Source organism: Astyanax mexicanus, chromosome 7, assembly GCF_023375975.1.
Source record: "Astyanax mexicanus isolate ESR-SI-001 chromosome 7, AstMex3_surface, whole genome shotgun sequence".
Classification (NCBI taxonomy): Eukaryota; Metazoa; Chordata; class Actinopteri; order Characiformes; family Acestrorhamphidae; genus Astyanax; species Astyanax mexicanus.
Genome location: NC_064414.1, coordinates 48,041,524 through 48,185,702, shown reverse-complemented (window position 1 = coordinate 48,185,702; position 144,179 = coordinate 48,041,524). Strand labels below are relative to the sequence as shown.

The following is a 144,179-nucleotide window of genomic DNA, read 5'->3' as shown; positions in this document are numbered from 1 at the left end:
TAAAGTAACTATGAATGTCATCTCTATAAGATTCTATAAACATACTCATAACACATTATAATGCATTAATAAGACATTATAAACATGGCTATACATATTTATAAAAATGTATAATTCATCATAGCCATGTTTATTATGCATCATGAACTGTGATCATAATGCATTATTAGCTGTGTTTATAACATGTTATACATCAATACCAAGGAACTCAGTCCCTGCTTGCAGACTTTATCACGACTAAAACAGCTTCCAACTTATAAACACACCCTCAATAATCCTATAAATATATTTTAACCACTCATGAATTATACTTGTCTTGAATATAATATTAGTTACAGTCAATCATAATGTATTATAACAGGTCTTTGTGCGCTCTAAGTAAAGTGCCAGACTTTCATTGTAGGACTAGATTATTAAAGATAGAGATATACTATTTTAACATATATATTAGAAGCAGAGCTTATAATGTTTTATGATCACAGGGCAAAATGCTTAATAAACACGGCTATAATGGGTTATGCATTTTTATAAATATTTATAGCCATGTTTATAATGCCTTATGAATGCATTATATTATGTTATGAATGTGGTTATAGTGTCTAATAAAGATGACATTCATAGAAAGTGTTACCGTTAGGTTTTTTTTTTTTTTTTTTTAGCCAGGCAGTTTATATGCATACCTTATTACATAGTACATTCACATTTATTAACTATCACCTCTATTTATGAATGTGTTTATTCTTTTGTTCTTGCTTTTAATTGTTAATAATTGTTAAACAACTATTGTAACAAGTTACGATAGATGTATGTAACAACCCTTGACTGTTACAATAAAAAAAAGAAAGAAAACAAGATTAGCCTAGCCCTGACAAGAATAAGTACAGTTTACTTGTCAGATGGACCGAGGCTCAAAACGAACATACTAGCAAAGCAGGGTAAAACACCAGGCAAACGACACTAACAGAGGCGATCCAGAGACGTAAACACAGAGTCTAAAGCAAAGTTCAAACCAGGAAATAATCAAAGTCAAAAGGATAATCCAAAATTAAATAAAAAATAAAAAAAAAACACAAAGGAGTCAAAAACACGGCAAATACAGAGATATAGCAAGGAGATAATGCTTAGTATGCACAGAAGGCAATACAACATATGGACATTATTCAACCACTTAATTATTTACACTAACACTTCCCCAACCTCACTTACATTCAAGTACACTTTACCCATGATTGTGTTTTCATATTTTCACATTCTCTTTTAGAACTATCTTCTAACGTATACATATTTATATTATATTTCTATGTCACATCAGTCACTTTCGTAATCGATGTCATTGCACATTGCACTTTACTCTGTTAATTATTTAATTATTTGATGACAATTAGCAACATCTACTGCACTGCTCTGTTTACAGAGAGATCTTACCTTGTATAGTTAGGTTCTTAAAGCCTTATATATTTTCTATTCTTCTGTGTTTTGATTTGTCTGAGTATGTTTCTTATTGAGTATGTTTCTTATTGTATAGTGTTGTTGCTGCTGGATGCCTAAATTTTCTTCGGGATAAATAAAGTATCTATCTATCTATCTATCTATCTATCTATCTATCTATCTATCTATCTATCTATCTATCTGTCTGTCTGTCTGTCTGTCTGTCTGTCTGTCTGTCTGTCTGTCTGTCTGTCTGTCTGTCTGTCTGTCTGTCTGTCTATCTATCTGTCTACCTATCTATCTATCTGTATGTCTATCTATCTATCTGTATGTCTATCTATCTATCTATCTATCTGTATGTCTATCTATCTATCTGTATGTCTATCTATCTATCTGTATGTCTATCTATCTATCTGTATGTCTATCTATCTATCTATCTGTATGTCTATCTGTATGTGAATGTATATCTGTCTATCTATCTATCTATCTATCTATCTATCTATCTATCTATCTATCTATCTGTCTGTCTGTCTGTCTGTCTGTCTGTCTGTCTGTCTGTCTGTCTGTCTATCTATCTATCTGTCTACCTATCTATCTATCTGTATGTCTATCTATCTATCTATCTATCTATCTATCTATCTATCTATCTATCTATCTATCTATCTGTATGTCTATCTATCTATCTATCTGTATGTCTATCTATCTATCTGTATGTCTATCTATCTATCTGTATGTCTATCTATCTATCTATCTGTATGTCTATCTGTATGTGAATGTATATCTATCTATCTATCTATCTATCTATCTATCTATCTATCTATCTATATGTGATCAATGACGTCACCGCGTTTGTAGTCCTGGGGTTGTAGTCTTTTACTTCAAACTTGCTCTCAGGCTCTAGTCTGTTTTTTATCACTTATGGGTTGGGTTTTAAATAAATAAAGCCTGCTCCTCACATGTAGCGTGCCAACTTTTAATTCTGCTATATAGTCCATTAGTCACTAGGTCAATAAAACGCAATGATGCACAATACCTCCCATAGCAACTCAGATCAAACACAAAACATGTAATCTGCCTGCAGGGTAAAAGTTGTGCAGTGTGTTCCAGGGTGTTACTCAGGTTTATTCACACAGTGCTTTCAACAATAGAAGCTGCCACAAACACAGTCACAGAGATCCCTGTTTCAGAGCCCAGCGGAGCCCAGCGGCGCCAGGGGCAGAGTGCTACAGGAAAACTTTCACAAAGAGTTTTTCTTAAAGAGAGAAAAAAAAACCTGGAGAGGAAACAAGATAAATAATAGGAAATGGATAGCAAAAAAATAAAACAAAAGCATGATGGGAAGAGATAACTCATGGATACACAGCACACAGCACACTGAGCATATACCCATCATATATACACTCAGTATCTGTCTCTTTATTAGCTAAAGCTCCACATTCTCTCTCTGTACTGTTGTTTTGTTCCGTTATTTGTTTTTTTGGTTCTGTTATGTGTTTGTACTGTCTGTGTCGACCCGAGGGGGGGTGGCTTCCTCTGACTGAGTCTTGGTTCCTCCTAAGGCAGGGGTGTCCAAACTTTTTTTGTTGGGGGCCAGAAGGAGAAATATATTTGAAGTCACGGGCCACACTCTGTAATAAAACATATAACGAAATATACCACTTTAAATAATACATTTTTCCTGATTATTTCATTTACGCACCATTTTACTTGACTTACTATCTTTATCTTTGACAGTGTTGTGTAAACTAAGATTTTTCAAATTGATGTTTAATTTCACGATGTCTCTTAATATTAAACTCCTTAATTACGGCAACTTTTAGGCTCTGTTTGTTTGTGCTAGAAATGCGCACTCTCTCCACTTTTAGACTCTTTTGCCCCGTTTTTCTGTGCTAGAAATGCGCACTCTCTCTGCTTTTAGACTCTTTGGCACGATTTTCTGTGCTAAAAATGCGCACCCTCTCCGCTTTTAGACTCTTTTGCCCCGATTTTCTGCGCTAGAAATGCGCACTCTCTCCGCATTAGACTCTTTTGCCCTGTTTTTCTGCGCTAGAAATGCGCACTCTCTCCACTTTTAGACTCTTTGCCCCGTTTTTCTGCGCTAGAAATGCGCACTCTCTCCGCTTTTAGACTCTTTGCCCCGTTTTTCTGCGCTAGAAATGCGCACTCTCTCCACTTTTAGACACTTTGCCCCGTTTTTCTGCGCTAGAAATGCGCACTCTCTCCGCTTTTAGACTCTTTGTCCCGTTTTTCTGCACTAGAAATGCGCACCCTCTCCGCTTTTAGACTCTTTGGCCTGTTTTTCTGCGCTAGAAATGCGCACTCTCTCCGCTTTTAGACTCTTTGGCACGATTTTCTGCGCTAACAATGCACACTCTCTCTGCTTTTAGACTCTTTGGCCCGTTTCTGACACCTAGCGTTCAAACTTTGAATCTCATATTATAAAAATCTGCTTAACAGCGGGCCAACTTTCATTCTAATTTTAACGTACCTTGCGGGCCGCTCCAAAAAAGGAAACGGGCCGCAAATGGCCCGCAGGCCGTAGTTTGGACACCCCTAAGGTTTCTTTCTCTTAAAGGAGAACTCCGGTGTAAAAATGACTTTTGGTGTAGTAAAACATGATAAAGTGTACTAACCTGAATAGCCCATTTTTGTTCTCCCGCAGCTTTCCGAGATCCAAATTGTTTTTGCAGTTTCTCCCAACATGCTTTAGAATGGATGAAATGGGGCATATTTTGAATCTGGATTCTGTTTTTTAATAAGCTTCTTGTGCACTTTTAAAGTTCTCTAATGCCTTAATGTCGGGGCTCTCCGTATTCTACCAATGAAGTGTGGAGTTTCTTTGAGCTTGGATAACATTGTAAAACGTGATTTATCAGCAGAGACAAAATATGCCCCATATCATCCATTCTAAAGCATGTTTGGAGAAACTGGAGTTTTTCCCTTGCCACTGTGTCACCATAAATATTGGCATCTCTGTGGTGCTGCTCATAAGAGGCGTGGACCTGTTTTTTTCTCTGTAAAGCTGCTTTGTGACAACTTTTGTTGTAAAAAGCGCTATAAAATAAAATTTTAATGAATTGAGTAGACAGTAATGACAGTATAGAGGCAAAAAAAACTTCATATTGTGTTTTTAATAGTGGTGTCAGTGTTAATATGTAATTAATCTTTTTTTTATGTTAAAATTAATCATTATGCCAAGTTTGTCTCTCTCTCTCTCTCACACACACATTCACACACACATGCATTTGCACAGGCATTCACACACCTAAACACACACACACACACACACACACACACACACACACACACACACATGCATTAACAAACATATTCACTGGTGCTGCTTCTGTGAAGCATACAGTCCTTATCTACGGAGCCCCTAAAATGACATTGTGTAAAAAAAAAAAGAAAATTAAAAGCATGGCCACGCCTTATTAAGGCATGAGAACGAGATAATTAAGGCGCGGAAACGAGATAATTAAAGTGTGGCCACAACTTACTAAGGCCTGAGAACGAGTTAATTAAATCTATTTGGAGAATAATGAAGGTTGCTTTTCTGTAAATTAATGCTTATGAAGAAACAGAATTTGCATAAAATCTCATTTAATCCAAGCATAATCTTTTGTAAGAAAATGGAGAGTGAACTGGTTTCTTTTTATTTTAATCTCTGAATGAATTATGGTGATATTTTAGAGTCTCTTGCAGTGAGACATGGTTTAAATCTAAAAAAGAGACCTGTTAACCCTCCTTACGCAGTCATTTTGTGCACAACCCCTTAGAGCTGCTCGCTTTGTTTGCTGTGAAACTAATTGACCTTTTGGCTACGCCTTAATTGCTACTATTTAATTAACATTTAATATTCCCATGCCTTAATTATCTTGTTCCTATGCATTAGGATCTCATTCCCATGCCTTAATAAGGTGTAGCCACACCTTCACTGCATGATGTCACCTTACGGTCTCCGTACTTATCTGTTTAACAGTAGAAGTTATTCAGATTAATCTAGCCAGTTTACCTTTCCATAATGCCAAGAAGAGCATCTGAGCATTTTATAAATAAATAATACTTCGTTCCCATGAGGAGAGCTTTGGAGATGTTTTAATGAACACAGTGGTAAAACAACTTTTTGTATAATTTGTAAAACATATTTTTTTCACATACTAGTGCTTTACTGAGTTAATAAACAGTTACTGTCTAAATGAGAAGCTGTTTGTAATTTCTGCATGTGCCTAAAACTTTTGCATCATACTGTATATATAAGAACTTGCGTCTGTGTGTGTGAAGGTGTGCGGTTTTCTGCAGCGCTAACCTGTCTGTCTGTTTGGTCAGGTGAGGAGATTGGCATGCTGGAGGACATGGAGGTGGGCATTTCCGACCTTCAGAGAGTCACTTTCAGAATCACAGAGGCAGCGTCTGATGACCCCAACAATCTGCAGCCCATTGTCAGTGGGAGACGGTGAGATACACATTTTATACTTTATTTGTTTATATCTAAATAAATTAGAATATAATTGGAAAGTTATTGGAACTTTATTTCAGTAATTCAGTTGAAAATGTGAAACTCAAATATTATACAGATGTAATATACACAGATTGTGTCTATTTTAAATGTTTTTCTTATATTGTTGATGATTACGGCTTACAGCCAATGAAAATCGAAAATCAGTGTCTCAGAAATTTAGAATATTATATAAGACCAATTGGTACTTTTGGCAGTGTGGGCAGTGTGCCAAGTCCTGCTGGAAAATGAAATCTGCATCTCCATAAAAGTTGTCAGTAGCAGAGGGAAGCATGAAGTGCTGTAAGATTTTGGACTTGATAAAACACAGTGGATCAACACCAGCAGATGACATGTCTCTCCAAACCATCACTGATCATCAGTTAATTTTACATTTCATTTGAAAATTAAGGGACCAGAGTCTGGAGGAAAAGGTTTCCACAATTAGTGATGGTTTGGGGTTTTTATTGGCTGTAAGCCATAAATATCAACAATACATATCAACAATAAAAATGCCATAGTTTTTATATTTTGCTATATAGTGCAATCTAGACCCTTATTAAAGCATATTTACCTTGTAGCAGCACTGCTCTAATTAGGCTTAGGCTAATTCACCAGTTGACAGATAAGACCAATAATAATAAGATTAGATTTTTATTAATTAAAAAAAATTAAAACAGCAAAACACACACACACACACACACACACAAACTTTCCCAACATTCATGAAGTCCGTCAGTGTCCCAGACAGACTGTGTGATATAAATGTAAACTGTGGCCAGTGAAAACACAGTGCAGCCAGCTAAACCTTTTCTCCTATCTGCAAAATACCAATTCAAGCAGGGCAGAGTCACCTAGCTCTGAGCTCCCATCCTGACTGCTCTGTTTCCAACACATTCCTACAGCTGTTTCTCACAACGACCAGATACATTGGCACCAATACAAAGTAATAAAGAGGACTTCTTCTGTTGGTCTAGTGTTTGTTTTCTCTCTCTCTGTACTGTTTGCCCCATGTTATGTAACTGTCCAGGAGGGGTGTAATTTCAGTCCACCGTGTGCTTGTTCTCAGGGGTAGAGTGTGGAGCCTTGCCACGTAATCCCCCAGTTAAAGCTGCATTAATATATTGTTAAAGGTCTCATTCCATTGTTTTAAAATTAATTTTTAAAAATAATCTGAAAAAGAGACAGGATTTCGGCTTTTGCTCATGAATATTCATACACGCAAACCCTTCAGAGAAGGGTTACATAATATTTAATCAGGAAATATATTTTATAGTTATTGTAAACTATAAGCATATACTTAATACAACATTAACAAAATAAAAAAATACAGCAACTAATTCATACATTAGTCTGCGTTTTTCAGTTGCTATAGGACACAGATCTGACTGACAGCAGTACTAACCAATCAAAACTGCTTTTTAAAAAGGCTTCTGTCCCCGTGTGTATGCGTGGCCCTTCTACTGATTTTTTGAAGTGTGTAGTAATGAGGCGATTAGCAAAGTCGTAGGACAGTCTATCCAATCAGATTCATGTTTTTCACTACGGGGGCGGGGCCATGGCTGTCTAACCCCTTCTCAGCAGCGCACTGATGAAGGGGCAATGCATCAGTGAGTAATAAAACGGAGCACATGCTGGATTAGTTCAATAGTTAGTTAACTATTATAGAACTGCGACTGTAAATGAGTCAAATATTGTGTCGTATCTAATTAATAAGCCTTTTTCGGGGCTGCCATTCAATGTGAAATGAATTCACTAGTAAATAATAGGCTGTCTGACTGGTGAGTTTTTTTGTGTACTTAAGGTTTTGGCTGTTCTGGTGTACTGTAGGCATATACATTAGTTTTTTTTAGCTGTGTTTGTGGGCTGTCAATGTGTGTTAAATTAATGTAAAGTAAAGTCAAGGCAGAAAATATGTAGTTTTTGTAATATTCATCATGTGTAGGTTGGTGGGGGTGGGGTGTTGCAGAATAGGTACCCACTGTATTAACTGCACGCCTCTGATGCAAATATATCGCCTCTGATTGGCTAACAGCACTGCAGCAGAAAACGCCTACCTGCCTTCCCCCCACAGTCAATTTTACTGCTCTAAAACTCAAAGGACAAAATGTTTTCAGAGATACAGCCTTATAAGCGTTATAAGCCTGTCCGAGCAGCGCATTTTTTTCAGCTAAACTCTATTAGGTCTACTAAACTCTTACCACAGACTTGGTGATTCGGTGCTTGGGCAGTTTCATCATGTCAAAGCCTCAAAATTCACTCTATATCATAAAATCTGATGCGAACGGTGCCTGCTTTGACCAGTGTTCTGTCAAGTTGAGCTACCTTTTCAACCCGTGCTTCCTTATTGTATATTTAAGGTTTTGGTAAAACGCGGAATCAACCGGAGATCCGTTTTGAACCTATAGTTACTTACACAAGATAACTGATGTTAACTAGCTCTGTAAACAGATGCTGTAAACAGAAGCTGTAAGCTCCCCCTAGCTAAACAGATAGTGTCGGCTGTACTGCAGCCCAGCTTCAGCGCTGCCTGTGGGCAGTCCTGAGCCGAGGTGGGCAGGGCCATGAACTCACTGGTTGACGTCGACACCCTAACGTCTCTCTGATCAACTCGTATTTCTGAGGATTTTCTTTTCTTAGCTACTGCAGACAATGGAGTCTGAGAAACAGTTTCATGTGCAGCATCCATATACTCAGAGAATACCTGTAGTACTTCACAAAGAACAAGAAAAAGTTGATTTTCGCGGAGGGAGACCTTTAACATTTTGTTCATAGATGAGCTAATAATAATGTCTAGTGATCACAGACTCACAGACTGAAACGTGATCAATCTGGAAACTTTAATGCATTTTTAATTGCAAATAATCAATCTCAGTACAGAGTCTTTACAGAGTCTGCTGATGTATAAGCATATTTATTTAGCAGCCTAAACACGGTAGCACAGTATCAAAGGTAGCTGTAGATTAGGTAGATTACTTTGGATTTATGCTGAAATATGGATTAAATCTCATAATAACCACTCACTTATCCTCGCTCTCTCTCTCTCTCTCTTTTTCTCGTTTTCTCTCTCTCACTTGCATACACACATGTGCATGACACACACACACACACACACACACACACACACACACACATGCATGCACGCACACAACTGTGGCTCCTGCAAATTCATGTCTTCTCCTAAAGTTTTTCATTCAACTGCTCAGCACATTTACATGTAAATATCCATTTTAAATGCTTATGTCAAATAGGTTCAATTATCAATTATTCACAATATTTTTATTTATTTATATTTATTTATTATGTGCATGTGTTTCTTTTTGCATTCACTTCCACTTGAAGTTAAGAAGTTGGCATTTGGGAGATACAAGGTTTTTACGTAGCAGTTGTTGACAGTGGTTTTCCTGTGTCTGGCAATATAGTGTATTTTGTGCAGCATAATTGGTACTGGCTCAAGAGAAGGTCTCCATTCAGAACCCACAATATATAATTTTGGATATTGTATAGGGGCCGGATGTTTAGAGCACAAACAGTACTGTTAGTTCTGCAAAACCCATAGTTGCAGTAATGATTAACACATTCTACATTCTACATTTCCCTCCAATGCAACCCTGATTGATATGGTTTGCCTTTTTTTTTTTTTTTAATGAACACTGTGTGACGCAAGTGTTCTGAAAGTGTGTGTTAATGGGTCTATGAAACATTACACTCTTTATTAGTTTGGATGAGTTCCTTTAGAACTTTAGAACAGTCAGTCTGGCAGTGCCCTGGGCTCAACAAATGTATTTCTCTTGATATGTTTCTGTGTGCGTGTAGAGACCATTACACTGTAGAGGTGCCGCTCCCACACCAAGCCTTCCAGACGTTGCCAGATGAGCTGCGCCAGGGCAAGCTGCTGCAGGTCTTCCCAGTGCTGTTTAACGTGGGCATCAACGAACAGCAGACCATCGCAGAGAGGTACCGCCAAACAGCACATTCATATTCATATATTTTTAACACATGCGTATAATAACATGATTCTATTGCTTAATTTAAGATAAAATTACGTAGAGTTTATGAAGAAACCTAAAGACATAAACTGAGAAAAGAATATTATTTCAGGTAAATTTCCATGTAGTCACCAGGAGTTAAAATTGATATAAAATTTATATATACACAGCTTACACTTACTAGGTACACATACTGTATGTGCTTATTACATAGCTTTGTTGATAGTCGTTTGCTAGGGTACTTATTGTTCACTAGAACCGTAAAGAATTTGCAGTTCACTAGAACTATAGGTTATTTACAGTTCACTAGAACTATAGTTTATTTACAGTTCACTAGAACTATAGGTTATTTACAGTTCATTAGAACTATAGAGTTTTAACAGTTTACTAGGACTATAGGGTATTTACAACAGTTCAGTCGAACTATAGGTTATGTACAGTTCACTAGAACTATAGGTTATGTACAGTTCACTAGAACTATAGGTTATGTACAGTTCACTAGAACTATAGGTTATTTAGAGTTCACTAGAACTATAGGTTATGTACAGTTCACTAGAACTATAGGTTATGTACAGTTCACTAGAACTATAGGTTATTTAGAGTTCACTAGAACTATAGGTTATGTACAGTTCACTAGAACTATAGGTTATGTACAGTTCACTAGAACTATAGGTTATTTAGAGTTCACTAGAACTATAGGTTATGTACAGTTCACTAGAACTATAGGTTATGTACAGTTCACTAGAACTATAGGTTATTTAGAGTTCACTAGAACTATAGGTTATGTACAGTTCACTAGAACTATAGGTTATGTACAGTTCACTAGAACTATAGGTTATTTAGAGTTCACTAGAACTATAGGTTATGTACAGTTCACTAGAACTATAGGTTATGTACAGTTCACTAGAACTATAGGTTATTTAGAGTTCACTAGAACTATAGGTTATGTACAGTTCACTAGAACTATAGGTTATGTACAGTTCAATAGAACTATAGGTTATTTAGAGTTCACTAGAACTATAGGTTATGTACAGTTCACTAGAACTATAGGTTATTTAGAGTTCACTAGAACTATAGGTTATGTACAGTTCACTAGAACTATAGGTTATGTACAGTTCACTAGAACTATAGGTTATTTAGAGTTCACTAGAACTATAGGTTATGTACAGTTCACTAGAACTATAGGTTATTTAGAGTTCACTAGAACTATAGGTTATGTACAGTTCACTAGAACTATAGGTTATGTACAGTTCACTAGAACTATAGGTTATTTAGAGTTCACTGGAACTATAGGTTATGTACAGTTCACTGGAACTATAGGTTATGTACAGTTCACTGGAACTATAGGTTATTTACAGTTTATTAGATCTATAGGTTATTTACAGTTCACTAGAACTATAGGTGTTTTTTTTACTGTTCAATAGAACTATACTTTATTTTTACAGTTCACCTGAACTATAGTCCTTTTTTTCTTACCAAGGTTTTTAAAGTTCACTAGTTGCCAAAAGTGGAAAAGATTCTAGTTAAGTGTATGAAATAACTTTTTCTTCTTTGTCTTCTTCTCAGATTTGGGGACATATCGTTACAGGAAAGGATAAACCAGAGGAATTTCGACATTCTAGAGGCTTACTACAAGTCACTGAGTGACAAGGTGCCATTAGATTGTGAGTCAGTAATTTACTGCATTTAAAGCATGTACTGTTCCTGCAGAAAAAGGGATTGTCTTGTCTTCTTTTTCTGCCAAATTCGTGAGCATGTTTAATCCTGTTGGTGTACACTTGGATGACATCAATTGGCAAAGTTGACATTCATTCACTTATTATTTCACTGAGCACCTGATTGATAACTGTAGCAATGCAATACCTTTACATTTTACAGTTCACTAGAACTATAGGGTTTTTACTTTTCACCAGAATTATAGCATATTTACATCTTACCATAACTATAGATTATTTACAGTTCACTAGAACTATAGTGTTTTTTTTTCCAGTTCACTAGAGCTAAAGGGTATTTACAGTTCAATAAAACTATAGGGTATTTACAAGTTACAATTACTATGGGGTATTTACTCTTCACTAGAACTATAGGGTGCTTTCAGCTTACCATGACTATAGATTATTTACAGTTCACTAGAACTATAGTGTTTTTTGTGGTACAATTCACTTGAGCTATAGGGTATTTACTTTTCACAAGAATTATAGCGTATTTACAGCTCACTATAACTATAGATTATTTACAGTTCACTAGAACTATAGGGTTTTTTGTACAGGATGTTTACTGTTCACTAAAATTATAGGTTATTTAAATTATGCGGTATTTACTTTTCATTAGAACTATAGGGTGCTTTCAGCTCACCAGGGCCGCTGCTAAGGTTTTGGAGGCCCTAAGCATAACTGGTCCCCCCCCCCCCCCCCCCCCCAAAAAAAAAAAAAACTATAGAGCTGTCTGATCCTGCTGTCATACAGACCATTTGGATAGTGCACTGACGGCATTAGTCAATAGGTAGGCTACTCTGTTTATTAATTTTTTGCAATACCCAGATTAGTTTGTAGTTAAGCGTTTAAAGCTACCAAATCAGCAAAGCCAACGTAACTAGCTCAGGCAACACCACTGAACATGAAGTAATCAAAACTATTTAAACCTTTATCATCGAAGTTACTCACCAGAAAGGGATGCATGGGCCTCATCTTTCTGCTTCTTTTTCTTCTTCTCAGCTCCAGACTCAAACCGTCGCTTCATAGTTGAATTACCATTTAGTAGCAACTTCGCGCGGTGAACTTGTCTCCTGCCAAACTCAAGTAGCATTGCTACTTTAGTTAGGACTAAGGTTGCCAGATAAGTTACGATTTTTCATCCTATTTGTTTATTTTATTTTAAGTTTTTAACTTACACAAATATTGCACTGGACAAGTTTTTGTATAGAATGGCCACATACACTTTAAAAATGGTTAAACATGCGCAAGATTTAGCGCCTCCATGCATTTTTTGATTATTTATTTGACTGGAAAATGTCACATCTGGCAACAACCAACAGAACAAACCGAGCCGTGCCATTTCAGGCAATAGGGGTGGGGGCATTATATTATGCACAAAAATAATAACGTGCCGCTTTTAATTAGTAGAGTAGGTGCCCCATGCAATGTTTAAAGACAAAAAAGATGAGCGTATCATAAATAATTCACATTGGGTTTTAAATTTAATAATGTCATAATTTCAACACATTTCATTCTCAGTCAATTTGGCTCCCTGCAACTGCAAAATGGTTGAGGCCTAACGCTGGCTGCGTTGTCTGCGTATGCAGAGCGGCGGCCCTGCAGCTCACTATAACTGTAGATTATTTACAGTTCACTAGAACTATAGAGTGTTTTTGTACAGTTCACTAGAACTGCCAAATTCATGAGCGTGTTTAATCCTGTTAGTGTACACATGGACATCAATTGGCAAAGTTGACATTCATTCACTTATTATTTCACTGAGCACCTGATTGATAACTGTAGCAATGCAATACCTTTAAAACCACCACATTCAGTCTTGTTTGATAAATTGACATTCACATAGTTTAAGATCATAAAGCTTCCAATCATAAAGCTCCTGAAGCTCTGCTGACGGTAGATGCTCTCGGCAGTTCCAGTAAGCCATCAGCAGTTGCCCTGCAAATAAACACTCGCCTCAAGTTTCATTGTAGCACATCTTGTCTTGTCACTTCCCATTTATCTCTCAGCACATCTCCCTCATGAGCGAGTGCACTGTGAGCCTCAGCCACCTAATCTCCAGCAGATGCTTTGATAAGGAAAAGAAAACAATCTTAAAAACTCAGTGAAGCGCACAAGATCTCAGACATTCTTTCTCTTTCTTCTTGTCTCTTTCTCTTTTTTCATCTCTCGCTCTCAGGCCTGCCCTGTTTTCAGACACAGACTGATGTCAAAGAGTTACTTGAAACACTGGGTCAGAACGTAGTGACCAAGAAGAGGAAGAATGTGGAGATTCTCTGGCTTGCTGGAGCGGTAAGGCTCAATCAATCAGTCAACAGTCAAACAGTTGCTGGTATTAGTGGATCAGATTCAGCAGTGCTGCTGGAGTTCTTAAACACTGTGTTTAATCACTCTGTCCTCCACTCTATCAGGGATGGTACGTCATGAAAAATCTGGAAAAGTCATGAAGTCATTTGAAAATAGCAATTTCTAGGCCTGGATAAGTTTTGGAAAAATAAAAATAACCAGAAAGTTTTGGAAAAGTCCTGGAAATTTGGTCTACAAATCTTTGTGTTTCAGTTTATCGATGGAAAAAATCTATTTTGATCTAACAAATACATCAGCTCAGAGTTAATTCAGTAATTTAAGCCTTACACAAAGGAGCTCTCAGGATCTGACACACATTTTATTATTAAAGAATGTATGTCACATTTTTATCTGATTCATTTTAGACTTACTATAATCAATTATAATTATAGGTTTAGTTGATTTTTGTTTTTATTGTCCACGTCTGCACTGATGTTTTAAAATTTGTATGGACATGAAAATTTTCCTTGAGGCATCAAAAAGTCCTGAACAAATCAATGAAATGTATTGGTTAAAACGTGTATGAACTCTGTCTATTACACACACCTACCTATAGCTGCTCCAACTTGTAGATAGTTTACAGATAGTTACAGATAGTTGATAGTTTAAAGTTTACAGTGTTGGTTATCCTGTAGTCCTTCTCAATCCAGCAGTAATATTGAGGTGTTTAAAAACTCCAGCAGCACTGCTGTATCTGATCCACTCATACCAGCACAACACACACTAACACCTCATACACCACCACAATGCCAGTACTGTCACTGCAGTACTGAGAATAAATTACCCACCACCCTAATAACCTCTGCTCTGTGGTGGTCCCATGGGTTCCTGACCGTTGAGGTTAATAAAGTTCACAGAGAAACAGATGGACTACAGTGTGTGTTAAAAGAGGTGGTGTTGGGTGCCGAGTGGTCCAGCAGTCCAGCTTTGCCATCAGCTGCCGGCGCTCAGTGGGAGCAAAATTGCCCTGTTCCACTCTGGGTGGGTAGATGGCGTTCTTTCCCCACATCACTAAAAGAATGATGTCGATCAGCACAAGGCGTCTGTGAGCTGACGTATCAGAATCAAGTCGCTGCGCTTTCCTCCAAGCGCTGTGATGCTACTCGGCAATGCTGCATCAGCAACAGGTTGAAAAGAGGCGGAGTCTGACTTCACATGTATCAGAGGATGCTTGTGCTAGTCTTAACCCTCCTGGTGTGTTGGGGCATCACTAGTGATGGGGGGAGTCCTAACGAGTGGGTTGGGTAATTGGCTGAGCAAAATTGGGAAGAAGATAAAAATTAGAAATTAAATTATAAAAAAGAGAGGTGGTATTAATGTTATGCTACAGAGAACCAGTTAGAAAATATTTTGCTACCAATCCAAAGAAATGTCAAATCTGGCAAAGGACCTTTTAAACATCCAGCAGGTTGATTAAGTTGTCATTTTTTCGATTATGAAGAAAACTGGGACAGTCTCAAGGGGCTGAGAATCACCCTAAAGACCCATCTGGACACGATTCATTTCTCAGGGGGTCCTGGGGTAATTTTCTCTTTTTTGGGGGGTCCTCTATGAGTTTATTCCCATCTGGAATGACCCTGTACGTGTTTTTCTCAGACGTCCTCTGAGAAAATTACAGGCTGAATTATCTACTGTTTTTTGGCTGAACTCTGAACACATCTCTAATAAAATAGCTATTTGTCCACTGCCACGTACCGTTATAACACTTTCGGCACACGTTTCCACGGAGATCCACATTAAACGCAATAGCGAGTGAAAATAGAGGAGCTACTGAATGTGATGTCATGTGGCCGAGAAAGCTAAAAACCTAAAAACTCACTGGTCCTCCTGTTTTACAATTGAAGTCCGGATGCAAGAGTTTAATCACTGAGTAGAAATGTGCAACCTTTTTCGCAGACTGAGAAACTTATCCCGTCCAGATAGGGCTTAAGATGCATTTTTGTATCCCATTAGCATGCAGCATTCATGGAAATATATTGGAAATATATAAAAGGCAGTGACATCAAATTTAAGTTAAAAAAAGATCATTTTTAGAAGTTTTCTCTGCTGTTAATTATAGTAGGGGGTCATTTTGAGCATAAAGACAAAACAACCAGGGTTGAGAATGCCTGCTGAGCACATGGCTGGAAAAAGGATCATCTTCAGAGCAACTCTTAAGTGCTGAATCATCTTTAAAGAGCAGGATTTACTGCATCTGTTATATTGCATGATATATCTCTATCTATATATTAGCAATATATCTCATTTCATAAGTGTTATAAAGCTGCAAGGTGGAGTAAACACTCACGAATTGTAAACTTTCAAATGAATAGATGTTGGTAAGATTACATTAATTTCTTACTCCATGTAGAAGTTAGTTTATTATGCCGATTAAGATAAAAAGATAAAGATGAGGATCCTTGAATGCTTTCTAGGAAAAGGATTATTAAAGATGCTTAAACATGTTAACTGCCTATGGGCAATTGCCCAAGGTTAGCTGCCTAAACTGACACAGAATTGTGACACTCACCAGAAGAATATGCCAGGCCTGTGGTTTATCTTGTACTTTGTACTTGTCCGTACACCACTCCCATGATTCATGAGCATGACGCAGTCTGGCAGCACTGTTGCGGGTGCCAGAAGACAAGGGAGGTTGTCATTTATGTTATAAAACTCATGCAAATAATAAAACTCTAACTGCACTGGCTTACATGATCAAATGTTCATGAAGAACAAAGAGTTTAAAAACAGTTAAAAAAACATACAGATCTTAAAAAAACTGGACTGAGCCCTACTAAAGCATGAGTAGACTGATAAATCAGTGTGTTACTGAGCGCATGAATAACTGAGCAGATAAATAACTGATCAGCACAGTGATTTATCAGCCTTCTAATGCTTTAATAAAGCAGAGTGGAGTGATTTATCAGTCTACTCATGCTTTAGTAATGCTCAGCTGAGGAATTCATCAGTCTACACATGCTGTAGTAAAGCGTAGTACAGTGATTTATCATTCTACATGTGCTTTAGTAAAGCTCAGTAGAGGGATTTATTAGTCTACTCAGGCTTTAGTAAAGCTCAGTAGAGGGATTTATTAGTCTACTCAGGCTTTAGTAAAGCTCAGTACAGTGATTTATCAGTCTACACGTGCTGTAGTAAAGCTCAGTACAGTGATTTATCAGTCTACACGTGCTGTAGTAAAGCTCAGTACAGTGATTTATCAGTCTACACGTGCTGTAGTAAAGCTCAGTAGAGTGATTTATTAGCCCATGCTTTAGTGCAGTCCAGTAGAGTGATTTTTCAGTATACATGCTTTGATAAAGTGCAGTAGTGTGATTTATCAGTCTGCTCATGCTTTAGTGCAGTTCAGTAGGGTGATTTTTTTTAGTATCCTCATGCTTTAGTAAAGCTCAGTACAGTGATTTATCAGTATACTTATGCTTTAGTCAAGCTCAGTAACACTGTGAACAATGATGTGAACAAATATTAATACTTCCTGAAATCTACTAAAGCATGAGTAGACTGATAAATTACTAGACTGATCAGTTATTTATCTTAGTGTTAATGAGCTGTACTGAAGCATAAGTAGACTGATACACCACTGTGTTACTGAGAACATAAATAACTAAGCAGATAAATAACTCAGCACAGTGATTTATCAGCCTTCTCATGCTTTATTAAAGTTCAGTACAGTGATTTATGAGTCTATCCATGCTTTAGTAGAGCTCAGTAACACTGTGAACAATGCTTTAGTATACTTCCTGAGCTCTATTAAAGCATGAGTAGACTGATAAATCACTGTACTAATCAGTTATTTAGTATCTCAGTGTTACTAAACTCTACTAAAGCATGAAAAGACTGATAAATCACTGTGCTGACAAGTTGTTTATTTCATTGTTACAGAAGTCTACTAAAACAAGAGTAGACTAAAAAAATATTGGCGCTACTGAGCACATAAATAATTAAGCAGATACAGATGATTTTAGCAGTACAGTGATTTATCAGTCTACTAATGCTTTAGTAGAGCTCAGTAGAGTGATTTATCAGTCTACTCATGCTTTGGTAGAGTTCGGTAATACTGAAATAATAAAAGACCAGCACAGTGATTTATCAGTCTACTCATGCTTTAGTAGAGTTCAGTAACACTTAGATAAATAGCTGATTAGTACAGTGATTTATCAGTCTACTCATGCTTTAGTAGAGTTCAGTAACACTTAGATAAATAGCTGATCAGTACAGTGATTTATCAGTCTACTCATGCTTTAGTAGAGTTCAGTAACACTTAGATAAATAGCTGATTAGTACAGTGATTTATCAGTCTACTCATACTTTAGTAGAGTTCAGTAACACTTGGATAAATAGCTGATCAGTACAGTGATTTATCAGTCTACTCATGCTTTAGTAAAGTTTAGTAACACTGGAATATATAAAAGATCAGCACAGTGATTTACCAGTCTACTTATGCTTTAGTAAAGTTTAATAACACTTAGATGAGTAACTGATCAGAACATGCATTAGTAGAGCTAAATAACACTGCAAAAATTCTTTACTATACTTACTGAGCTCTACTAAAGCATGAGTGATAAATGACTGATAAACCACTAAGCTGATTATTTAGTGAGCTCTACTAAAGCACTGAATGTCAGTGTGAACATTTCATATCATGCTGGTAGGCTGTTAAACATCAGTTTTGCAATAGTTTTCTGCCCTACTGACTGACTGCCAGGTTCCACTCGCTAGCTAGATTTGTTTATCCTAGATCTTTTGTCTATGAGAAGTGAAGGGCAATATAATTGGACAGCTTAATTCTTAATTCTAATCAGCTGTGCATCTGTTCTACAAGCCCAAAAATGAGCAAGTCCAAACTGTTCTCTCTGAATCTCGATTACTCTTGCACAACTCTGCAGCCTGGGTGGCAGTTGTGTTCAAGGAATTGAAATAGACATAACATAACATAGAGGAAATTGTAACCAGTTACAGTGTGGAATAATGTGTGAGTGAATTCGAATTCTAATCTAGTTTGTTTTATCAAAAAGTATTCTAAAGGCATACTGTCTAAATGATAATATTGTTTCTTTTAAGATCATTGTTAGTTTGCACGACTGGGACACTGATACTCTAATAGCATTATATACTGTAACAGAAATTATTATGATTAACCATATTATTGCCTGGGTAAAACAATATATACTTAATTATACTAAATATAAAATGTCTAAGTATGCTGTAAATATTTAACAGATTTATGTACTTACTTAAATATATTAAAAGTACATTAATATTATGCTTTCATTAAATTTTTGAAAGTAAATTAAATCATACATATAAAGTGCAATATAGTGTATTTTAAATAAATAGACAACTATGAAACACACTTTTAGTTTAATGTAATTGAATATACTTTTAAATTACTTATTTCCAAATAAACTTTTGTACGTTTTTAGCAAAGTGTGTTAAAACATGTTACAGTAGTTCACTTAAAACACAATGTATCATGTGACTTTTTAGAAAGTAAATTAAATTACTACATTATAAACTATATACTTCACTAAATTATATTAAAGTAAATTTGTAACACGCTACAATTGTAGTACAGTAAATTAAAATATATTTTTATACCCAATGAAGTATGCTATGTGTGTTATTAATGTACTTTATTGTAAATATATTTAACATTAATTCTTAGTATATTTCTAATATACTCAGTGTATAAAAGTGATACAGTTGTAATACTCATTAAATGTATTATAATTTTACTGTAAGCATATTTAAAATATGGGATTAAATACATGACGTAGTAGATGTACAGTTACAGTTTTTACAGTTAAGTACACTTAAGTATTATAAGTACAAAAAAGTTGTTCCATTTAAGCACTCTTTAAATATACTGATTAATAATGTAGCTACAAAAAACTTTAGTGCACTATAGCATAATAATGCTTAGTATATTTTAATGTGTGTCATTTTAAAACTATGCTAATGTAATGATTATATAATAGCATCAAAATATTGCAGTCACACCATTTTAACAAACAATAAACTTTTAATAATTAGGAATATTTAAAGAATGGATTTTGGATCAAAATAAACATAATTAAAGTTGACCTAAGATAAAGAATTTAGTAAAAATGGTTGAGGCCATGTCCACATATTGTAAAATATGTTAGTAATCTACAGGGGTTGGACAATGATACTGAAACACCCGTCATTTTAGTGTGGGAGGTTTCATGGCTAAATTGGAGCAGCCTGGTGGCCAATCTTCATTAATTGCACATTGCACCAGTAAGAGCAGAGTGTGAAGGTTCAGTTAGCAGGGTAAGAGCACAGTTCTGCTCAAAATATTACAATGCACACAACATTATGTGTGACATACCAGAGTTCAAAAGAGGACAAAAAAGTTTAAAAAAAGACTGCGGTCCTTTAACATCTATAAGAAGCTTCTGCAGATGTTCTACCAATCAATCGTGGCCAGCATTCTCTTCTATGCTGTGGTGTGCTGGGGAGGCAACATGAAGAGGAGAGATGCATCACGGCTGGACAAGCTGGTCAGGAGGGCCGGGGCAGTGGTTGGAATGGAGCTGGACTCTCTGGTTACAATAGCTGAGAGAAGGACTTTGGATAAACTGCTTTCTATCATGAACAATGATAGTCACCCACTTCCCACCACCATCATGAAGCAGAGGAGTGTGTTCAGTGGCAGACTGCTGTCACAGAGCTGCACAACAGACAGACTCAGAAAATCCTTCATTCCGAGAGCCATCAGACTCTTTAACTCCTCCCATCGGGGACGGGATGCTGCTGACGACTGAGTGTAATCCAGGCACACCACTTGGACATTATTCAACCATTAATTATTTATATTAACACTTCCCCAACCTCGCTTACATTTAAGTATACCTTACTCATGATCGGGTATTCACATTTTCACATTCTCTTTTTAGAACTGTCTTGTAACGTATGCATACTTATATTATATTATATTTCTATGTCACATCAGTCACTTTCGTAATCGATGTCATTGCACTTTACTCTGTTAATTATTTAATTATTTATGACCATTAGCAACATCTACTGCACTGCTCCGTTTACAGATAGATCCTTACCTTGTATAGTTAGGTTTTTTTTTTTATATAGCCTTATATATTTTCTATTCTTCTGTGTTTTGATTTGTCTGAGTATGTTTCTTATTGTATTGTGTTGTTGCTGCTGGATGCCTAAATTTCCTTCGGGATAAATAAAGTATCTATCTATCTATCTATCTGTCTATCTGTCTATCTATCTATCTATCTATCTATCTATCTATCTATCTATCTATCTATCTATCTATCTATCTATCTATCTGTCTGTCTATCTATCTATCTGTATGTCTATCTATCTATCTGTATGTCTATCTATCTATCTATCTATCTATCTATCTATCTATCTATCTATCTATCTATCTATCTATCTATCTATCTATCTATCTATCTATCTATCTATCTATCTATCTATCTATCTATCTAAATTGTTGGTGCACGTCTTGCTGGAGCATCTGTGACCAAGACAGCAAATCTTTGTGATGCATCAAGAGCCACGGTATCCAGGGTAATGTCAGCATACCACCAAGAAGGGCCAACCACATCCAACAGGATTAACTGTGGATGCTGTAAGAGAAAGCTGTCTGAAAGGGATGTTCGGGTGCTAACCCGGATTGTATCCAAAAAACATAAAACCACGGCTGATCAAATCACGGCAGAATTCAATGTGCACCTCAACTCTCCTGTTTCCACCAGAACTGTCCATCACCACAATAAATTATTGTGGTCTAAAACCAGGTGTTTCAGTTTCATTGTCCTACCTCTGTACTTGCTGATTAACAAATTCAGCATTTTTAGGGTTTAATATTAATAAATAGATAAAATGAATAAATAATTGCACTCCATCTCCACAGATCTGCCGGCGGCTGAACGGTATCCGCTTCACCAGCTGTAAAAGTGCCAAAGACAGGACGTCCATGTCAGTAACGCTGGAGCAGTGCGCTCTTCTGAGGGACGAGCATCAGCTCCACAAAGACTACTTCGTCCGGGCCCTGGACTGCATGCGGAGGTACGAAATTCACATAACCCCAACACACACACACACACACACACACACACACAGCATCCTGCCCTATTACTAACACCTCCTCACACTGCCTCTCCACCTCCTCTCACTGGAACAGTCTAAAGCTCCAGGGTCTAGAAAAGTGGGCCAAAAATCCTTTTTTTATATATATATTTCAAGATGCTGAATCTTTTGGGACACTTTTTGCCTGCGGTGTGAATTAGACTAAATTAACTTCACCTGATCCCAAAACAAAAAATGGAACAGAGTTTAAGTTCCTTAGGAGGGAACCACATTTATCTTCTTCATCACCTTTAGTACTACACTGCAAAATATCTGTAAAAGAAAGTTTTTTTTATGTTATTTATTTATTTTTTTTACATTTATTTTCTTGCATATTGTCTTACAGGTATAACCTATACCTAAATATTGACAGTGATATATCATAAAAAAGGAAACTGACTAAAAATTTAATTCATGTAAAGTCATGTATTTCACATATAAACATTTTATTTTTATCACAAGACACATTTCAGATTTATAGAACATAGAACAAAATATGTTATAATGCTCTAAAATGTATTGGGGAAAAGGCTTGTAACAAACATTTCAAAGCATTAACCTTCATAAACATAAGAGTCCTTACTTTTATTTTTCTATTATTTTTTTTTTATTATGTTAAGTTGTTGTAAGTTGTAAGTGTTGTTGTAGTGCATTTAGATGCTGCATCAACAGGTTTAAGATTTGATGTTTATTATTGATTGGTTATGGCGGAAATGACAGTCAGCATTTTAATCCAATTACATTAAAAACAAAAAAAAACACATTTCTAGCAACGCGAGAAAAAACTGTAATAATGACAACATAAAAAAATCTCCCTTTTTTTTATACATTTCAGCAAAGTGAGGAAAAAAGCAGTTAGAGTTATTAAGGGTTAGAGACATTTCTAGCTGTCTTACATCATTCAGACTTTAATGTAGCCACTGTTTTTTATATATAAACCTTCTCAACTGTCATCATAAGCAGCAGCAACAGCAGCAGCAACCACACAGAAACAGCTCTGAGCACTTGCTTAAAACTGTTGGCTATGAAACTACAAATCATCTATCTGTTCAATCAATCATCCGTTTATACCTCCTGTTATGTTCTGGGTCAAAGTGACCCATTTTAATGTTTGAAGATCTGTTTTTGTTCAGTATGAAACTTCTTCTGCTTGCCTTACTTAGTGAAATCAACATTTAACATGAAAATGGTTTATCTTCTCACATATTTGCAACCACAACCTGCCAAAAAAAAACAACTAAAAAAAGCAATGTTAAGTTTTATGGTTATGTAAAACTATTTTGTTTTATATGTTATATATATTATGTTATATATGTCTTTCAAAAGTAATAAGTAGTGAAACAATAAAAAAATTTTTTTTTTATGAAAAATGAGTACATTTTCCTAATTGAACCAATTCCTGTTAGAGGCAAGGAACACTATTGAACAATATTGATATAATAATTAGTAATGTAGTTAGTAATTAAATATTCACACTGATTTTTTAGATTTTTTTGGTTTCAGACATATTTTGGATAACTAAACATGCACCGGGTAAAAGTGACCCGGGAACACCATCACTGTTCCTGACAAATGAACATAACAGGAGGGTTAAACCAGACTAAACACTGCTGGTGTAACAAATCACTCAGCGTTTTCATCTGCCATCAAAATGTATTCCCTTATGATTTCCTCCCTCAATTTTTCACACAAAAACAGACACCTTTGACCCAAATGATGCTTCATCTACATTCTAAGCATTTTCTCCTCAAGCCAGATGAAATAAAACATGTTTTTATGATTGATAAGGAGTTTCTGTTTCTTTCCCCTCAGATTCTGTCACTAGAAAAACAAACACACCCTAATCAGAGTTCCAGTAAAAGCAAACACATGCAGCTTTAAATTGTTTCCTTCCATGAAAATAACTGGTCGCTTGTTGATCTGTTTCCTGACAGGGTGAACTAGGGTTAGTCCTTAGGCCTTTAATGTACACTACCAGCCAAAAGTCTTAGAAAAAACCCTATTTTTTCAGTATTTCTATAGCTATTTTTTTTTATATTTTACCATCTTATAAGTGGCTTTATTACTGCAGTTCTTCACCTGTTAGACTAACTTTAATTCTAATTCTCTTCACTGCTGAAACTGAGACTTAGTCCAGACATGTCAAACTGAGCTAAAGGCTAAAGCTGTTGCCATGTAGGTCAGCCAGACGTGACTCCTTTAGCAGTTTTCTCCAGTTTACTCCAGTTTACTCCAGTTTTCTCCAGTTTTCAAGAGTCTTTTGAAGGTGTAACAAACAGTACTCACCGCTCTGTGGCTTCATCTGTAATTTCTCTATATGTAAAAGACTTCCACTTTTAATAGTTACAAAGTTATCTGTGTTTATGTGTCTTTTTCTAGTTATTATGATGATGAAAGTGTGAATGTGCTGTGTGTTAGTGTGTAAATGCTGCAGTAAAGAGCACAGTAACATATTCTGTTCCAGCACAGGCTTTAGTAAATTCTCATTTTTGCTACAGACCAGCTGTAAGTGGTTAGCCAATAACAGGATTCTTAAAAAAACACTCCACCCCCTGTTGAGCTTAAAATAGAAGCACCCAGTGCACCACTGGGGACTGTAAATCCCCTTTCTTTGAGCTGGGAGTTAATTCTCTTTCCCTTTTAACCTCCTTGTGTGGAGGACGTACTCTTATACTCTTTAAAATAAGAATGATTAGTCCCTAGATCCCTGTATTAAAGCCCACATTATATATTTCACCTAATGTACAGTATCTAACTTGTACTCTTATTTAATATTTCATACAATGTTTCATACACCCTATAATAAAACCCTGTGGGTCTCCACAAGCTCTTGCTTTACAGTTACTAACTACATCATAAACCTGTGGTTCAATGGGTAAATACATTTTTTACTCTGTGTTCACACTACAATGTGACAGGTCTAATAAATGCTGAATAACAGCTGAAACTGATCTGAGTTTAGATTCTCTGCCTGAGCCCGAGCATGAGCCAGTGCCCGATTTGAACTCGGGCCGAGATTTTCCACCACTTTTCTCGGGCTGGGTTGAGTTTTGCTCTGTGCTGTGGGCGTATGTTTTTTAATGCTATTTTTTTTATATATATAAGTATATACATATATACGTTATGGCGTGACGATCACAATATAGCAAAGTAACAAATCAAACTGTGTTTTAAAAAAAAAGTTGCAGTAAAACCACTTTATTTTAGTACCAGTTTATATAATGACACATTCTGAAGTGATTTATTTCGTTTAGTTGTAAGTTTTTTTAAATTGTGCGTTTTGTACTGTGTTTAACATTTTATAATCCAGCCAGTCTGACATACCTGAGCTACCATTGAGCTCCCAGTCCCTTTAAATCAATGCAGACAAGTCACTTTGTGTGTGTGTGTGTGTGTGTGTGTGTGTGTGTGTGTGTGTGTGTGTGTGTGTGTGTGTGTGTGTGTGTGTGTGTGTGTGTGTGTGTTTGTAGTGCTACACACTGTGGGCTGATATCTGTTGTTGTTTGTAGACAACTGATGTGAAATAATTGTTATGTGCTATACTCTATTAGCATTATCATTATCCTTTACATGGTTTTGAGCATGTTGTTTAGTGCTAGTTTAAAACATAGAACAGCATGTGGTTGTTCTACAGGTAAAACAGAGCATTTTTATTTATTGATTATTATTTAGTTTTAACTATGATATGTTTGCATACTCCACTGTAAAGCAGTGGCACACTGTAAACACTGTAAAATTGACCTTCTGAGAAGTCTCCTCAGTGCTGTCAGCTGGGAAGTAATGTCTGATACTGGCGCATTGAAGATGCCAGAAGGCAGTCTGACCACTGCAGTTAAACCCTGATATACTACAATAAAATGTTTAAAAATGAAATACAATTTGCCAGTCTTCAATAAAAAACTGTTAATTTAACACCAATAGTGTTGTTCAAATATCTGGACCAAACAAGGCTGGTATAAAAGCCTTTGTGTTACAACAGCTTATCATCAAACACTTAAATTTGCCTTTTTATAATTTTTCTTTCTTTTGTATGTTTTCTCATGATATAAAGCACTTTGAATGGCCTCTAAGGATGAAATGCTATTCAAATAAACTTGCCTCACCTTGCCTTTGTTGTCGTGGCCTGGAGGCTGAGATAAAGTGATAGTGTTTGTTTTGGAGATGAAAGAAGAGCAGGCAGGCCGAACCGGTTTGTGCTGACAGATAATGCACTGTATGTGACCTCAAAACCTTTTATTGTCCCTGTGTGTTGGCCAGCTGTGGATTGGAAAAGATTGCAGTTGATGATTGAAACAGGGCAGAAGACGAGGTTATTCTGATTGAATGACTTTCTTATAGTTCTTAGTACGATCAGTTACTGTTCTTCACACTGTGGTCTAACAGATTCGGCCTTATTTAACGTAAACTTCAGTGTAAACAGAAAAGCTTGAGATACTTTTCTTTGCAGGGTTTGCAGGCAGGGTTGAATGCAAAATCGCAAATGCAGAAATCACGTGATTTAAAGGGAAACGAAACTCTTTCTCTGAAACTATTTCTTCCTTGTTCTTTGAGGTTACTTTGCATGCATGGCATTAAAGAGCTTTATCAAAAATGACCTTTCAGACAGATCACAGTCATCACTGTGCACATAGCAGTGCAGTGGAAAATGCTGACAAACTGTGACTTAACACAATCAGCCCACATAAAAAAAATCACTCGGGCCACTTCTAAATTGAATATGCCACACTCAGCCTGATTCCAGTTTAAATCTTGGCCTAAATCTGGTCTAAATTCTTGTGTCTCATTTAAGCAGAGTGCTGCATGTGCCAACACCCCGGTTGCTGAGTATAATATGGGAATTGGCTTGAAACCCTTGTGCCAACATGCCAGTCAGTGACTGTAATATGTGAAATGGCCCAAGCTGCATATGTCAACACTACGGTTGCCAAGTATAAAATGGGAATAAAATGTGGCCCAAGCCGCATGTGCCAACACTTCATAAAATATTACATAACATTCAACCCAATTCCACATACAGCCTACAGCATACAACTATCAGTTTTGTGCACTTTTGCAGGCATTTTCATAACTACAGTTGCTTTCCTCTGATCTGAATCAGTTAGTCATACTTGTAAACTTGGAGCATTTTCCTCTTGGTTTAGGAAAAAAATCAACAGCAACAAAATGCATTACAACAAATTACATTCTTTATGATTATTGGTCAGGCCAGTCTGAGGTGGTCGCACCCATGTAAATACAGGAAAAGGTCCTGTGTTTTAGTTTAGTTTTTGTATAGTATAATATGGAACAGGAGCAGAGATTGCATTAGTTAATAGCTGTAATAATTATCTGGGTAATATTCCAGATTAAACTACACATGCAGAGCTGTTTAACTCAAACAGAGTACAGCTGATAGTTGGGTTGGTTTGAGGTTAGATTATGTTTGCAACAAAAACATCCTTATATTTCAAAGATTTGCTGTCAAGCTTGATTTCTTAAGAAGATATTACTCATTTTTGCTAGCACCACTATGGAGTTTCTAATAGTATGGGTAGTAGGTTAACACTACCACAACATTTGAATTGGTTGTTTAACCCTAAACACAGACATTTCATTTGTGCTATATTTGATCTGCTATAATCTGATCTGTTTTACCATCTCTTCCTTTTATTCACACATTTTAGGAAAGAGCTGCCATCACTGTATTCCATTAGCAGCAAGTGGCTAGAACTCTTATCCAGAGTGACATACAGCTCTGGAAAAAAAAATAAAAGAGTCTACTTCAGTTTCTGAATCAATGTATCTGATTTTGCTATGTAAAGGTATATGTTTGAGTAACATGAACATTGTTGTTTTATTCTATAAACTACAGGCAACATTTCTCCCAAATTCCAAATAAAAATATTGTCATTCAGAGCATTTATTTGCAGAAAATGAGAAATGGCTGAAATAACAAAAAGGATGAAGAGCTTTCAGACCTCAAATAATGCAAAGAAAACAAGTTCATATTCATAAAGATTTAAGTTGAGTTCAGAAATCAATATTTGGTGGAATAACCCTGGTTTTTAATCACAGTTTTCATGCATCTTGGCATGTTGTTCCCCACTAGTCTTACACACTGCTTTTGGATAACTTTATGCTTTTACTCCTGGTGCAAAAGTACAAGCAGTTCAGTTTGGTTTGATGGCTTGTGATCATCCATCTTCCTCTTGATTATATTCCAGAGGTTTTCAATTTGGTAAAATCAGAAAAAGGAAAACATCATCATTGAGTGGTCTCTTATTTTTTTTTTACAGAGCTGTACAGTTGAATCATGTTACATGGGTAAGAGAATTGAGCATTAAGCTGTGCAATCCAATACTTTTGACAGTAGATAGGTTAGTGAGTTGGGAATGAGGTGGGTGGTGATCATCCAACTTTCTGGCCTCACTAATACTTGTGCAACTGAATGCAATCAAATTCTTACACCAGTGTTCAAAGCAGAGTCCCATTCCAGTAGAGACATTTACTGCTTTACATTTACTGCTTTAATACCTTTGGAGAAATAACAAATAGCAAGTGTCCCAATAATTTTGTCCACTGTAAGATGGAGCATGCATGTCACACACCATCTCCTCACACACTACCAGCACCTTTGCATCCGAATGTGTGTGTGTGTGTGTGTGTGAGTGTGTCTGTGGAGGCAAAGGCCAAACTGGCTTAATTTTACTAACCTTCTGTAACGTCTGTCTGTGTGTTTCTCTTTATCTCTCCCTCTCTTTCTCTCTGTTTCTGTCTGTTCTCGGCTCGCTCAGCAGTCGGCTGGCCCAGGGAGAAGGTGCCCAATGGGACGACCCTGAGGCCGGCTCAGTAGCCAATCACAAGCCGCCGTCTCGCCACTTCTACCCAATCGCTCTCCTGCTCGTTAGCTCACACCTGCTGGTGGTGTGGCTGATTTTAAGTCTTGTTTTTCTGCTTGCTAAATATCAATAAACCGCTGATTATACCATAACCACGCTTGTACTGTCTTAACTCAGTTCCTCTGCACCTCCGAGTGCTAAAGCTCTAACTAACTCTCTCTTTCCCCCCACGCCATCTCCGGGGGTTGTCCTTTTTAATTGCTATAGTCCTCTAAGCAGAACCCCCTTGGATGCATTCCTATGTGTTCTTTCTTCTTCTTTAATCTGGACTAAATTCACAATTGCTAGTGACACTCCATCTGTGTTGTGTTTGAGAAAATAAAAGAGAGCAGTAAACAAGTTTGTTACAGCATGGAAATGATTACATGAACTAACGGGAACTCTCTATTGCCAGAGGGGGTCCAAAGCTTCCCAACTAACCTGCCTGTCTTACCACATGTTGTCTCAATATATAATATATAATTCTAGGGGGATTTTTGCAGCCAGTAGTGCAATATTACACACTGTCTTTCTCATCTCTATAACCAAAAATATTTATTTAATCTTTTTTTGCACAATTATTTTCAATTTAGTTATTATTCTTGAAGGGTTTGCTAACATTTCTATATAAAATAAAATGTTTAGTAAGGTTAAAGAGGAAGCTGTCTTTTATTTGCACACAGAAAATACAAAAATAATAGTGAAATAGTTATGATTTTTATGTTTTAAAATTAAATTTGCCCTATTGTATAACTTTTATGGTGTGAAAAAAAGTTTGGTAATACATTACCAGGGTTCCCACAGGTCCTTAAAAAGGCTAAACAGTCCTAAATTAAAATCTGGGTAATTAAGGTTTTAAATTGTCTTAAATTTACTGTAAGTTTAAAAAAAGGCCAGGGAGACAACTAAGATTAGCAGAGAGCTAGTCATTAGTGGTGAGTTAGCTAACATACTAACTTTAGCAGCGAGCTAGCTAACATACTAACATTAGCAGCAAGCTAGCTAACACATTACCATTAGCGGTGAGCTAGCTAACATATTAACCTTAGCTAGCTAAAGCGAGCTAGCTAACGTTACCAGGGATAGAACTAAGGTTAGCAGATAGCTAACTAACATTAGCAGCGAGTTAGCTAACATACTAACATAAGCAGCAAGCTAGCTAACATAGTAACTTAAGCTTGCTTAAAAAACGCTAGCTTACTTTACCAGGGATAGAACTAAGGTTAGCAGAAGTTAGCTAACATACTAACATTAGCACAAATTTAGCTAGGTCTTCAATTGCCTTAAATTTACTGTAAATTTGCTGTTGGTATTAAATATTCAGAGCTAGCTAACATTAGTAGTGAGTTAGCTAACATATTAACTTTATCAGCAAGCTAGCTAACATACTATCTTTAGCTATCTTACCAGGGATAGAACTAAGGTTAGCAAAGAGCTAGCTAACATTAGCGGAGAGTTAACTAACATACTAACATTAGTGAAAAGTTAGCTAACATTACCAGGGAGAGAACTTAAGAAATTACGACTACACTTTTGGGTCTTAAATTTTATTTATTGAGGTCTTAAAATGTCTTAAATTTGACTTTTAAAGTGGTGCAAGAACCCTGAATAAGGGTACATTAATTAGTAGTACTCACCACAGATTGTCGCTACTAATTGTTAATTGACACTAAGTACAACATTATGAAGAATTACAATTGTTTTAACTGTCTAAATATATTATTATTATTTGCAAGATTTCTGAGCATTAAGAATTAGTGATGTTTAATAATGTCTTAACTACAGCCAACTAATAATTAGACATTATTTAACCAATTAACAATGTTTATTATTGTCAGAAGTACTTTTAATTGTGACCCTTATTGTAAAGTGTTATAAGAACAATGGTAACACTGTACAATAAGGGTACATTAATTAACCGTACTTATGACAGAATGTCTCATATGATTATTAATTAACAATAGCTATTACATTTTTAAACACTTTATAATACAGTTATTAAATACCTCATTGTCATAATCATGTATTAACTACTGTTATTATTAATAAGTTGGCACGCATTGACACAATTTAGTACTGTTTATTATCGTACCCTCTTTTTAAAGTGTTATCAAAAGCTTTTTCTTTTTTTTTTTTTGTAATCATGTTAATCTTTATGGAGACAGATTAAATAAATAAACATATCCCTGCAATAAAAACATCATCATTACTCACACTCAGCTTGGCAGTCACTGCTTGTCCCTTGGCGACTTTGCTTAGGGTAAATATGACTCAACCTGTATGTGACTCAATGTGCAAGTGTGCCTCTGTGCTTAACCCATAAGAGCCCAGACCCAGTGATTATATTAGTTATTATATTATTAATAAAATAATTTTGTTCAATGAATTAAGAAGCTCATATTTTTTGTCATTGTGATAAATAAATATTTCAAGGTTAAAATCCATATGTACCATATTTTACAGACTATGAGACGCACCACTAGTAAGGAACAAGGGTGTTGCACAGTTATCTGAGTAAAGCACGTCCGTTTATTTACAGTTAGCTTAGATTTCCAATTTGCTGTGGTTAGCAGCGGTTAGCGCTAGTAAATGCCACCCAATAGCGCTACACTGAGGAACCCTGAGTGTTCCGGTAACCCAGGGCGCTATCAGCTGGCGGTTTGTCCTGCATAGCTTGTTTTAACACAGCGCAAACACAGACTACAGTCCAATATACTCACCTCTCAATGGCGAAAGAGCTAGCGCTGCGGTTAGCGGCTAATGCTAATACTGCTCCAGCTTTAGTGCTGGAGAATCTTTACTGAAACTCCAATATAATGCTGTACTTCAGCGGAGTGGCTTTACTACTCCTTACAACTTGACTGGTAAAATTCACACATAAGGCACAGTGGATTATAAGGCGCACTGTTGATTTTTGTGAAAATGATTTTTTTTATGTGCTCCTTATAGTCCGAAAAATACGGTACAATAAATGACATCAAATTAATAATTGAAGTATTCTAACATTTTGCATAGAAAGGCTGAAAGAACTAGTTATATGGAACGTAAAACATTTCATTATTACAGCATTACATTATTAGAAAGGTTGGAACAGAATAAATAGAATAATTAAAAAATTACTTTTAATAGGAGTTTGTTTGTTTGTTTTTTTCTCCAGCACTGACTCTAAAGCACTCATAAATTATGTAAATAAGGTCAGATAAATGAAAACAGATTTTTTTTACTCACTGTCCTGTAGTGAGCGATCTCAGATGCTTTCAGGATGTTCAGTATGTGTCACTTAGGAGCTTCATGAGTTAAAGGGAAGGACAGAGTGCTGTAAGGAACTTTACACAGCTTTTAAAGGTTCTATTTTACAGGATCTATGTCTCCATTGGCTCTTTTGGGTTCAAATAGGTCAAAAAATGTCCACAAGGCTTTAAACCTCGAAAGCTTCATTCTGCAGAGAAATATGAAACTTGCTGATCATACTGAAGTCATGGTCAGTGTTTATAATGCTCAGCTTATGATTTATTCATTTATTTATTTTAGTTTGCTGAGCTGCAGCCTCGTCATCGCTTTGTTGCTGTAGATGGACATTATCACTGCCACTTCTACGCTGCCATTACTCCATTATCATCCTTTCCCTTCCTTCTCTCCCTCTTTTTCTTTCTATCTCTCTCTCTCTGTCTCTACATCTCCCTGTAATCAGAGAGGGCTGCCGGATTGAGAACGTGCAAAAGAATATAAAATGCAGGAAGTATGCTTTTAACATGCTGCAGCTGATGGCATTCCCCAAGTTTTACCGCCCACCGGAGGGGACGTACGGGAAAGTGGACTCGTGAGACAAGACACCATGGACTCCTCTTCATCTTCACTTGGTTGTTGTTGGTATTATTGTTATAATTATTGTTATTTACTCCAGTTCATGTTTTTAAAAAAATAATGTGTGTTCACAAGTCACCAAGATGTAAAAAACTTAAAAAGAATCCATATACAGTGTGTGTTTGTATATACAGTATTTCTACATTGTGTTCTTTGCACTCATTTATATAATAATTAAAGATTATTTGTAATAAAATGTAATATTATTTACGTTTTTCTTTGTGCTTGTTTTTATTTGATATTTTTTTAACCAATGTTGTCGATATTTATTAAACTTATAAAGCAGTCATTACAATTCAGATATGTTAAATATGTTTTGTTTTGTCAATATTTTTGGAAGGCCCTCAGTGCACAGTCATCTTCAGATCATGCCAGAGCAGAGACTGTAAAAAAAGATGGACGCCGTGTCGTCGTTCCCATTCATTCAATGAAAATGAAGCCAAAATCTTCCACCATGTTGGCGATCCTGACACCCGATTCTGCACAGTAGAGTCCAGAGGAGGGAGAAAGACTGTGGAGAGCAGCCTACTCATTTAAATAACCCCGCCCCTGAGGGCTGCCTCGCGGTCACAGGCTGCAGAGCGGGGCGGAGCGGAGCTGACGGTCTGTTATTGGTCCCGCCCATAACCAGCCCTTTTACAATAACCACACCTTTTTTGAATAGAGCTCGATATCGTTTTTAAAAACAAATTCTGTGGGGATATAAAAATATGACAATATAAGCAGAGGTTACACTAGCTTTTGCATTTAAATAATGTAGGTAGAATTACAGTATATTAGAAAAAAACGTGATTGAAAGTTGTCTGTTTTGCCATTGAAACCTATGGGAATGGGTGGGGTTACACAGCTTTCTGAAACCGAACAGCAGGGGGTGCCTGACCTGTGGTGGCTTCACTTTTGAGAGACGATGCTCTGTCTAGCTATATACAGTCTATGTGCCAGAGCATCACAAAATAAATAATTATTTAAGATTCAAATTTAAACTTAGTTTGATCTGTGCTTTAAGGTCATTGTCTTGTTGCATTACCCAGTGTTTCTTCAGCTTGTGCTTGTGGAAGACTGCCCTTATACTCTCCTTCACAATGTACAGTACAGGCCAAAAGTTTGGACACACCTTCTCTTTTTCAATGCTTTTTGTTTATTTTCATGACTATTTACATTGTAGATACTCACTGAAGGCATCCATACTATGAATGAACACATGTGGAGTTTTATGTACTTAACAAAAAAAGGAGAAATAAAAAATAATAATAATTATATTCCAGTTTTTTCAAAATAGCTCCCTTTGCTCTGATTACTGCTTTGCACACTCTTGGCATCATTCTCTCAATGAGCTTCAAGAGGTAGAGTCACCTGAAATTTTTTTCCAACAGTCTTGAAGGAAGGCGTTCCCAGAGGTGTTTATTAGCACTTGTTGCTCCTTTGTCTTCTTCACTCTGTGCTCCAGCTCACCCCAAACCTCAAATCTGGATTGGGTTCAGGTCTGGTGACTGTGGAGGGCGGCTCATTTTTTGTTAAGAACATAAAACTCCACATGTGTTCATTCATAGTTTTGATGCCTTCAGTGAGAATCTACAATGTATATAGTCATGAAAATAAAGAAAACGCATTGAATGAGAAGGTGGGTCCAACTTTTAGCCTGTACTGTATGTTCTTATTCTTCTCTTAATGATTACAAGGCGTCCAGGACCTAGAACAGTAAAGCATACCTAAACTATGACCCAGTTATCAGAAATCACCCACCCAGAGCTTGTGTTGCATCAGGCCGACTCTGGTTTAAATCAGACTCTGATTCTGGTCCAAATGCTGAGCTCACAACCGGCCCGAGTGCTGCAAGTGCAGACTCTTTAGTTACACAGTATAAACCATACATGGTCTTGATTCAACATGGCTGATGCTCAGTCTCAGCCAGTGCTGACATACATCATGTCAAGTCAAGAGTCAGAGTCAAGAGGCTTTTATTGTCATTACATCTGAGTACAGGTACACAGTGTAATGAAATTACGTTCCTCCAGAACCATGGTGCAACATAGAACAACAAGCAATAGACAACATAAAGTGCAGGAGTGACGACAGTGCAACATAAAATATAAAATTATAACACTAAATAACAATAAATACAATAAATACAAAAGACGAGACAATTTAAGACAGGACATTGCAGTACCGATACGGTATAATAAAGTGTATAGTGAGGATAAGGTGCAGAGATGTGTAACATACTGTAACATATAGAACATATATAATTACAGCAGTTACTGAGGTAGATAGTTTAGTTTTTAAGAGTGCAGCAAATATTGCTGAAGGAATAGAGTCATGTCAGTCTCTGTGTGCTGAGTGGGTGTGTGTGTGGGTGAAGTTCAGTCTTTGTGTGTGTAAAGGGGGGGTGTGAGTGTGTTGGGTGAGTGTTGGGTGAGTGGTGGGTGGGGTGAGGTTTAGCTCTGTCTCTGTGTGTTGAGGAGTCTGACTGCCTGGTGGATGAAGCTGTTGCAGAGTCTGGTAGTGGAGGCTCGGATGCTCCTGTATCTTCTGCCTGACGGCATCAGAGCGGAGTCCGTGTGAGGAATGGGTGGGGTCATTCACAATGCTGGTGGCTTTGCGGATGCAGTGTGAGGTGTAGATCTCGGTGATGGAGGGAAGAGGGACTCGGATGATTTTCTCAGCTGTCCTCACTATCCGCTGTAGGGTCTTGCGGTCTGAGGTGTTGCAGTTCCCAAACCAGACGGTAATGCAGGTGCTAAGGATGCTTTCTACAGTCAGGATGCTTTCTACAGTCCCTCTGTCATATATATGCCACGTCTAAGATGATTCTTCATGCTATCTGAGGATGCATCCACCAACATTCTTCAAAGTTGGGATGTTCTTCACAGTTTCTGATGTTGGTATGCAATGTTTTTTGTTCTTCACAGCACTGTGCTCGTCTATTCTGTTTGCCCTCTTGCATTTTTGTTATACTTACATCTTTTAGATCAAACTAACTTTAATATCAGACAAATATAACCTGATTAATTATAAAAAAGCATGTTTTAAATGATGATTTCATTTATTAAGAGAGAAAAAACTATCCAAACCAATCTAGCCCTTTTGTGAAAAAGTGATTAATCACACTTCACTACTCTCCACAACCAGGCCTGATTACTGCCAGACCTGTAGAATTAATAAATCACTTAAATACAACCTGTCTGACAACACGAAGCAGATAAAAGACCTCAAAAAGCAGCACATTATGCCCCGATCTGAAGAAATTTAAAAACAGATAAGAAATCAAAGTCATTGATCATCTATCAGTCCTAGAAGTGGCCGGCCGGCCTAAACTATTCCAAAAGGGCATGGGCCACTCATCCAGGAGGTCACAAAATAACCCAGAACCTCAGTTAAGGTCGGTGTTAATGATTTAATAATAAGAAGAAATATATTGATGAGCCTCAGGACTTAAATAAAGTAAATATTCTTTGGACTGCAAATAAATGCTCTAAATAACAATATTTGTATTTGGAATTTGGGAGACATGTTGTCAGTAGTTTATAGAATAAAACAACAATGCTTATCTTACTCAAACATATAACTATAAATAGCAAAATCAGAGAAACTGATTTAGAAATTTAAGTACTTTATTTTTCCAGAGCTGTATTTTAGCATGCATATTTTTATGAGCCAGACATGTGTGTGACACATTTCAGAATACTACTTATATAAACCAGAGGACCTTAACCTCTATCCCAGCCAGCAGGAAGAGCTGATTTGTGTAATGAAGTTTTAATGTATGGCAGATGTATTGTATAAGCTTACGGAAGTAAAGCTGATTGAAATAAAACACTGAGAGTGTCCTCGGGTGTCTATGTCTTACAACATTAGCCAAGTATGGAATAATTGATTAGTGAGCCTATAATTTCAAATTCCTTTGTTCTAAAACCAAGCAACACGTGTTTTGTTCATTCAAGAAACATTAAAGGCATAGTTCGGTATTTTTGACATGAGTCTGTATGGCATCATCATAACCAGTGTCGTGCATCCACACTGACTTACCCCCCACAGCGTCCTGTGAGCCGAGTTCTTGTCCAGTTTAGGTCAAAGCGAAAGTAGTCCGGCATGTTTGCTGGGGTCAGGAAAATAACTCCTTTTTCTTCCCAAAGCAGTACGTGTTCAAAAGAGTGATTTATTTACATCACAAAAAACTAACCCTGCAAAAGTCACGCCTCGTAAATCACTTGGGTCCTACTTTCTCTCATTTCGTATCAGTGCGCGTCATTCTGACAGCGAGCTGCGCACGCGTCAACTTGTTCTGTGTTTTGGCAGTGCTTAGCAGCTGTGTTCAGACTAGCAACGCAAACGAGCTAACTTTAGGGAGAAGTCTATTGGCTTTTATAAGCTTTGTAAACACATATATATATGTACAGCTAGGTGTGTGTGTGTGTGTGTTAAAATGGTGCGGACTTGTGACTATCCAGGCTGTAGCAACAAAGATGTGGCTGATTCTCCGCAGAGTTTTCATCGTTTTCCTGTGACTGATGTTGCTCTGAGGAAACTTTGGGTACTAGCGCTGGGCATCCATCTGGACACAAAAGTGGAAAAAATAAAAAAGCTTTGTGTTTGCAGTGCGCACTTCAGTCCCACTCGTGGCAACAGTAGCATTCCACCTCGGTCTGCATTATTTCGCACTTGAAACAAGTGCACCAGGATTTGTCGGCCACCCTGGGTATCGCAGCTCCAGCAGTGGCTCCAGTTTCATCTTCCACCACTTCTCTGTCCACCCTCTCTCTTTCTGCCCGATCTAATTCCATTTGGCGAAGTTCAACATCTGTATACTCGGGTTCATAAAGATATCCCCGTGGCTCTGAGCGGTGATCAATGTTTTCCTCGTCACTCTCGTAGTCAGACATGTTCTCGAGGCGAGAAGTAAACAAAGCGACCCAAACACGTAGGCTAGCTGTCAGGTTGCAGCGCTGCGCGCATTGATATGGAACGAGAGAAAGTAGGACCCAAGTGATTTACGAGGCGTGACTTTTGCAGGGTTAGTTTTTTGTGATGTAAATAAATCACTCTCAGGAGTTATTTTCCTGACCCCAGCAAACATGCCGGACTACTTTCGCTTTGACCTAAACTGGACAAGAACTCGGCTCACAGGACGCTGTGGGGGGTAAGTCAGTGTGGATGCACGACACTGGTTATGATGATGCCATACAGACTCATGTCAAAAATACCGAACTATCCCTTTAATACCTGAAAATGAAGGATATAATAAATGCAATAATACATTTTAACACAGTAGGGCTGGACAATATGTCTAACATTTATAGCTAAATATATTTATCAAATTCAGCACATTATATAAGAGTCAAGAAAACTACTAACAACTCACAACATATATCTGTACCAAGAAACTATTAAAAGATGAATGGCAATTAAAGTAATGTTTCCTGTAATGAACATCAGTCAATGACAAATGCTGTTAATGTTTTGTTAAATTGTTTAAAACTCATCTTACAATTATTGAAACCTTTCCTATTGTGATAGGAATATATATATATATATATATATATATATATATATATTGAATTATTGCATAACATTGCAACCTAAACTTAGACTTAACTTACACCTCAGTCTAAACCTAATTTTAACCCACAAACCGACCTAAACTTAGACTTAACCTACACCTCAGTCTAAACCTAATTTTAACCCACAAACCGACCTAAACTTAGACTTAACCTACACCTCAGTCTAAACCTAATCTTACCCCACAAACCGACCAAAACTTAGACTTAACCTATACATCAGTCTAAACCTAATCTTACCCCACAAACCGACCAAAACTTAGACTTAACCTACACCTCAGTCTAAACCTAATTTTAACCCACAAACCGACCTAAACTTAGACTTAACCTACACCTCAGTCTAAACCTAATTTTAACCCATAAACCGACCTAAACTTAGACTTAAACTACACCTCAGTCTAAACCTAATCTTACCCCACAAACCGACCTAAACTTAGAACCTGGACTGGATTCTGCACAACACCAGTGAACTCCCATCAGAAAGCGTTTTGGATTATTATGCTTCTTCGCAGAGGATCATTAAAGCATTTAAACAGGTGAATACTCTTTCAGTAATGTTGAGCAGTGTAATGCTGAGCAGTGTTGTCTGTGTTAGAGCTTTAAAAAACAGATAATTAGAGAAAGTGGCTCTCAGTTCAGCAGCGCTTCCCTAAAGGTTTTAGTATTTAATTACAGTTAAGTTTATACTATTTACAACACCTGACCCAAATAATAAACTAACAACTAACTAATCAACTAACTACCTGCCCTCACTGAGGCAACAACCAACCAGAAACACCCATTTATTTCACTGCATAACAAAGAGGGTAAATGTTAAAACGTGTTACAGCTGCTTCTGGAGTATCACTGTTCTGTTTTAGTGATTTTATGCTGTGACACTCTCAGCTCTCCTCAGTAAGGGCAGTTAGTTCATTAGTTGGATCAGCTGTGTTTAATACGCTGTATAGTTATGGCCGGAGTTCGCTGGTGTTGCGCTGAAAACAGTCCTCTGCTGATCTCTGCAGCTAGGCTGGGAGGTCAGTTCACTCCAGTGCTGTAGCATTAGCTTAAAGTTAGCATTTTTCTCATTATGACTCTTAAACGATCTCGTAATTCAGAGGATCCAGTGATGTTCAGGAGCAAAATGTACACAGAATAAAACGTACAGGGGTGTAATCAGATTTATTTACCACAGAATGTGTCAGAGGCGGGTTTTTGAAAAGCCTATTCATTTTCCTTATAGGGAAAAACCGCTTAGACACGAAAGCCGTACAAGGACTACAGAATGACGCATGACTTCAGTGGTCTATTAATGCCAGGTGTGAACAGGGCCTTTTATACATAAATCTAATACTTTTCTACGTCAACTGTTTCTACTTTAATATTAGTATTTTTCTCATCAAACAAATGCTTAGCACCCATTAAATAATGTTTTAAGATAAATTTATAAAATGCTTAGGTTTTGCACAGTACTATATTTTTGGTTTTACTGGACAAAAAAAAGAGCACTTTACATACCAGAGGCTATATAACAACAAAAAAAAAGCTTCACATACAAAATAAAAGTCACAAAAAAAACTTATTCCAGCTTACCTCATGTTCAGTTACAGGCAGAGTTAGGAGTGTTATATGCAATACCAAAGGTATTTAATTTGCCATTAAACCTTTTTTGCCTTTAACTAAGTTGTTAACAAAGTATTTAAGAGCTCTGGAAGAGACACAGGTACATTAAGACACTTTTTCTCTAGCTTCCTCATTTCCCTACATTCAACTGAATGAAATATTTACAGAAATGAGTCTTGTATAATATAAAAAAATACATATAAAAATAATTTGTAGTTAAAATACAAAATGGATCGAATTAACACATTTGAGGTTAGGAATAAGAAGTGTACAATATAGGCCTCTATGTTCATAAATATTGACATTAATACACAGTCTATAATACATGCTAAAAGTAAAAGGAGCTTATTTACATCAAGGCTCTGGTGTAGGAATGAGTGCACTAATTAGTCTGGAATCGATTGCAGTGTTTTAATAAATGTCTTCATCCTTTTTAAGAACACCGTGGAGTTGACTTGGTGGTTTTCACATTCTGGACATACATGATGATTTGAAGACTTCCGATCTTCAGTAAGCTTTAAATCAAGCACAAAAAAAGAGTAAAGTGATTATTACATTGTTGTTTCACAGCTTTAATTCATCATCCAGTGACATTCAGGAGACAAGTGTTAACAGAACAAATCATACAGGGTTTTGGACAAACTAGTGCATCTCATTCAGATCAAAATGTGAAACTCATGTATTATATAAATGTATTACACACAGAGTGATCTATTTTAAGCGTTTATTTCTTTTATTGTTGATGATTATGGCCTACAGCCAATGAAAATCAAAAAATCAGCCAAGTCCTGCTAGAAAATGAAATCCGCATCTTCATAAAAGTTGTCAGCAAAAGGAATCGTATGCATTTTCACGTTTAATGTTGACAGCACTAAAACATATGTATCAGTATTATTTAATTAAATTACTACAGTTATAATAATTATATTTAAATTAAATGTATAGTTTGTTTTACAGTATTTTTTGCATATTTCTTTAACTCTCTTTTTTTACCATGTTGTTGAGAACAGGATGGGAAATGTTGGAAGCAACAAAAAGTCGTGTCACAGTCTTAGAATTTATTGGTATTGGTAAAGTTAAATAAATTTGCTGCTCTGAATACATTTTGCTAAACCGAAGTTCTACGGCTCTGGAAAAAAATAAGAGACCACTGAAAAAATATGAGTTTCTTTGATTTTGCCAAATTAAAATAATAAATTAGATGGTCACAAGCCATCAAACCAAGCTGAACTGCTTGAATTTTTGCACCAGGGGCGGCATTAAGTTATCCAAAAAGTGTGTAAGACTGGTGGAGGAGAACATGTCAAGATGCATGAAAACTGTGATTAAAAGCAGGGTTATTCTTTGCATTATTTGAGGTCTGAAAGCTCTGCATCTTTTTCTTATTTCAGCCATCTCTCATTTTCTGTAAATAAATGTTCTAAATGAATATTTTTATTTGGAATTTGGGAGAAATGTTGTCCATAGTTTATAGAATAACACAACAATGTTCATTTCATAAATAGCAAAATCAGAGAAACTGATTCAGAAACTGAAGTGGTCTCTTAATTTTTTCCAGAGCTGTATATGGTGTAGTCCAATAGGAAATGACTGGTGGCCTGTCGCTCTCTCACCTGCTAATGTGAAGGCAGGATTAGCTGTGTCATAGATAATCATTATGACAAAAGGTGAGTGAAAATAAAAAAAGTTTTAGTATAAAACAAAATAAGAGTGAACTTACCTCTTTATATGTGCCTTTATTGGTGTGTATGACCTGAAGGCTGTTCTCACTAGCCTTTTCTTCATATGCGATGACGTATAACTCCAGCAGGTAGCAGTACATTAATTCATTGCTGCATTCCATTAGCTGCACAGTTTTAAAAAAAATCTATTTAATTCATTTAATGTTTTAACACACAAAAAAAGAAAAAAATATATAATTTCTCAACAAACAAACAAAATACCAAAAATACTACAGTACAGTTCATATATTCTCCAAATAAAGTAATTCAAACATATGCATTTGAGATTCACTGTTCCCCTTAATCTATATCCTGATTCAGTTTAATATACACTATTTATTAAAGATCATTGACAAACAGGGATGTCCCAAACACATTATGTAATTGAGGATCTGTTGACACCGAGTCAGAATCCCGATTCTTGGGGAATTCAGTAAATAAAAGGAACACATGCACATTTGTCTGTTTTTATTCAATTTGAATTATTATTAAAATGGTATCAAAACACTCCATATTATCACAAAAATGTGTTTGTAAAAGTCTTGTAATATTGTACTAGCCTGCACTTTTTGACGGATAAGAATTGCTTACTAAATATATTAATGGAATCAATATTAATATTTATAATATTTGTGAGGCATTTTTTATTTACTTAAAAGAAACAAAAGCATTAAAATCAACAGTGCAAATATCAAACAGTGCACGTATGTTAAGCTTTTAATAATGGGTATTTAAATGTAAATAATAGAATCAGTGCTAGATTAATGCAGAATTAAATTATATTTATATTAGTGGGGTTAGTCTTAAAAATGTGTTGTATTAATCCTCATGATATTAAAATCATAAATGATAATTTTTCCCTGTATATTTGGGATGTAGAAAATAATAATAGGTTAATGTGGTTTAGGTCAGGAAGACTAGAACCTTTTTTACTGACGGACGGACGGATAGACTTTATTGATCCCAGAGGAAATCCTGGAATTATAATATCTTATAACATTATAATATATTAAAATATCTCAGACTAGTTTTAATTGCTCTTTAAATGAGAACGTTGTAATGTTCTGAGTTACAAAGCATAACAGAGAGCATATAAATGAGAAAATATACACTAGTCTAGCTGCATTTTTTGTGTGAGAAAGTCTGAGAGAAAGTTGGAGGAAAATGAAGCGTGGATGAAAGTACTACATGGCTCAATAGGTAGCTATATCGCTGGATTAGCGTCCATGCTAGCAGACTTAAAGGACCACTATGTAACTAATTTTCAGTAGTAAATGATAAAATGATCAGGATGTATCATCAGATATTAAGGAAACATGTTGAGTGAAAGCACTGACAGCTCTTGTCAGCAGGGCTTCAGCAGAACGTTCCTATTTTAAATGTGCAGGCCGTCCTGGGGTTTTGTGTTTGTTTTGTCCTCTGTCTCCTCCTGCTGCTGGTTCCCCAACACTAGCTCCCCCACCGAGGTTGCCAGCTGTAACACTACACTACAGTGATCTGTGCTGCAGCAGAGGAGCTAGCTAGCAGAGCTGGTTCAGTTAAATCTCAGCTGCTACACAGCTTAAAAAGCCTCAGCATGTCTCAAAAAGCTCAGTGACCAAAGCAGGAATATAACAAGAGTGAATATTAGCAGTGATTTCGAGCGGTGGAGACTTAGAGCTCAAATAAACTACAAGACTGACCCAGAGCTGCTGCTTTTCTCCTGAACAGGTAAGCTAACCGGCTAGCTAATTCAGTCAGGTACTTTCGGGGAGCCACGGCCCGGCACATCGCGGAGCTTTAGCTCTCCCTCGTGTAACATACAGTCAATATAACTCTAGATACAGGTTTTAGAAGAGTTTAGAATTGCTGTATTTCTCCTCAACTCTCGCTCAGACTCTTAAGATCTCCGCCTCTCCTAATAGTCTTAACGTTGTGTAGAGTCAGCCTCCTGAATTTGGCAATGATAAGTTTCGTGGCTGGGGAGGGGTGGGCGGAGCAGACTACTCTCTGTGGTGTTTTAAAATTAGACTGCTGTAGCCATTTCACACACTCGCTCTCAGGTCCTACATAATGCACCTTTAGTAATAGACGATATACTGTATATATCACCACCAGCTCACTTCCATCGATTCTGACCCTTTGAAAATTACATGATCGGCCCCAATTTCCGATTCCGTGATCTGATCAGGGACATCCCTATTGACACTACTATATACTAATATAAAACATATAATATTAGGGTGATTGTTATATGATTAACAAAACAACAATAACTCAAAATAACTCACGTAAGTATTTTCATCTGGTACATACAATGAGGCATCTGATTTCTAAAATCATAAAGAATAAAACACAAATACACAAAATTAAATATCAAATATATAAAATTGCCCTTTTCAATCCGGCTCTGATCAATTCAGCAGATGCTGTGATTATACAATGAGTAATTTAATGTGCTAAATAAAAAATAATGCTTTGATCGCTGCAAATTTCATCAATGATTAAAGGTGTGATCTGATTAGACACTGGGTCTTGCCACAAGACAGGTGAGAGGCGTCCATGACATCCTTTCAACTGTACAATTTCCCCAATAAATGTTTCTTTTCCCTCTATAATGATTCCATTCAGATCTGCTACTGCTGGATCTCAATCACTGCATTTGCAGAGACAGCATGCACTGGCATACTGTGTTTTCAATCATTAATTAAATGCATATATATTTTTTTAAATAATCTTAATTTAAAAAGCAACAGAAAGATTATCTCTGATAATATACAAGCAATGTCACATAAGGTTTAAATTGTATTATGCCTTACATTAAATATTTGGTCCGTTTCCATTTTGGTAAGCACGCGATCAATCTCCTGTAAGTTGGCCACAGCGTGAGCACTCACAGTAGTCCAAAACACACTCAGACAGCTGAAGAAATAAAAAAAATTATTAATCTTTAGATTTCAGTCATTCAATTTTGTGCATATATACAAAATATTGTGTAAATAATACACAAGATAAATAATATATTATATAAGAAATTATATTGGATTATATATTTATTCTCTGAAATGTAGCATATATTTAATGGAAGATATTTAATAAACAGTATGTGCTGCAAACAGAGGAATAATACACAGACACAAACAATATACCGTATTTTTCAGACTACAAGGCACATCAGATTATAAGGCACATTTTATGTGACACTAGTAAGGAACAGGTCTAAGCCAAGTAAAACAAACTGTAATTCTTAAAAAAAACAAAACATTTTCTTTTAAAGTAAAACGAGCGCTGGATGTTAATCTACACAGATTTCTCCCCTGAAAACTGTTTATTTAGGTGACTAAAGCGCTTCCGTTTATTTATAGTAAGCTTAAATTCCCAAATTTCTCCAGCACTAAAGCTGGAGCATTAGAATTACTAGCTAACTATCATCAATCAACAAAATACTGTGAAAATGACACAAGATACATAATCTCATATTTGACTAAATATTTGGTCTCTGAAATATATGTAATGGCATATTTTAAATAAACAGTATGTGCTGCAAAAAGAGGAATAATACACTTTCAACAGAACAGACACAAACAATATACCGTATTTTTCACACTAAAAAACGCACTGGATTATAAGGTGCATTTAATGCGACACAATAAGGAACAGGGCTGTCAACATGTTTTCCTTTTAAGTCAGCAAGTCTCACTGCTAGGTGGTGGTGGTTAGGTAGGTTAACTAAGTTATATTAAGCTAAGTTGAGTAAACAAAACTGTAAAGCGCGTCCGTTTATTTACAGTAAGCTTAGATTTCCAAATTTCACTGCACAAAGGCTGGAGCATTAGCATTAGCCGCTAACCGCTAGCATTAGCAGCAGATAATGATATACTTGGCGATATAGGAAAACTAAAATAAGTAATTAATTTTTGGAATATAGTATAATAATATAACAGAATAATCATGTGGCAAAATAAATAATATAGCATAAAATAATATAATGCAGCAAATAATATTGCAGAATATTTAGTGCATGCATATAAACTGCAAACTAAAACAATTATACAATAAATACACCTAAAGCTTCACAGTAAATAATAGACTACTTTTAAGACAGAACAGCCCTATTATCACGATATGGATTTTTAACATCATGATATATTGTATACGATATAATATTGCCCACTCCTACTGCAAACCTCTTAAAATATATACAGCAAACAGCAATTACATTATTGCTCAGTGTCTCTACCCTCTACCAGTGTCTTGTATCTTATGGTTGATGACCAGCTCTCCTTTACGCTCAGTATCTCAGTCCTGCCGCTTTGCGATTTACAACATCAGACAGATTTGACCGTTTCGACTTATGCGAGTCAATGCATAGTGATGTATTTCATTTATTTTCAATGGAAGGCGTTGGCTCCGCTCTGCGTGAAGCACCATGGGTCCGACGCGCCGAAAAAATTTAGCAGAGGTAAACTTTATGAAAATTAATCCATCCAATGCGATGCGTCTATCCAATCAGAGAGCAAGTGTTTGCCTGGTACATGTCCTCAGCGAAGTGTAAGGAAACATTTTAATTCCACTTTCAAGTATTCCAGAGAAACATGGAAGAAAAGGGGGGGGGGGGGGGTGTAGTCATGTGTGTTGACGCATCAGAGTTGTGTAAATGCAGTGTAACATAACAGGCCACCCAACTCTAAGGCCCTGTCCACAGGCATTTTTAAAAACTAAGGTTTTTGTCTCCATTTTGGTCTTCCGTCCACACGAAAACGGCGTTTTCAGTCACTGAAAATTGAGGTTTTCGAAAACGCCTTCCAAGGTGGAGATATTTGAAAACTCCGCTCCAGCGGAGCCGTGTGGACGGGTGTAAACCAGTGACCTTAATTTACCTGACCATAAAGTCTGAAACAGGGACAGCACCTGGATTGGTTCTGTCCTCTCTGCAATTAGTGGATTATTAACATGTTCACAGCTTAATTTATTTGTAACTCTCACATTACCTAACACAGCGGAGGTAACATTACTGAAATGCGCTGCGTGCAGTTTTTTCTGATCCTCCTGTCCAAAGGTACAGACCTTACCACGAACGCTAAAAAATTGGTGGGACCATTAAAAGACGCAGTCGCACGGTGCATCACGGCTCACGCTCGGCTCAACTTTATGCAAATGAATCCGTCCAACGCGATGCACCTATCCAATCACAGAGCAGGTGTTTGCCTGATACGCGTCCTCAGCGCAGTGTATAAAAATATTTTAGTTCTGCTTTCAAGCATCCAGAGAAGCCTGGAAGAGAAGTTTCAGGCTTCCCGGTTCTTTGTTAAATCCCTGCTGATTTACAGGCTCTCTGTCAGCGAGGAGAAAGGCTGCTGTGATTGTTGGGGTCTCTGGTGGGTTTTTTTAAATATTAATATGTAATTTAATTGGAAATGTTTGCTTTTGTTAGCTTATATTCTGCTCACTAGACAGACTGGCTTATATAAAAGTATTTCCCATTTATTAAAACAATTTAATTGGACAACGCAGGGAATGCCTTTGTAACGCCCACATGCGACCAGTTGGAGGGGGGCAGTGCGATCATGTGCGTTGACACGATGGAGCACTATAAATGCACCGTTAGTGCTATTCAATGCTAATGGGCCTCCTGGCCTGCGTAGTAAGCCACTACAGATGGTTCTGAATGCAGCAGCGTGCCTGGTCTTCAGCCAGCCAAAACTGGCACATCACCCCACCACTCATTGACCTTCTTAAATGTTCAGGACCCCACAGGAGAGAGAAACACAGAGCAGCTACTGTTTGTGCGGTGGGTTGTTAGTATTCTCAGCTCTGCAGTGATTAGCTCCAATTAGCATGGTTGTGGTGTATGAGGTGTTGGTGTTTGTTGCTCTTGTACAAGTGGATCAGACACAGCAGTGCTGTATATCTTTCTGTGTGTGCTGATGAATGACTAGAAGTGGATGAGCAACACTTTAAACTGTGCAGCAACAGATTCTGAGCTTCTGTCTCTGATTTTACTACATTTATCTATCTGGATAAATCTGGAGCAGCTGCTGTAGGTAGGAGTGTGTAATAGTGTGAAGACAGTGAGTAATTAAACACAGTGTTTAAAAACTCCAGCAGCACTGCTGTGCCCAAAGCCACATAAAGGTGAACCCAGGCTGGATTTGAGGGGGGAAGTACTTCTTGAAGAAAATGTAATTCTGCACTTTTTAGATACCGTTCTAACTCCAGATTTATCAGTCTGTTTGTGAGATTAAGTATTATTATTATTATTGATAAACATAAACTAGTAAAACCCAACCAATCATGTGGGGTAATTACAGTGGTCTGTTTAGATCAGCAACACTAAACACTAAAAATATTCTTGACAAAGTACATTTTAAAACTAGCAAAAAATGTTTCTTAAAAATGCTTTTTTAATTTGAGAATGCAAGTCAATAAGGCCCAAACAGCAAACAGCGGTAGGAATATTCGCAAGAACATACATTAAAATAAAAATCTACACAACCTACACAAATATAAAAAGTTAGCCTAGTATCACTCTAAAAGAACAATCCTCTGGTATTGCACAGCTCAGACACACAGGAACAATATATTGTACTATATACAGTTGCAAGAAAAAGTATTTAAACCTTTTGAAAATTCATGTTTTTTTGCTCAAATAGGAAGCAATAACCTTAACCATTCAGTTTGTGATTTTTTTCCAGTCTGTTTTAGACTTGCTTCATTGTTTTGGATCATTGCCCTGTTGCATCACCCAACCTTTTCAACCTTTACCCAATTCACATTATCCTGTAGAAGTTTTTGGTACACTTACAAAGCTGGCCAGGTCCGAGTATAGCAAGGCAGGCCCACTACATGTTTTTCCAAACACCATAATTTACATTTGGATGATGTTTTAATGGTGATGTTCAGTGCCTTTTTTATGATGGATGTGGTTCAGCAATAGTCTTGCTGTTCAGTCTTACTGTCTTCTGCCCACAATACATTTTTGCCCACAAGAACGAGCCAAACTCCAGTGATCAGGTCAGCACTGGACATCACCTCTTCCAGACTCTCCCCTCTGATAAAAGGCTTCAGACCATCAAAACCAGCACGACACGCTAACAGCTTCTTCCCCAGAGCTGTAGCACTCCTTAACCACAGTGGACACCTCTGAGTCTCCACCAGCACAACACGACACACTAACAGCTTCTTCCACAGGGCTGTAGCACTCCTTATCCTCACTCACTGAACTGTACTGACTGTATTCACAAATCTGTAATGTAAACATCATCTGCAACTTTCTTTAAACACTATTTAACATGAATCACAAGAGTTTTTGGTTAAAATAATATTTATGACTTATATTTTATTGTATTTCATTTAATTTATCTCTTAGCTTCTTTGCTCTTCAGTGTTTTTTATTCCTTTAGTACTTTTAGCTACATTCTTATTCTATTTATTGTTTATTGTACCTTCTTTTGTAGTGCAATGTTTGTCAATAGTCTCTGTAATGTCATACATGTCACCAAGCCAAATTCCTTGTATGAGTAACTTACTCAGCGAAATAAAGTGATTCTGATTTTAACAGTACGACTGTGGAGTTTCAATGTGCTCTTTCGCAATCTTTAGGCGTTGTTATTTTAGTAAGCACAGACTTCCTTCTATTATATCTTGCAACAGACATCCTGCTTGTTCAAGCTTTTACAGACTGTAGATTTATGAAGATTTTAGCTTTTGACACCTTTTGAAGCCTTCAAATCTTTGCCTGTCACTCTGTGTTATTTCTTTACCTCATTGATAAGTCTCTGTTTTGCTCTTGAGGTATTTTTTACTTATTAGCAGAATACCCACAGTCCCCCACATTGTCTCCATTTTAAGATTTTTCACCCTTACTTTAGATTGCCTGTCTCCGAAGGCTATTTTTGATATACACATATTTTTTATTAGTCAAAGTAGCTTTAGTTATGCTAACACTAGACTTTAATTAGCTGTGAGGTCATTAACACAAAGGTTTACATACTTTTCCCATTAGCACTATGAGATTTGTTATGGTGGTTCTCAGTAAAGACACATTTTATTAGTCAGCACCCTTGATTTGGATTAACAACAGATTACATTTTAAGACAACTTTATTTTATGACAAAACCATGAATTTCAATGGATTTACATACTTTTTCTTGCTACTGTATTGTTAAATAATTTCAATATTTAATATTAATAATATTTATTATTAACATATTTATCACACTATAAGGCAAACTTAAAATACTTTCATTTTCCTACAAATCGTCAGTGTGCTTTATAATCTGGTGCACCTTATGTATGAGTTCTACCAGTCAGGTATTAAGGAGCAGTCAGTTAAGAAGTCACTCCGCTGATGTTCAGCGATATACAGGAGTTACAGTTTAGTTCTCCAGCAGTATTATCTTTACTCGATAAGCACTAGCCATTGGGCCATTCAGAGGTAAGCATCATCAACCTGTAGTCTGCTGCTAACCCCAGCTAGCACTGCTGGAGCAGTATTAGCATTACCCGCTAAGCGCTAGCCATTGGGCTGATCAGAGGTGAGTATTATCAGCCTTTAGTCTGCTGCTATCCCTGGCTAAGACTGCTGGAGCAGTATTAGCATTACCAACTAAGTGCTTGCTTTTTTGGCCGTTCAGAGGTGAGTATTATCAGCCTGTAGTTGGCTGCTAACCATGGCTAGCGCTGCTGGAGCAGTATTAGCATTACCCGCTAAGCACTAGCCATTCGGCCGTTCAGAGGTGAGTATTATCAGCCTGTAGTCTGCTGCTAACCCCAGCTAGCACTGCTGGAGCAGCATTAGCATTACCCGCTAATTGCTAGCCATTTGGACATTCAGAGGTGAGTATTATCAGCCTGTAGTTGCCTGCTAACCATGGCTAGCGCTGCTGGAGCAGTATTAGCATTACCCGCTAAGCACTAGCCATTCGGCCGTTCAGAGGTGAGTATTATCAGCCTGTAGTTGGCTGCTTACCCTGGCTAGTGCTGCTGGAGCAGCATAAGCATTACCAAATAAGCGCTTGCTTTTTGGCCGTTCAGAGGTGAGTATTATCAGCCTGTAGTTGGCTGCTTACCCTGGCTAGTGCTGCTAGAGCAGTGTAACCATTACCCGCTAAGCAGTAGCCATTCGGCCGTTCAGAGGTGAGTATTATCAGCCTGTCGTCTGCTGCTAACCCAGGCTAGCGCTGCTGGAGCAGTATTAGCATTACCCGCTAAGCGCTAGCCATTGGGCTGATCAGAGGTGAGTATTATCAGCCTGTAGTCTGCTGCTAACCCAGTCTAGCGCTGCTGGAGCAGTATTAGCATTACCCATTGAGCGGTAGGCTTTTTGGCCATGCACAGGTAAGTATTATCAGCCTTTAGTCTGTTGCTAACACTAGCTAGCACTGCTGCAGCAGCATTAGCATTACCCGCTAAGCGCTAGCGATTGGGCCGTTCAGAGGTGAGTATTATCAGTATTATCATATTATTATTAGTGGGTTGTAGTCCGAAAAATACAGTATTGTCATTTTAAGACCATTCTATGCCACTTATTTAACTGCAATATATCGCTTTGCTTACAGTATAACAATGTGTTGTGATACATTTAATCATAAGCCCTGTATTGTGATATTTATGATATTGTCACGTTCGTGCCATTAAACAGCATTAGAGTTTATATGAGTTTATTGTACGATAAGTCGATAATGTTATGATAGTGACATGTCTAAGCAGAGAGCAGGTTCTTTAAAGATGATGGATGTATCTGATTCTTGTTGCAGGCTGGAGTTGTCAGGGAGCTCACAGGCCCAGGAACAAATCAAGTGTAAACTTGTTATCTTTGTAGAACAATCGGTTATAGAGTGCTGCAGCATTATAGGACAGGAAGGGCTGTTCCCCCGCTGACTGTAGGAAATCTGATAGCACTTCAGCTAGTCCTTTAAACATGGCAGTAAGTGCAGATTAAACAGTGCAGTAACAGAGACATCTTTACAGGGAAGCATCTCAATTCATCCTTATCCATCCTGCATGAGATATTATATATCATCTACTATCAGCTACTCAGGTTACCTTCAGTTTTCACTACTTTCACTTTTTTAGGCTTACAGGACTCAGTCAGGAAAAATAGGGAGAGAATCTCTACTGAAAAATCCATTGAAAATGACTTTATTTCAGTGATTCAGTTAAAAATGCGAAACTCATATATTATATACAGTTGTGGTCAAAAGTTTACATACACTTGTAAAAAAACATAATGTTATGGCTGTCTTGAGTTTTCAATAAGTTCTACAACTCTTATTTTTCTGTGATAGAGTGATCGGAACACATACATGTTTGTCACAAAAAACAGTCATAAAATTTGGTTCTTTCATAAATTTATTATGGGTCTGCTGAAAATGTCACCAAATCTGCTGGGTCAAAAATATACATACAGCAACAAAATTTGTCAATTTTGGTGATGTAGCGAGTTGTGTCAATCAAATTAGCTTCATGTCATGGCCTCTTCACTTCTTGTAAGTGATTCTGATTGACTACAGCTGTTGACTTCTCATGAGCCCATTTAAATAGGGCTCATTTGACCCAGTGATTAGACTCAGCTACAAAAGCTACAATGGGAAAGTCAAAGGAACTCAGTGTGGATCTGAAAAAGCGAATTATTGACTTGAACAAGTCAGGGAAGTCACTTGGAGCCATTTCAAAGCAGCTACAGGTCCCAAGAGCAACTGTGCAGACAATTATACGCAAGTATAAAGTGCATGGAACAGTTGTGTCACTGCCACGATCAGGAAGAAAACGCAAGCTATCACATGCTGCCGAGAGGAGATTGGTCAGGATGGTCAAGAGTCAACCAAGAATCACCAAGAAGCAGGTCTGCAAGGATTTGGAAGCTGATGGAACACAGGTGTCAGTCTCCACAGTCAAGCGTGTTTTACATCGCCATGGACTGAGAGGCTGCCGTGCAAGAAAGAAGCCCTTGCTCCAGAAAAGGCACCTTAAGACTCGGCTGAAGTTTGCTGCTGATCACATGGACAAAGATAAAACCTTCTGGAGGAAAGTTCTCTGGTCAGACGAAACAAAAATTGAGCTGTTTGGCCACAACACCCAGCAATATGTTTGGAGGAGAAAAGGTGAGGCCTTTAATCCCAGGAACACCATGCCTACTGTCAAGCATGGTGGTGGTAGTATTATGCTCTGGGGATGTTTTGCTGCCAGTGGAACTGGTTCTTTGCAGAAAGTAAATGGGATAATGAAGAAGGAGGATTACCTCCAAATTCTGCAGGAAAACTTAAAACCATCAGCCCGAAGGTTGGGTCTTGGGCGCAGTTGGGTGTTCCAACAAGACAATGACCCAAAACACACATCAAAAGTGGTAAAGGAATGGCTAAACCAGGCTAGAATTAAGGTTTTAGAATGGCCTTCCCAAAGTCCTGACTTAAACCCCATTGAGAACATGTGGAAAGTGCTAAAGAAACGGGTTCATGCAAGAAAACCATCACATTTAGCTGAACTGCACCAATTCTGTCAAGAAGAGTGGTCAAACATTCGACCTGAAGCTTGCCAGGAGCTTGTGGATGGCTACCAAAAGCGCCTAGTTGCCGTGAAAATGGCCAAGGGACATGTAACCAAATACTAATGTTGCTGTATGTATATTTTTGACCCAGCAGATTTGGTGACATTTTCAGCAGACCCATAATAAATTTATGAAAGAACCAAATTTTATGACTGTTTTTTGTGACAAACATGTATGTGTTCCGATCACTCTATCACAGAAAAATAAGAGTTGTAGAACTTATTGAAAACTCAAGACAGCCATAACATTATGTTTTTTTACAAGTGTATGTAAACTTTTGACCACAACTGTAGATGTATTAAACACAGAGTGATCTATTTTACGTTTAAGTTTATATCTTTTATTGTTGATGATTATGGCTTACAGCCAATGAAAACCCAAAAACCTGTGTCTCAGAAAATTAGACTATTGTAAAAGACCAATTGGTACTTTTGGCAGTGTGGGCAGTGTGCCAAGTCTTGCTGGAAAATGAAATCCGCATTTCCATAAAAGTTGTCAGTAGCAGAAGGAATCATGAAGTGCTGTAAGATTTTGTGGGAAAACAAAACTGCACTGACTTTAGACTTGATAATAAAACACAGTGGATCAACACCAGCAGATGACATGTCTCTCCAAACCATCACTGATCATCAGTAAATTTTACATTTCATTTGTAAATCAAGGGAGCAAAATCTGGAGGAAGAGTGGAGAGACACACAGTCCAAACTGCTTAAGGTGATGGTTTGAAAAGACAACTTTTATGGAGATGCAGATTTAATATAATATAATATATTTCATATAATATTACAATTTTCTGAGACACAAATTTGTGGGTTTTCATTGGCTGAAAATCACTCTGTGTAATACATCTATATAATATGAGTTTCACATTTTGAATTGAATTACTGAAATAAAGTTACTTTTCAATTATATTGTAATTTTTGAGATGCACTAGTATATCCAAATGTGGATGTGTCCCAATTATCATCAAAGCAAACTTAAACAGACAAGTTTGAGCTTTAAAGAAAAATTGATACAACTCAAATCTTCATTTAAAGATCACACATGAATTCATATAAACCAGAGATTTATCTTTGAAAGTGTCCTATTTTGGACAAAAGCAAAATCATAATAATTAGCGCTGTGTATCAGCAAGCACTTGAAGATATGATACAAATCACGATAGAGTAGGCCTGGACAATATTTCGATATCGGTATTTATCGCGATAAGAAATGTTTCAATAACGGTGATATCATTATTGTGATATATCGATATGTATTATTTACAGACAGGCGTTTTTTTAGCGGCGCCAGTTCACTGCAGCCCTGAACATAGCCGGGCTATGTCAGTGCGTGATGACGCAATCATACAGGCACGTAGCCAGCTAGGCTAGGCTAGGCTAGGCTAGACCTGGGTCGCCTCCGCTCCGCTCCGCACCTAAAACCCACCCGCGATGAAGCGAAACCGACCCTAACCGAGCGGATCTCCGCTCCACTCCGCACCTAAAACCCGCCCGCGATGAAGCGAAACCGACCCTAACCGAGCGGATCTCCGCTCCGCTCCGCACCTAAAACCCACCCGCGATGAAGCGAAACCGACCCTAACCGAGCGGATCTCCGCTCCACTCCGCACCTAAAACCCGCCCGCGATGAAGCGAAACCGACCCTAACCGAGCGGATCTCCGCTCCGCTCCGCACCTAAAACCCGCCCGCGATGAAACGAAAGCGACCCTAACCCGCTCGTTGTCATCGCAGGAAATTTTAGATGAAGATTGAGCGGATAGTTGAGGGAGGCAGGTCTAATTCAGTGGTTCGGCTTTCAAAGGTTTGATAAACTTCAGACTTCAGCTTGCTCCAAATTGTTCTGGACAGTGGAGCCGACTAGCAACAGTAATACATCCTTTCCTCCACCTCAAGCAGTTTCACTACACACAATATCTTCCTTATTCTGGCTAAAACACTTTTGTAGTTTATGTTGTATCTAAGTTATTTATAGTTGATATAGGTTTGTTTATTTGACAGGGATATCATGTTTCCTTTATGTATATGAAGCCTTTTTCTATTCCCTATTCTGGTTGAAGCACTTTTGTTTTGATCTGTTTAATATGTTTACAAAAGAATAAGAAGCTCTGCCTCTGTTGTAATGTAAAGTTATTTATATTGGTAATTTGTATATAGGTTATAGGTTTATGTTTGACAGGGATGTCATGTTTTTATTTTGCTACATGCAAATAAAAGTGAGCATTGATTTATTCTGATAATTGTTTATTTATAAAGTATTATACAGTTTTTTTGTGAGAGGAGGCTTTAAAGACTTCAATTTAAAATTTCAGACAGTACTGTACATATTTCCATTGCAGGGATTCTTAGCAGTTTTTCTGAGGCCTTCAAATTATTTATATCGATATCGAAATTATATCGTATCGACCGAAATTAAGGAATATATCGTGATATAAATTTTTGCCATATCGTCCAGTAATAATTAATCTTAAATAATGCTGTCAGTGTTTAGGCAGGTGATTTATCTGGTTATTTATTTTATTTGCTGATAACAGCATGGATGTACTTTTTATTTATGCTAAAATTTAGGTTCACATTTTGTCTCACGCATACACACGCACGCATGACTGATGGTTTCATTACAAATTTGATTTGGGAAATCAGTGGTAATACTCATCCCTGATAAAGAGAGAACTTTAAAAGTGTTTTTTTTCCCTAATTAGGAACATTAGGAACATCACTCTCACCTCATCATCATCTCACTCTCACCATATCATCCAAAAATATATAAAATATATAAAAGCCAAATGGCAGCAAAACTCACTTTGGGACTTTCCTAACTGTTCATAGGATATTAAAACAAGACGGTAATAACTTTCTCTAATGGTAAACTTGTAAATATGCAACAATATAAACACTGATTATAGGAGATATAGCGAGGCCTGACACCATCAAGGCCTATTATCACATTGAGGACTATGGATTTAGAATGAAACTGTTTTCTGAGCTGAATTATTGGCTGGTGTTTGATACCAGATGGATGGCACTGCAATACTTAGATTAGTAGGTTCTTTGGTTTGATATGATATGTGGATTAGGGCTGCAAATAATGATTATTTTGGTTGTTGACTAATCTGATGACTATTTTTTTCAATTAGTCGATTAGTCAATTATTATTTCTGCCATGTCCTCCATCTACTACTACTAACTATAGAAACAGCTGAACATGAGATTTAAAAGGCATTTAAATGTTTAGTTGTTCAAATGTGGAAAGTAATGATTATTTAGTGAGTAAATATGTAATCTGTTGTGTTTGGCCACTTTTGGAGACATAATATAAGTTGTGTAAGTGAGCCATTTACCCATATCCCATTGCACTCCTGTCCCCAGCACTTTGTGTAATGCAGGACTGTTACAAATAACGACTAGTCGACAATGAAATTTGTAGTCGACAAATTTTAATAATCGACATTAGGGGTGGGCGATATTATATTGTATACAATATATCGTGACACAGAAATATCATGATATTAAAAACCCATATCGTGATAATAGGGCTGTTCTGTCTTTATCAGTAGTCTATTATTTACTGTGAAGCTTTAGGTGTATTTATTGTATAATTGTTTTAGTTTGCAGTTTATATGCATGCACTAAATATTCTGCAATATTATTGGCTGCATTATATTATTTTATGCTATATTATTTATTTTGCCACATTATGATTATTCTGTTATACTATTATACTATATTCCTGAAATTAATTAATTATTTTAGTTTTCCTATATCGCCAAGTATAAAATACCCTGAAATATTGTGATATTATTTTAGAGCCATATCGCCCACCCCTAATCGACACTGTCGATTTTATGGACTAATCGTTGCAGCCCTAATGTGGGTTATGGCTATAGTTCATTCCAGTCTTTAGTTATTGACTTCAGAACTTCTGGAATGCAGCTAGCAGCTTAACGCTAACTAACAGTGGAACTTATCGGAGGGTGTTAGCTTTGTATGCTAGTTGACGGTGTTCTGAGATTAATTAATGGCTGATATTTGATGTCAGAATGAGGTTACTGTGCTGGTTTCATATGGTTATTTGTGCTGTTTGATATGATATGTGTATTATATCTGTACATTACTCTGGTCCTCAGCTATGAATGCCAGAACATCAGCACCAGGCTATAATACACCTTCTAATTCTGTGTATTTCTGTGTGTATTTCTTGTTTTAATCTGAATTCTGCCTTTATTCCTTAACTCTGTCTTGATTCTATCCAACTGCATACATTGCAACAATTGTCTACAGATAATTTTCAATCCGTACTGAAACTACATTTCTACAAAATCCACATAATTGGAAAACAAAGTAGTCTGTAGACAACTTTATGAGATTTCTATTAATCAAGATAATAAACACACTTTCTCAGCCTGACATACAGTATCCTACCCGGTTCATCATCAAGCACAGTTAGTGTCTTATGGTTTGAGAGTTGTATACCTCAGAATTAAGAAAGAATTCCAAACCTCGGTGTTCAAATGGTTCTCCAGGTTACTATCAGAGCACCAGCGGAGAGACGCACATCTCACGGTTCCCTGAAAGAGAGCAGAACAAAAACAGCCGAGCTTCAAAAAAGAGCAGAGTCTGGAAAAACGACCTTGCTGAACAAAACAACAACAACAACTAGGCCAGATAAAACTCAATAAACCGGTTAATCCAGTTGAATCACTCAGCTTCTGACCAACATAAGGTATTTTATTGTTTGAGTGTGATAGACTCACCAGTATGAACTAGAATAACCCAGCTGGTTCATCAGCTTCGACCAGTAAAACCAGCGTGATCATGCTTGTTAACCATGCCATGCATCCACCAGTATGATCAACATCATCAGGTTGGTCAACCAACATGTTCAGTCTGGTATGACCAGCAGGACACAACAAATAGTAAAAAAATATAAATATAGTTTTAATATCTGTCATTTCTATCTGTCATTTTTTTGCAATGTTGTCTGAATTATATAAAAATACTCAACACATTTCTAACTAATTTTACTTTATTTTAAATCCTTTAATCTATGAATAAAAGTGTTATATTTTATTGAAAATTTTTTTAGCTTGTTTACTGAATAATTCGTTTTTTCCTGAATTATGCAAAAGTATCTGCCAATACAATAAGTTAGTTCAAAATAAGTTCCCATATTTTTCAGGTGCACTGGAATTAAGGCACAATAAGCAACACTAGTAAGGACGCTTACACAAAAAAAAATATTTTCTTTGAAAGTAAAAGGAGCACTGGATGTTAATCTACTTAGACTTTTCTCCTGAAAACAGTTTATTTGGGTGAGAAAAGCATGTTTGTTTATTTACAGTAAGCTTAAATTTCCAATATTTTGTCTAAGTGTGAGTTTTCAGTAAAGTGTCTCCAGCATTAAGGCTGGATGCAGCAGCATTAGCATTAGCCGCTAATCACAGCACTAGCAGACCGTGAATGTCGTCTGATAGTGCTAGAATGTAGCTTGTTTTAACACGGCCAACACGCACACTACAGTTCAAAACACTTGCCTCTGAACAGTGAAAAAGGTAGCGCTGCGGTTAGCGGCTAATGCTAGTGCAGCTGCACTAGCCATGCACACAGCCTTAGTGCAAAAGAAATTTCAATTAATTATAACATTGCTTTAATAATCTCAAAACAACATTTAGGAATTTATACATTGCACTGTCGCTTGGTAAGATATTCTTTTTTGCAGTGTAATTTTGATTAAAGCCCAGCATAGAATACCTGAAACAAGTTACTAGCAAAACCTGTCCTGTAGCTGTTTTTATAGCCCATTAAACTTAATTAAAAACATACTTTAACCCTAAATAAATAGCACTGTGTAAAACCAGCTCTTCAACCAGTTTGACCATCTAAAAACAGCTTTTAGCAAAAGCAGGCCTTGACCTATTTTTGTCTGCAGGGACATGGCTGCCACAGCCTTATCTGGCTGAAAAGCTACACACAGACATTCCTGATACATTACGCTGGACTGAGCTGCAGTTGCTGGACTGAGCTGCGGTTTTGAAACCGAAAGTATGAACTGCAGAGGAAAAAACAATCCTGCGCCAGGATTATAAACTGTTTACGGAAAGATTTGAAGCACTAGGTACATTTAAAGCCATTTAAAGCTGTTTATGTGATTGAGGTTTGGTGATTCATAGGTGAACAGATAGCACAGTTGTAGAATATGGATTCCGGTGTGTAATAAATTTCTTATTATCTAATATATAATCTGAACACTCGAAGAAGATTAAAGTTTAGACCTATTATTACCCCATCCTTTTTGACGCAGTACTAATAAAGTCCAATACAACGTACTACACTTAATATATTACACTATTCTATAATAATGGAGAAGTTTTAGTACTAACTGTATTGACCTATATGTCTGTATTCATTAGTGGAAGTACACTTCCTCTATTAGTAGGGCATTTATGAACCTACTGTAGTACTGTATGTGCATGGAAGTGGCATGTTACAGTTTTTCTCTTGTTTTATTATTTATTATTGTGGTTAAATGTACACACTAACAACAGTACAGACGTTCACAAGATTAAGAAAGTTATAAAAAGCAAAAAAAAAAAAAAAAAGTCCAGTTTAATAAAAATAGCCTAGTAGCCTAGTATTTCTCAAGCCTGTGCCTGGAAGCCCACTCTTTACCATTTTTACCCTTTATACATTTTTTTTTCAAGGTTGTTTTTGCTGGTAGCTGGCTGAGATTGGTTTATGCAAGCCTTTGATGGTTACAGTGGTTAAAAATGTGGTTATTCAGGAAAAGACATACCTTATACTTTTTTTTTTTTACTTGACTATCATAGTTTATTTTATGCTTTGCTTTTGCTTTGTCATGCTTTGTCATGTTGGCCACCCTACTCCACCAGCTTGGCCTTGATGCTCAAGGTGGTGTAAATGTGGTTATTTAGGCAAATACATACCCTTTACTGGTAGGCTAGCTGGTTAACCAGCTCTTGACTAGCATAGTTTAAGTTGCATTTGATTTTTTTTAGTCATGCATTGTCATGTTGGCCATGCAGGTCAACCAGCTTGATGGTTAAGTTGGTGTAAATATGGTTATTCAGGCAAAAACATAGCCTATGTTTGTAGATTAGCTGGTTAATCACTTCTTGACTAGCATAGTTAATGTAGAATTAGTTTTTTTTGGTCATGCTTTGTCATGTTGACCATGCTGGTCAACCAACTTAGTTTTGATAGTTATGCTGGTGAGAACCAGCATAGATCTAGATGGTCATGCTAGTCCACCAGCTTGGCCTTGATGGTTAATGTGGTGCAAATTAGGTTTTTCAGGCAAAACATACCCTATACTTGTTGGCTAGCTGGTTAATCAGTTATTGACTAGCATAGTTCAAGTTGCATTCGATTTTTTATGTCATGCTTTGTCATGTTGGCCATGCTGGTCAACCAGCTTGGACTATATAGTCATGCTAGTCCACAGGCATGGTTTAGATGGTCATGCTGGTCAACCACCTTGGTCCAAATGGTCATGCTAGTCCACCAGCTTGATCTTGATGGTTAATGTGGTGGAAATTAGGTTATTCAGGCAAAACATACTCTATACTGTAGGCTAGCTTGTTTATGGTGCATTTGATTTTCTAAACTTGGCCATACTTGGTTATTATCTAACATTATCTAGTATATATCAAAAACAGACAAAACTGTACCATATGCTGGTCAGAATACAAGCTCCCAACACATCTAATTCGAGTATTAAGCTTATTCCCAATCATTACTACAATAATGACTAGTTAAAGTGGGGTGTTAAAGCAATGGGCTTGCAAGACCAAGGGCCGGGAAGTTGTCCCACTTATTTTGGAGCCATGTTAAGGGTTTCTTAAGTAACAGGACCCAAGATTTAGATTGAGGCCTTAAGCTTACCCATAAATCATTAAACCAACAAGTCTAAATGTGGAGTCATGTGGGCCAGTGTAAAGTCAGGTAAAGTCAGGTGTCATGGCTCTTGCTGCAGATATGTAACCTAGCTGTTCCTGGCTGGTGATCACTGATATATATTTAGAGAAAGTTCTCGGTGAGTAAACAGCAGCAGCAGCAGTGGCGACTGAAAGCTTTCCTACCTTTGATCTGTGCAGTTTTCTGGGTTTACTCCAGATTCCCAAGACCAAGACTAAGTAGAGGGTCTGCAGGACGGTCATCGGCGCAAGATTACTGGGCAGCCATGTACCCACGTCCGCAGCTCCGGATCACATTCTGTCATCATGCCAAAGTCCGGGATGGAAGAGAAAAAAAAATCAGGTAATGTAACAAAGCAGGTCTGCCTCGCGCGCGGCGTTCACGTGAAGAGGATCACACCTTCTCAAAGAATCCATGAGCTCTGACTTCTCAATGAAGACATCTCTCCACCAAATTCAGCAGCGCTGCTGAGTAAACAGTGACACCCCGCCCTAGGCCAGTCCAGCAGAGACGCTTTCACTTTTACTGCGCGCGCGCGCACGCATTTATATATTTACACACACACAGAGCGCGCGCTTATCTACCAGGCGGATTGACTCAGCTCGCACGTAGATAAAAGCGGCGCGATACGATTTCGAATTCAATACTAATACAATATTGCACTATTCTATTTTTTTATTCTATTTTGTGCTATATTGTACCTTTTATACACAGTAGCAAATTCTTCAAGTATAATATTATACTTGATATGATATTATATTTACTATATTATATTTAGATAAACAGGGATAAAATACAAAGACATAATAAAACAAAGTAAAAGCAGCAGTTTCTCACATTTTGCTATTTATAGGTATATGTTTGAATAAAATGAACATTGGGATTTTATTCTATGTATATATACTGTCATTTAGAGCATTTGTTTTCAGAAAATGAGAAATGGCTAGACCAATTCTGTACGTCTACACGACGCACAAACTAGGTCCACTATTTGGACGTCTAACTATGACCCCACTTGGACGTCAATATGCTGTTAAACATTTGAACGTCGGACTAGGTCACTTTTTGGACGTCATGGGGACGTCTAATACAGGTGCAGGAAATTAAGGTTATTTAAGAATATATTTATTTTTAAATATATGTCAACATTGTTGTTATCAATATTGTTAATCACTATGAATATAGATTATTTATGATTAAGCATCATTTATTTCTAATTATTTATTTGAGTATTATATTTTTTATCTATTTAATTAATTAACGAATGTAGGTATTTATTTACGTATGTTTTTATTTTTATTTGGAAATGCAATTTATGTGGAAAATTGTTAAGTTGATTTCAACCAGTCAATGCCTCTCTGATTTGCTGAGACCGCACGTCATCATAAACTCCACTCTGATATGCCGAGGCAAAACACGCTCAACATTTTTTGGCTGCTGCAGTAGCTCAGCTCAGCTCAGCTCGTTCTTTTCAGCTCGCTCAGCTCAGCTCCGCTCCGGACCGGACTCAGCTGCCAAGCTATAACGGTGAATTTACACTGCTCCGACGCGACAACGCACACGGTCGCACTACCCCCCTCCAACCGGTCGCATGTGGGCGTGACAAAGGCGTTCCCTGCGTCGTCCAATTGAATCGTTTTAATAAATGGGAAATGCTTTTTTATATAAGCTATTATTATTTCCAATAATTAATAAATATAAATGTGTCTTTATAGATATAAATGTTTGAATGAGCTTCATTACACTGTCTAGTGAGCATTATATAAGCGGACAAAAGCAAACTTTTCCAATTAAATTACATATTAATATTTAAAAAACCCACCAGAGACTCCAACAATCACAGCAGCCTTTCTCCTCGCTGACAGAGTCCCTGTGAATCAGCGGGGATTTTATAAAGAACAGGGAAGCCTGAAACTTCTCTTCCAGGCTTCTCTGGACGCTTGAAAGCGGAACTAAAATGTTTTCATGCGCTGCGCTGAGGACGCGTTACAGGCCAACACCTGCTCTCTGATTGGATAGACGCATTGCGTTGGACGGACTCATTTGCATAAAGTTCAGCTCGGCTCAACTTTTCATCGCATCGCATCCCCCGCTCTCGACGCGTCGGACCCATGATGCACCGCGCGACTGCGTCCGACGCGACAACGCACACGGTCGCACTACCCCCCTCCAACCGGTCGCATGTGGGCGTGACAAAGGCTTTCCCTGCGTCGTCCAATTGAATCGTTTTAATAAATGGGAAATGCTTTTTATATAAGCTATTATTATTTCCAATAATTAATAAATATAAATGTGTCTTTATAGATATAAATGTTTGAATGAGCTTCATTACACTGTCTAGTGAGCAGTATATAAGCTGAAAAAAGCAAACTTTTCCAATTAAATTACATATTAATATTTTAAAAACCCACCAGAGACTCCAAAAATCACAGCAGCCTTTCTCCTCGCTGACAGAGTCCCTGTAAATCAGCAGGGATTTTATAAAGCACAGGGAAGCCTGAAACTTCTCTTCCAGGCTTCTCTGGACGCTTGAAAGCGGAACTAAATGTTTTCAGACACTGCGCTGCAGACACGTATCAGGCCAACACCTGGTCTCTGATTGGACAGACGCATCGCGTTGGACGGACTCATTTGCATAAAGTTCAGCTCGGCTCAACTTTTCATCGCATCGCATCCCCCGCTCTCGACGCATCGGACCCATGATGCACCGCGCGAATGCGTCTGACGGAGGCGGCGCTTCCCATTGAAAATGAATGGGATCCGTCGCTGTGCGTTGTCGCGTCGGAGCAGTAAATTCACCGTGACGGAGGCGGCGCTTCCCATTGAAAATGAATGGGATCCGTCGCTGTGCGTTGTCGCGTCGAAGCAGTGTAACGTCACCCTGCGTCGTCCAATTAAATCGTTTTAATAAATGGGAAATGCTTTTTATATAAGCTATTATTATTTCCAATACTTAATAAATATAAATGTGTCTTTATAGATATAAATGTTTGAATGAGCTTCATTACACTGTCTAGTGAGCAGTATATAAGCTGAAAAAAGCAAACTTTTCCAATTAAATTACATATTAATATTTTAAAAACCCACCAGAGACTCCAACAATCACAGCAGCCTTTCTCCTCGCTGACAGAGTCCCTGTGAATCAGCGGGGATTTTATAAAGAACAGGGAAGCCTGAAACTTCTCTTCCAGGCTTCTCTGGACGCTTGAAAGCGGAACTAAAATGTTTTCATGCGCTGCGCTGAGGACGCGTTACAGGCCAACACCTGCTCTCTGATTGGATAGACGCATTGCGTTGGACGGACTCATTTGCATAAAGTTCAGCTCGGCTCAACTTTTCATCGCATCGCATCCCCCGCTCTCGACGCGTCGGACCCATGATGCACCGCGCGACTGCGTCTGACGGAGGCGGCGCTTCCCATTGAAAATGAATGGGATCCGTGGCTGTGCGTTGTCGCGTCGGAGCAGTGTAAATTCACCGTAAATTCACCATAAGGTAAGACGATATGTATAAGTTAATGTATTTGTAGTGTTAGTTGTTTTAGCTCTGTGGTCTTAAATCATCTGAACCTGCTGGCGTTGCCTCTCTTCCCAGGCAGTTAGCTAACTAGCTAGCTAGCTAACGATAGCTAAACAGTGGCCAGTTAAAATGGAATTGGAATTACTTTTGAGAACGACCGTATTGCCAATAATATTTACTGTAACCGAAGCTTTAACGTAGAAGCATTGTCCGGTCATTAAGTCAATGCACTAACCAGAGCTAGGCTGATAAGCCAATCTAAGCTAAATCAAAGAACCGTCTTTGGCTAAATTCGCTAAGCTAGCGTTAAGTTATATAAGTTTGTGGCACCCACAATTAACCTAGGCAACTGGGAGCAATATCAAGTGCATTTTGAATAGCGAAGAAGTAAGTTTATGTTAATATTACATAAATAAGGCAATTTAAAATAGTTTGTTGTGGGAAAACATTAATTAAAATAGCTTAATATCATGTGTGAGAATTAAAACGGCAGGATAATTCTGGTCAGGTGTTAAATGTGTATTCCCGCCGTTAGCTTAGCGTTAGCTAAGCCATAGTGTGAAGAAGTAAGTTTATGTGAATATTACATAAATAAGGCAATTTAAAATATAGTTTGTTGTGGGACAAAAATAAATTAAAATAGCTTAATATGATGTGTGAGAATTAAAACGGCACGATAATGCTCCTCAGGTGTTAAATGTGTATTCCCGCCGTTAGCTTAGCGTTAGCTAAGCCATAGTGTGAAGAAGTAAGTTTATGTTAATATTACATAAATAAGGCAATTTAAAATAGTTTGTTGTGGGAAAAAAATATTTAAATAGCTTAATATGATGTGTGAGAATTAAAACGGCAGGATAATTCTGGTCAGGTGTTAAATGTGTATTCCCGCCGTTAGCTTAGCGTTAGCTAAGCCATAGTGTGAAGAAGTAAGTTTATGTGAATATTACATAAATAAGGCAATTTAAAATATAGTTTGTTGTGGGACAAAAATAAATTAAAATAGCTTAATATGATGTGTGAGAATTAAAACGGCACGATAATTCTCGTCAGGTGTTAAATGTGTATTCCCGCCGTTAGCTTAGCGTTAGCTAGCTTAGCTGAGATTTCTAATTTGTCTTTTTCTACTTGTGCAGATGGAGTCATGAAATGTGAAGGGACAGCCACCAGACTTCATACGGATGTGTACTTCGTAGCATCTCAAACATGCACCACAAAGACGTGGAGGACACCCCGCTGTCTCTCAGGACCTAGAATCTTAATGAAAGTATAATGATGTTAAGGGAAGGTGTAATGGTGTTAAGGGAAGGTGTTGAGGGAAGGTGTAATAGTGTTGAGGGAAGGTGTAATGTAAATGTGTAATAGTGTTGAGGGAAGGTATAATATTGTTAAGGGAAGGTGTAATGTAAAGGTGTAATAGTGTTGATGGAAGGTATAATATTGTTAAGGGAAGGTGTAATGTTAAAGGTGTAATAGTGTTGATGGAAGGTATAATGTTAAAGGTGTAATAGTGTTGATGGAAGGTATAATGTTAAAGGTGTAATAGTTTAAAGGGAAGGTATAATATTGTTAAGGGAAGGTGTAATGGTGTAATAGTTTTGAGGGAAGGTGTAATGTTAAAGGTGTAATAGTGTTGAGGGAAGGTATAATGTTAAAGGTGTAATAGTGTTGATGGAAGGTATAATGTTAAAGGTGTAATAGTTTAAAGGGAAGGTATAATATTGTTAAGGGAAGGTGTAATGGTGTAATAGTTTTGAGGGAAGGTGTAATGTTAAAGGTGTAATAGTGTTGAGGGAAGGTATAATATTGTTAAGGGAAGGTGTAATGTAAAGCTGTAATAGTTTTAAGGGAAGGTAAATGTTTAGTGAAATTGTTATTGTGTGAATCTAAGGTGTATGTTATGTTGATGTAAAATAAAGGCATTAACCCCAAATGAGATTTACTCATTATGTTTATTATTATATTAATGTTTCCCCAAACAGAAAGGGTCAATTTAAAATCAACAGTGGTAAGATGGGGGTAATTAATTTATTCCTTGCTTTTACTGGTTCTTTGCAGGTTGACATGTTTTGGAAAAAGTGAGAGGGTTGAAATGCAATTTATTTGTAAAGCATATTGTGTATAACTGTCGTGCATTACTAGTTCCAGAAGGTTGTGAACCTAATTGTTTGGCTTAGCTTTGTATGCGTTTCCAGTTATCTGCTGAAGCTGGAACAATGGAACAGTTGCCACTGTCTGAAATGGCACTACAGTTATGCAGGGAGCCTCAAAGTAGTTGGTCTATAAAAACGTATACATGTAAATTTCACGTAGAAAAGACGTCCACAACGACTTAATTTAAACTAGAATTAGCCCTTATCCGGAGGTCTGGGGGACGTCAATACTGGACGTGCAGAAGACGTCAGAAAAAAGACGTCGTCTGGCGTCACAGTCTGCACCTTCAGGAGACCAAAATTGGACGTGCAAAAATGACCTAGAAAAGACGTCGTTTCAACGTCTCTTTGTTTAGTGGGTTCAGCTTGGTTTGATGACTTGTGATCATCCATCTTCTTCTTGATTATATTCCAGAGGTTGAACGAGGCTGAAGTTTTCAATTTGGTTATCAAAGAAACTCATCATTTTAAGTGCTCTCTTATTTTTTTCCAGAGCTGTATAATATCACTAAATCGCTAAAAGCAAGAACAAGAAATACGGAAATACTGATAATTTAGGGAGTCTCCCACATTTTACTAAGGTCTCCTTGGTGCTTGTAATTTCTATACAATATCCCAGAAATCCTCTTGCTCATCATCAAATCCCCCCCCCCCCCTTTTAAATGTACATTTACAGCATTTAGCTGATGCTGATGATGAAGTGACTTACAAGGTTATTTCTATTACTTAGTTGCTATTACATATCGTCATCTTCCTGAAGTAAGTTAAAGGCAAAATGCAAAGGTCAGATGATCAGATCATTTAATTCTACTTTTAGAATAATGACCTGTTGCAAGGATGTGATTAAGCTCATTTATATGCTTTATTATACTTTTAAATGATGAGATTTTTTCCTATAATTATTAATGTTATTATATTATAATTATTCGTATTATTATAATTACGGTGATAATATTATCATAGGTACACTTCAACTGTGAGAAACAGAATCTAGACAATCACATTGTATGATTTTTGAATAATTGATTTGCATTTTATTGCATGGAATAAATACTTGATGCAATAGAAAAACAGAACTTAATAATTGGTACAGAAACATATGTTTGTGATTACAGAGATCTGATGTTCCTTGTAGCTTTTGACCAAGTTTGGTCACACTGCAGCAGGGATTTTGGCTCAATCCCCCGTACAGATCTTATCACGAGCTTTCAAGTTTCGGAAAGATTTTCTATCGGGTTCAGGCTACTCCAAGACCTTAAATGATTCTTACAGTCTCACTCCTTAGTTGCCCTGGCTGGTGTGTTTTGGGTCATTGTCATGCTGGAAGACCCAGCCACAACCAGCCGTTTTTAATGTTCTTACTAAGGCTGAGGTTGTTGACCAAAATCTCGCAATAAATAACCCCATCCATCCTACCTTCAGTAAAGTGCAGTCGTCCAGTCACCTTTGCAGAAGAGCACCCCAAAGTATGATGTTTCCACCCCTGTGCTTTACGGTTGGGACAGTGTCCTGGGGGCTGTTGTACCAATTCCTTCTTCTTCTCCTTCTTCCAAACAATACGATTGGAGACTAAACTAAAAAGCTCTATTTTGGGCTCATCTGACCAAAATCTTTTTTGCTTCTCCTTTGGTCACTGGCGAACTTCAATGGGCATGGATGTGTGCTGGCATGAGCAGGGGGATCTTGCATGCCCTTCATGATTTTAATCCATGATGATGTAGTGTGAGACTGTGATCCCAGTTCTCTTCAGGTCATTGATTAATTAGGTCCTCCCGTGTAGCTCTGGAGTGACTCCTGACCTTTCTCAGAATACTTCTTACCTACAAGGTCATGTTGTGTTTCTTCCATTCTCACAAAGCTGCTTGCATATTGTCCTGTAGCCCAGCCCAGCCTTGTGCACATCTACAGTTTAGTCCCTGGTGTTCTTAGACAGCTCTTTGATCGTGGCCATGGTGGAGAGGTTGGAGTGTGAATGGCTGAACAAAATACAGACTTCTCATTCTTTTTAGCAGTGTAACAAATACTTTTTTTTCCTTACTGTGTAAATCAGTCAGTAAATCATTCCCTTTGCCTACAATCCATGGATTATACTGTCTGTCTGTTGGTCGCCAAAGTCTGTGTGTGGGTTTCTTGGACTTCTTGGATCAAACTGTGCTTATTAGGACAAGTGTAGCTCAGCGGTTCTTAACCTATGCGTTCTGATGTAGACCCTCTGGGTATTGTCCACAGTTGTCTTTTCACTGATTCACATTGACTTGTGCATGTTCTGGGTCTTCATATCCAGTTTTATCCTTTTAAGAAGGTCGAACTGGAAGTGTGAATGCAAAAGATAATAAAAAGGAGTCTTGTGTAGCTCAACACTAGGAAAAACTCAACAGAGAAACACTGACATTTTTAAACACTCTGATTTTATTGAGAAGAAAATGTTTAAACAAAAATAGCCAAGCCGAACATGATTTATAGCCTGTATGGTTTAAAATAAGACTTTATCTATCATCAGAGGCACAGCTATCAATCGTTCTTTATTCACCACTACTGAACTAGGACTCCTTCACTTGCCACTATCTGTACCCAGACTCAGATTGTGAATTTTATCTGCCACCTCAGGTTCCTCTTCCTCCTCATCTTCTTCCTCCTCGTCCTCATCATCATCGTCATCTTCCTCTTCTTCTTCAGACTCGTAGTCATCATCATCTTCATCTTGGTCCCCTCCTCCTCCTCCTCCTCCTCCGGAGGCAAGGTTTTTCCAGTATGAATCGTATCCTGATGCGCCGTAATCATAACCATCGTCGTCAGCCCCGCTCTGCCGGCCAAACTTGTGAGTGCGAGCTGCAGAAAAACAATGAAGGGTGAGTCAATTTAATTACTCAAAATACAGTCATATGAAAAAGTTTGGACACCCCTATTAATCTTAATCATTTTTAGTTCTAAATATTTGGGTGTTTACAACAGCCATTTCAGTTTGATATATCTAATAACTGATGCTCGCTGTAATATTTCAGGATTGAAATGAGGTTTATTGTACTAACAGAAAATGTGCAATATGCATTAAACCAGAATTTGCAAAGGTGCAAAAGTATGGGCACCCTTATCATTTTACTGATTTGAATACTCCTAACTACTTTTTACTGACTTACTGAAGCACAAAACTGGTTTGTTAACCTCATTGCCATGTGTATCCAATCATGAGAAAAGGTATTTAAGGTGGCCAATTGCAAGTTGTTCTCCTATTTGAATCTCCTCTGAAGAGTGGCATCATGGGCTCATCAAAACAACTCTCAAATGATCTAAAAACAAAGACTGTTCAACATAGTTAAACTAAAAATGATTACGATTAATAGGGGTGCCCAAACTTTTTCATGACTGTACTGTTTTAATGAGATTTTCAAAATGAAATAATCCAGATTATACTTTATTGTTTTACTGAATCTTTCCATATAGAAGATGCCAGTGGGAATCAAAATAGGTAGGCTTGAGAAAACCTGTGAAGAACTCTTATGTTTGGCAGCGATTTATAGATTTTACACTTTTCCTGAACTCAAACACAAGCAGGTTATATTTGCACCTCGTTCACACACATGCATGCACGTTTACTTCATACAAGTGTACACACGTACAGGCACACACCTCTGTACACTAGTGCTGGGCTGTAAACCGGAGTTGAACCTAGACCCGCTATAGCACTAGAGGCGCTGCGCAGCACAGTGCAGAACGGCACCGCCAAAGAAGCACATGCAGCCCTGTGGAGCCAAACCATATTCAAATGCTCATCTAGTGCTATCCTGCCTGGTAAGAAATGAGAACAGCTCCTGTTGCCATTTCTACTGTATGAGTGTTTTTAGCCCAGTAAAATAGAGTAACTAAAGCCATTTTAAATATACTAATACTGCAGCATGAATGATAATTCAAATGTATTTGTTAACTGGAGAAAGAAGGGAATTGTGGCTGATTATAATACAGTAATGCCTCTAAAGCAGGGGTGTCCAAACTACGGCCCGCGGGCCATTTGTGGCCCGTTTCCTTTCCTTTCATGGAGAGGTATTTTAGAAATAGAATTAAAGTTGGCCCGCTGTTAAGCAGGTTTTTATAATATGAGATTCAAAGTTCGAACGCTAGGTGTCAGAACCGGGCCAAAGTGTCTAAAAGCGGAGAGGGTGTGCATTTCTAGCGCAGAAAAATGAACCAAAGAGTCTAAAAGCGGAGAGAGTGCGCATTTCTAGCGCAGAAAAATGAACCAAAGAGTCTAAAAGCGGAGAGAGTGCGCATTTCTAGCGCAGAAAAACGAACCAAAGAGTCTAAAAGCGGATATATATCAAATATATTTCTCCTTCTGGCCCCCAACAAAAAAGGTTTGGACACCCCTGCTCTAAAGGCTTCAATAATAACATATTGTACATCGATATTAAACGTGCGTCTTACTTGTGCAATAGAGCCTTTGAGAAATATCTCTTTGAATACTTACATTTTGAGCCATTTTAGGACCATTTGTAGTGTTTATGGAACTATTTAAAATATTTCACTTTGTAAAGGAAGCAGTGTTGAAGTTTCTGATAATGGAGTCTGATTTCTTCATATATTGTGTAGTTTTGTTGGACAAAATTAACCCAATACTAATCAAAGCCTTAATTTAAAGTCTTGGTGTTTTATATTATATATACTCCTAACAGTATAGTAACTCACAAACCTATATTAAATATATACATATATATATATACCTATATATATACACATACATTAATATACCGTGAATGTCAGAATCTTGAAAAATATCATTCTAGGCATTTTTGTCCATACTGCCCAGCACTACTGTACAAGTGAGTAAGCACGTACGCACACTCACCGCCCACACAAGTGTATGCACGCACACACCTCCCACACACATGTGTAAGCACGTACACAAGCACGCACACACCCCCTACTCAAGGTGTACACACCCACCACACATCTGTGCACATGCACACCTGCATACACACAGACGCACACTCACACATGCACCCTACTCAAGTGTTAAAACTAAAAAAAAGAAAGTGTACAGGCAGGAGTACTCCAGGGTCAGGAACCTGTGCTCCATTGTATTGTGTTTTAATTGCTACCATTTCAAGTTAAATATAGCACTGTGTTGTGAAGGAAATACATTAAAGCCCTCTTGAACTCATCTTTGAGATGCAATGACGATATCGACTGACTATTATAGACCACAATGGACTTACTGGACATGCTGAGGTCTTTGGTCTCCTGGGTCTGGTGTCCGCACTTTGGACACGGAGGCGCCTTTCCTTTCTCCTGCTTAAAGACTTTGCTTCGAGCGTGGTCATCACAGAAGCAGGCCTACCAACAAAAGCACAAAAATGAAAGTGCAATAAATACATGTACTGTTTTTGTTATTTTTTTGTTTCCTACACAATTTAACACACATGAATGGATCAATCAAAATTCTCCAACTGGCCTGAAATAAACTCTTTTTACATTGACTTTACTTGAAAATTAAAGTTTTATCTCTTGCCTGTAAAGGTGCTGTTTTGGATATACATGCGTTTTATTGTACAGCGACAAATATACTGTATATAAACACAGAGGCACAAATACAAAGATAAAGGTGTCAAAAATCATGGGATAGCAGTATCTGTAGAAAACCGATCATTCAGCTTGGGGCAACTCTGGGACAGCTTGTGAGGAACTATATTGTGAGTGAGGCTCAGAGACTGTCGCCGCTCCCATTCATTCAATGAAAATGAAGCCAAAATTTTCCGCCATGCTGGCGATCCTGAAACTCACATTGTGTGCGCAGTAGAGACCAGAGGAGGAAGAAAGACTGTGGAGAGACAGCCTACTCATTTAAATAACCCCGCCCCTGAGGGCTGCCTCCACAGAGCTATACACAGTCTATGGTCCCACCCATACAGTCATTGGTCCCACCCCGGCTAGGTGTAACCCAGCCCTTTTACACACCAATAACCACGCCTTTTATAATCGAGCTGAATAACGTTTTAAAAAGAAGAATTCTGTGGGGATATAAAATTTTGACAATATAAGCAGACGTTACATTTGCTGCTGCATTTAAATAATGGAGGTAGAATTACAGTATGTTGAAGAAAAGAAAAAAAAAAAAACGTGATTTAAAGTTGTCTGTTTTGCCATTGAAACCTATGGGGATGGGTGGGGTTACACAGCTTTCTGCAACCGAACAGCAGGGGGCGCCCGACCTGTGGTTGCTTCACTTTTGAGAGACGATGCTCTGTCCAGCTATACACAGTCTATGGTTTCATGTAAAGTAACTGCCTATTGCTGACCCCTGGCCTGCGCATATCCAGTGAGAGTGCGCTATGCAGTGGAGCACGTTTATACTTTTCTGCTTGCGCATATCAATGGGTCTATATTGCTCTGCAGTTTAAACCACGAAGGCGGGAATGTGTGGGTGGGAATGTGAGGCCCAGCTTACCAATCACAGCTCTGGCTATCCGCATCACATGACGTGTAGTTACATTTCCATGGAGGTACAGTGTTGGTTTGACACACAAGCATAAATCGGCCTTATGAAGTATAAAGAGTCCCACTACTTGTTTTATGTACTTTACATCATGTAACAGAGCTGCGAACATTGCACAGCCTGTGTTTTTTTAATACAAAATAAACACATAAAGTAGAGCAAACAAGGGCCTTACCTTGCATCGCAAACAGGAGTGCTGTCCCAGTCGATTACATGACACACCTAAAAGTGAAAACTACATTTTAAGATAAAGGTCCTGAGAGCAAAAAAAACTCAAATGGAGAACTTGATAGAAATTTCTATAACAATTTTAAAAGACTTACATTTAAATGTCTCTGCCTCCAGGACCTGACAGCTGGCCTGATGTTCAAACTGGTCATCCTCACAAAGGAAGTTGTGACAGAAAGAGCAGCGGAAAATGCGTCCTCCTGCAGCCAAGAACATTGCATTACATTTCCTCAACAATAAACCACTTTAAAAATAAATAATTGCCTTGTCATGTGAATGAACAGTGTATCAGGGGCCAGTTCAGGGAAAGAAAGCTTTTTGTCAATAGGCCTGTCAGAACAATTACATTATCTACTTGTCGTACAATACATGGACATGACCTCAACCATATTTACTGACCTCTGTATAACCCACTGTGCTACCCTATGATAGAACACTATCGTGCCAGTATGTTGACTTTTCTTAAAAACAGTGGTGTCACACAGTGATTTTAAACTCTTAAATGAAGTTTCTCAGACAGGGATTAAACCTAGCCTTAGATTACACAACATTTTTTGAAGATTCTCCAATTAAAAGGAAAATATAGTCCACAACTAAGATAAATCTCTAAGATAAGTCTCCAACCACCTCCATGCAACCAGTTTCTGTTTTATATGATTTTATGATTTTAGTTACCAATTTTTTGATTATGATTTTGCTATGTTTTAGTTGTCTTCGTTTTTGGTTATACATGATTTAAGGTAACATTTTAGGTAAACAATTTTAGTGGTCCTTTTATCTTTCATGTAACTTTCCTTTGTCGTTATTATTTTACCCTTTATTTTATTAATTCTGGTTATTGCTTACCAATATCTTACTGATCCATGTTTTAAGTTACAGTTTTATTAATTTATCTGTTGTTGCTCTTTGACATTTTAGTATTTGTATTACTTGTGAGACTTGCTCACATTAGATTATATTGATTATATTTGTTTTATATCTTGTTTTGTAATTATTAAATGTTATCCATCTTATCAGTTTATATTCTATGTATTTGCTCAGCTACATTGTAAATAAAGGCCACCCTCAATGTACTCAGTGTTTAAATAAATGTTGACTGACTGAATGATTGATTGATTTTAATGAGGTTTTATTTATTTAGAATATCTACAATGTATTACCAATAGTATAAAAATGAAATATGTAATTTATCACAATTATTTCAGAAAAACTGTACCTGACAAACAAAAAAAGTTATTGAGACAGGTCTGTCTATAAAGGGCGGGTAGGGCTGTAGGTTTTCAGTGGATTGTATGAAAACTGAACAAATGCTGGAACAAGGGGAATCAGGTGTTGCTGTTGGCTGTTTAGAATTAAAACCTGCAGATGAGAGGTGTGCCATATTGTATTATACACAATAAATCATATATATATTTTTTTTTCAGTTTAGTTCTTTAGCACTATGGCGTTAGCATTAGCCGCTAAGCGCTAGCTCTTTTGCCGTTCAGAGATGAGTATTACCGGCATACAGCCTGCTATTAACCCTGGCTAGCACTGCTGGAGCAGTATTCGCATTACCGGCTTAATGCGCTAAGCAGTAGCAGTTAGTTGCCAATTCTAATGCTCCAGCCTTAGAGCTGGAAAAACTCGGGAATCTAAGCTTAATGTAAATACACAGAAGCGCTTTACTCACCCAAATAAACAGTGTTCAGGAGAGAATCTGTGTAGATTTTATTTTTTAAAGAATTACAGTTTTGTTTACTTAGCTTTACCTAACCTAGGCAAGATCTGCTGAATGAGAAGGAAAACCTGACAACACCCCTGTTCCTTACTAGTGTCTCATAATGCACCTTATAATCCGGTGCACCTTATGTATGAAAATACGCCTTTATTGATTGAGTGCGCCTTACAGTGCGAAAAATACTGTATGATATGATGACATGTATATGTGTGGATTACAGCTCTATCTCACTGTGTATAAGTACGTATGTGTGGTATATGTGTTCCTGTGAAACTGCTAGTAGGTGGTACTTGTTTTAGAAGTTTTAGTTTGGTCATTGTTGTACATGGTTTAAAAAGTTAGAGAACAACTGGTCTAATGAATGTTGGCTTGAGTAAACTGGGATTAAATGATGTGCAGTAACTGCAGAGTTGGTGTTGTGTTGTTACCGTGCTCCCAGACGCTGCGATCACATTCAATGCAGTCTGCATCAGCTAGAGGACAGGTGCAGGCGTGTGTACTCAGACACTTTCTCCCGTGGCAAACCCAGGCCTCACAAAAATCACATATGGCTCCCTAGTGGTCACAAACAGATTATGAGGTATAATGAGTTCCTGGACGGAGCTCTACGCCAGGAAAATAGTTCTTAGAACATTGGGTCAGTTTCAAAGAAGCTGTCCTCATTCACCCAGTGTTTTCTTTTCTGGGATTGGTTACGTAGACAGTGCATTTGGAAAGTATACAGTGCTTCACTTTTTCCACATTTTTTTTAAGATCTCTCCAGAGATGTTCCATCTGATTCAAGTCTGGGCTCTGGCTGGGCCACTCCAGGACATTCACAGAGTGGTCCTGAAGCCACTCCTTTAAGATCTTGGCTGTGTGCTTTGGATCGTTGTCCTGCTGGAAAATGAACCGTCGCCCCAGTCTGAGGTCAAGAGCGCTCTGGAGCAGGTTTTCATCCAGGATGTCTCTGTCCATTGCTGCATTCATCTTTCCCTCTATCCTGACTAGTCTGTCAGTTCCTGCTGCTGAAAAACATCCCCACAGCATGATGCTGCCACCACCATGCTTAACTGCAGGGATGGTATTGGCCTCGTGATGAGCAGTGCCTGGTTTCTTTCAAACATGACGCCTGGCATTCACACCACAGTAGGGATGCAAATTATCGATTAATTCATTAATCATAAGTTGATTGATCTTATCGTTCGACTTTCGATTCATTGATAAGCGGCGTTTTTCACCTGAATTTCAGTGTTTCAATAGGGCACGGGTGTCCAAACTTTTTTTGTTGGGGGCCAGAAGGAGACATATATTTGAAGTCACGGGCCAAAGACTCTATAATAAAACAAATAATGAAATATACCACTTTAAATAATACATTTTCCTGATTACTTTCATTTACACACCATTTTACTTGACTTACTATCTTTATCTTTGACAGTGTTGTGTAAACTAAGATTTTTCAAATTGATGTATCATTTCATGATGTCTCTTAATATTAAACTCCTTAATTACGACAAATTTTAGACTCATTTGCCCTTTTTCTGCGCTAAAACTGTGCACTCTCTCCGCTTTTAGACTCTTTGGCCCGTTTTTCTGCACTAGAACTGTGCACTCTCACCGCTTTTAGACTCTTTGGCCCGTTGTTCTGCGCTACAAATGCGCACCTTCTCCACTTTTAGACTCTTTGGCCCGTTGTTCTGCGCTACAAATGCGCACCCTCTCCGCTTTTAGACTCTTTGGCCCGTTTCTGACACCTAGCATTCAAACTTTGAATCTCACATTATAAAAACCTGCTTGACAGCAGGCCGACTTTCATTCTATTTCTAAAATACCTCACGGGCCGCTCCAAAATAGGAAACGGGCCGCAAATGGCCCGCGGGCCGTAGTTTGGACACCCCTGCAATAGGGCCTTTAAAAATACCAGCGAAATAGTTAAAACACTGAGTTCAAAAAGTATATATCATATTATGATAATTATATTGTACTATATTATATTATATATTCCTCAAATAATTATGCATTAGGAAAAGAAAGCAGACATTTTTTATGGTATAACAAAATACATTCTTTAATAAAAAAAAAGAAAAGAAATAAATTAAGGACTGGCTCAGTTCTTGCATTTTAAACATTATACATATTTAAAAAATATAAAGAATAATAGAAGAATAGAAGAAATTAAGAGCCAAACAGAATAATATTGAGCCTATAGGATTATGAAGAAACTGCATCTAGGCTATTAATTAGGAAATCCTCAACAATCCTGGCTATAGGAACACAATGAGATCCTGAAATCCTGTACTGTCAAATGTGTTGATTGGCATCAAATCTCTCTCGATTGTGCTGCATATCCTCTCTGTAATGCCCTCCGCCCTCTGCCTTGTGCCTTTTACTAAGGAGTGGCTTTTGTCTGGCCACTCTGCCATACAGGCCTGATTGGTGGATTGCTGCTTAATATAATAATATTTGGAATAAGGCTGTAACGTAATAAAATGTGGAAAAAGTAAAGTGCTGTGAATACTTTCCGGATGCACTGTATGTGCACTGGGATTAAATTATTACAAAATCAAAAAGGAAGAATAAGAATTATAATAAAAAAATGGTCTTTTCTACTAATTTAAATTTAGAAATTGCTTTACTTACCACCATGCCCATTCCAGTGCTGTGAACGCCAGGATGCTTTACGACGCAGTCAGAGGACTTCATGCATTTTGTTTTACCTTAGAAAAACAGTAAGCAAGCTCATTACAACACCAACTGTGCTATAAAAACCTACAACAGCAGCTTTTAAATACTGAACACATCACACAATTGAAAAGCTGACAAAGAAACAATACTGCTGTCTAATGAGGAACGTTAGGAGTCATTAATCTTTAGGCAAAACAGGCCTCAATTTATCCAGTTTGCAATTACGTGCCGTTTTGTTGTTGTTGCTTATTTTAAACTGCTTTGTGATTTTGTGTCTTATAATCAATCAGAGACTCCTTCTGAAATTACTGATTAAAAAGAAGATGATTATGAATGATTTATAACTTACCACACTGGGCACACATAGGGAGTTTCTGCACCGAGGCACAGAAGTAACAGAAAGCTCTGTTTTTCTGACGTCTAAAAAAAATAAAAGTAAAAAGATTTAATACACATACTGAAAAACACACATCATCAGCTACAGTGTTTATTGGTGCAAACTCAGTGGAACCTGTTTGCTCACATCAGGCTTTTGGGTTGGGTTGGGTTCTCAGTCTGTATGCAACTTTTGACCTCAGGTTATTTTAATTAGTCTTTAACTTGCAATTCCATTCATGACAGTATGCTTTAATAGTACGTGTCAATCTGTGGTGTGCATACCAATGATGTTACGCCAATCATCTCATAATCAAGTCGTAAAGATGACCTCAGAAAACCAGCTGCACGCACTAATAAATGTCAAACCCTTTGCAAATTGGTTTTTATTACTTTATACTCAGTACCTAACAGAGCCTGTATAAAAGCACAAACACAGACCCTACCGTTAGGGCTGCACAATATATAACTTCAGCACAGTGCAAGCACAATAAATCACAATATTAATTGTGTTCTGCAACAAGCAAAGCAAAGGCACACTATGCACAGCAATTAGAGCAGAAGGTGAAATCTCATGGTGCTAGATCAGTCTGGAAAATTCTTTAAAAAAAAAATAAAAAAATAAAAAAATTATATATATATATATATATATATACATATATATATATATATGTATATATATATATACATATATATATATATATATGTATATATATATATACATATATATATATATATATATATATATATATATACACACACACCTGGATCAGACAAACTCCATCCTGCTGTGCTAAAACACTGTGCTGATCAACTGGTCTCATTGTTTATGAATATATTTAATATCTCTCTAAACCATTATGTTGTGCCAAAATGGTTTAGTCATTGTGGAGTCCAAAAGTCAATTATGGAGCTATACCTGTAGTTTGAGATGTTTGATGACAACAGATAATAAACTCAAATGATTTCATAGAACCTGAGGAAGTGATGAAGCAATGAAGAAGTTTTGGCACTTCAAGGCACAGGGATGATGACTGATTCATAGCAGATTCATTGTATAATGAACTCATTACAGATATATTATTAATATTTGTTGTGGAGTCCAATCGATCACTGCCTTATAAAGTTGGAAATACTTCCTCATAGCTCTTAGGTCAAAAATAAGTCACTCCAAGCTGCATATGCATGCTGCATGTGATATGTTATCTAAAAGGGTTTTTTTTTAACTACTGCTTTAGTACAGCCAAAATCGTAAATTTATTTGTTTTATATTAGTTTTCTGTTTAAATATTTACATACAGTACAGGCCATGCTCAGGCAATTTTTCCTTTGGGATATAATCTCGATTATGCAAGAGTTCTGTTTGTCAGCTTCAAACAAAATTCTGTTAAACGTACTTTAGATTAATTCTGTGTACTGTAGGGGTGTAACGGTACACAAAATTCACGGTTCGGCGTACACCTCGGTATAACCCCCAAGGTTCAGTACATTTTCAGTGCGGTTGGTTAAAAAAGAAAGAGGCTGTGTATTCTGTATAACCTCACCATTAACTTCATAATAACAATGAATCTTCATTATAATCATGTTTTGTTTAGTTTTTTTGGGATGGAATGTAACAGGGTTCAAGCTCTTTTATTAAATGCTTGAAACCAAGGTTCTCTCCTACTGTCATCATGAGAGGATCCATCTTTTGGATATTTTTGTAACAAAAACAATGAGCCTGATTGTGGTGCTTCATTAAGGACAAACAACAGCATTACTTTAACTGCTTAAACTACACATATTCTTTTCCTAAACTTATTACGAGAGAGAGAGAGAGAGAGAGAGAGAGAGAGAGGTGGGGGGGTACGCGAGAGAGAGGGAGAAAGAGAGAGAGTGTGTGCTCGAGTAGGCCCGTCACCATAGGAATTTTTTTGTGGGCGATATATTGTCCCAGAAATTATTGCGACAATCGATATTGTCCATTTAATGTCACTGATATAATAATAATAGAATATCACAACAAAAAAAGAAATTATACTCTTTTAAAGAAAAATAAAAGAATAATCATTTTGAAAATAAATATTTTTCTTTACCTACTGCAGTCCACACTGTTTGTTTAGAGTCTCAGTTATTGAAGCATTGGTCTGTTATTGCTGGCTAAAATATTCTTTATTCATGTCTATTTTTTGTACGATAAATCGATAATGTAACTATTGTGACAGGCCTATGCACGAGAGAAGGAGGTACAGCACCAATGAGAGCAAGCAAGTAAGAGACAGACAGTACGAGCGCCTAACCCTGCGATTACACTGGAAAGCGACAGGCAACCATTAATTTTCCTATGGCAGGGCTATGTAATCTGCGTGTGTTTACGTAAACCGAACCATGACCTACCACTACACCCCTAGTGTAAATGGACTCAGGTTGAATTTTAGTTCTGGTAGTAAAAACATTACATACAGTCTTTAATGGAATAAAAATAGCTCACCTTACACACTTATCACAGTCCTGGAAACATCAACCAAAAGGCATATGTTAGAATAGTAATTGAAACGTGTTCTGTAAACTAATATGCAAAATAAACAGCCTAAAATAGTCGTCAGTTTAATAATTTCACAATATGCATACTTTTCTCATTAAAACATGCTAAGAACTCTTACCATAGAATAATTGCATGGATGTTTCGCCACATCTATATGCTCTCTACTGGCGCGGCTCTGTTTCTCTCGCTCCTTTCGGCTTTCGGCCTTCTTGCGAGCACCGGTCTTCTTCTTCGGCATTGTTCAGCGATAAAATAAGAACCTACACAGAAAAGAAAATAAGAGTCTATTGGATCAGGGCAGTAAATGAATGTTCAATCAACAATTTCAACAATCCCAACTTTGCAAATCAACTGCAGAAGCACATGTTATTCTCAGTTTTAATGCTGCACCTGTTGTATGTCCCCGTTTCCATTTTTAAGAGACAAAGGACAGCAGAGGCGTGTCAGGAAATATACAAAGAAAAAAAAAAACAAATGTGTTGTTGTATATAAAAAAATAAATAAATAGAAAATAAATAATGATATTGCACAAAGTGATGGCAAACAGATTAATGTACACATGGTGAAATAGGATATTGCCATAGTACAGCCCAGGAAGGTTATAAGTACACAGTTTTATGGTGCATAGTAAACTATTGTCTCCAGAAAAGGCAGACATTCAAATTGTCTACTTGCCTCTAAAAACTCTTTCAGCAAATTTCGTTTGGCGTAATATGAATGTCAGATGTTCTTTACAAAGCATCAAACTTTCATAAGTAATGAAAAAATGAGAAAAATGCTCCTAGATTGGGAATAGAATCGTATAACACTGACGTGCCAAGTAAAAGCATTCACAGCCCTTCAATTTTCTTCTGGATTTACCACTGGCTCCAGTCAAGTGGTCAAAACAACAGAAGGATGATAAGTGGTAACAGTGGAAACAGGATGTCATGGCAAAGGCTATGAATACTTACATAATATTCTTCTTTTTTTTTTCCTTTTTTTTAAATAAAACTGCAAAATTTCCAAACAAAGCTTTTGTCACTTTGTCATTATGGAGTATTGTGTTTACAATTGTGACCAAAAAAAATCCAATAAAATCCATTTTAGAATAAGGACACATAACATACACAGTGCACCCTTTCAGCATATATACACTATATACAACATATGATATATGGTTCAGCAGGTTTTTCCTGTGTCTCCTGAGTGTACTCACTAGTGTGCGTGTGTGTGTGTTTGTGTGTGTGTGTGTGTGTGTGTTCAAAGCGGAGTCTAAATTCAATCTGTGGAATTCTTCCTCATATGAATGTGGGCAATATGACAATATGCAGAATAATATATATTGTATATTATAATGTATAATATAAATTTATTTATTCGTTATTCGATGATTGTCAACAATACATAAAGAATAAAGATAACTTGTAACTTGTGTAGTTTTTGTCGTAGTCACTGTATAAGGAAATCAGGGATGGTAAAACAACTATTTTACACCAAACCACTCTGAAAAGCTTAATTAAAAAAATTGGGGGATTGGAGGAATTCCTGCTTTATCCTATAATGATTTGGAGTGACTTGCTGAAGGGAGGATAGAGTCTGTTTTTCAAAAAGGGATTAGGCCTGGTCATAGACTAGTATTTTCCTTTCAGTGGAAAATCTCCATTTGAAATGCTGTTATGTAGTCTAACCGGTTGTTGACAGTCATGGGGGTTTATTATACATAACACCACCAAAGTGCCATCATGTTTAAGGTACAGTTACTTTGAGTCGTGCAGTGAAAATAATAATAGGAATCCACTTGATTTTACAATCTTTGGAGAATTTAAAAAAGCAATACACCTGCAGAAACAAGTAAAATGAGGAAACAGCACCCCTAGATGAGCTGGATAAGGACTTCAGCTGTTCATCCGCCTACAGCCTCATAACATCCCCTGGATATTACGGATATTATCTTATTTAATGTATGAGTTTTAACACCTGTAAACACTTCTGAAACTAGGCTACAAAACCCACAGACATTTTTCCCTTTCAGCTGAAGCTCCAAAACACAGTCTGAATGTCCGAACAGTAAAGGTAAGCTGCTGTAATTAAGGGAACTTGTGCTTAGCACTGCATATTTTACTGTTTTAAAAATATTTGTGTACATGTGAACAGTCCTGGAGAAACACCCTATCTTTGGCTTTTACTTGTCGCACTATGCCCTGCATGCATTTGTCCATCAGGCAATGTATTCAAAGCAATCTGGTGGCTTAACTTGATATGAGAATATCTAAAAAATATTCTTAAAACAAATAAAACAAAGTTTTATTTGTATTATATTTTACTTCAATTAAACCAAGATTTTTAATGCATTACACATTTTAGCTGTAAAAAAAAAACAATAGAGCTCTAACGCTCACATCTACAATAAAAAACAGACATTGCATTCAAAATAAATTAATAAGTAGAGGCCACAGAAAAGACAAAAGAGGGAAAATTACATGGGATTACATCCTGCTTATAAAATTACGTAAGGTCTTTTGGGAATGGGTGGGTCACCTTATTTTTTCCCCTAAAACTAATTATCTTGAGATAGAAAAGTGAAAAGTGAAAGTGAAAGTGAAAAATGAGGTAATTACCCACTGTGGCCGGCAGATGGATCCAATACGCTATTCATTACATTCCCAAACCCACTGGTTGATTAGGGATGCTGTTGCTGGAAGGTGATTTTTTTTTTTATTTGCTCTACTCTGGAGATGGAGATTCTTCCCTATACAGTACCAGAAACACCTTATTCAATTTTATTATAATTACTTAATTAAATTTACTTTCTACATTTCACATAAACACATAAAAAAATAATTAAATTAATAAATAATAGTGAATAGTGCATTGGTGCCATCTAAAGGCCAGAGAGGGTAATGTGTCAGGCAAAATGTGTGTTTTTTTTAGCTAATGAATTATCTCAACATAGTTAATTATGTTTTCACCCATGTAAAATCTAATTTAATGTATTATATCAGTGCAATCCCCCTAATCTAAAGATCTGACAATAGATATGTTGCTCTGGCCTGGGTTCAAACACTTTTTAACCAATACATTTCCATGATATTCCATGATATAACTTTCCAGGGACAATAAAAGAAAAGTAGTCTTTTGGCTAATTCTGGTGCATTTACAGTAATGTTAATTAATGTACACTGTCCCTGTTAAATAAACTATTTAAAAAAATAATGATAATTTCCATGCCTTTAAGGCAAATTTTCATGACCATACAATTTTTAAAACATCAGTGCAGACATGAACAATAAAACCAAAAATCAACTAAATCTATAATGAAAATTGATTATAGTAGGTCTAAAATAAATCAGATGAAATGTTGACACACATCTTTAATATTAAAATGTGTGTCACTGTCAGATCCTGAGAGCTCCATTATGTAGGTCTAAATTACTGAATTAACTCTGTTTTGAGCTAACAAACAGATTTTCTCTATTGATAAATGGAAACAAAGATTTGTAGACCAAACTTCCATGACTTTTCCAAACCTTTCTGGGTATTTTTACTTTTCCAAAACGTATCCATGCCTGGACATTGCTATTTTCAAATTCCAAGACTTTTTCAGGTTTTTTCATGACCGTACAATTCCTGTGTGGCTGTTTATAATCCAAACAGCAACATTTAACCCAAACCTGAAGATCTGATACATAACAGCGAGGTTGCTATGGCCGTTTATAAACCAATCAGCAATAGAACTGGCTCATTCACTGGATCATTAGAATGCGATGACTTAGTAGAACTTATTATTGCACAAATCATGTATAAATCACCACACTGTATACAGGGGTGATTTGAAAATTAAATACAAAGATAAGTGTTATGAATATAGGGAAATAAGTATGTTTAAAAGAAGAAGAGCAGGGACTATGACACAGCTGTAATGAGTTAAAAATGTGTAGCTCGTAGTTAGTAAACAAGCATATACAGACATGTTATTTTAGATATAAAATTGTGAAATTTCTGGAGATTTTAAGTCTTTTTTGTTTGTTTAACAAACATGTAAATTAGTTAGGAAACAGGGCAGACAAAATAAGCTAAAGCTCCGAAGCTTTTTGGTTTGTATTGATTTGTTTAAATGCAAGACTTCTTCTGTGTGTATTTACTTTATTATACATTTTTACTTATTTCTTGTGTGTGTGTGTGTGTGTGTGTGTGTGTGTGTGTGTGTGTGTGTGTGTGTGTGTGTGTGTGTGTGTGTGTAGTGTACATTTTGCAAAACTGAATTAAACTCAACTAAACTAAACTAACGTTAAACGGCTGAGCGCAGAAAACCTTCAGCATCTCGTTTCACACAATCAGAGCCTCACCTGTTAATGAGCCCCACAGTTTTCTTCAGTCCACCTTAAACAGTGTAACGTTAGTTAGCAGTTTATTAAGGTGGAGCGGAAAACACGAGTTAACTCCAGATTAAAGAGTTAAAGCAGTGAAGCTAGTAAAGCTGGGCCTCTAACAGCCGCCCACAGTGCAGCATTACCTGCACTAAACACTACCAGCACTAATAATAACAGTAAAACACCTTTAATAAACAGAGAAACGCCTAAAACACAACTCACCCCGCAAACCAACTCACTCCAGCCGCCTGTCTCACTCCTCAGCCCGTCGACAAGCTCCGTGCAGAAACCCGGACCCGCCACACATCAGTTCCCACCCCGCAACTGCCTGTGTTCAACAGTTAAAATTAGATAAGATAAAATAAGATAAAATAAAATAAGATAAAATAAAATAAGTCCTTATTAATCCCACAGCGGGAAAATCTACAGCAACAGCAGAACACAGGACAGAACAGCAGTGTCAGGGAATAAAAAAATAAATAAATAAATAGCAAACAAATAGTAAACAGATAGTAAATAAATAGCAAATATAAAGCAAATAAATAGTAAACGGATATTAAATAAATAGTAAATAAATAATAAATAGCAAATAAATAGTAAACAGATTGTAAATAAATAGAAAATAAAAAGTACATAAATTGTAATTAAATAGTAAATAAATAGTAAACAAACAGTAAATAAATAGCAAATAAAAAGTAAATAAATAGTAAAGAGATTGTAAATAAATAACAAATAAATAGCAAACAAAACGTAAATAAATTGTAATTAAATAGTAAATATAAAGCAAATAAAAAGCAAATAAACAGTAATAAAATCTTATGAATAGTAAATAAATAGCAAATAAAAAAACAATTATAAAAAAATACTGTATATACGTGTTCTGTGAAAATAAAATGTTTTTTTTTAAGGGTACCCATTGTTTAGTTATTATTACGGGTACCTATTTAGTTATTTTGTTGTTCAAGGTGATACAAAAATAAGGATTATAATTATATATTTATTAAATTTTTTTACAACACTACTATAATATTGTATATGAGTTTTTTTCTTTTGTGTGCCAAAAAAAAGATGGAAAAAATAGAACATCTTCTCATGTTAGGTCAGGAAACGTTAAAAGCCACATAGATGGAAAACATTTTATTTTATATGCTTATCTGTCATTTATAAGATCATTAAAATAAATCACAGAACTCGAGTTTGTTGTACTCCGCTCCAGCAGGCGGGGCGCTTTATTACGCAAAAGGCGCGTCAGACTATCCGGGTTGCCATGTGTTGTAAAAACCATCCTCAGCGTTGTGTTTTCTTAAAAACAAACCAAGTACTTACTGTGAAATAACTGGCAACCTCCTATGTTGTGACGATTTGCTTTGATTCACTTTACTGAACCGATTCTTTTAAACTGCCCAAATTGAATCTTAAATCTGATTTGTGATTTATTGAACCACAGGTCAGCCTTTTCCTCAGCTCCTCCGCTTTCAGCACAGAGGATTTCTCCCACCTCAGCTCCTTTATATTTAGATTCCTCACATCCAGCAACAAACTGAAGCTTTTAAAGCGTTTATAACATTGACTTTCTATTTTTACTCTGTACTACTCTGTTCACATATAAATAAACTAAATAGACATATAGTCTTTCTGCATTTAGCTGAATAAGAACTTTTCAATTGTCTTTTTGTTGATTTTTATGATCTTGTGACTTTAACATCTGTGTCTGACCTCAACATTTTATTATGTGACATCTATGTATTAATTTTGGTGGTTCGTATAGAGTACATTAGAATATCTTGAGACCTTATGGTTTTGTGGTAAAAATATATTATTATGTAGCCTCAACTTATTAATTAATTAAACAAAGAATTGAAAGATGCAATACAAAATTACAGACCAACACAACGACATGTTTATAATAAATTGACATACTGCATAATAATAGCTAATAACTGTAAATTGCTAATTATAAATACATTGTTTGATTTACCTTTATATTCATTTTACTTATTGTGCTTTACATAGAAATGTATTTATTATACATTTAAAAAAAGTTATACGAAATTATAATTAAAAGAATAAAAAAGTAATGCAAACATTACAGATGCTTAGCTGAGGTAAAGCTTAAGTTGGCCAGACATCTCTGATGACATATCATATTTAAACTAACTTAAAAAAAATCTAAATAAATTTTTGTATAGAAATAGATCTGTTAAAAACGTCTGCAACTCTAGGTCAACCAAAGGGAATAACATGGGATTAAGCTGTAAAAATATGATTTCTCTGTAGTCTGAAATATTTAAAATATAAATAGTGAAATATAAATAAATAATACATATGAATAGACAATAAATAAATAAAAAATAAATACATTATACATTATATGTTGAACTTTACTGTAAATCGTCTCTAAAGTCTAAATGCCAGAAAAGACTACAACTCTTAAAAAAAACTAAGTGAAAACTTTAAAATATTCTTTAATTTTCCCATATTGAAAACCTTTGGAATAATCAAGAGGAAGATGGATAATCATAAGCCATCAAACCAAGCTGAACTGCTTGATTTTTTTGGTGATTTTTTTGAGTGGCATAAAGTTATCCAAAAGCAGTGTGTAAGACTGAGAACATGCCAAGATGCTTGAAAACTATAATTAAAACCCAGGGTTATTACACCAAATATTGATTTCTGAACTTTTTTTGTTATTTCAGGCAATTCTCATTTTCTGCAAATAAATGCTCTAAATGACTATATTTATAAATGTTGTGCTTAGTTTATAAAATAAAACAACAATGTTCATTTTGCTTAAACATATATCTATAAACAGCAAAATCAGATAAACTGATTCGGAAAGAGCTGTATACAGTCATGATCATTTCTGAGTCATTTAGAGTGATTCATTTAAAAGATTCGATTCACAAGAGCCGAGAGATTCGCGTCTGTAGCAGCTGAGCCACAATAACACACACAGAGACACCGTGGGTCGAGAGATCAGTGGTGGGATGAGCTTCTGGGTTTAGGATATTTTGTGTTTATTTCGTGTTTGTTTGTTTATTTTGAGTTAGAAGTAGTTTGAGAGCTTGGTTTAAGGTCAGATCAGTGAATCAGACAGTTTGGAAGTGAAGCTTTTATTCCCTCCGCGGAGCTTCGGGCAGTGAGGGCGGGCAGGCTGAGTTAGTAAGCCGGACTAGGGGTGATCCGTCGGCGGCTGGAGCAGCATGGCCGTGTCGCTGGTGAAAGCGTGCCGCAGCCTGGCTCTGTCGACGGGGCTTCTGTCCTTCTGCTTTGTCCACCTGCTGTGCCTGGACTTCACTGTGGCCGAGAAGGAGGAGTGGTACACGGCTTTTGTAAACATCACCTACGTGGACCCGGTGACCTCCGAGCTCCGGACGGAGAAGACCGAGTGCGGGCGGTACGGCGAGCATTCCCCTAAGCGGGAGGCCCGGGGCACCGTGCTGCTGCCCGCCAGCGGACACGACCGGCAGGCCTGCGACAGCGGCACCAGGTTCCCCGTCAGCCGGGAGCACCAGGGCCCCTGGATCGCGCTTATAGCCCGGGGGAACTGCACGTACCGGGAGAAGATCCGGCTGGCAGCGAGCCTTAACGCCTCGGCTGTGGTCATCTTCAACGTGGGCTCCAGCAACTCCAACGAGACCATAACCATGCCTCACCAAGGTAGGGAATAACGCTACATCTGGCAACCTTTTAAAGGGGGACTTCAACCCAAAAATAAAATTATCACATTTTGTTCCTTTATGTCTGTAATCTAAAGCTTGGTAGGTATTTGAGGGGTCTGAAGTTTACTTCTTCAGATATGAGCTGGGGTTTGGATGCTAATAGTGGAGGTCAGTGTCATCCAGTTAAGAATGGAAAAAGTTTTTGTCAATCTATGAGAATGTAAAATTGGGTAAATAAGATTTGTTGTGTTTTTAAATGTGCATATTAGGCCTGGTAATTACATCTTAATTATATAAAGTAATTGTGGTGAAATATATTATGGTCATTTCTATGTCACCCATGTAAATAGCTCAATAAAGCTAATATTATCATTATCTTAGTGCTTCATTTATATTATTGCACTTTTCTTGTTAAAAACACTTAAATGATCAATGTATCAGGTCAGCAATAATTAGTAAGGACATGTCCATATATTGTATGATAAGTCTTACATAACAATGTAATGTGTGTTTTTATTTACATAACTACTGTTTACTTCTTCAGATATGAGCTGGAGTTTGGCACCCAATTAAGACTGGGCTTCATTTGCTTCATATCTCATTAGAAAAAGTGTTTTAGTCAGTCTATGAGATGGGAAAACACTGTAAATAAGATTTGTTGTGTTTATTTTAATTTAAGCTATAAATAAAATGTGCACATAAGTCTTGGTAATTATATTTTTATATGAACGATGTACTGTTCCAGAAGTAATTGTGATAAACTATATCTTACATATATAGTTTTATTCTACTTATTTAAATTGCTCAATAAAGCTAATATTATCATTATTTTAGTGCTTATAATGAGCCATAATTAGTGAGATCATTTGCATATATTGCACGATAAGTGTAATGTGTGTTATTGTTTACATAATAACTAATTACAGTTAATAACTGTCACAAAATCAAAACAGGGCTTAATCCCAAAAAGAGTGATGAAATTATCAACTATTGTTCAACCCAAAATAAAAAAAAATATCGCATTTTGTTACTTTATGTCTGTGTAAATTTTGATTCTTTTAATGCAGTTCTTTAAGTATGTTTTAATGTTAATTCAGTAAAAAATCAAATGTGCACATTAAGCCTGTTAATAATATTTTTGTATTGATAATCTACTGTCCCAGAAGTAATTTCTATAAACAATATTATTGCCATTTAAAAACAATTTAATTAAACTGATAAACTGATATAGCATAATAATCCAGGTACATCATTTAAACTGCAATGATTAGTAGTTTAGATGATCAGTTCATCTTGCCTGTCAAAAGTTTGCAGTATACCATACCGGTCAAAAGTTTGGACACATCTTCTCATTCAGTTTTTTATTGTATTTTAAATCCAGTTTTTAAACCTTTTTGAGCACAGCTCCACCTGTTGCAGTTCACTCTGTGCGTATAAAGACACCATTATTGATCCATTAGTCATTACACGACTGACTGAAATATTGGTGATGTTGATTCTTAGGTAAACAAACACGCAGGTAAAGGTCAGCACAGGGTACTGAGGTCAGGTTCATATCTCATACAAGTTGAGGGTGATATCTTGCATCATGTTGTAATTGTTCAGCCCTACTCCACCTGCCCCCCGAAGCAGGGTTAATTTTGATTTAGACCATATCATCTCTTCTGGTCAGAGCAAATTCTAGTCATTTGGCCTAGAAAACACACTAATGATGTCTGAAGTTATGACTGAAAAGTGGTTTGTTTTGTAGGTTTCTGTTAGTGATTGTAATATGTTTATAATTTTAACACAATTGAACTTTTTTTTTTACCAATAGTAAAATATTATTTTTTCATTATATTTTAATGATTTAAATTGCTGTTACTGGCCCATTAGGACTGCTGCCTCCCACTGAGGATGGGGCCACTGGTGGTCCTCTGCCCTCCTGGCAGATGAATGGTTTCTGGGGTCGTGTAATCAGTCATGTAAATGAGATATTTTGCCTTTAAAAATGGTACCATTTGACTGGTTGAATTACCTTTGTGTTTCTTTGTTAGGGACAATAGCTCGAACACCCACTGACCTTTTTTTTTAAATCTAATGAGTTTAGTATCATTATAAACTGTATTCTGCAGCAGTAGAGCAGCAGGTATTATATTGTAATGTAGTGTATGAGTGAGCTTACACTCAGGATTACAGAGCAGTTTCCCTTCTACCTAAAACAGTCTGCTGCTTTATTGAGTAGAAAGAATTAGACTGAGCTTAATTAACTCTGATTAGCAGCTGAAACCTGCAGGGCGGAGTTCAAGCTGGGTCTCAGAATAACTACTCACCTGCTCACCTCACAATATTTCAGGGTATTTTTGTGTTAACGATATACTTGGCGATATAGGAAAACTAAAATAATTCATACATTTCAGGAATACAGTATAATAGGAAAACAGCATAATCATAATGTGGCAAAATAAATAATATAGCATAAAATAATATAATGCAGCAAATAATATTGCAGAATATTTAGTGCATGCATATAAACTGCAAACTAAAACAATTATACAATAAATACAATTAAAGCTTCACAGTAAATAATAGACTACTTTTAAGACAGAACAGCCCTATTATCACAATATGGATTTTTATTATCATGATATTTCTGTGTCATGATATATTGTATACGATACAATATTGCCCACCCCAGCATCTGTAATGGTTGGCTGATGGTTTAGAAGGCTTTTACCCCAAAAATGGGAATGGTTTTGAAAGTGGTGGCCACAGACAAATACTCTTGTCTTATTCTTCCTGATTGATTTTTTTCTCATGTTCTTTGTTTTCTAGTGTCTTTGTCACTACTGGTAGCAGAGGACAGTTGTAGCCCTTTCAGGTTGCACAGGTAGTCCAGCTCCTCCAGGATGGTACATGCATATGTGCTGTTGCTTTAACATTTTTGTCTCCCAGCACAATCTAAAGAGCATGTAGGAGATTCCAGGATCAAATCAAATAAAAACAAATATTTATATAGCGCTTTTCACAACTGATGTTCTCACAAAAAGCTTTGCAGAAAAGAGACAATTGCATGAATATAGCAGGATAGTGCATTAATCTGGCAGAAGATGCGTGACGTCACTGGCTGCCAGTGAAATTTAGGATTGATTTTAAATAAGGTGTTGGTTCTTACTTATAGGGCTCTGCATGGTGATGCACCAGAATACATTAGTGAACTGCTACTTCCTCTGTATGACCAACAGGTCTCTAAGATCCTCTAATAAATGAAAAGGAGATTGAGCCTTTGCTGTGTGTGCTTCAAAATTATGGAACAGTCTGCCTTTAGATATCAGACTCACTAAATCTGCAACATTCTTAAAAAAAAATACAAAAAAACGTTAAAAAACCCACTTTTACTTTTTGGCTTTCGAGAGCGACCATGGGAAATGTGCCTAATTTTTGTGGTTTGAATGTGCTGTGTTTTATTTATTTATGTCATTATATCTTTTGGTACCACTTTAAAATAAGACTACCTTTGTAAAGGGTTTATAAATGGTTTATAATTAGTTTATTAATGCTTACTAATTAGGTTGTAACTGCCTTAAAAATCATTAATAATCAGTTATAACACATACGTAGAAAAAGGTACAATGACCTGTTGTTTTCCAAATAGCAAACCCGAAGCCATCTATATTGTTGACCTTTCTAATTATGTGTTATAACTGATTATTAATCATTTTTAGGGCATTTACATCCTAATTAGTAACCATTAATAAACTAATTACAAACCATTTATAACCCCTTTGCAAAGGTAGTCTTATTTTGAAGTGGTACCTATCTTTTATTTATGTATTATTTTATTGTAAAGCACATTGTGGCTCTTAGAAAAGTGCTGTATAACTAAATTTTACTTACTTAATTTACACAGTATAGTTGTATTGTTGCTTCTTGGTTTGTTTGCTTTATTTTTTACAAAGTGAATGTACCAGCTGTTCTTACACATTAGACCAAAATGTTCCCATACCAGAGCACTGGAATGTGCTTTACTCTCCCAAACTTTCTGGATTTAGCAGTCTTTAAGAAGAATTATCCTTGAGTGATTGAGTCTTTTCACTTATTGCAGTGAAGATGTGCCACTCAGATATCTGTGTTTGGCTGGTGTGTTGGCTAAAATATTAGTGACGTTTATTCGTACGTTAACAAACGCACAACTAAACACAATCAAGAAAGGATAATGTAATTATTGTGACAGCCAAAATCAGCAGAATAGAGCTAATGGCCAGATTCTGACCTCAGGCCTGCTTTTACTCAGCAAATACTGTTATTGTTTGATGACGGCCAGCCAGTACAGCATGGCTACCTTCAGAAGACTGAACGGTTGTGTTGTGTCAGTGATGGAGAGGAAAGACTGTGAAGTCCTCGTGTGACCCTGTCTCTACTGAAGTTCTAAGGAAATTCAAATGATCCTGAGTCGTCAGAACGAGGCATTGCAGCGTGGGAGTGTTTACTACCGTTTTCTGATCCAGGATCTGTGTTATCCTTCTAAATGTAAAAAGTAAATCTACTTAAACCCCTGAATGAGAATGTGTTAGTGGTGGGTAGGGCTGTGTACCATTTAAAATGTTTAGATATCGGTTCGATACTTTGAATTCGGTACCCATACCCAATGATACTTTTTTGTGCCTTTTTCTTAATTTTTATCAAAAATGCAAAAAGGGATAATTATTTTTACAAAATGTATTTATGTAACTGATGATAGAGTAATCGTCCGCAATAATATCGCCAACATTTTTGAATATCGGGAACGATATTATACCCTGAAATATCGAGCCATATCACCTACCCCTATTTATCACATCAGGGTACTTTTTTTTTTTCCTCTTTTTTTTTTTAAGTAAAAGAAAAATTCACATTGTTCTAATTTCCCATTATATATTTACTAGAGACAGATTTTATCTCTCCAGTAGGGGTGGGTGATATGGCTCTAAAATAATCACAATATTTCAGGGTATTTTGTGTGATATTGATATACTTGGTGATATAGGAAAACTAAAATAATTCATTAATTTCAGGAATATAGTATAATAGTATAACAGAGTAATCATAATGTGGCAAAATAATAAATAATATAGCATAAAATAATATAATGCAGCAAATAATATTGCAGAATATTTAGTGCATGCATATAAACTGCAGACTAAAACAATTATACAATAAATACACCTAAAGCTTCACAGTAAATAAAAGACAGAACAGCCCTATTATCACAATATGGATTTGTAATATCATGATATTTCTGTGTCACGATATATTTTATACGATATAATATTGCCCACCCCTACTGTCCAGTATCATTTATTTTACTTTATATAAAGTATAGATATTTGGAGTGCATTATTATTAGTATCATGACATTCTGGATCATTGATTTCTGTAACAAATCTGATAAAAGTGCATCACAAGCGACAGATGCTTTAACCCTCCTGTTATGTTCCGGGTCAATTTAACCTGTTTTAGAGTTTGAAGATCTAGGAAAAATAGTTAAAAGTAGTTTTTCAGTATCAAACTTTTTCTGCCCTAAATTAGTGTAATTAACATATAACATGAAAATGTTTCATCTCACACATTTTCCACCACCCTCTGCAAAAACAAAAACTAAAACAAAATTGAAATGTTATGTTTCAATGTTATGTAAAACTATTGTTTTATATGTTGGTCTTTTAAAAGTGATAAAGTAATGAAACTTTAAAAAGGTTGGAACATGTATTTTTGAATGAAAAATGAGTGAATTATCCTAATTGAAGCATTACCTGTTAGAGGTAAGGAACACTATTGCACTAAATATTGATAGAATAATTATTAATGGAGTTAGTAAAAAAAATAAAAAAATTACGCTGCTTGTAAGGATTTTTTTGGTTTCAACATCTTTTGGATAATTAAACATGCACCGGGTCAAATGAATCCTGGAACACCATTGCTGTTCCTGACAAAAGAACATAATTGGAGGGTTAATAAAACACATTTTAAGGTACTATGCAATACTTAGTAAAGTAATCAACTTACTCACTGCTACTTTTTAACATGTCAGTATATTTAGCTCTCTCCCCAGTTGACATGTTTGTAACTTTATCTGCCATGTTTGCAGATACGTTATCGAGGCTGTTGTCCCCATCTGCTGACACAATGATGTTCGTCATGTTCTCTCTTTCTCTTCCTGCAAGCGCAGCCTGTTTCAAAAACCACAGCCTCCTGTTAACATGATCATCTTGCTGCTACAGTCATATTTTTTTCCCGCAGCACAGGTTTCAGCATTTTTGCAAAACAGGAGAACAAAGAATCATTCAAACAATAGAGCTTTCTTATCCACCTTATTCTGTGTGTGACGACACTTTGTGTTGGAATTTCCGGTGCAGCATCAGAAAATGTAAAAAAAAAAAAAAAAAATGATACCGGGGTTACGATTCTGTATATTGCAAAACTCTATGCAAGGCGATATTAAAGCTGGACTATACTGTATATAGTAATAATATTAAAATATAGCTCTGGAGAAAAATAAGAGACCACTTAAAAATTATGAGTTCCTTTGATTTTACCAAATTGAAAACCTCTGGAATATAATCAAGAGGAAGATGAATGAGCACAAGCCATCAAACCACCACGCTGAACTGCTTGAATTTTTGCACCAGGAGTAAAGCAGCATAAAGTTATCCAAAAGCAGTGTGTAAGACTTGTGGAGGAGTTCATGCCAAGAAAATGCATGAAAACTGTGATTAAAAACCAGGGTTATTCCACCAAGTATTGATTTCTGACCTCTTAAAACTTAATGAATATGAACGTGTTTTCTTTGCATTATTTGAGGTCTGAAAGCTCTGCATCTTTTTTGTTATTTCAGCTATTTCTCATTTTCTGCAAATAAATGCTCTAAATGACAATAGTTTTTGGGAGAAATGTTCTTTTTACTCAAACATAAATCTATAAATAGCAAAATCAGAGAAACTGATTAAGAAACTGAAGTGGTCCCTTAATTTTTTTCCAGTTTGTGTAAAACTCTTACAGTATTAAAACACACTATCTTATGTGTGTCACGTGCATTACACACAATCATTCCTAAATGATTCCATTAACAGTTCAACTATATATAAAATTGGTGGAAATCCACTTTAAGCTTTAGGCTCTAGCTTTAAGTAGAGCACACAGCAGTTCAGCCCAGATGTTAACCCAGTGTTTTGCACTATTTTATCAATGCAGGAACCACATCTGGATGATGTTAGACTGGAGTTAATTTCAGGCTTTCTTATGAGTAAGCAAAAAATCACAGAGACCGATTCAGCCAGGCTTTACTTCTCCTTTCTTCTCATGTGGTGTGTTCATGCAGTCAGACACAGTCAGTTCAACCCCCTGCTGAACTTGTGCTAGTTCGAACACACACTATATCGACCAAAATATTTGCTAATTTGCCTTTATAACACATTCTATATGAACTTGAGTGACATTCTGTTCATAATCCACATGATTTCTTAATCCATGTGATGTCAGCCCAAACTAGGCAGCTAGATCAGCTTCAGCTCTTCTGGGAAGGCTTTTTACAAGGTTTAGGAGTGTGTTTATGGGAATTGGGGCGATTAGGTGGCTTAGTGGTTAGCACGTTAACCTCCCAGCACTGGGGTCTTGGGTTCAAGTCCCTATCTGGGTGGAGTTTCCATGTTCTCCCTGTGTCTGCCTGGGTGTCTGCCTGGGTTTCCTCCAGGGATTTTGGTTTTCTCCTACAGTCTGAAAACATGGAGATCAGGTGAATTGCATACTCTAAGGGTGTTTTCACACCTGTAGTTCATTTCTATGGTCTGGATCAGTTGATGAGTTCATTTACTTGGAGCGTTTTTCCCTCTGTTTGGTTTGGTTTCACCCGGGCATAAACCTAAATGCACCAAAATATGCCCCAATAAACCACACAAGTACATTGTTTCCTCTAATTGGTTTACAGTTTACAGTCTGGCGTGGGAGCAAGAAAAAACATATAGCAAGAAGATTCTGTGTTTTAGAGTGTATGTCTATGCAGTGTGAAGCTTGTTTAACACAGCAAGCTAAAACACTGCGCTTTCAAATGCAGTGTTTTTTTTTTAATAGGACGTGCAGCACAGGAGTCACGTGGCTGTGAGTAGTGAGCACAGCACAGACTTTGCATGTAAACAGCATGGAACTGGGACAGCGATGACTGTGAAAATATTAACTAGTGAGGAAATTTCACGACTGGACTTGTTGCACAGGTGCTGCATCCTATCACAGTACCACACTGGAGTTCACTGAGCTCCTGAGAGAGATAAATGAAGAAAAAAAAAAACAACAACACTGTTTTATAAAAAAAAAAAAAAAAAAAAAACAAAGAAAAAGTAAATAGGCTGTCTTGGCTAGGAAAAACCTAATGAATATCAATTGATATTGAGGCCAACAAAAATATTAAGATCAGTCCATGTATTGTATAATAAGTAGATATTGTGATTATTGTGACAGGCCTAGACACATCACTTAAAGCAGTTGTTTCTTTCTGAGTGTATTAAGTGCGAATTAAGTGTAAATTTCAGGAGCATTCAGTTTCCCCCTTCTCCCCGGTAGAGCTGGTGTTAGGGTGTTTTCACACCTGTAGTTCGTTTCTCTGGTCCGAATCAGTTAATGAGTTTGTTTACTTGAAGCGTTTTCTCGCTCTGTTCGGTCTGGTTTCACATAGGCATAAATGTAAACGCACCAAAATGCGCATCAACAAACCACGCGAGCAGCCTGTGTCCTCTGATTGGTCAGAGCTGTCTGACACGGGAGTACGTTAAATATAAATATACGAAAAAAGTAAATACAGCGAGAAGATTTTGTGTTCCAGCGCAAATATCTGTGCTTTAACACTGAACGCTGAAACGCTGCACTTTCAAACACAGTGATTCTACATGCAGCACAGATTTATACATAATAAACAGAGTCACGCGGCTGTGAGCGGTGAATGCAGCGCAGACAGCGCGTGCATGGACACAGTGTTTGTTCACAGCTGTGGTAATTAATTAGCGTTATCTGGCTAATATATCAGTTTAAACTGTGCTTGCTTTATGAGCAGTTTAGCTCAAATAAATGGCTAATATTTAATAAATAGCTGGATCCGATCGAGACCGGATCACGTTCTCACCACAAGCGAACCGCTCCAGAGTTCGTTTGGTACCGGACCAAGACCACCTCCTCTAGCTGGTCTTGGTCCGGTTCTTTTGATCCGCACCCGAGTGCGATTACTGTTTTCACACCTGCTCAGTCGAACCGCACTAAAGTTACAAACGGACCAGAGTTCATTTTAACCGGACCAAATAGTGCTGGTGTGAAAACGCCCTTAGTGTTGATGGAGCTGCTGATATTTTACAGTGTGTGTGCTGAAGGCAGAGATCTGAAAGATACTGAGCTTACAGAGGAAGATGACACTGTTCTGATGGTGTTCTTCCAGAGTTTAACCCTGTGTGTATGTGTGTGTATGTGTGTGTATGTGTGTGTGTGTGTGTGTGTGTGTGTGTGTACGTGTGTGTACGTGTGTGTGTGTGTGTGTGTGTGTACGTGTGTGTGTGTACGTGTGTGTGTACGTGTGTGTGTACGTGTGTGTGTGTGTCTGTGTGTGTGGGGGGGGGGGGACTCTTCTGCAGTGGGACACTAAAGGCTTTGTGTGTGTTGGGTTGATGGGCGGGTCTCTTTGGCAGGTTATGAGCAGGTGAGGAGAGGCTGTTCTGACAGAGCTGATGTAATAATGGATTTGGTGGAAAAGAGAACTGCACACACACGCACTCATTTTTTGTTCTAAAATATCAGGATGATAATGAGTGTGTAAGTACATACAGTGCCCTCCATAATTATTGGCACCCCTGGTTAAGATGTGTTCTTTAGCTTCTCATAAATTGAGTTTTGTTCAAAATAATATAGGACCACGATGGGAAAAAAGAGTAAAATACAACCTTTAACTCAAGTGAATTTATTCAGTAGGAAAAAAATCCCACATTAAGAAAAAATTATTTAACATCAAATCATGTGTGCCACAATTATTAGCACCCCTGATGTTAATACTTTGTACAACCCCCTTTTGCCAACAAAACAGCACCTAATCTTCTCCTGTAATGTTTCACAAGATGGGAGAATACAGAAAGAGGGATCTTTGACCATTCCTCTTTGCACATTCTCTCTAAATCATCCAACGACCTGGGTCCTCTCCTCTGCATTCTCCTCTTCAGCTCACCCCACAGGTTTTCAATGGGGTTGAGGTCTGGGGACTGAGATGGCCATGGGAGGAGCTTGATTCTGTGTGCGGTGAACCATTTCTGTGTAGATTTGGCCACATGTTTAGGGTCATTATCTTGCTGAAAGACCCAGTGACGACCCATCTTCAGCTTTCGGGCAGAAGCCACCAGATTTTGTTTTAAAATGTCCTGGTATTTTAGAGCATTCATGATGCCATGCACCCTAACAAGGTTCCCAGGGCCTTTAGAAGAGAAACAGGCCCACAGCATCACTGATCCCCTGCCGTATTTCACAGTGGGCATGAGGTGCTTTTCTGCATACTCAGCTCTTGTGTTACGCCAGACCCACTTAGAGCATTTGTTGCCAAAAAGCTCTATCTTTGTTTCATCTGACCAAAGCACACGGTCCCAGTTGAAGTCCCAGTACCGCTTAGCAAACTCCAAATGTTTGCGTTTATGATTGTGAGTGAGAAATGGTTTCTTCCGTGCATGCCTCCCAAACAGCTTGTTGGCATGTAGATAGCGCCTGATGGTTGTTTTGGAGACTTTGTGACCCCAAGAAGCTACCATTTGTTGCAATTCTGTAACAGTGAGCTTTGGAGAACTTTTTATTTCTCTTATCATCCTCCTCACTGTGCGTGGTGGCAAAATAAACTTGCGTCCTCGTCCAGGCTTGTTTACCACTGTTCCAGTTGTTTTAAACTTCTTAATAATTCCTCTGACAGTAGATATGGACAGGTGTAGGCGAGTAGCGATTTTCTTGTAGCCATTGCCTGACTTGTGAAGGTCAACACACATCTGCCTCACTTGAATGGTATGTTCCTTTGTCTTTCCCATGTTGAAGATAAATGGCCTCTGTGTCACGTCATATTTATACCCCAGGGAAACAGGAAGTTGTGAATTACTAATTAAATGTTCCTACATACTCTGATCAACTTCGTAAACTACTGTAGAAGTGACAGAAATACTTTTATTAAATTTATTTCCTAAGAATTGTTAGGGGTGCCAATAATTGTGGAACAGGTGATTTTATGAAGAATAATTATTTCTTAGTCAGGGATTTTATTTCCCCCCTTAAAATTTACTTGAGTTAAAGGTTGGACTTTACTTTTTTTTCCCATCGTGGTCCTATATTATTTTGAACAAAACTCAATTTATGAGAAGCTAAAGAACACATCTTAACCAGGGGTGCCAATAATTATGGAGGGCACTGTATGTTATATTGTCATAAACAATCAAAATATATAAAATATATCTTCTCATATATTTCACTTATACATAATGTGAATCGGCAGGTGTTATTTACACTGAGTTCGAATTTCATAAATGGACGATAGATAGACCAATAGAAATGCTCCAAAAGGACTACAGTAATTTTTACTTGCATTGAGAAGTTAAGAAGGTTGGAATTTTGGTGATCAAGGTTTTTTTTTGTGACAGCATTAGTATATGTTGTGTGTAACATACAGTATGTACCATTTTGTGTTGTATTTATAAACATTGAGAAAAATACTGCTCACATAAATTGTGTAGGTTTAATTTATATTTTTTCCTTTAAAAAGAATGATTATTTAAAGATTGATTTAAAATGGGTTGATAGAAATGGTCCAACAGTATCTAAAATAATGTCTTGTTTCGATGTGTAAAAGCAAAAATCATCAAGTTACCTTTTTGAGCGATTATACATATATACTATGTTTTTTAAAATAAAACTTAAAAATTGTAAAATTGTCTTTTAAAAGCGGACTTTTCTAAATCTAATTGCATTGCATTCCACAGAAACCAAAAACAATAGCTTATCTCTTTTTTTTTTGCCTGCTTCACTACACTACACGACTGGTTGTGCTGTAATTGTGAGTTCACTACATGACTGGCCGGTGATGTGGGGTCAAGAATTACACTATTTTTCACCGTGGGAATTTTGGTGATTCACCTGGCTGCTCTTCAAAACCATGCATCATCTCTCCAAACAGTCAGCACTTTTCTTCCTCCCATCCTTACTGCCTAAAACCTGTTTACTGTAGAAAATTTAAATATACATGAAAGCTTTTTTTTCTTGATCATCGCTGATTTGCCTCCAAGCAGAGTTTTTTTTTTGTCTGCAATCAACGAAAAACAGTTGGAGACTGAAAAACCTAGGCATTAGTTTTACAAGCTTTTGGGTCCAGCTGTTTAAGCATTAGCACTATATTTAAGAGATTTCTGGTTCAGTTCTAGTGAGGCCACGTCAATGCATGGCCTGGAACCCCAACAAACACCTGGCCTTTCAGAACTTAAGTCCAGAGGTCCAGAACAGAACTAGTAGTTAGTGTTCTCCTCCAAGCGTGTTTAGTCAGATGAGAATGTTGGGTGGTGCAGTGCAACTTCTAGTGATTGGAGGATGCATGTGCCTTTATTTCCACCCTTCCTCTCTTCAATCTTTTTTATCTTCATCATCGAAGAGGTAGAGTCAGATTTAAGAAGAAAGTTTTATTTCAGATAAAGAAGCGATCACAGTTAAAACCTCAAGTTGTCTAAAAAAACAGGAGCTGAAGACAGAAGGTTATATGGGAGTTGAGACCACTCCCTTTAAGCACAACTTTCAATCATAGGAACAAAAGATATATTAAAAAAAAAAAAAAAAAAAAAAAAAAAAAATCAGACCTGGTCATATCTGCCCTAGGCCTATCTGTAACTTCTGATCTGAGCTTAAGGGGATGAAACTCCGGGGCCATTGATCTACTCATTATTTCTCACCAGTTTTGACCTGAACCGGTAGGAAAGGAATCTGGTTGGTTCCATTCTGTCTGAAAACTGGAATAGTGAATCACATGGAAATAGTTTATCTATGTAGTTTATGGTTTACCTAACCATAAAAAAGGTTAATTTAGTTTAATTTACATCAGTGACATTGTATGATAAGGGAAGAATTGTTTTATTTTGCTTAGTTTAAGACAAAAAAAAATTGATTTGTCCCTAATAAGGGTGTGCCATATTATATTCTTAGACCCAGTTTTGTATTTATTTTGATATTTACTGTTTTTACTTTTACTTGTTTCTTTGCTGCTTCTATGCATGCAATACATATGCTGGCCTTTAAATAAATATATACATTTTTGTTATATTCGTTTAGTTTGCCACACTATTACCATATTTTCCTCACAATAAGGCACACTGGATTAAAAATGCACTGTCAGTAAGCATATATATATATATATATATATATATATATATATATATATATATATATATATATATATATATATATATATATATATATATATTGTTTGATCTATTTTCATACATAAGATGCACTGAATTGTAAGGCACATTAGGCGACACTAGTAAGGAACTGGGGTGTCAACAATTTTACCTTCTAATTCAGCTGAGGTGATTTAATAAGCTAAAGCTAAGCTAAGATAAATAAAAAAAACTTTAATTCTTCAAAAAAAAAAGTTTTTTTAAACCAATCAAATTGAATGTTAATCTACACATATTTCTCTTCTAATTTTTTTTTTATTTGGGTGAGTAAAGCGCTAAGGTTTATTTACAGTAAGCTTAGATTTCCAGATTTCCACTAAGGCATTAGCAGCTAACCACTAGCGCTAGCTGCCCGATAGCACTACACTGAAGAACCCTGAGTGTTCCGGTAAGCCAGGACGATATCAGCTTGTGGTCTGTCCCACACAGTGTTTTACCACTGTAAACGCGCAGACTACAGTCCAATATACTCAACTCTGAATGGCGAAAGAGCTAGCGATTAGTGGCTAATGCTAATACCGTTGGAGAAGTAAACTAAACTCCTGTATAACGCTGCAGTTCAGTGGAGTGGCTTTACTGCTCTTTAATACCTGACTGGTAAAATTCATACATAAGGAGCACCGGATTATAAAGTGCACTGACAATTTTGGGGAAAATTTAAGGATTTTAAGTGCGTCTTATAGTGCGAAAATACTATTTTATTATATTATTTTATTTTATACAAAATCAGGGTCTTGGAAATGTACTGTTTACGAAATAGAGAAACATCTAAAGATTTTTTTCTTTCTTCTGAATTTATAAAACTGTTTTATTTATACAAAATAAAACTTTAAATGTTAATTTTGTTGCAGTTAGTTTTTAAGACAATTTAAGGCAATATCATCCACCCTAATCCCTCGTTGTCCTGAATGTGTATGAGAATAGACACACACACTATTCACCTACAGGAGGATCCCAGATCTGGAGCTGGGAAAGCTCAGGAGTCTGCTGCTATTTGTGCCGCAGCTGGCCCACCTCCAGTCACGATTCAGACGACACTGCCTAAGAGGAGCAGACAGATGGACGGAGAGAAAAAGGAGGGGCTAGAAGAAAAGAAGAAGATGTGAAGAGGCTCTGTCAGACGAGCAGACGATTGATAGTAGCAGGGACTGATAGAAGAGGACAGAAACAGACGAGCTCTCTTATTCAGGAGAAAACCAAGGAACTGTAGTGTTTTCACAAGAAGCTGGAGAAACGCCAGAGCGTTCACAGGAGTGTCTTTACTGAGAGCCACCTGTAACAAAGCACACAGGGCCGGTCTGTTCCAGAACACTCGGCCTGCTGTGTGCACATGTACAAACCCCATCCACACTCACATTTATGAGCCTTCTGATAATCAATATCAGCACACGGGTGTGTTCAGAAGGAACAGTATTGTATTGTAATAGTGGTGGAAAATCCTGCATGTAGGGCCAGGTTAAATCCCGGGTTAAATCTCAGTCTAACACCTACTCACTACTCAACTAGAAACAGTTGAGTTAGAAATGGCTTTCATGCTTTTACTTGGATTTCACCTCAGTTTAATTCAGTTTCACTCTCGGGTACATTTAATTACAACCTTTTTATTAGTTCTAGACTTTTTATAATTTCTCAACCAGACTGAGTCAGGCTGCACACATTCTTTTATCAACATAGAAATATCTGCATTTATGAAAAGTATCAGATTCTTATCTGTCTATGTCTAGATCAACATTAAAACACCAGGGCTGCCAATGTTAAGGCTTTAATGCATGCAATTAATTTGGAATCAGAAACGCATTATTTTTTTACGCAAATTAATTACGTTTTAGTTAATTAAGTTTGACCCCTGCCCAACACACAGATTTATTTCAGTCTTTCTGGTTTGGTTCTCTTGTGGTGAAAACGTGATCTGGTCTTGATTCGACCCAGCTATCAAATATACTTTTTTTTAAATTGAGCTAAACCGCTGATAAGGTGCAGTTTAATCTATATATATATATATATATATATATATATATATATATATATATATATATATATATATATATATATTAGTCAAATAATATATTTCTATGAACAAATACTGTTTTTGCTGCTCCATGCTGTTTGCACGCTGATTGCGGTATGTTCAGCGTTCACTGCTTGCAGCAGTGTGACTCTTCCAGTAAAGTGAGTTTTGGCAAAACTGATGTATCATTCCTCTTCTATTATTCCCTGTTGCTATTAAAACTTAAAAGTAACGTTGTTACTTTTAAAATCAACTAATCCATAAATTAATGATAAATTATAAATTCAGCTTAATTTTCAAAAGTAACTATTAGGGGGTGTCAAGATTTCGATATTGTCACGATCGAAATGATGTCATGGTCTCGAGCATCGAAGTCAAAGAGAGGATTGACGATCCCTCCCGCAAATGGCGCAGCACGCTACGCAAATGGCGCAGCACACTGTAGCTGAAAGAGCAGCCCTTTCTCCAGAGAATGTGGACATTCTCATCTTCTTAAAGAAAAACTCTAAAATATAAAAATAACAGTTGTTTTGTCTAGCCTTAAATATGTTAATAGCTTTGGTACCTTAAGAAGCATCTTTCTCTCAAATAAAGTTAATAATATATCTTTGTTAAAGAAAGAACTTGTCATTCTCAGGGACCAAAAAAGTCTTAAAGTCTTATTTTTCATGTTTAATTGTTATAGTAGGATAGAGTTCAGTTTGTTAAGGCTCTAATTTTTCTATTATTATTATTTTTTTTTTTTTTTACATGACTATTATTGTTATTATTATTTACTTTAATAGCGCACACTGCTGCTACCAAAAAAGCCACTAGATGGCATTACAAATATATCTTAATTAAAATATTTAAATTGGACCATTAGTGCCTAATGTGGTGTATTACAGATCACTTGTATCACTTTGCATCACTTATATCAAGCCCACCTTTTGAAATAAGATATTGTAAATTTGATGAATCAAACCAATGACTGACCATAGACTAATCTAAAACTGGCATAGGCCTCTCTGCTGTAAAAAAAAAAAAGAAAAAAGAAAATCTCGAATCGAATCGAATCGTGACCCTAAAATCGGAAATAAAATTGAATCGAGGATTTAGAGAATCGTGACACCCCTAGTAACTACGCCATCACTGCATATCCTTCATGTTGAAGTCATTTTAATAGCTATATCAACATTTTGCCCAGGTCTGGTTGGCTGAGTAGCGTCATGTGTGATATTTACAATACATGCATTTGGTCTGTTAATTTCCTGGACTGCTAAACCTGAACTTCTAGGTTAGAAAAGATATGCTGTTTTAAATAAACTCTCTGTTAATATTGTATGTGTGATCTGGGTTTAAATCTAGACTGTGTTACACCTATAAATAATAAGTAAAGTAAAGTAACAACAGCAGAGCTTTTAAACTTTTGAACCTCTGTTTGCTATATACAGAAACTTAAGCCGTCACTGCTGCCACTGGTCTCTGTGTCTGGGGACTGATGTCCATTCGGAGGGTCATTGACAAAGCACTAATAGAGGCTTGTGTTTCACAGTGGTCAGTGACTGCCCTGATAATCCTGATCTCAGCAGCGCCTTGCAGCCGCCAGCTGAATCCACAGCTCAGCACTAAGCAGAGCAACCGGCCTCCAGATATCGACTTCTCACCCAGATACACCACTGCTATTTTAGGCCTGTTTAAGGCAATGATAAATCACATGTTTTGGAAAGTTGTGTTTATGGCCTGCGTGGGCGCAGTGGATTCTGGGTACACACCTGGAACTGGAACAGTGGAGCAGCTTTAGACCCTGTTTACTGCTGATCACTTCATGTGACTAGTATCTGCTGGACTGGCGCTAGCCATTTAGATTTTTTTAGATAAGTTTGATCTCTCATTAATCCATAATGATACATTAATATAATATGATATATATGCCAATAATAGTATGGAAAGGGTTTTATAAGACTTTAATGGTTTTGTTTAATAACAGTTTGATATACTGGTTTTATAAGACTGCGAAATCTGTTTTTTGCTAAATCAAATAGACATTTTTGCTAGGTTTGACCTCTTATTACTACAAAATGCTACAGTAATATTACTTGAATCATGTACCTTGAATACACAAGAATGAGATATTTAGGAATTTAATGGTGTGATATACTTGTCCACAAACAGTCTATGAAATATTAAACAAGATAAATTACTATTAGTCAGTTATGCACTGGAGTGTAATCACATGAAATATTATTAAAATTGAGTTTAAAACATTCAGAAAAAGATAAAAGGGCAAAATCGGAATCTTGAATGCCCTACGTATAAATGCGATTGTTTGACTATAATCTCTTTTTTTTGTTGGACCTTTTTTGTGGATTATATATCATCCTAGAAAATATTGAGATAAATTATATTATTGTCCTTTTAAGACCATTTCAATTTCACTGACATAATGATAATAGAATAGCATAACAAGCAATCATACTCTTTTAAAGAAAACCTTTTTTTTTATTTTTGTTTAATAATTTTATTTCAGATTTTTCCCCATTTTCTTCCCACATTTGGCTATCCAATTGTCCCACCCTTATGTGCGTCCCCATCACCAGTAGCACCTGCGACCCTAGGAGGGTGCAGACGAGCACACACCTCCTCCGACACGTGTGAATTCAATCACCCCTTTTTTCGAGCTGCTGCTGATGAATCACTAGCTGAGCGGCTAGCGCGCTCGGAGGAAAGTGCAATGACTAGGTTCCAATACATCCGCTCACAGACTCCTCGTACCACCTGGCGCCACCTTTAAGTGTGATGGGGAGAGAACGCCATCTACCCACCCGGAGGGAGCAAGGCCAATTTTGCTCCCTCCGGGTGCCAGCAGCTGATGGCAAAGCTGCATTAGCGGGGGTTCGAACCTGCGACCACTGGACCACTCGGCCTCTAAGAAAATCAATTTTAATTAATCATAGTTTAGGAAATATATCATTTATACACAGTTATATACAGATATTAAAGCATAAAATAGACAATATTACCATTATCAAATATTACTGAGATCATGTCTATTTATTGTACTATGATTAATTGAGAAAGTAATTACCGTGACAAGCCTACATTTTGTTAAAACAATATTTTCCAGTTTCAAACACATTAGCAGCATTAGTGATCCTAGTTTAGACAATTCTTGCAGTTCCATCTATTATATACAATGGTCTGAGCTCATGTGCCAAGCATAAACAATGTTTGGTCGATGTTTGTCTCAGTAAAATTAATTCTTCCTCTCAGTATGAGGTTGGTATTGTTCTTGTTCAGCAACTAAACTCACTGAAGACTCGATCAGCAGTCAGAAGACACAACTTCCCTACTGTAGTTCCCTAATTGAAACAGCTCTACACTGAACAGCAGTATGTACTGAGATCACAAAGTGGTACATTAGGGCAGGGGTTCTCAGCCCCACATTTTCTCATGGTCATTTCATGGTCAATTTTATAGAATATATATTTTTGAAAAATAGCCTTTAAAAACCCATTTAAACATACATATGCATGCAAAGTAAATTAAAGAGCTTTTTTTTTTTTTTTAAAGAAACTGAGGAGGAACATGACGACTACGTGTTACTACCATATTTTTCACATTATAAAGTGCACCATATTATAGGGCACACTATCAATAAACATCTATTTTCATACATAAGGAAGGTGTACCGGATTATGTGACACTAGTAAGGAACAGGGTGTTGCCATGTTTTCTTTCTAATTCAGCACGTCTCTCCACCCAGCTATGTTAAGCAAACAAAACTGTAATTCTTAAAAATAACATTATTTTTTTGTCAAACAAGCACTGAATGTTAATCTACACAGATTTATCTCCTGAATATTGTTTATTTGGGTGAGTGAAGTGCTTTTGTTTATTTACAGTAAGCTTAGATTTCCAGATTTCAACTATAGCTGGGTGCAGCAGCATTAGCATTATTAGCTAACCACTAGCACTAGCCATGGTTGGCGGCTAATGCTGCCTGACAGCACTACAGTAGCTTGTTTTAACACAGTAAACTCACAGACTACATTCCAATATACTCACCTCTGAACAGCGAAAGAGTGGCTAATGCTAATGCTGCTCCAGCAGTGCTAGCCGGGGTTAGCAGCAGGTTACAGGCCAATAATACTCACCTCTAAACAGCAAAAGAGCTAGCACTTAGCACAGTTTGTGGCTAATGCTAAAGCTGAAACTCCTTTATAACGCTGTACTTCACACAGCTTTACTGCTACTTATATTAATATTGTCAGAGTGATGTAATTGAAGTTATACTTTTCTGATAGTTTTTATTGTTCTTTATATGTTTATTTCTTGTAATTATACAGTAGATTAGTAAGAGGCTGTAGTGTTTCTAAAGAGTGAGAAGTAGTGCTGGGCTTAAGGCTTAGGCCGTGCGACCCTAATGCATTAACACCAAGACAAGCGTGGGCCAAAGCAGCTTTACACAGCAAAGGATTCCCAAACACAAGGACACTCAGACTTAAGTTGTTGTGTTCCTGTCACAACAATGACCAATGAGTGTTTAATGCATTAAATGCATAGATAAATGCACTATATGTCCAGTTGTACCCATTGCTGACACAGCTGTGCAAATAAATGTAGTGCATACACAGCTTGTCTAGTCGGTATTACCAAAAGAATAATACTCTTTGGAACAGATAAACGTGAAGACACTATTGGCATCATGGATAATGGCAGGTATGGGCTAGAAAAGTATGAATCCCCCAGGGGTAAAACTGTTTTCTCTGGAATGATGGTTGGTGCTCCATTTAATACTTTTGATAATGGATTGTTGAATTGGTTGGAGAATGTGCAGCTGGATGCAGTTAAATCCTAACAGCAATGTTTCAAAATACAGTAGAAAAATACTTTTGCACATCTATAATAGTGCTCTACAGTAGATACAGTTACTTGAACAAAAGCAGTCCATTTTAAATCCATGATTTTAGTAGAAACAACAAATTTCTTTGATCATATAGTTTTGAAAAGCCATTTTCTAAGCTATTATTGTGAACTTCTTTGACCTGGTTTTTGATAGATAAGTGGGTTTCTCAACATGCCCAAAGCTTTGTGAGTTCTGCAGTGACAGATCTTGACTGTGTTGTGGAGCTAATTGAATGGCTGTCCAAGTGCTATTGTCACCTAGAAATTGAGGGAGATAAAAGACTTCTTGGGCTAGCTGTGATTGTGGTGACTTTCCTTGACCTCTGCTATATTTGTAACGTTAGTAGGATAGAAAAATAGCCTTGGCCTATGGTTCGATATTGAAGCGTTGTGATTTAGGGCCTTATTTTGTGGTGTATCATACAGTAGAAAAATGGCAATTAAGTGGAAGAGACATCTGTATAGATTTACATCCAGTGCTCGTTTGACTTTGATAGATTGCTAAAATAGGGTATTTATCTCTTCCCCTTCTACTGCTATTCATTCCACTCACCCATGCTGCTTCAGGAATGTTCCACTCTGGATTTCATGTTGCAGCTTCTTCCCTACTTTTCTATTATATCTATATATCTATTCATCTTGTTATCTATTTTTGTTTTTATATTTTATATTTTATTCTTCTTTTATATATTTTTGTCTTGCATAACAGTTGCTCTTTTGGACACCCCTGATGTTCAGATAGTTCAGGAGAACTGCAGCTGCCCTATAATGGACTCTCTGGTGCCCCACTGTTCTCAGTTGTGGCTGCATTCCAAATCCTCACGGGTGTCTCCCCTGTGTTATCGATTTTCTCCTATTTGGAGCCATTTGAAGCTTCCCATGTTGAGAGTTTGGACCGGGCTCATGGAAAGCTGTCGGAAGTGCTTACGCTTCTCTCGGGGGGACTCCTCCGTGTCTGCTCTGATCTGGAGTCGGTCCAGGTCGGCAGGGCCTGCTGAAGAGGCTGAATGAGAGAGCTGTGATTGATGCGCTGGGGAAGAGTCAGGGCGACAGGCCTGTCAGGACGTGCCGCTGCGTGGGCGCTGAAGCACTGAAATAGAGTGGGCCTATTTTTAGCTTCGGTGGAGCAAAAGGTGCATCTTTTTTATATCCAGGTTTCTGTTGCTGTTTTTGCTGCTTTGCAGACGTTGTAATTCTGGGATGTTCAGCATGCAGTCCTCTGGGAGCTGAGTACTACACTGCCGAGGATGCAGATTGAGTTACCTCAGTTTTGCATAGACTGTCTCTGTACAGTATCTGAGTGCAGTGCTTCAGCCAATTTACTGCCAAAGGGTTTGCTTGATGCTGTCATGCTTCATAATGCTTTTACATAATTCAGAGTAAATGATTTTTTGGTGACTGGAGCCACTATGCAGAATTTAGCTATTTGGCTATTCAATTACTCTAGGGCTGTGCAATATATTATTTCAGCATCAATATCACGATGTACACATGTGCAGTCATCACATCACAGGACATGCAAGGTTCTCACAATGTCAAATTACATTTTTAAAAAACTTCTTGTTGCTTAATGCAAAGAGAAATTACACTGTTCTGATTTTACATGACAGTACCTTCCATTAACTTCCAGATTAGCAATTATACCTACCCGAACATATATATATATATATATATATATATATATATATATATATATATAACCATATATATCCATTATATATACATATATATTATCATTGATTTACTGATTGAATTATTTATATCATAGTGTTTTGCATCTTTGTCTTCTGACCAAATGGGGTAAAACGATAATGTGTGTGTGTATGTGTATATATATATATATATATATATATATATATATATATATATATATATATATATATATATATATATATATGTCTCAAAACATATCATAAAAAATATATTTTTTAAATGTTGTACAGCCCATAATTACACATATATTGTCTATTCAGCTGCCAGCGTTTTTGACCAGATTTTTCTAGAGTCATTTATGTAAGTCTTTATAATACTGCTGTGGAAAAAAATTGAGAGACCACTTCAGTTTCTGAATCAGTTTCTCTGATTTTGCTATTTATAGATATATGTTTGAGTAAAATGAACACCCAAATTCCAATAAAAATAACGGAATTTAGAGAAAAAAAGATGCAGAGCTTTCAGACCTCAAATAATGCAAAAGAAACAAGTTCATATCCATAAAGTTTTAAGAGTTCAGAAATCAATATCCTGTTTTTTAATCACAGTTTTCATGCATCTTGGCATGTTCTCCTCCACCAGTCTTACACACTGCTTTTGGATAACTTTATGCCTTTACTCCTGGTGCAAAAAATCAAGCAGTTCAGTTTGGTTTGATGGCTTATGATCATCCATCTTCCTTCTGATTACATTCCAGAGGTTTTCAATTTTGGTCAAATAAAAGAAACTCATCATTTTGAAGTGGCCTCTTATTTTTATCTAGAACTGTATGTTTATTGACATCCAATATAACACATGTATTCAGCTACTTTTAAGTTGCACCTACTGACACAAACACAGCTTTTCTAATCCATGTACAGACCTTGTATTGCCGACAGAATTGGCACCTATTGGCACCATGCTTAATGCCAGGCCTGGACTAGTTATAGATGGGTATAAGGAACTTTGTAATTATTGTGATCATCCAGCATCCTGGATCCTGAGATCACAGTAGTTTGTGATCAGTTTGCAAACCCACACAGAGTGATCTATTGTAAGCATTTATTTATTTTATTGTTGATGATAATTCGCCAAGTCCTGCTGGAAAATGAAATCTTTCTCTCCATAAAAGTTGTCAGCAGAGGGAAGTATGAAGTGCCCTCACTGCCAAAAGAATAGGTGTTTGGGTCATTGTTAAGAAGAAGAGTAATGACAGAAGTCCCCAGTGTGACCTGTCTCCCCTGGACCAGCCTCACGTTACAGTGGAATATTCTGAGAGTCAGCTGGGGCGTGACCTGATTAGAAGTTGGCAGCGGATGCTGTTGCCATGGGGATTGATCAGGCTGAACAGCAGGGCCTTTGTTTGCTCATCCTGGCTCTGCGTCTGCCATGCTAGCACCAGCCCTGTCACTGTGCATGATGCTAATTATTCATTGTGGCTCACAGTGGTCTCCCAACACGCACTATTTTTACCCCAGCACAGTCAGCGCTGATGAGCTGCTTCAGCTGAGATTCACTACAGTTCTCGAGGAATCGTGGGTAATGTAGTTGTACTAGGAGAATAGTCTTACTTTGGCACAGTTAGCAGCAGGTAGTTCTTTTTTCTTTCTTAAAAAATAACAGGACATGGTTCAAGGCTAGGTTATGGTCATGTTGTCAGAAATCATATGAGAGGTGTAATGTTACATCATTTACACTTAATATAGTATTCATTAGTAAGCATTGTTGTGAGGGTTTGGTTGCATTTACTGACATGAGCTTCAGTAATTTCAGAATGTTGGATGATCAGTACTTATATGGAAATGCAGATTTCATTTTCCAGCAGTATTTGGCAAACTGCCCACACTGTTTTTCGTCTTGTATAACATTGCATTTTCTAAGATACTGATTTTTGGGTTTTAATTGGTTGTAAGCCATAATCATAATCAATAAAAGATAAAAAAAAAAAACTTAAAATGGACCACTCTTTCTGTAATACATCTATATTTAAATGGAATTAATTAAATAAAGTAACATTTCAATGATATCCTAATTTTGTGAGATGCACTAGCATAAGTTGCATCTAGTGCTGTGTAGCACTCCCTGGAGTAGTTATTACAGCCTGTAGTGTCTTAATTAAGCAGTACAGTGTAAAGGTTGTGTATTTTAACACACACACACACACACAAAACTGCCCTTGCCCAATCCAGCATGAATTGATGAATGTCAATAAAATGTTAAAGCTAAAATACTGGTAAAATGCGGGTTTATTTGTAGTGGTTTTAAATGCAAAGGTTGGGACAGTATTAAAATAGGAGTGGAGGGAGACAAACAAGACTACAGTTACAATAGCTATACTCCCAACAGCAAACAGCTTAAGGTTTCTATGTGGCATGTGCTTTTAAAATGACTGTATTTACTGTAATGTCTTCTGCCATGTATTCTCTGTGCAACTGTGTGCACTGAACTGTGCTGATTTGTTCTGATACTCCACTACTGAACAGTAAAGAATATATTTCCTTATATTGTCTTGTCTTCTCAGTGTTGATTGAGTCTGTTTAGTGTCTGTGTTTCTGTTTAATGTGACCCTCGTGTCCTCTTGTTCCTCAGGAACGGGAGACATAGTGGCCATCATGATCCCTGAGCCGAAAGGGCGGGAGATTGCGGCCCTGCTGGAGAAGAACGTGAGCGTGATCATGCACATCACTATAGGCACACGCAACCTGCAGAAGTACGTGAGCCGCACCTCCGTGGTCTTCGTCTCCATCTCCTTCATCGTCCTCATGATCATCTCACTGGCCTGGCTCGTCTTCTACTACATCCAGCGGTTCCGCTACGCTAGCGCACGAGATCGCAACCAGGTATACACACACACACACACACACACAGATACTGACAAAGTAGTTCATAAAAATGCTTATTAAGATTTTGATTTGCAGCCAAATGTAGCTATTTTAAGTACTATCCAAATCCAGATGTGTTCTACAGCTTTCTTCAATTTTATTTGAAATATTGATATTAAAAAAGTTCCAATTAAATCAGCAAATCCGGAAAAAATTACTTATTTGTGGACTTTGCGACAAATATGCACTATATGTACAGATGTTTGTGGATATCCTTTCTAATAAATACATTCAGCTGCCTTAGGTTTCACCTGTTGCTGACATAGATGAGTAAATCCACATACACACAGCTTCTCTTCTCTGTATAGTAGTATCTATCTCTGGAGCAAATAAACATAAGTCCATTGGCACCATACCTAATGCCAGACGTGTGCTAGAGGGGTATAAAAATTGTGCTGTGGAGCACTGAAACTGTGTTCTCTGGAATGATGGTGAAGTAAAGCTTTTTTATTGGTAAGTTCTTCATGAAGTGGACTTTAAATATTTGACTTTTTCTTTCGAAAAGATTTTCTTTGACAGCAATTTTACACATGACAGTAAATCTAGGCTTATATAGTATAAATACTATATATAGTGTATAGTATAAAAATAGTAAACACGTTCCAGTTTCCATTGCTTTTCTAGTTAATTTCCATTTATTTACAACCCAAACAAGTCCCAAACATTTGTTTAGTCATCAATATCAGTAGTATTTTTGAACCTCTTTCCAGGAGAAAGTGGTAAGTCAGAGTGGTTTACATCAGTGGTGCACATTATACTGTAACAGTCCTGCTAAATGACCTATGAGTTCAGTTAATTCAAGGTAAAATAATGCTTAGTGAGAACCCCCACTTTAAAACGCTCTCTCTTAGTAACACTATACTGAATTGCTGGCATTCTTCACCACAGTTCATTAATTTTTATCTCATTCAGAGACGACTAGGAGATGCTGCAAAGAAAGCAATCAGCAAGCTGCAAGTGCGGACCATCAGGAAGGGGGACAAGGTAACCTGTTTATTCAGCTGCTTTTTATTCTATTGGTTCAGACCTTTGTTTAATATTCTAGCAGGTTCATTAATTCTGGTCATGGAGGGCCAGTGTACCACACAGTTTAGGAGTGTATAAAGCATCATTATGTAAAAAATTGGCAGTCCTTGATTTTGGGTTTAGCCTGGAAGGAGTCTAGAAGTAGAATTTGTGTGCTTTGAGACACCCTTTTCACATGCATTTGTTGATAAGCTGTGTCACCACAATAATTGGCATCTCTTTGTTGCTGCTCAAAAGTGGATCTGTTTTCTGTAAATCTGCTTTGTGACAACTTCTGTTGTAAAAAGCGCTGTAGAAATAAAACTGAATTAAAACTGTGAGAATCTGAATTGAAAGAAGCATGTTAAGCTACATTACAGGATTTTGTGTATACTTGCATATCATATTGTTCAGACTATAAGGCGCACCTAAAATTCTTTAAATTTTCCCAAAAACAACAGTGCAATCAACAGTGCGCCTTATATTCCAGTGCATCTTATGTATGAATTCTACCAGTCAGTTATTAAGGAGCAGTAAACCCACTCATTATAAGGGTGAGTTTTCAATAAAGTTTCTCCAGCACTAAGGCTGGGTGCAGCAACATTAGCATTAGCCGCTTAGCTGCAGATCCTCAGTCTGGCACTTTTACGTCCCGCTAGCACTGCGGTTAGCGGCTTGTGCTAATGCTGCTGCACCCAGCCTTATTGCTGGAGAAACTTCACAAAAAAACTTAACCTTAGACAAAATAATGGAAATCTAAGATTACTGTAAATAAATGAAAGCACTTTATTCACCCAAATAAACAGTTTTCAGGAGAGAATCTGTGCAGATTAAAACCCAGTACTCAAGGTTCAAGGTTAATCTGGTGCGCTTTATAGTCTGAATAATACGCTAATAATTCAATTAAATTCAACTCAAATTTATTTGAAAAAAAAAAGTATTAATTTCTTAAGTATTTTTTTTTTTTACAAAAACTTACAAAGCAGCTTTACAGAGGTACGGGTCCTAGCCTTTTATGAGTAAGCACCACAGTGATGGTGGAAACAGTGGTGAGGAAAAACTCCCTAAAACTAAGAGAAAGAAACCTTAGTAGGAACCAAAAACTCCTATGATGAACCTAGACAGCGCAAAAAAAATAAATAACAGAATAAAAAAAAAACAATACAGAGAGATAATGTAGAGCTGTAGATAATGTACCAAAAGGTAGGTGCAGGACACATGCTCAAAATTAAAATCCAGTCAGCTCAATCATCCATATGTACAGCTATGGAGTGTGGCAGGAATGCATCAGTGAGCATAATGTTGCTTTTAGCAGTTAAATCATTAAGTAAGTCAAATTATGCTGAATGCCAACTCTCCAGGACTGGAAATGACAGAAAGTCTGTCTTTTCCTTTTAGTCTGTTATTAAAGAAACATTTTACTGAAAGTTAGATTTTCACAATTTCTCCTGAAAGTGTAGTATTGTAGCTAAATCAGTAGTAAGACTGCTTAAATACACTTAAATATGGCTTACTCTGATTTCTCCTTCTCTGATCTCTAAGCTGTAGGAGCTATAGCTGCAGACTGTGTGCATGCAGTTCATTCTCATTAGACATGCTTCATGCCTTTTACTGCAGAGCTGTCCCTGCCTGATCCTTTTCTAGGAAACCTCCATTAGTACACACATACACACACACACACACACACGTTCTCTCATCCTTGTCTCTGTGGCTTTTATTTCTAGGAAACAGAGTCAGAATTTGACAACTGTGCTGTGTGCATCGAGACCTACAAGCCCAACGATGTAGTGAGGATACTGCCGTGCCGGTAAGCATCAAAAGCTCAAGCCTGCTGTGATGACCCTGGATGACTTATCTAGCTCTTCTTACATCCAGCATGATGTTAAATAAAGACATCTTTCAATAGGGATCATACAGCCACACACAGTCCATATATGGAAACTAAGCTCCAATAACAGCCTGTTTTGAATTGAATATAGTTGTGATGTGGAAAAATCAACACAATTACTGTTGATATTATTAATTCTACAGCAGTTTAGCCCCGCCCAGTCATGCAGACGTTATTCAGCTAGTGTTTCATGATAACAAAGACAGTGGAGCATCTTTGTTTGCTTTGTTGTTTAGAACTGCCTGTGCTTCTGTAGCAGTGATTTGTCTTTCTGGTGCTTTAATTTGTCTTTCTGGTGCTTTAAATGAGATATTGATAAGTTTTTTTCTTTTTTTTTTTTTTACCAATCTGATTCCAGTTTGCAAAATACCAACCAAAATTGAAGTTAACTGTTACATATTATCAGTAGCACCCCCCCTAAGAAGTAGGTTCTGTCCAGCAGAGCTAGGTCTGGTTGAATAGGTGAATGATAGGAAGTTTTAGACATACTACAATCCTACATAAACATGTGAAAACAGCCCAGAGACTGACTTGAGATGTTCAGAACATAATACTCACTCTTTTCTGTCCCCCTCAGCAGCCAAAAGCATAGTGTATCACCCACTCACTGTATAACTATAAAAGTCTTAGACCACATACCTCTTAGGCTTATAGGCCTTCAAGAAAAAAAGTATGGCAGCAGGGCAATTACTACAGATTTACAGTTAACAGTTTATTATAACCTAAGTAGGCATACAATAAATAAGACAATATTCTTAAGGTAATCCTAGGAATAACCAAATAGGCCATAGATCAATCAAACAAGAAAACAGTCAAGAATATTGAGTCGGTTGATTCAGTTCAAAATGTGAAACTCATATATTATACCGGTGTATTACACACAGAGTGATTTTTTTAAAGTGTTTATTTCTTTTATTGCTGATTATTATGGATTACAGCCAATGAAAACCCAAAAATCAGTGTCTCAGAAAATAAGAATATATATATATATATATATATATATATATATATATATATATATATATATATATATATATATATATATATATATATATATAAGACCAATTGGTACTTTTGGCAGTGTGGGCAGTGTGCCAAGTCCTGCTGGAAAATGAAATCTGCATCTCCATAAAAGTTGTCGGCAAAGGGAAGCATGAAGTGCTGTAAGATTTTGTGGGAAAACAAAACTGCACTGACTTTAGACTTGATATTGAACACAGTGGATCAACACCAGCAGATGACATGTCTCTCCAAACCATCACTGATCATCAGTAAAAAAAAAATTGGGTTTTCATTGAAAGAAGAGGAGAATTTAGCAGAGTTACAAGCTCAATACAAAAAGATTGGACTGTTTTGGGGCACAGTATAAGTTTTATCACCATAATCTACTAACTTCCAAAAGAGAGGTGCTGCATCTGTGGATGAATTAAATAAATAATTATAATAAAAAATAATGCCAGCTCTTACCAATTTGTTGAAGATAAACCAACACCAGAACATCATCACCCACAGAAACAACTTAGTTGTGAAGCTCTGGTGAAACACACAAGCTAAATTCAGCCTGTATTATATTCTGTGGGATAAATACAGGTTTGAAATGGTTGTGTATGATTATTTCTTTTGGGTACGGTACATGTTTTTAAAAGACACATAAGTAAAGTTGTAAACATATAAATCTATACTTTGAATGTACTATATAAGTAAATACAGTACTTCTTAATCATTTCACGTTTGTTGTGTTTTATTAGGCATGTTTTCCATAAGAACTGTGTGGATCCGTGGCTGCAGGACCACAGGACCTGTCCCATGTGCAAGATGAACATTCTCAAAGCTCTCGGCATCCCGGTATGGCCACAGATCATCTGGATGACATTCTACATTATATTCTAGCTACTAGCCCATCAGTACAATAAACTGTGAAACCATATTAAACTATATTATGTATAGCTGCAGGTGCTTTTTGGGTCCTGAAAAGTTTTCTTGTTTTCCTGTTATAACAGACCAACTATACCTTGAACTTTATGAAACCAGAATTATTTTTCTATGGTGGCACTTAAAGAACTCATTAAAACATCTTTATTTTTAAGAGCTCTAGCTCATTAAATTAGCCTTATTACTGGTTGAAAGTTATAATCACCACATCTCACTCTCAGCAGCTCGAAAGGCCTCTGATACTTTATACTTGTCTATATCTTGTACACTTACTGCAGGTGTGAACTTCAGCAAGGTGTGCTGTTCTACAGCCTGCACTGCACTTCTAAGATTACAGTGTTTTCCATGATGCAAGATGGCAAGAATACATTCTGCACCTGAACATTTTTTAAGCTGTCAAAAACAGTGTATGAGAAGCAAGCTGGTGAATATATACGCTAGTGTAGTAGACCTATGGAGCCTTATCTGTCCAACACTTTATACTGTGCTTCTCACAAAACCTCCGTAGAATGTTTCTACTGAGTTGTTTAATAATGTATTATTGCAGTTAATAATCTGATCATAATCAGATTTCTACTGTTCATTCTGATTATGTAGGTTTTAAGTTTAAGTTTTAATTTGATCGGGAGATCGCTTGTTCGAATCCCGGTCATGCAGCTTGCCATCTGCTGCCAGAGCCCCGAGAGAGCACAATTGGCCTTGCTCTGGGTGTGTGGATGGCGCTCTTTTTCCCTCATCACTCTTAGGATGATGTCTATCAGCACAAGCAGTTGGAAAAGAGGTGGTGGCTGACTTCACATGTATCGGAGGACGCATGTGCTAGTCTTCACCCTCCTTGTGTTGTGGCATCACTAGTGATAGGGGGGGTATACAGCTGAGTAGTAGCTAGAACAATTGGCCTTGCTAAATTGGTGAGAAAATGGGAAATAAAATTAAAAGAGGGAATCTAATGTAGCTCAGTTATTAGATTTCCTAAGCAGATATAGATTGCTGTTAACAGTTAACTGTTAAATGTAATCTAATGTTTTTTTTCCTTCCTTAATAATAAAAAAAGTTGCAGTATGTATTAGTATGTTTCTAAACTGAAAGCATAAGCATTTCTTACTGTAGAGAAGATAAAATATATTGTGTTTAATGGTATCAGTCTGCTGGAAAGACCATCCCTGCTAAGCCTAATATATTAATTAAAAAAAACTGGGGTGTCGTGTCACTTTACGAGGGAGTTCTTCTTCTGGCCACGTCACGCGCCTTTACGTACTTATGTCACACGTACAGCCTCTAAAAGAGGATCCGGCTCAGTTTTACTGAACACGAGCGGCTGGTGGTGCAATGAAGACTTCAGAAGGGGAAACTCAGAGCTCAGTAGCTCATTCACTCATAGTAAATCCAAAGTGTGTAGTTGAAGTGAAGTCTCTGACTGAACATAACCTGGAATCGGATTCATTCGCTCTGAAAGGAGACCGCATCACACCCGCCCAGTTTAAAATGATTAATCTGCATTCTCGGTGCAATTACCCATTCTTACCAGAGAGGGCCCTAAATCCCAAAACTTACAGACATCAGTTTTAAATACTGCATTTTGTGATTACTTCTCTTGTCTAAGACTAAATTTTTAATTTGTTTAATGACCTGAAACATTTAAGAATGACAAACATGCAAAAATAAAGAAGGCATGAAGAGGTAAACACTACAGTAAGGATGTTAATGGTTTTGAGAGATGTTCTGTCCATTGTCGCATCGTTTTGACAGCTGTGCAAACTGTGAAATGAACAGTATTAAAGTGAAAGCATCACCTCCACTGTTATATAATACATGCTCTAACGCCAGTGTGTGTGTGTGTGTGTGTGTGTGTGTGTGCGTGTGTTGACTCACTCCTGCAGCCGAACGCAGACTGCTCTGATGACATTCCCCCCGACTACGAGCTGTCCCTGAGCAGCCCTCCCACTAACCCTGTGACGGGGGCCAGTGAGGTGACGGTCAGCGAGAGCTCTGTGGTGCTGGACCCTGCTGTCAGGACCGTCGGCCTGTCGCACATCTACCCGGATCCCGATTCCCTCACACAGCTCACAGAGGGGCGACACATCGCCAGCAGTGAGTACAAACTACTGACTAATGACCTGTAACTCACATTATTTTACCTGTTAATAAATCTGTCTAAAAAATTGCAGCGAATGATCATCCTTTATATCAGGGGTATTTAATTAGAATTCAGTATGGTCCAGAAAATTTTGACAGGCCAAGGTTCGGACCAATTGTTAACTTGTGTTTCTATATATCCTGTAAGGTTGTTTGAACTGAATGATGAAAAATCTATAATAATAATAACAACAATAATTATAATAATAATAAAAATGACAAATGCCGCTCTGGCCAAATTTTGTATACATTCTTGTAATCTGTCTCTCTCTGTCACGCTCGCCTGACTTTAGTTTCCACCCGTTCTCGTTTTTCCGCCCGTTCTCGGGCTCCCTGTCTCCTTATAAAGGCGTTTTTTCATGGCTGCGTCCCAATTAAACAGCCGGAGCAGCGGGACCGCGACCCTGACAACATTTAATTTTTTTTTTCCTTGCCACGTCTGCACAGATCTGATTGACTGAAGAGAGCGTTTGGTGATCTGTGAGTTTACTGCGCCGCAAAAATACAATTAAATCTTTCTCAGTAGGTTCAGGTCCGCATTGGACAATATTTGGGTCCGGACCTGGACCGTGGTCCGACTATAAGTGACCTCTGCTTTATATCCTTTATATAGTCATTGCACAGCTGTACAAGCCATGAACACTAGAAAAGTTCAAGTAAAAGTGGTGTCAGTTCAGTTAGGGGATGTGCTAGGGCTGTACAATATCGTATCGTGCACAACAAAATCATTAGAACTTTTTAAACACTATAAAAAAGGCCATACCAGAGTAATGGATATATGTTGTATTTAAAAGCAGTCTATTTTTTTCTACTGTTTGCGAGTTACTTTGAAGCTTTATGTTCATGCAGTACAGTTTAATGATAGGTGTTTTTTTGTAACATTACATTACATTTTTGCATTTGATACATTATTATTATTATTATTTTATACAAAATCTTAGTATGTTGTTTGCAAAATAGGCTTGCAAAAGTTTACAGATTTCAAAGTATTAGCTAAGCCACATATGTGGAGTTGTGGAAAATCATCAGTATTTGTATTAACTGTATGGATTTTATTATCAGGTGACTCTCCCTCATGGAGACTTAAAGATGGAGATTAAAATACAAAGAGTGTGCAGATCTGTCCTCAAAGAAAAATGTGCTATTTAGAAGAATCTAAATTATAAAACTATAATATTCTGCTTTGTTTACAGAATTTTTCTGCATGTGTTCCTGTATAATTTAATATAGTCTTCAATATTACATTTAGAATGTAAAATATCATTAAAAAAAGAAAGAAAGAAAATACATTGAATGAGATTAGATATCTGGCATGCATTACTACAGTGTTGCTCACTGTTGCTCCACACATTTTAGGGCTTTCCCTGTTCTTAACACATCTGATTAAACTAATAAGTTCATTACAAGCCTTTCATAGTTGCTGTGGGTCTGTTAAAGCATGGAATCCACTAAAACTAAGTGCAGGACAAGTTGCCTCCAGGACCAGGATTGAGGAACACTGCTTTAAACAGTCCAGAGACTCCAGTCATCTGCAGCAGATCATCAGTAAATCAGCTCATGACAGTTTGAGTAAACAGAAACACCCTCACAATTGCAGTTATAGTCCCAGAGTAGCACTAAAGCAAGTGCGCTAAGCTCAGCCCAGTGTTAATAAGGCTGTGTGTCCTGTATATGGAGCTGCTTGCTGAATATTTACCCTGGCCAGGTCCACTTCCTGTGAGTCAGGCCAGAAGCTGCACGGACACACACACGCACACACACACACAAACATGTTAAACCCAGACACACACACACGCACGTGTGCCACAGAGAAGGTCAATAGTGCCTTTATGCCTCTTCTACAGGCTGTTAAACAGAGCTGAGCTTTAGCGGGGGTCTCGTGAGCAGGCGTGCCTGTGGCAGGATTGTTAGATAAGTGCTTCAGCCTGTGGGGTTTAAAGGCGTTTTCACACCTGGAGGTCCAGACCAGAGTCTGAACTAAGGTCTGTGTGTTTGTTATGTTGTTTACTGTATATTTGGTCTATAGTTTTGGTTTCACATTGCAGTTTAATGAAAACACTAAAAGACTTAAATTCTATTTTTTTATCATCACTAATGTGGGCTCCATCTTCCTATACTTAACTCAAGTGTTGTAGACAGTGGAGCCAAGACCAAAACCAGAAAAAAACAAGGTCAGATTAAGATTTTACAATAAAAAACGTCACTTAGGTTAGCTAGCTTGATGCTAAGGTTAGCTAGCTTGTCAATAGCTTTAGTTTTCTCCCTGGTAACATTAGTGTGTTAGCTAGCTTGTTGCTAAGGTTAGCTAGCTTTTTCGCTAGCTTTAGTTTTCTCCCTGGTAACATGAGTGTGTTGACTAGCTTGTTGCTAAGGTTAGCTAGCTTTTCGCTAGCTTTAGTTTTCTCCCTGGTAACATTAGTGTGTTAGCTAGCTTGTTGCTAAGGTTAGCTAGCTTTTTCGCTAGCTTTAGTTTTCTCCCTGGTAACATGAGTGTGTTGACTAGCTTGTTGCTAAGGTTAGCTAGCTTTTCGCTAGCTTTAGTTTTCTCCCTGGTAACATTAGTGTGTTAGCTAGCTTGTTGCTAAGGTTAGCTAGCTTGTCGCTAGCTTTAGTTTTTTCCCTGGTAACATGAGTTTGTTAGCTAGCTTGTTGCTAAGGTTAGCTAGCTTGTCACTAGCTTTAGTTTTCTCCCTGGTAACATTAGTGTGTTAGCTAGCTTGTTGCTAAGGTTAGCTAGCTTTAGTTTTCTCCCTGGTAACATGAGTGTGTTGACTAGCTTGTTGCTAAGGTTAGCTAGCTTTTCGCTAGCTTTAGTTTTTCCCTGGCAACATGAGTGTGTTAGCTAGCTTGTTGCTAAGGTCAGCTAGCTTTTCGCTAGCTTTAGTTTTCTCCCTGGTAACATTAGTGTGTTAGCTAGCTTGTTGCTAAGGTTAGCTAGCTTTTCGCTAGCTTTAGTTTTCTCCCTGGTAACATTAGTGTGTTAGCTAACTTGATGTTAAGGTTAGCTAGCTTTTCGCTAGCTTTAGTTTTCTCCTTGGTAACATTAGTGTGTTAGCTAACTTGATGCTAAGGTTAGCTGTCGCTAGCTTTAGTTTTCTCCTTGGTAACATTAGTGTGTTAGCTAACTTGATGCTAAGGTTAGCTGTCGCTAGCTTTAGTTTTCTCCTTGGTAACATTAGTGTGTTAGCTAGCTTGTTGCTAAGGTTAGCTAGCTTGTCGCTAGCTTTAGTTTTCTCCTTGGTAACATTAGTGTGTTAGCTAGCTTGTTGCTAAGGTTAGCTAGCTCGTCGCTAAGGTCAGTGCTCTCCTCGATAATATTACTTAGTATAATATTATGTTAGTTTGCTACTAACATTAGTTATCTCCCTAGTTTGTACCTATCTCTCCTAAAAATCAGAACCAGAGGTAACAGGTAACAGAGGTCTCTGTTACCAAAATGTTGCAGAGTTTACATTCTGCTGAAGGTTTTTTCTTTCTAGAAAGTTCTACATACAAATTCACGATGATTCACATAAACAAAATAAAAAATATGAAACCCATATATTATAAAGATGTATTACACACAGAGTGATCTATTTTAAGTGTTTCCTTTATTGTTTATTATTATGGTTTACAGACAATGAAAAATCAACAATCAGAGTCTCAGAAAATTAGAATATCATATAAGACCAATAAGTACTTTTGGCAGTGTGGGCAGAGTGGCAAGTCCTGCTGGAAAATGAAATCCGCGTCTCCATAAAAGTTTTCAGAAGAGGGAAGGATGAAGTGCTGTAAGAGTTTGTGGGAAAACAAAACTGCACTGACTTTAGACTTGATAATAAAACACAGTGGATCAACACCAGCAGATGACATGTCTCTCCAAACCATCACTGATCATCAGTAAATTTTAAACTTCATTTGGAAATCAAGGGACCAGAGTCTGGAGGAAGAATGGAGAGACACCCAGTTCAACAATCAGTGATGGTTTGGAGAGACATGCCATCTGCTGGTGTTGATCCACTGTGTTTTATTATCAAGTCTAAAGTCAGTGCAGTTTTGTTTTCCCACAAAATTTTACAGCACTTCATCCTTCCCTCTGCTGACAACTTTTATGGAGACACAGATTTCATTTTCCAGCAGGACTTGACACACTGCCCACACTGCCAAAGGTACCAATTGGTCTTATATAATATTCTATAGCTATATATTTTCTAAAACACTGATTTTGGGTTATCATTGGCTGTAAGGAATAAAAACTAAAGTCAAATAGGTTGTAACACATTGTACATTCATTTAGTGCTTGGCACTGTGACCAAAAATGTATAGCACACTTTTTTAAAGATTGTTTCACTGTATATCACAGTATTGCATAGTATTATTATTATATCAGTATTATATAGTATCACAGTATTTAGTGTTTTCTATATTTTTGATTGACATAAAACCTTAGGGCTTTAAATAAAGGTCAGAAAAAATCCCACCAAAACCTACTAAACCTCTCTGTTTATAGAATGAATCTATTAAAATCTGCTGGGATGGTTGCAGTAGCATGCTAACAGCATTTGTTATATCATATTTTGGACATTTCATCCCCCACTCAGGAATACTACTGCTTTCTATTTAAAAGAAAAACAACTTTTGGACTGCTATTTTAAAAGAGCACCACTTTAAATGACAAATGGCTGCAATATCAAACTTTTTTGCACTCCGCCTCCACATTCACTGTGGTACGAAATTCCGCTCTGTTTTACTGTTGGGTTTAATGGTTTATGTACGTCACTGTGGCATCCACTTTGCATAACTCCTTCTGGCATCCAAACATGCTTCTAAGCCCAGGCGTGTGTGTGTGTGTGTTAGTGTTTAAGTGTGTAAGGAAGTAATTCAGAGCTTTTAGAAGCATAAGAGACCTAACACTGGGATTCTGCATTGTCTGACCTCAGCAGCCAAACAGGACACCTGGAGGGGTTTCCATGGTAACATCACACACACACACACACACACACACACACACACACACACACTCGCACTGCTTCATCTTCATCTGCAGTCCTGAATCCCTTCAGCGGCTCTAAAATGGAGCCTCCACAGCACTGCTCACATTCCTGTAACATTTCCCATCAGGCCACATTTCCTCCACCTTTAAGGAGCAAATAGGGAGGAAAGGGAGGGGCCGGGAGGGGTCGGGAGGCAGCTGGGATCACGTCAGTGTTTGGATGGATCCCTGCTGTTCTGAAAGTTTCCTCTAGAACAAATGTCTCTGTTCAGATCCTCAGCTTTTCTTCAGTAAATCTATTGTACCATAAAGCCAGGGTGTGAGAGCTGAGCTGTGTTCAGCGTACATAAGCTTTCAGTGGGTCTGTTACAATAATTATTAACTGTAATATAATAATAATCATCTTTGGACGGTATATTGTCCAAAAGTAATTAAGATAAATTATATTACTGTAATTTTAACAGTATTTTATGTAGTGAGCCCCAGATACTATATAGTGAGTACAAACACGTGGTAAGCTCCAGATACTATGCAATGAGGACCAGCTACTATGTTATAAGCAGTAGATAATATGTAGTGGGCACCAGTTACTATGTAATAAGCACGAAATACTATGTAGTGAGCACAATATACTTTGTATTAAGCATAAGGTTCTATGTAATAAGCAACAAGTACTATGTAGTGAATACAAGATACTGGTGAGCACCAGATATTATGTAGTGAGCATCAGGTACTATGTGGTAAACACGATACTAAGTGGTGAGCACCAGATACTATGCAGTGTGCACCAGGTGCTATGTGATAAACATCAAATACTATGCGATGAGCACCAGGTACTATGCTGTGAGCACAAAATACTATGTGATGAGCACAAGATACTATGTGGTAACAGCAGAAAACATGTAGTGAGCACCAGATACTATGGAATGAGCACCAGGTATTACGTAAATAACACCAAATACAACGTAGAGACTATGTAGTAAGCAGCAGATACTATGTAATATGAGCACAATATACTATATAGTGGGCAGCAGGTAGTATGTGGTGAGCACAAGATACTATTTGGTGAGCACTAGATACTAAGTGGCCTGGTGAACAGTGTTTTTTCCTTTTAGTAGCTAGGGTCTTAGCACATGGTATCTGGTGGAATATTGTATTTGTATTTATCAACCCTGAATAAAAAAAAAACAAAGAAAAGAAATGGGCAATATCAATGTTAGTAAAATAGAGGTTCATGTGTTGTATGATATTGTTGATCAAATACTTACTGTGACATGCCAAGCTCAGTTTGTAAGTGGTGTGGTGTTATCAGGTCGGTGTGGGTCTCTTCCAGGTGTTTCGGTTTCCTGCTACCTCCCATTAACACACTATATGCTAAGTTGACTGGTTTAGGCCTCATTTGACTGGCAGTGATGGCCAGGATGCAAAAAGGAGTGGTAGTGTTGTGTTTTTAATTCACATAGTAATTCAGCATGCGATTGTGTTACTTTTTTATGATTAGACCAATGGAAATGCCCTAAAAAATACTTTGAAAAAGAAAAAAAAATCTTTCTTAGCTTTTAGTGTTTGCTATTTCGGAGATACAAGTTTTTGTAGTGTGTTAAACCCCTCTGGAAGCCTCTTCCTCCCGTTTAAGCAAACTGTGCTCTGTGCTGGTGTAGATTATAGAGTTCAAACAGGCCTGAATAACAAGCTGCACTGATAACAGATATACATACAGGAGTGTGTGTGTGTGTGTGTGTGTGTGTGTGTGTGTGTGTGTGTGTGTGTGTGTGTGTGTGTGTGTGTGTGTGTGTGTGTGTGTGTGTGTGTGTGTGTGTGTGTGTGTGTGTGTGTGTGTGTGTGTGTGTGTGTGTGTGTGTGTGTGTGTGTGTGTGTGTGTGTGTGTGTTGTTCTTGCCTGTAATCATTTATAACAGATAACTGTGGTCCATCACTGACCTGGAGCTCCTCTGAAGCCTCAGATGATAATCACACGTCAAAGACTGGTGTGGGCTGTGTGGGAGATACTGCTGTAGATCCCCTTGTTCAGTTTGGAAAACTAAACTAAAGAACATTAAACTGGGAGAAACTGATGATTTAGAAGTACTGAGTTTTAGCCCTTTATACTAAAGACTTTTAGTGAAAAGTGAATACTAAGTGTGTAAATGTGGCTCATTCTGACCTCTAGTGGTGAAATCCTGCTGTCTCTTACTTTGTTCACTATCATCAGTGTAATGGGGCAGTGTTTTCTCCATGTTTTAACGTTCAGTCTATTGATGGAGAAAGGGAGAGTGGGTGTGCAGATGATATTAGCATAAAAGCGTTTTAAAAAGAGACAAAAAATGAATACATCTAATCAGCCCGTATAATAAATCTAGCATAAAATAGCGCATGCTTTTGATGATGATAACAGCAGTTACTTTCTTCACATGGTGTAGACCAAAGGCGTAGGAGCGGGTTTGACATTGGGGGGCACATTTGCTAATATGAATCAAAACCCACCTTATAGTGACTTAGAACAACATTAGTGAAATTACATGTAATCATAAAAAAAAATAATTTTAAGTTATAATCTGTTTATAATTAGTTAAATCCAACTAAAGGTCACTTTACAACCTAAACATATTACTCCACATTATAGTTAATGTTGTGTAACTATAAATTGTGTGCAATGGCTGAATTATATATAAATATATATGACAGAAACTGATCAGTTATTACCTATTATTTAAAATAATATAACAGATTTAGCTGTTATTATTATTATTATTATTATTATTATTATTATGTATTGACATGTCAATTCTGTTGTATACTTATATTTTCTCCTCTCTTTGTTAAAAAAACTCAGTAGCGTTGGGTCCTGTGTTTTTAATGTAATTTTTTCTACTGAAAGCATTTCTTACAATGTTATTCTATTATGAAAAAGAATGTAACAGCAGTTAATATAAACGTTAGATAACCCAAAGTCGTTTTTTATTGCAGTATATTGTGATATAAGCCTAGTGAAAGACCACATAACAACCAGAGCCAGCTGCTAACAACAAACACAGCACGCTTTCAAAATACATTTATTTTAAATAAATTTCAGTTTTTTTCTGCGGTATCATTTTTGGGTTCCCCCAGTTCATACGCCAATGGTGTAGAATATTGCTTGAATAGGCAGAGTCATAGTTATTTTGGTCTGAATATGATTGTCTGCTTAAAGGGACTCAATTTGAAATAGATAATATCATCGCTGTCCAATAAAAATCAAGTAATATCCAAAACAGCAACTTTACATGTTACAAGAGAGAGATAAAAGCTACAGATCTTAACCTCATTGAGAATCTTTGGGATGTGCTGGTAAAAGAGAGACTTTGTGCAGGGGTCAGACTCTACCATCATCAATGCTGCTGCAAGATCTTGGTAAAAATTAATCCAGCAACACTGGATTTGAATTAATTTTGTGACATTACAGAAGCTTATCAAAACAATGCCACAGTGAATGTGTGCCTCAATCAAAGCTAAAGGCGGTCCAACTAAATATCATAGTGTATTTTTTTTTTGGCCAGGCAGTGTATAAGCTCTATATAAGTGTAACTCATTCATTTATACCTTTTATAAACTGAGTGAACAATGTTATTCTAGCTTTTGAAGCAGTCACATGACCTCCTCACACTCTTAAAGCTAACCCTTGATCTTTGTGTTGAAGTTATCAGGAATCTGAGTTTCCTTTTGATCAGGGTTCCAGTATTTCCTCCTGTTCTCTGACTCTCCAGTGTCCTGTTTGTTCTGGGATATTTTGGGTCGTAGAGATGTAGGTCAGATAACTTTTTTCTGGCTGCAGCAGAAATGGATGTGGACACTGTAAAAGCACAGCCTGGCCTCATTCTCCCTTTTACACTTGTATTGGTCATGTTAGTGAATTTATACAGGAGTAGGAGCTGATTTGTTTTTATTCTTCAAGAAAATTCTCTAAACACCGACATGTACCAAATATCATACGACAGGAAATAGTACAGTGGCTTGCAAAATGATTCATACCCCTTGAACTTTTCCACATTTTGTCACCTTACAACCACTACTTAACCCTTCTTTTATGTTACGGGTTAATTTGACCCATTGTAAAGTTTGAAGATCTAGGAAAAATAGTTAAAAGTATTTTTTCAGTATGAAGCTTCGTCTGCTTGCCTTAATTAGTGTGATCAATATATAATACGAAAATGGTTCACCTCACATATTTGCAACAACCTGCAAAAAAAAAAAAAACTCAATGCAATGCAATGTTATGTTTCAATTTTATGTAAAACAATACTTTTACATAACATTGAAACATTAGATTGCATTGCATTGCATTTAGTTTTTTTTTTTCTTTCTTTTTTCTTTTTTGCAGGTTGTTGCAAATATGACCTTAACTGAGGCAAGTGAGACCTGCAGTTTTGTAACTGTTGTTCTGGGTTCTGTTCTGACCTCCTGGATGAGTTGTCCATGCCCTTTTGGAACACTTTTGGTTGGTTGGTTTCTCCTGGGACGGTTCACCAGTGTTCCTTGTTTTTTCTCCATTTGTGAGTAATAGTGAATCACTGTGGTTCTCTGGAGTCTCAAAGCTTTAGAAGTGACTTTTTAATCTTTTCCAGACTGATAAATGATCAATGACTTTGTTTTCTCATCTGTTTTTGAATTTCTTTAGATTTTAAGGGCATAATGTGTTTTATTAGATCTTTTATCTACTTCATGTTGTCAGAAAGGTTATATTTAAGTGATTTCTTGATTCTACAGTTCTGTTACTAATCAGACCTGGTTGTGGTTAGTAGTGAACTTGAAGTCAAAAGTTTGATTAATCACAATTAATTTATAGAGGGGGGCAAACACTTTTTCACAGAGAGCTAGATTGTTTTTTATATTTTTGTTTCCCCTCAATAAATGAAAATAACTGGTTGTTAATCTGAAAAATATTAGAATAACAGAAATGCAAAAACAAAAGAAATCTGTAAAGGGGGAAATGCTTTTTCATTCCACTGTATATGGAAATGTCTAGGAACATCTACAGTATATAAAGTTCTACAACAAATAAAGCTAAGAAACATGTTAATGTGTAGGAATATCTATACAAGATTCTATAATTAGTCTATGTCTATAATTAGTAATGTAATTACTGTTGGTTAAGTTCTGTTGTCTGTATGATATAAAATGCAACATGCAAACATCATCAATCCAACTGATCTTTTTTATTACGTATATAATCATTAATAATGATTAGTAGATGTATCTCTGTTATTATTTTTTATGTTAACTGTTAAATATTGTATGCTTAGCTCACAGTTTCATCATTAAATCCCTTGTTTTTCTGCCTCCAGGTGAGCACCAGCCGCCTCTAAGCAGCGAATCGGACACTTCGCTCATCTACCCGGTGGAAGTGAGTCTGTCTGACGTGGAGCTTTCTGCTGAAGCTGGTCAGGAGGAACATGAGAAGTCCTGAGTGGAGAGTCTGCTCACTGCACACTGAGCTCACTGAGCTCGAGAGGGGGTTCCTGTGGAGCCGTGTGAGGAGTCGGACCATGACGGTGTGGAAAATAGAATGGAAATAGGAAAAAGAACATAAGCAATATAGAATCAACAACCAATTCTGCAGCCTCCTTTATCGTCCCCGTGCCCTCATCAGCATCAGCATCAACATCAACATCAGCATCAGCATCAGCACAGTGCTGGTGGAGATTCCTTCACCAAAAAAAACAAAGCATACAATCAAACAGCTTCTCTTTCCTCTCTCTTTCTATTTCTCTCTCTCTCTCTCTCTGTGGCCACAGTCACACCAGGTTGGTTTTGTCTTCTCTACTAGTTTTACAGAAACTGATGCAGAAAAAAAAAAGCACACAGATCTGTACCAGATCAGCTCCACGGACTCTGTGGAAATGGAAATGTTGACCTAATGATGACTGAATTAATTTCTTTGTGGGATCACTGCCAGCATTCGCATAATATTCCAGACTTAAAACCTAAATAATCTATATATACTGAGATGTATAGATGTGAAAAACTTACTGCAAACTGCTGCAGCAAAAAAAAGCAGCTCAAGTGCAATCCAGCCAGCAGCACCAATGAACACCAGATTCCCACATTTTGTGATACAGTGAATTCTCAAAGTCTTTCTTTGAGAATTTTCCTTTAAGACGACAACAGTGCTCATAGTTTGCACGCTGGCTGCCTGCCTACCATTCTAGCATCCTTTAAATTGGGCTGTGTCTACCAGCACTTTCGCCGTAGCATCGAGACTCCTGTTATTGTCCCGCCCCTTTACCCCCTCCTCCCTACAGAGTCCAGATCCAATAGTGTGATTGGAGGAAAGTTGAGATTTACCCAAGAGTATGTCCAAACCATTTTCGTATCTCGAACTCAACCCATGGATTGCTTGTGGCTGGTGTTGAGCAGAACATGTACAGTATTCTAGTTAATTGAACTAGTTAAACAAGCCACATAAACAAGTGGCTCCAGCGTCTCTTATACAACATCCCGTGTCTTAGAGCCAATTCTGTGTTGGTGGGGTGTTCAGAGAGCTGGGTGATTGGGTGATCGAACTTTGGGTTCAATTTAAAGCAGTTTTCATTGGTTTTTAGATTATGAGTGCTTTAAAATGAGGCAGTTTGCACACCAACATCACTGTCCAAAGAAACATTCAACGATTCACCTCCAAAATGGAAAGTTTACAGAAGGAAATGCGAGTTAAAGTAATCTTGTAAAGTTAAAAGTTCATCTTTATCCCCATACATCTCTTTACATTTACAATTGTCTATAGAGTTGCTCAAATAACTATTTGTAGCACCTTTAATTTTAAATTTCTTAAGAAATTACATGAAATTCCAGGTATATTTCTGATCAGATTTTCTATTTCCAATTTCAGATCAAGTTTATGTTGGTTGATACGTCAGGAAACTTTCAGTTGTTGATCTTAACAATTAAGAAAAAATTATATGATTTGTCTTTTTGGACAGTGATGGAATCAAGCCATCCTTTTTGGCAGCATTCTCTTTAAAATAAAATGTTCCAGAAATACTTATTTGGTGGAAACCTTTTTTAAAGGTTTAGGAACCCATCCAATAAGTATGTTAACATTTAAAACATATATTGAGGCAGATAACTATGTTTTAAAATAAGTTGCACAAGGTGCACAACATGCAGTACCAGTTGAAATCAAAACCGCTTTACGTTTTAATTTGTATAGAACCCTATGTAAAGGTTCTTATCATGGTTCTGATTCAAGTGTTTCAAGTGTCAAGTGTTTTTCAGTCTACAGCAGAAATAAAAGGGGTGGCCTCACTGTTTCAGTGCTTTTGGAGAGCACTGTAGTTTAAGTTAAATACCAATTAAAACCAAGAATCTTTGAGGAACCTTTATTTTTAGGAGAACCCCCCCCAACCCCCACCACTACTACCCTTTTTCCAGATTCTCCTCACTCTATGACTCTTAAGTGAAGGTTTACTACTGTAAACTGCGTAGTGTTCTCTGAAGTGCCACCTCACCGCGAGTGAAGGCGAGTTTGCCCGGCATTCATCCCGTCGTGCCATGCCAGATACAGGTCTCTCCTCAGAATGGAAATTAAATTCTCGGGTTTGAGGACGTTTTGAGGAGTTACAGTCACTGAACCGATGGATCCGAACGTCTGGTGTTTCTTTCCAAAGTGTCCTCACTAATAGAGGATCAATAGAGCTGCTTTATATAAAAAAAGACCCCTTTACTTTAAACACCAGTCCAGTTCAAGCACTTGGACTGTATGTGTATAAATATAAATATATATATCCATATATTTCAGAAATGTGCCCATATAACCCTCTTTTTGATATGCGAGCATGTTAGTGAATGAGTGGATTGCTCTCAGCAAAAGTCACAGAAATCACAAATCACTTTTTATTGCACATCGACTTTACAGGAGAGCGAAAGAAAGTCTTAACGGAGGATTTTATTTTAATATCAAAGTTTATTTTTCTAAAAAATCTATATAATCGAATAAAAACCAAGGAAAATAACAGACCCTGTTTACAGCTGGTAAAGATTTAGGAGATATTCTAGCTATTCTAATTATCTAATTATATTATTTCCCCCCACTTTTGTTTTGTTTCGTTTGAACGTCTTTCCTGAGTAGGAATTTGAATTATTTTTAAAATTTAAGCCCAAAGGTAACACTGTTTATGTGTGTGTGTGTGTACTATTTGTGTGTCTGTATTATGTTCCCGTTTGAAGACGTCTGCGTGTGGAGAATGAGACTGGAAACGCTGTTCCTTCGTAGCAGACGTGCCCTTATCCCGACCTGCAGGAGCTGTTTAATAATCATAAGCCTTTCCTGGAAAAAAAACAAACTCATTTCTCAGTGTTGATTTATTTTGAATGTTTGAACCTTTGACTTTTGGAAGCCCTCGACAAGCGATAAGCACACGCGTAATCCCTGTTCCTGACAGCCGAGGGCATTCACGTGCACACCAGAATCTTTCTTACTTAGTTTTTTGTTTATTTGTTTGTTTGTTTGTTACATAACACTAACCAAAGCGAGCTCGAGCTTTTTACTTTTCACACCCCGATTTCTGAATGTTTATTTCGTCTGCTTTAATTTTGTAATTTTTTTTCTGCTTTAGGTTTGTGTAAATACGATGTATCATTTCACTCGAGAAGTGCTAAAACAGGACTGAACTGAGATCAGTTGTGAGTGCTGGTGTGTGGATGTGAGTGTGAGTGTGTGAGTGTATAATAAGGGGCCATGTAGCTGCTGTGCTGGTGATGATTGTGTTTAACATAAGCAGCATTACAGGATGTGAGAATTAGGATTTGTTTAGCTCCTTGGCTCCCCCTGCAGGTGGGAGACTGTAATTTGCTGCATCCCATGATGCATTATTATTATGGGTAGCACTTTATAATAATTTTCATTAATATATTTTTTAACTAATGATCAGTAGATGTGAACAAAGCAGTAGTTCATCAGAATTTGATTATTAACAAATGCTCACACATGCCACTTATTTATCAGCATGGATATTCATATTAAAAATGTTAGCAAATCATTAGCTCATCAGAATTTGGACATTAATAAATCGCTAGTAAATACGAATTTTTAACCGGGCAAATGTTTATCAATTGCAGTTCATGTTGCAAATGCGTTCATTAGTATTTACAAATGTGATAGCAACTTTTTAGTTTCTAAAAATGTGACAAATAACAGTTGTTATAAAGTGTTACCTTATTATGATACATTATGCCCACAATCGTAATATCACAATACTAATGCAATTTTGCGAAGCTTAATTAAAAAATATCTGAAGTAATTAAAGAGGCTTGTAATGTGAACACTGACTTAGTTGCTAAACCGCTTTCCTGTACCCTGTATCTAAATAGACAAGTTTACAGAAAAAGGGGGGAAAAAACATAATTTTTAATAGAAGTCACTGTGAAAAGATTTGGTTTCAAGTTATTTTGCTGTATTTCTATTGGCCCATTCATTATGAACTAATTCTGAATAATAAAACAAAGAATAATTAATTCAACGTATTCACATCATGTAAAAAAGAATGGAAAGTCGTATAAATGTAAAAATCTGTAATATTACTCTATATTACTCTACCAACTAAGTCCACATAATTCTCTCACTTCAGATGCAGCTTCCGTATCTCCCAGCTTGTCCAGGAATGCATGTAAAAGTAAAATGTAATTTTACTCCCCACCCTTAGGGGGAGCCAGGAGCAACAAAAAATACTTAACAAAAAAAACACAGAAATTATCACATAATGCTGCTCTAAGATGAAAAAATTGCTACAAAGTGTTTCTTTAAACAGATGGTATAAAAGGGTGTAGCAGGTTATTAAGTGAAGTGTTCCTTCAGTCGGTCAGAAAAAAGCACAAGCTTTTATAAAGTGTTACTCAAGATCCAGCAGTTCACTCTGCATTGATTTTACACTCACATTTAATTACTCTTTAATTTATGTTCAGTATAAAACCAGCTTTGTAGAGCAGCGTTTCTCAACCCTGGTCCTGGAGGGCCACTGTCTGCTAGTGCGTTTTATTGCTTTTCTGATTTAGCACATTCACTTAAACTAGAAATACTCAATAATGAGTAATAAAGGCTGTTAATGAGCTGATTAATTGGATCGAATGTGTTTAAATGAGAAGGTAAAGCTCTAAGAAGTGCAGGGCAGTGGGTTGAGAGATGCTGATTGTAGAGGGATTCTTCATTTCAATGTGACATTATTTGATATTATTATTATTATTGTTCCATTATTTTTGTATTATTGTTATTATTGTGGTGCTAATTGTCTGTAATTTATTTTGTATAGCTAATGCTTAGCGCAATCATTTCTATAATTATTATAATTTTTTTGCTTCAGGCCCGGCTTTACAGACAGCAGGCCTTGCATTAGGCTTACTGTGTGTCCAGAAAACCAGCCTTTTGTGTGCAGTAGAGCCAATATGAGGTCAATATAAGGGAATTTGTAGCATCTACATTTACACGCTTTATTTGTGTGTTTTTATTAGTTTCGGATTTGTCCAGGTTTTGGTGCATCCCGGTGCTGTTAGGTCTTTACATGGACACTTTAATTCCAGCAGGGACTGTAACCTTCAGCATACGTTTCCCATAATACTCTACACTTTATCTCCGCCCAGTGCTTTGGAATTCCCATAAGCATGTTTGCAGCACATGCAAGCTGTGAGTGATGTATCTACAGATCTGTCAGTCAATTTGTTCTTCATCCTCTTAGTGTTACAGCGAAGGAGCTACTAAACATAGTCCCGAGGGTTTGACTGTAAAGGAATGGTTTGGTGAAAAATAAAAATGTTACATTAATTACTTTTAATTTGACATATTTATTTATTAGTGCATCTAAAAAAAAAATACAATATCATTGCAAAGTTATTATTTTATTTTAGTAATTTAGTTTAAAATGTGAAACTCATATATTATATAGATGTATTACACACAGAGTAATCTATTTTAAGTGGTTTTTAATTTCTTTTATTGTTGATGATTATGGCTTAAAGCCAATAAAAAAACAAAAAAATCAGTATCTCAATTTGTACTTTTGGCAGCATGCCAAGTCTTGCTGGAAAAATGAAAAATCCACACCTTCCTTCTGCTGACAACTTTTATGAAGATGCGGATTTCATTTTCCAGCAGGACTTGGCACACTGCCCACACTGCCAAAAGTACTAATTGGTCTTATATAATATTCTAATTTTCACTGATTCTGTTTTTTTTTTTTATTATTATTTATTGGCTGTAAGCCATAATAATCATCAACAATAAAATAAATAAAAAGCTTAAAATAGATCACTTTGTGTGTAATACACCTATATAATATCGGAGTTTCACATTTTGAACTAAATTACAGCAACTTTTCAATGATATTCTATTTTTTTGAGATGCACTAGTATTTTTTTTTTGTCTGAATGTTGTTTCTTCAATTTAGCGCTGGAGCTGCAAAGCTAATTTTGCTAACTTAACACTAGAAGTCAATAGTGAGGTAAACCTGTTTTCTGTAACACTTTTCTCCATCTGTTCAAACTTCATTAAAGTCTTAATAAAGTCTTGTTTACATGGTTTAAAGCACAACCTCACTCACTGTAACTCAAATACAGTATAACCACATTGCATAACTTAGATAAAAGGTGATATGCTAAATTCTGACTCCATCATAGAATATGAGTCCTATTTGTAGGATCAAAGCTGCATTCACATGGTAGTTAAAAGATTCTGCTTTCCACTTCCCAGTTTTTATGGTCAGAGTTTTAAATGGAAAATGGCAGATGCAAGGTTTCTTCTGACCAGTTTCTTAGGCAAATGAAAAATGGAAGATGTTTTGATTGCATTTTACATCAAAAAATTACACTATAAGATTGTCAGACCAGTTGTGGTAAACTCCAAAGTCTTCAGCTGATTTTTTAAAATGTATTTATTTAGCTTCGTATTTAACATTAGCTTCATAGCTCCAGTGCTAAAGTACCGTATAAAAATCGGACTGAATCTGAGGTGGATTTTTTTTAACTGAACCATTCCTAGCAGACCTGCTGGACTATTAGCCTTTAATGCTACATGTGTTCTGAACAGCTAGCGTTCAGGTGAGCCTGAGAATGAAAGGGTTTCTCTGCTAGTGAATAAAAAACACAGAGCCCAGCTTTGAGCTCGGGGTATTGCCCTGTTATTTCATGATCACCCTCTTGCCTTTCCTCACTCAAATGTCAGTGTGTGTGTGTGTATGTGTGTGTGTGTTTTGCGACTGTGTGAGCTTGTTCTACCCTACACTCTTAAAAATAAAGACAAAAATGAGTTCTTTGGAGTGTGAAGTCATAAAGAAACCACTTTTGGTTTGTTAAAGATCGTTTTAACTAATGTTTCTTTAAAGTTTAACCTCAAATAATACTGAATACTGTAAACTGGCATAGTTTAGCAACTATGATAGATATGGAGTTTTTAATTGTTTATTTTATTTATTTTATATTGATTAATAAGCACAAACAAATTACAATCTTTCAACAAGACATTGCAAAACCCCACATTGCTCATACAGTGATGAAGGTGGATTAAGAAATGAAGAATTTCAGGGCATGTTACAACAGCACAATTACCGTAACCAGTCACCATTAAACTAAGATCTCATTAAGAACTTGTGGGACTGTGTTGGCAATGTCTCAATATGAAAGCCACAAATAGGACAACAGGTTTACAGAAACAGTGTGAGAAATGTGGGAAGAAACACATTAGATATAATGGATTTTATGGTGTGTATTAATCACTAGAAATAAAAATATTTGAGCAATTCTTTATCAGAGCCAGTGTAGCTATAATTGTTCTATATTAAAGGTGTCACCCTGGGTTCCTTCTTTTCAGATTAAAAGCTCATTTGACATGCCATATGTTATGAAACACAGTGGTTAGCACATTCGCCTCCTGGCGCTGGGAGCCTGGGTTCAAATCCCTATCTGTGTGGGTTTCCTCCGGGCACTTCACCACTTTTACAGGTGTGGGCAATCTCAAGCGATTACCTGAGGTAACACTTGATCACTTATCAGTTTACACACTGCTATCCCGTGACTTTTGGCATGTGGATGTATGTCTCTAGCCTTAGCTGGGATGGTAGTGTTCTCTGAAGAGAAGCCCTGCAGGTTGAAAATGGAGCTGCTCTACTTTATAAATAAATAATCATAATCAACCATTTTTCACTATTTTAATTTTTGTATTCATGAAATAAAATGAATTAATATTTACACCATTAGTCACTTTTACTAATCGACTAAATATTCCAAAAGGTAGTTTTCATAGCTCAGAAACCCATCTTTTGGACAATAAAGTTGACAAGCAATCTTTTTATTTGTTTGTCTTCTTTTTTTGTCCGTGAGAGGATGTTTTAAAACTCATTACCCAACCCACTTATTTGGACTCCCCCTATCACTAGTGATGCCCCACTAGTAAGGGATAAAGGGAGCAAGGCCAATTGTGCTCTCTCAGGGCTCTGGCAGCTGATAGCAAGCTGCATGACCAGGATTTGAACCAGCGATCTCCCGATAATAGTGGCGGCGCTTTACTGCACTGCACTTAGTACTACTCTGAGCTCCCAAGATGCTTAATTTTGAGCTTAATTATTTACAGCTCCGCACTGTGGTGACTAGTGGATGTTCTGGTCGATTAGTTGAGTAGTTGATTAGTCTATGCAACTTCTATTTGCAAAATTAAAGATAGTAACTTCCAAAATTTCAGTAAAAAGGGCTCAGTTAGCAAGTCGTTCATGAGTTGAGAGGGACAATGCAAATCTCTGCAGAGCTGTGACTTGGAAGGAACCCAGTTTGACATAAGTTCACCCAGTTGAAAGAGTTTTTCCTCTGTACAAACATCTAAGCCAAGAACCATTTAAGAAGCTTTATTTTTAAGAGTGTAGCTGATCTTTTGGTCCTCTACAGCTTGACCTTTTTCCAAGATGGCGGATTTGAAACCTTTTGATAGCATTTCAAGGCTCTATATTGTGAGCCCCTTGTTCCTACCCTCCTGGAAAGCACTTTATCTCCTTACTGGAGAGGCTGACACGTGAAACACACAATAATAAGCTCGTCAGGGTGATTGCTTTACTTTACAACACTACAGCAGTTGTAAGTTGTAAGAGGGCTATTGGATCTCGTATGGCACAACTTCCCCTTAAAATAACCATAGGTTCAGGATTGTTACTGAAAATGAAGGTTATAATAAAGTATCCAGCCAAGTTCAACAGTATTGCTGTTTTGTTATCTAGAGGACAATGTAAATACATCCAGCCATCTTGTTATACTGTTCTAGTTCAATGTTGCACGTGTTTGAGTCTATGATTGTGAGGTACAATAAATTTTATTGCAAGTTTTTTTTCAAACACTGTTTCTTGTCTTTTTGTATTACTGATGATATTTAAACACGTATCCTGGATTTGCTGCGAATCTCTGCGTGCAGTTACAGGGGTTGGACAATGAAACTGAAACACCTGGTTTTAGACCACAATAATTGTGGTGACGGACAGTTCTGGTGGAAACAGTAGAGTTAAGGTGCACATTAAATTCTGCGTGATTTGGGCAGCCGTGGTTTTATGTTTTTTGGATACAATCCGGGTTAGTACCTGAATATCCCTTTCAGACAGCTTCCTCTTGCATCCACAGTTAATCCTGTTGGATGTGGTTTGTCCTTCTTGGTGGTATGCTGACATTACCCTGGATACCGTGGCTCTTGATACATCACAAAGACTTGCTGACTTGGTCACAGATGTGCCAGCAAGACGTGCACCAACAAATTGTCCTCTTTTGAACTCTGGTATGTCACCCATAATGTTGTGTGCATTGCAATATTTTGAGCAGAACTGTGCTCTTACCCTGCTAATTGAACCTTCACGCTCTGCTCTTACTGGTGCAATGTGCAATTAATGAAGATTAACCACCAGGCTGCTCCAATTTAGCCATGAAACCTCCCACACTAAAATGACAGGTGTTATAGTTTCATTGTCCATCTCCTGTATGTTTCAGGCTGATATTGTTATATGTGGCTCTTGCCACAAGGGGGTGTAAAAGGGCTTCCTCCACTGCTCTACAAAAGGCTCTCAGAGGCTACTTTTGGTGAGAGATGTTGGGCCTTATCGTACACCCTGTGCAAGGCATGTCGCAATGGTCTTTGCTATCTTACACCCCCTCAACAGTCTATTTTCACAGTAAGGTCCCTGATATAGACAAAACTGAGGCAGTAAGGAGAGTAAGTGAATATTATATAAAACCAATTGGTACTTTTGGCAGTGTGGGCAGTGTTCCAGGTCCTGCTGGAAAATGAAATCTGCATCTCCATAAAAGAAAGAGTTGTCAGCAGAGGGAAGCATGAAGTGCTGTAAGATGTTGTGGGAAAATACTGCACTGATTTGGACTTGATAATAAAACACAGTGGATCAACACCAGCAGATGACATGTCTCTCCAAACCATCTCTGATCATCAGTTAATTTTACATTTCATTTGTAAATCAAGGGAGCAGAGTCTGGAGGAAGAGTGGAGAGACACACAGTCCAAGCTGCTTGAGGTCTAGTGTGAAGTTTCCACCAATCAGTGATGATTTTATGGAGATGTAGATTTCATTTTCCAGCAGGATTTGGCAAACGGCCCAACAATTGGTCTTATGTAATATTCTATTTTTTGGGTTTTTTTATTGGCTGTAAGAGATGCACCTGTAAATGTATAAAGCTTGAAGGCTGGTTAAAGTAAAAGAGTATATACCAGCTCTTTAAAGACGCAGTTCGGGTTTATATATCTGGAGGAGCAGCTTTTCAACAACTTTAACCAGCATAGACCATCTGAAGCCAGCTACCAGCAAATCTAGTCTTGTGCTGGAATTTTTTGCATGAAAATAACATCCATATTACAGAAAAATAAATAATAGTGTGTAACACTTCTTCCAACAGCATCAGACAGTTAATTCTCCTTAATTATCTCCAGTCTTCTAATAATAGCTTCACTGATTTTTTGCGCTAAATGACTTAAAGATAAACTCTTCTGTTTGATTGCAGATTGATCTCTATGGAGAAAAGCAGCAGCTGTTATCGGCCTGTTTGTCTCTACAGATCAGTAGATACAATGAATCCCGTCCCTCTGCTGTGGATGAGGATGATCTGAGAGGTGAGCAAGCAGCACAGCTGGCTGATCTATTTTTTCCAGGATGATCCAGAAACCTCCTTTGTGTTCCCTGTGTGTCCAGGAATACACAGAGTGAGAATATATAGCCATGCTCTGCTTCTCTCATCCGGTCCAGTGAGATAGGGTATAACAGAACAGCTGCTTTAATCACACTCACCGCACACTCACATCACACACGCATCACACTTATATCACACACACTCAGACTGGTGTGCTAGATTGAGTTTCCTGCTTCTTCAGTTAAACTTCACACTAAACACTATATATTTGTTTGTACAGATCCTCTGAAAGATCACAAGCAGAAAACATGTTTGAGGTTTTCTATCATGGATTAAAATAAATATTCTGAGGTAAACTATTTTTAGAAATACTCATTTCCCATTATAGAATCAAATTAAAGTTTATTTGTCAGATACATATTCATACTTAGCACAACTATATCAGGGGTAATACTTTGATAACCCCTTAAAATGCCTTGATTTGTATACAGGCTACAGGTTTAGGTGATACAAAACCCTTTTTTCTCTGCAGTAAAATAAGTTATTTACATTCTGAAAATGTAAGGGCTTTGAAATCTCCCTGTTTTCTCTCTACTTTACTTTATAATAATAATTCTAGATCAGTAACCAGATTAGGAATCAACTCAAATTCTGTGTGTTTAAACATAGATGTAAAAACTAGACAAACATAACAAAACTAAAGGTTTGGAGGACATGAACTGTTTGATTTGTATTTAGGAAAATATTGATTTTAAAATGAAATTCAGAAAAGAGCAAATTTTATGATTTTGTCATATATTTTCACATTGGCAGATTTACTTAAATATTGTTTTATATTTTCTGTTACAATTATGCTTTTCAGGAATGTTTCTTATCAAACATGAAATCTTTTTATGTAATGTCAGGCAGACAATTGACAAAAATCCTGTTAAGGTGTTAACTGCTACCTCACAGGAAACATCAAAATCTGAAGATAAATATGATTAAAAATAACCAAAAATAATGTTAATAATATGAATAAAAAATATTCATAATTATAGCTGCCGGCGCTCAGAGGGAGCAAAATTGGCCCTGCTCCCTCCCGGTGGGTAGATGGCGCTCTCTCCCAACATCACTAGAGGGTGATTTCCACTGCACAGGGCCTCTGTGAGCTGATGTATCAGAACCGAGTCACTGCGCAAAGCTGCATCAGCAGCAGCTGGAAAAGAAGCGGTGGCTGACTTCACATGTATCGGTGGAAGCATATGTTAGTCTTCACCCTCCTGGTGTGTTGGGTCATTACTAGTGATAAGGGGAGTCCTAGTGAGTGGATTGGGTAAATGGCCATGTAAATTGGGGAGAACATGGGAAAAATTAGAAATAAAATTATTTAAAAAAAAAGAAACAAATATTTATTATGTATAACAACATAATGCAGTTCAGTGAGCAGCAAATAATATGTTTAACTAAACAAATTATAATAATATAATGTGCCTGCATAAGGTGTGTGTGTGTAAAAAGTAAAAGAGGGGTGGTTTAAGGAGACACACGGGTGATAATATCAGATCAGTATTAATCATACTGTTTCTTTATATTTCTGCTGTAGTTGCTGTAAAATGATCAGGTTTAGTTTTAGTCTCATATCTCAGGTTACTGCAGGGTCACAGACTGCATAGACCAGCAGGTGATGAGTTTTATGGATGTTATTAACCAGTAGAGGGCAGTGATGGTTCATTCACTAACACTGCAGTAAGAATGGCTCAGTGTTTCTCTTCAGCATCAGCATCATTTATCAGCTTTCTGTACTGCTTCTCTAAAAAAATCAGTATTGGATAAGGATATTTGTCCATTTGTGATCAATTTAAAATAAATCTACACTGATGGGTGTGGTGGTCTGGAAGTAACATAAAAATAACATGAAGAAAATGAGTCCCAGTCCAAAAATAGCTTTGCCAGTTTATTCAAATAATGTTCTGAATAAAACAGAGTTTTAGAGTTTTTGGGATGCAATGGATAAGGAAAAATAAATCGAAGTTCAAAAGAGGAAAAACCTTGTGAAGCTCCAGATTTCAGGCTGTGCAAGATAATCAGATCGAACCCTCTGCCTGATCTAGCTAGGAAACTCAAACATATCTTCAATAGTCAACAATAACAGAAACTATAGTGAATATTCATTTAATCAAAAATAACACAACACTGTAAGGCAGTGATTAATGGTCAATTTTCTATGTATCTAATAGAAATCTAATAGAAAGTGTTCTCTGGATAGTAGATAGTAGAGGCATTTACTACAACAAAGCAGGTTTAACTTTTTTTATTACTTTTGATTTCAGAAGAAACAATAAATGAGCAGCTGTCCCTAAACTTTTGTCCATATAATGTACGTC

The 144,179-nt window shown here is 37.0% G+C and overlaps 4 protein-coding genes across 13 annotated transcripts in view; 2 read left to right on the top strand and 2 right to left on the bottom strand.

Moving 5' to 3' along the window:
• The window catches only part of inpp4b (inositol polyphosphate-4-phosphatase type II B), a 446,954-nt gene extending 413,929 nt beyond the window's left edge, over positions 1–33,025 (top strand). For 7 of the 9 annotated variants that reach the window (XM_049481668.1, XM_049481671.1, XM_049481672.1 and 4 more), the window contains 6 exons: positions 5,758–5,884; positions 9,743–9,883; positions 11,482–11,579; positions 13,807–13,919; positions 21,880–22,034; positions 28,868–29,064. In XM_049481668.1, coding sequence (XP_049337625.1) covers positions 5,758–5,884; positions 9,743–9,883; positions 11,482–11,579; positions 13,807–13,919; positions 21,880–22,034; positions 28,868–29,045 — 812 coding nt within the window. In that variant the 3' untranslated portion in view covers positions 29,046–29,064. Of the gene's footprint in view, positions 1–5,757; positions 5,885–9,742; positions 9,884–11,481; positions 11,580–13,806; positions 13,920–21,879; positions 22,035–28,867; positions 29,065–32,642 lie in introns of those variants that run through there. The other 2 variants (XM_049481670.1, XM_049481669.1) reach the window with 2 other exon arrangements.
• A 6,487-nt stretch (positions 33,026–39,512) lies between these two features.
• il15 (interleukin 15) lies at positions 39,513–61,680 on the bottom strand. Of its 2 annotated transcripts, XM_049481678.1 has the most exons (7): positions 61,555–61,680; positions 61,320–61,452; positions 57,694–57,788; positions 44,492–44,594; positions 43,964–44,005; positions 41,693–41,818; positions 39,513–40,487 (listed from the first exon to the last, which is right to left on the bottom strand). In XM_049481678.1, the coding sequence occupies exons 2-7, from the start codon at positions 61,395–61,397 to the stop codon at positions 40,359–40,361; spliced, it is 573 nt and encodes a 190-aa protein (XP_049337635.1). In that variant the 5' UTR covers positions 61,398–61,452; positions 61,555–61,680; the 3' UTR covers positions 39,513–40,358. The 2 variants fall into 2 exon arrangements, 1 of the variants encoding a protein (XP_049337635.1); XR_007440054.1 differs by having other exon boundaries at positions 57,720–57,788; positions 61,320–61,679.
• A 7,533-nt stretch (positions 61,681–69,213) lies between these two features.
• On the bottom strand, positions 69,214–85,496 carry znf330 (zinc finger protein 330). Its single transcript, XM_007253699.4, has 10 exons — positions 85,400–85,496; positions 80,944–81,085; positions 80,772–80,791; positions 78,276–78,346; positions 77,882–77,958; positions 75,688–75,814; positions 73,635–73,739; positions 73,487–73,533; positions 72,035–72,152; positions 69,214–69,653 (listed from the first exon to the last, which is right to left on the bottom strand). The coding sequence occupies exons 2-10, from the start codon at positions 81,061–81,063 to the stop codon at positions 69,376–69,378; spliced, it is 963 nt and encodes a 320-aa protein (XP_007253761.2). The 5' UTR covers positions 81,064–81,085; positions 85,400–85,496; the 3' UTR covers positions 69,214–69,375.
• A 2,594-nt stretch (positions 85,497–88,090) lies between these two features.
• Positions 88,091–140,024, top strand: rnf150a (ring finger protein 150a). Its single transcript, XM_007253700.4, has 7 exons — positions 88,091–88,837; positions 113,467–113,717; positions 114,672–114,743; positions 116,489–116,571; positions 118,401–118,497; positions 120,465–120,675; positions 131,013–140,024. The coding sequence occupies exons 1-7, from the start codon at positions 88,381–88,383 to the stop codon at positions 131,132–131,134; spliced, it is 1,293 nt and encodes a 430-aa protein (XP_007253762.3). The 5' UTR covers positions 88,091–88,380; the 3' UTR covers positions 131,135–140,024.
• Positions 140,025–144,179: the final 4,155 nt, after the last annotated feature.

Bases quoted from the DNA above. Each gene is read 5' to 3' on its own strand.
- znf330 (XM_007253699.4), bottom strand. From the start codon at position 81,063: ATGCCGAAGAAGAAGACCGGTGCTCGCAAGAAGGCCGAAAGCCGAAAG. The intron at 80,792-80,943 runs GTAAGAGTTCTT...TGATGTTTCCAG, and splicing joins ATCCATGCAATTATTCTATG to GACTGTGATAAGTGTGTAAG. The intron at 77,959-78,275 runs GTAAGTTATAAA...TGTTTTTCTAAG, and splicing joins CCCTATGTGTGCCCAGTGTG to GTAAAACAAAATGCATGAAG.
- rnf150a (XM_007253700.4), top strand. From the start codon at position 88,381: ATGGCCGTGTCGCTGGTGAAAGCGTGCCGCAGCCTGGCTCTGTCGACG. The intron at 113,718-114,671 runs GTATACACACAC...TATCTCATTCAG, and splicing joins GCGCACGAGATCGCAACCAG to AGACGACTAGGAGATGCTGC. The intron at 116,572-118,400 runs GTAAGCATCAAA...GTGTTTTATTAG, and splicing joins GTGAGGATACTGCCGTGCCG to GCATGTTTTCCATAAGAACT.
- il15 (XM_049481678.1), bottom strand. From the start codon at position 61,397: ATGACCGTCCTGCAGACCCTCTACTTAGTCTTGGTCTTGGGAATCTGG. The intron at 44,595-57,693 runs GTATACAACTCT...TTATTTCTTCAG, and splicing joins AATTCTTTCTTAATTCTGAG to CTGTCTGAGTGTGTTTTGGA. The intron at 40,488-41,692 runs GTAAGTTCACTC...CTTGATTTAAAG, and splicing joins ATAAAGGCACATATAAAGAG to CTTACTGAAGATCGGAAGTC.